Source organism: Lynx rufus, unplaced genomic scaffold (assembly GCF_022079265.1).
Source record: "Lynx rufus isolate CCGP_SWC_20201006 ecotype Redwood Valley unplaced genomic scaffold, mLynRuf1.p SCAF_42, whole genome shotgun sequence".
In the NCBI taxonomy this organism is placed as follows: domain Eukaryota; kingdom Metazoa; phylum Chordata; class Mammalia; order Carnivora; family Felidae; genus Lynx; species Lynx rufus.
In genome coordinates this window covers 1,455,585-1,599,763 of record NW_025814859.1, presented here as the reverse complement: position 1 = coordinate 1,599,763, position 144,179 = coordinate 1,455,585, and the positions used below count along the sequence as shown (strand labels likewise).

Sequence of the window (144,179 nt, the reverse complement as noted above, 5' to 3'; positions counted from 1 at the left end):
AAGTTCTTAAGAGTAGATCCTAATGTTACCGAGTCCAGGCTCATTCTGCTCACTGCATTGACAGGCCTGTAAGTCATGAGGCAGGATTTGGGATATGGAAAGTGACTATTCAGTAAGCCATCAAACCAAGGAGATTACAGACTGTTGTCCCAAAGAACCATCTCCCCTTGACATAAAATTCAAGTTTCTTTTATGTTAGCAAAAGGGGAAAGCAGGAGAGGCTAGGGGTCAAAAGGTTACTGATGTCTATAGACACCCCAGGAAGGTCATGTAACTTCTTTGTCCTTGGTCAGTTGAACTTTGTGTACAGAAATCTGGTCATGTCATTACTGTAAATTTTAAACATAGCATAGTCATTTTGTACATCTTTATCTCCTTCGATAAGGTAGATTTTAAGTAAAAAGCAGTTTTTGCAAATCTTATCTGAAACATGCATATGTTCAGGGCTAAGCTGAAGCTTCTAAGCTATAGGTAACAGCAGCAAGGGAAATAGAAGCTGCAAGGAGCCATACATGTTAAATTTCCTCCCTGTTACACTAAAAGTTCTTATCACAAGAAAAGAAACCATTTTTTTCTTTTTTTATTATCTATATGAAATAATGGATGTTAACTAAACTTATTGTAGTGATTATTTCACAGTATGCGTAAGTCAAAACATTATGCTGTATACCTTAAACTTATACCATGCTGTATGGCAATTATAGCGCAATAAAACTGGGAAAAAAAATTTCCCTTTGAGAATAAAAAGGTCATTTAAGGGGAGTTCAGGGAAGATGGTGGAGTAGGAAAATCCTGAGCTCACTGTCTCCCATGTGCACACTGAGATAACAGCTACATCCGTGAAACTGACTGGACTCTGAAAATAACCTGAAGACTGGTAAAACAGACCTTCCACAGTTAATTGTAGAAAGGAGGCCACATCAAAAAAGCTAGGAGGGGCAGAGATGTGGTTGGGAAACAAACCCCTAACAAGACTAGTCACAAACAGGAGGGACACCACAAGCACAAAGAAGCAAGAAGATCAAATCCCATACCAGTCACCCTAGGCACTGGGGACTTACACTCAGAAGATGAATCCCCATAACATCTGGCTTTGAAAACCAGTGGGGCAAACCCCATTGAGTTTGAGCCCCACATTAGACTGTGCTGACAGCTCAGAGCCTGGGGCCTGCTTCAGATTCTGTGCCTCCCTCTCTCTCTGCCCCTCCCCTGCTCAAGCTGTGTCTCTCTCAAAAATAAATAAAACATTAAAAAATTTTTAGAATGTATTCAGATTTAAGGAACCATCAACTTAATATAGACTGCTACACATATTTTGTTATATATGAGCCTAATGGTAACCACAAATCAAAAACCTATAATACATACACACAAAAAAAGAATGGAATCCAAGTATAATAGAGCTGTCATCCACAAGAGAGCAAGAGAAGAAGAAAGGAAGAAAGAACAACTATAAAAATATCCAAAACAATTAACAAAATGCCAGTAAATACATGCTATGAGTTATTTTAATGCAAATGGTCTAAATACTCCAATCAAAAGACATAGAATAATGGAATGGATTAAAAAAAGAGCGTGTGAAGATGGTGGGGGAGTAGGAGGACACTAGGCTTATCTTGTCTCACAAATACAACTAGATAACTATCAAATCACCCTAATTATCCCAGAAATCAACCTGAGGACTGACAGAATGAACTGCATAACTAAAAGGACAGAAGAGGTCACATTGAAGAAAGTAGGAAGTGTGGAGACTTGGTTTAGGAGAGAAACCCATCATGGGTGCTGTGGAGGAGAGGGAGCCATGGTTGTGGAGAGAAGAGTAAGAAAGCACACATGGGAACACATAAGGAGAAGGTTTCCCCCAAAGACATTGGCTGGGAAAAAAAGAGGGGCTGATTTCCTGAGTTCTTGTAACTAGCAGGGTTTAAAGCCTTGAGTTTTAAAGGTCAGCAGGCTTGGCTGGGATAGAGCCCTGAGGGCAAGGCCCTGTCCTGGAAGGAAGCCAAGCAAACCACCTGGGGGTGGACTGCATGGAAACAGTGATCTGAAGAATGCCTGGGGCACACAGGGAGATTATTTGCTCTTCTCCCAGTGCATTCCTAAGAGGCAGTGTTTACAGAGACACCTCTCCAGGGACAAAGAAGCTGGGTGTTGCCATTTCTCTCCCCCCACCCTTCAACATTAACACAGAGCCCTCTGTGTGAAGCAGCACAGTGCCAATACTGGCTGCCTAACTTACTTACACCAAACCCATATCCCTGCACTCTGGTGGGACTGTCCTCAATCAAGCTTGCTTCAGACCCAGTGTGACAGGACCCTTCCCCAGAAGACCAGCACAAGCCCCTGACCACAACACATTTCCCTACTAAAGAGTTCTGCATGGCTTTAGTTCTAGTGGAAGTAGTATCAGGTCTCATTTCACAAGCAGACCAGAACACATCTAGGTAAAACTTGCCACAGTAAAACCAAGGACTGCCCACTACAGGCAAGGAGAGCCTATGCAGATGACTGGACTGAAGGATAGAGCAAACAAAACACAACACCAGAGTGCACATAGACACTAGAGACACTCTCTGAAGCACCAGGACCTGGACACTACAGGATCTCTAAATAAAGCCATTATTTTCAGGAGCAGGAAACATAACTCGCTTTTCTAACACAAAATGCCATGATGGAAAAATTCACCCCAAATGAAAGAAGATAAGGTCATGGCCAGAGATCTAAGCAAAACAGATACAAGTAACATGCCTGATGGGGAATTTAAAGCATAACGATACTCACTAGGCTTGAGAAAGAATGGAAGACATCAGGGAAACCCTTACCACAGAGATAAAAAAAAGTTAAAAAAAGAATCAGTCAGAAATGAGTGCAAAAAAAAAAAAAAAAAAAGGACTGGAAACATAATTCAATGAACAGCAGGCTGGAGAAGCAGAGGAATGAATTAGTGACCTAGTAAACAATATAATGGAAAATAATGAACCTGAACAAAAGAAAGAAAGAAGAATTATAGACCATGACAATTGACTTAGGGAACACAGGGATTCCATCAAACATAGTAACATTCATATTTTAGGAGTCCCAAAAGAAAAGACAGAGAAGAGGGAGCAGAAAATTTATTTGAGGAAATTGTAACTGAAAATTTCCCCAATCTGGGGAAGGAAACACATATAGATCTAGGAGGCACAGAGAACTCCTCAGTATCAACAAAAGTGGGGTGCCTGGGTGGCTCAGTCGGTTAAGCATCTGACTTCAGCTCAGGTCATGATATAGTTCATGAGTTCAAGCCCCGCATCGGGCTCTGTGCTCTCAGCTCAGAGCCTGGAGCCTACTTTAGATTCTGTGCCTCCCTCTCTCTTTGCCCCTGTCCCACTCATGCTCTCTCTCTCCCTCCCTCTCAAAAATAAAAACAGTAAAAAAAAATTAAAAATATCAACACAGGTATGCCAACACCAAAAACTATTGGAATTAAATTGGCAAAATATAGTGATAAAGAAAAAAAAGTCTTAAAAGCTGCAAGAGAAAAGAAGTCCTTAACTTACAAGGGAAGACTTCTAAAACTAGCTAGGGATTTCTCAACATAAACAGGGATTTCTGTCAAAGCCAGAAGTCAGTGACATGATACATTCAAAGTGCTGAATTAGAAAAATCTACAGACAATATTCAGCAAGGCTATCATTCAGAATACAAAGAGAGATAAGGAGTTTCCCAGACAAAAACTACAAGAATTCATGACCACTAAACCAGCCCTGCAAGAAATATTAAAGGGAACTTCATTGAGTGGAACTGAATGACCAAAAATGACAAAGAAAGGATCAGAGAAAATCTCCTGAAGCAACATCAACAACAACAAAAACAAGTAGCAACATAGCACTAAATACATATCTATCAATAATTACCCTGAATGTAAATGGACTAAATGTGCCAATCAAAGGACATAGGGTGTCAGAATGGATAAAAAACAAGACCCATCTATATGCTGCCTACAAGAGACTCTTTTTAGACCTAAAGACACCTGCAGATTGAAAGGGGATGGAGAAAAATTTATCACGCAAAAGAATGTCAAAAGAAAGCCAGAGTAGCAATACTCACATTGGACAAATTAGAATTTAAAACAAAGACTGTAACAAGAGATTTAAAAAAAAGCCACTATAATATACTAAACTGGACAATCCAACAAAAAGGTCTAACAATTGTAAATATGTATGTACCCAACATGAAAGCACCTAAATATATAAAATGATTAATAACAAGCATAAAGGAACTCATTCATAATACAATAATAGTAGGTGACTTTAACATCCTATCGTCAATAGACATCATCTGAATGGAAAATCTTTGAATTTTCCAGGAAACAGTATCTTTGAATGACACACAGGACCAGATGGACTTAACAGGTATATTCAGAACATGCCATCCTAGAACAGAAGAATACACATTCTTTTCAAGTGCACAGGGGACATTTTCCAGAATACATCACATATTAGGTCACAAATCAGACCTCAAAAAATACAAAAAGATTAAGATCATACCATGCATGTTTTCTGACTAGAGCACTATGAAACTTGAAGTCAACCAGAAGAAAAAATTTGGAAAGACCACAAATAGATGAAAGTTAAAGAACATGCTACTAAAGAATAAATGGGTCAACCAGGAAATCAAAGAAGAAAGTTCAAAAATACATGGAAACAGATTAAAGTAAAAACACAGTGGCCAAAACCTGTGGGATGTAGCAAAAGCAGTCTAAAGAGGGAAGTATATAGCAATACAGAAGTAACTCAAGAAACAAGAAAAAAATCTCAGAAAACAACCTAACCCTACACCTAAAGGAGCTAAAGAACAACAAACTAAGTGTAAAGCCAGCAGAAGAAAGGAAACAATAAAGATTAGAGCAGAAATAAATGATATAGAAACTAAAAACAATAGAACAGATCAATGAAACCAGGAGCTGGTACATAGAAAAAATTAATAAAATTGATAAACATTTAGCTAGACTTATAAGCAAGAAAAGAGAAAGGACCCAAATAATAAAATCATAAATGAGAGAGGAGAAAGAACAACTAGCGCCACAGAAATACAAAAATATTAGAATATTATGGAAAACTATATGCCAACAAATTGGACAACCTGGAATAAATGGATAAATTCAAGACACATAAAATACCTAAAGTGAAATAGGAAGAAGTAGAAAATTTGAAGAGACTGATAATTGGCAAAGAACTTGAATCAGTAATACCAAATCTCCCTGTAAACAAAGTCTAGGGCCAGATGGCTTCACAGGTGAATTCTACCAAATATTTCAAGAACAGTAACTATTCTCAAACTATTCCCCAAAATAGGTAAGGAGGTAAAATTCTGAATCCATCTATATGGCCAGCATTACCCTGATACCAAAACCAGATAAAAACATGCCTAGCTGGCTGTGTTGGAAGAGCATGCAACTCTTGATCTCAGGGTCATGAGTTTGAGCCCATGTTGGGTGTAGAGATTACTAAAAACAACAACAACAGCAACAACAACAACAAACATAAAGTCTCCACTAAAAAAAAGAACTACAACCAATATTCCTGAGCATGGATACAAAAACTCTCACTGAAATACTAGCAAACTGAATTCAATAATACATTAAAAGAGCCATTCACCAGTATTAAGTAGCCTTTACTCCTGTGTTGCAAGGGTGGTTCAGTATTTGCAAATCAATCAATGTGATATACCACATTAATAAAAGGATAAGAACCATTTGATTCTTTGAATAGGTGCAAGAAAAAGCATTTGACAAAGTACAACATCTTCAACAAAGTAGGTTTAGAGGGAACATACCTCTATATAATGACCATCTATGAAAAACCCACAGCTAAGAAAGGCCATCTATGAAAAACCCCATCATCTTCAATGAGGAAAAACTGAGAGCTTTTCCTTTATGATCAGGAATAAGACAGGGTTGTCCACTCTCAACACTGTTATTTAACATAGTACTGGAAGTACTAGCCACAACAATCAGGAAACAAAGAAATAAAAGGCATCTGATTCAGCAAGGAAGAAGCAAAACTCTATTTACAGATACATGACAGTCTACTATGCAAAACCTGGTGAAGGAGTTAACATGTCAGAGTAATAAGGGGGTCCTGGGCTTGTCTCATCCCTCAAAGACAGCTAGATCAACATCAAACCATTTTGAACACCTAGGAAATCAATCTGAGGATTAACAGAACAATTTGCATAATTTGAGGGAGAAAATGTGGCAGCTTCTCTTAAGAAGACCGAAACACATCTAGTATCTAGCTTCCTTTGTTTGATTTTTTAAACATTTTTGAATTTTTCATTCTATCGTTGTTGTTTCTTCCTCCAAATGACAAGATGGAGAAATTCAACTCAAAAGAAAGAACAGGAAGAAATGACAGCCAGGGATTTAGTCAATGCAAATATACGTAAGATGTCTGAACTAGAATTGAAAACAATGATTATAATAAGTATACTAGTTGGGCTTGAAAAAAGCATAGAAACACCAGAGAATTCTTCTGCAGAGAAGAAAGAACTAAAATAAAATCAGGAGCAAATAAAAAATGCTAAAACCACATGCAAACTCAAACGATGGCCATAAAAACGAGGACAGATGAGGCAGAGGAGCAAATTAGCAATATAGAAGATAATATTATGGAAAATAATGAAGTTGAAAAGAAGAGGGAAAACAAAGGTCAGGGATCATGAAGGCAGACTTAAGGAACTCAGCAATTTATTAAAATGTAATAGCATTCCTATCACAGGAGTCCCAGAAGATGAAGGGAGAGAAAAAGTGACAGAAGGTTTATGTGAACAAATTATAGCTGAAAACCTCCCTAATCTGGGGAAGGACACTGACATCAAAATCCAAGAAGTAGAGAGAACCATTAAATTCAATACAAGCTGGCCATCACCAAAACATATCGTAGTTAAATGCACAAAATACACAGACAAGGGAAGAATACTGAAAACAGCAAGGGAAAAAAGTTCTTAACCTACAAGTCAAGACTGATCACGTTCACAGCAGATCTTTCCACAGAAAATTGACAGGCCAGAAAGGAATGGCAAGATCTATTCAATGTGCTGAATGGGAAAAAAATGCAGCCAAAATATTTTATCCAGCAAAGCTGTCATTAAAAATAGAAGGAAAGATAAAGAGTTTCCCAGACAAACAAAAGCTAAAGGAATTTGTGACCATTAAGACACCCCTGGAATGGGAATGCAAGCTGGTGCAGCCACTCTGGAAAACAGTATGGAGGTTCCTCAAAAAACTAAAAATAGAACTACCGTATGACCCAGCAATTGCACTACTAGGCATTTGTCCACGGGATACAGGTGTGCTGTTTTTGAAGGGACACATGCACCCCCATGTTTATAGCAGCACTATCAACAATAGCCAAAGTATGGAAAGCGCCCAAATGTCCATCGATGGATGAATGGATAAAGAAAATGTGGTATATATATACAATAGAGTATTACTCGGCAATCAAAAAGAATGAAATCTTGCCATTTGCAACTACATGGATGGAACTGGAGGGTATTATGCTAAGTGAAATTAGAGAAAGACAAAAATCATATGACTTCACTCATATGAGGACTTTAAGAGACAAAACAGATGAACATAGGGAAGGGAAACAAAAATAATACAAAAACAGGGAGGGGGACAAAATAGAAGAGACTCATAAATATGGAGAACAAACTGAGGGTTACTGGAGGGGCTGTGGGAGGGGGGATGGGCTAAATGGGTAAGGGGCACTAAGGAATCTACTCCTGAAATCATTGTTGCACTATATGCTAACTAATTTGTATGTAAATTTTAAAAAATAAAAAAAATAAAGGTGAAAAAAAAGACACCCTGGAAGAAATTTTAAGGGGGACTTTTTGAGTGGAGGGGGAACAAAGACCAAAAGCAAGAAAGACTAGAAAGGACCAGAGAGCATCACCAGAAACACCAACTCTAAAGGTAACACAATGGCACTACATTCATATCTTTCAATAATCACTGTGAATGTAAATGGACTAAATGTTCCAATCAAAAGACAGGGTATCGAATGGATTAAAAACAAGGGGTGCCTGAGTGGCTCAGTCAGTTGAGTGTCTGACTTTGGCTCAGGTCGTCATCTCACAGTTCGTGGGTTCTAGCCCCATGTCAGGCTCTGCACTGACAGCTCAGTGCCTGGAGCCTGCTTTGGATTCTGTATCTCCCTCCCTCTCTGCCCCTCCCCCACTCATGCTCTTTCTCTCTCAAAAATAAATAAATGTTAAAAATTTTTTAGAAAATAAGATCCATCTATATGTTGCCTAAAAGAGACGCATTTTAGATCTAAAGACACCTGCAGATTGAAATGAGGGGATGGAGAAACACCTATCATGCTAATGGATGTCAAAAGAAACCTGAAATAGCCATATTTATATCATACAAACTAGACTTAAAACAAAAACTGTAACAAAAGATGTAGAAGGGCATTATATCATAATTAAAGGGTCTATCCATCAAGAAGGTCTAAGAATTGTAAATATTTATGCTCCCAACCTGGAGGCACTCAAATATATAAATCAATTTATCACAAACATAAAGTTATGGATAATAATACAACAATAGTAGGGAAATTTAACACCCCACTTACAACAATGGACAGATCACCTAAGCAGAAAATCAACAAGGAAAAAATGGCTTTGAATGATACACTGAACCAGATGGACTTAACAGGTATATTCAGAACATTTCATTCTAAAGCAGGAGAATACACATTCTTTTTGAGTGCACATGGAACATTCTCCAAAATACGTCACATACTGGGTCGCAAATCAGGCCTCAACAAGTACAAAATTGTTGAGATCATACCATGCATATCTTCAGATCACAATGGGAAGCCAATCACAAGAAAAAATTTGGAAAGCCCTCAAATACATAGAGGCTAAAGAACATCCTACTAAAGAATGAATGGGTTACCAGGAAATTAAAGAGGAATTAACAAAAAATAAATCTAAGCAAATGAAAATGAAAACATGACAGTCCAAACCTTTTGGGATGCATCAAAGACAGTCCTAACAAGGTAGCATATTGCAATTCAGGCCTATCTCAAGAAGCAAGAAAGGTCCCCAGTACACAACCTAACTTTACACCAAAAGGAGCTAGTAAAGGAACAGCAAATAAAGCCTAAAGACAGCAGAAGAAGGGAAATAATGAAGATTAGAGCAGAAATAAATGATAGAGAAGCAAACAAACAAACCAGTAGTACAGATCAACAAAACTAAAAGCTGACTCTGTGAGAGAATTAACAAAATTGATAAACCCCTATCCAGACTTATCAAAAAGAAGAGAGATGACCCACATAGATAAAATCACAAATGAAAGAGGAGAGAACACAACCAACACCACTGAAATACAAACAATTATAAGAAATTCTTTGAAAAGAATTATGAAAAATCCTTTGCCAACAAACTTGTTTATCTGGAAGATATGGGCAAATTCTTAGAAACTCATGTACTACCAAAACTGAAACAGGAAGAACAGCAAAGAAACCGACTCAGTAATAAAAAATCTCCCACCAAACAAAAGTCCAGGGCCATGTGGTTTTCCAGAGGAATTTTACCAGACATTTAAAGAAGAATTAATACTGGGGCACCTGGGTTGCTCAATCTGTTAAACGTCCGACTTTGGCTTAGGTCATGGTCTCACGGTTCATGAGTTTGAGCCCCACATCAGGCTTTGTGTTGCCAGCTCAGAGCCTGGAGCCTGCTTCAGAGTCTTTGTCTCTTTCTCTCTCTGCCCCTTCCCAGCTCATGGTCTGTGTCTCCCTCTGTCTCAAAAATAAATAATAAAAACACTTAAAAAAAAAAAAAACTAAAGAAGAGTTAATACTTATTCTTCTCAAACTGTTCCAAAAAAATAGAAATAGAAGGAAAACTTTCAAACTCATTCTATGAAGCCAAGCATTACCTTGATTCCAAAACCACACAAAGACACCACGAAAAAGGAGAACTACAGGCCAATAGCCCTGATGAACATGGATGCAAAAATTCTCAACAAGATATTAGCAAATCAAATTCAATAGTACATTTAAAGAATTGTTCTTCAGGGCACCTGGGTGATTCAGTCATGCATCTGATTCTTGACTTCAGCTCATGACTTCATGATCTCATGGTTCATGAATTTGAGCCCTGTGTCAGACTGCGCAGTGCATGGAGCTTGATTGGGATTCTCTGTCTCCCTCACTCTCTGCCCTTCCCCTGCTCTCTGTCTTTCAATAAATACATAAATGCAAAAAAAGAAGAATTATTCTTCATGATCAAGTGGGATTTATTCCTGGGCTGCCAGGTTGGTTCAATATCCACAAATCAATAAATGTGATATACCCCATTAATATAAGAAATAATAAGAACCATATGATCCTGTCAATAGATGCAGAGAAAGCATTTGACAATATACAGCATCCATTCTTCATAAAAAACCCTCAACAAAGTAGGGATAGATGGAACATACCTCAACATCATAAAGGCCATATACAAAAGACCCACATCTAATATCATCCTCAATGGGAAAAATCTGAGAGCTTTCCCCTACAGTCAGGAAAAAGACAAGGATGTCCACTCTTACCATTACTATTTAACATAGTACTGGAAGTCTTAGCCTCAGGAATCAGACAGCAAAAAGAAATGAAAAGCATCCAAATTGGCAAGAAAAAAGTCAAACTTTTACTATTTGCAGACAACATGATATGCTATGTACAAAACCTGAAAAACTCCACCAAAAAGTGCTTGAACTAATACGTGAATTCAGCAAAGTTGTAGGATATAAAATCAACATGCAGAAATTTGTTGCATTTTTATAAATCAATAACAAAGCAGCATAAAGAGAAATCAAGGAATCGATCTCATTTGCAATTGCACCCAAAAACAATAAGATACCTAGGAATAAACCTAACTACAGAGTTAAAAGATATATACTCTGGAAACTATACAATACTTATAAAAGAAATTGAAGAGAACACAAATAAATAGAAAAACGTTCCATGCTCATGGATTAGAAGTACAAACATTGTTAAAATGTCTATACTACCCAAAGCAATCTACATATTTATTGCAATCTGCAATCCTTATCAAAAATACCATCAGTATTTTTTGCAGAGCTAAAACAATGCTAAAATTGTTATGGAACCACAAAAGACCCTGAATAGTCAAAGCAACCCTGAAAACGAAAACAAAAGTGGTGGCATCACGATTTAAGATTTCAAGCTATATTACAAAGCTATACTCATCAAGAAAGTATGGTTCTGTCACAAAAACAGACACATAGATCAGTGAGACAGAAAAGAAAACCCAGAAATGGACCCACAGCTATATGGTCACCTCATAAAATGTGAGACAGGAAACCATCAAAATCCTTGAGAAGAACACCAGCAGCAACCTCTTTGTCCTTGGCGAGAGCAACCTCTTACTAGATACATTGCCAAAGGTAATGGAAACAAAAGCAAACATGAACTATTGGAACCTCATCAAGATGAAAAGCTTCTGCACAGCAAAGGAAACAATCAACAAAACTAAAAGGCAGCCTATGGAACGTGAGAAGATATTTGCAAATGACATATCTGATAAAAGATTCGTATCCAAACTCAACACCCAAAAAACCAGCTAAGAAATGGGCAGAAGACATGAATAGACCCTTTTCCAAAGAAGTCATCCAGATGGCTAACAGACACAAGAAAAGATGCTCAACGTCATTCATCATCAGGGAAATACAAATCAAAATGACAATGAGATACCACCTCACACCTATCAGAATGGCTAAAATTAAGAACACAAGAAACAACAGGTATTGGCAAGGATGCAGAGAAAGGGAAACCCTCTTGCACTGTTGGTGGGAATGCAAACTGGTACAGCCATTCTGGAGAACAGTATGGAGGTTCCTCAAGAAACTGAAAATAGAACTACCCAAGATCCAGCAATTTCACTATTAGGTAGTTACCCAAAGGATACAAAAATACAGATTTGAAGGGGTACATTCACCCTGATGTTTATAGCAGTAATATCAGCAATAGGCAAACTATGGAGAGAGCCCAAATGTCCATCGACTGATGAATGGATAAGGAAGATGTGACACACACACACACAACACAACACACACACACACACAATGTAATATTAGCCATCAAAAAGAATGAAATCTTTTCATTTTCAAAGACATTGATGGAGCTAGAATGCATTATGCTAAGTGAAATAATTCAATCAGAGAAAGATAAATCCCATATGATTTCACTCATATGTGTAATTTAAGAAACAAGACAGATGAACATATGGAAAGTGGGGGAAAAGAGGAGAGAGGGGAAACAAACCACAAGAGACTCTTAATGATAGCAAACTGAGGGTTGAATGAAGAAGTTGGATTGGATGGACTAGATGGATGATGGGTGTTAAAGAGGGCACTTGTTATGATGAGCACTAGGTGTTGTATGTAAGTGATGAATCACTGAATTCTACTCCTGGAACCAATATTGCACAGTATGTTAACTAACTAAAATTTAAATAAAAAGTTAAAAAAATATATAAAAAATGAAAAAATGAAAGATGTGTTCTATATATAATGGACTATTACACAACCATAAAAATGGATGAGATTATTCCATTTTCTACATAGATGGATAAAGTTTATTATGCTAATTGAACTAAGTCAACCAGAGAACAACAAATACCATATGATTTCACTTATATGTGTATTCTAAAAACAAAAACAAGTGAATAAATAAATGAAAGGCAGAATCAGTTTTGTAAATACAGAGAACAAAGTGATGGTTGCTAGAGGGCAGCATAGTGGGGGGATGGGCAAAATAGGTGAAGGGAGGTGGAAGATATAGGCTTGTAGTTACAGAATCAATAAGACATTGAAATAGATGGAATGGCAGAAGGAAAATAGTCAATGATACTGCAATAGCCTTGTATGGTAAGAGATGGTAGCAATAATTATGGTGAGTATAGTATAATGTATAAACTCGTTGAAACACTATGTTGTACATCTGAAAGTAATGTAACATTGTGTGTCAGCTAGACTCAAGTTAAAAAAAATATGATAATCTCAAGAGGTGCAGAAAAAACATTTAACAAAATAAAACATCCATTTATGATAAAAACTCTCAACAAAGTGGGCTTAGAGGAAAAATACCTCAACATAATAAATGCCATATATGAAAAAACCACAGCTAACTTACTGAAGTACTGACAGTTTCTCTTCTAAGATCAAGGACAAGTCAAGAATGTCCTTTCTCATCACATTCATTCAACATAATACAGGAAGTTCTAGCCACAGAAATCAGAAAATAAAAAGAAATAAAACACATCCAAATTGCCAAGGAAGAAATTAAACCATCATTCTTTGCAAATGACATGATACCATATATACAAAACCATAAAGACCACATAAAAAAACTATTAAAACTGATGGCACAGTAGGAGGACCCTAAGCTCACCTCATCCCATGTATACACCTCAATAACAGTCACATCAGTACAACTAACCAAAAAATTATGTGAAGACTGGAAGAACAGACTCTCCACAGTTAAACAGAGACAGGAGACCACATCAAAAACGGTAGGAGGGGTAGAGACCTGGTCTGAAATGAAACTCCCAGCAAGACTAATCACAAACAGGAGTGACACCACGAGCACAGATAAAGGAGAGGAACAGTCCTCACACCAGGCACCCCAGACATGGGGCACCTGCACTGGGAAGATGAGTACCCATAATATTTTGCTTTGAAAATCAATGGGGCTTAATTCTGTAATTTTTTGAATTGGTGGAGCGTAACTCCAGTTACTTTAAAAATTAGGAGGTTCAGCTCTGGAAGATACTGAGGGAGATAGGGAACTGTGTCCCCACCCTTAAAGAGATAACAAACAACCTCACCAAGATATAGCATAGAAGCATCAGTTTGAAAGGCACTTAAGGTATACAGGAAGGATATTTATTTAGAAAATTCAGAAAGTGTGCCAGAGAGACAGGAATACTTAGGAAAATTCTCCAAGAAAAAAGGCTGGCTGGCACCATTTCTCCAGACACCTGCTGAAGCCAGAATGAACACTCTCCACACAACATGTTAACACAGCATACCCAGGCTCATCTTGTCCTGTAGATATACCACATCCAACCTGACCTACTCAGCAGGAATCCCTCCAAAGTGGCACCTGACCTGTCTCATTCTGCAAGCAGCTGAGATAGTGACCAGCACCACTCCAAAGTGACTCTTCCCCTGTTGAGAGTGGAAGATAATTACACAACAGCTCAACTGCAGTCCCAGTAGTGGGCTGGAGGCAGACATATGATCAGACTTCTGGCTTTGCCAACCAACAAAAACCTCACAAAGGGCAGTACAAGGAGAAAGCCCTATAGTTCAGGGTCACTGCAAACCCAACAGATAGACTGTGGGCAGATATCTGATACTGCAGGCCCCACTCACAAATTAGAGCCTCTCAGGGATATCACAGGGAGAGTGCCCTGCAGTTCAGGGCAATCACAACATTGGCAGTGGGCTGAGGGAAGGCATCTGATTAAATTCAATTAAAAGACAAAGGTGAGGTTTTCGGGTTAGGATGGCAGAGTAGTGGGGTGCCTGGGTGGCTCAGTTGGTTAAGCATCCGACTTCAGCTCAGGTTGTGATCTCACAATTTGTGAGTTTGAGCTCTGATTTGGGTGAGTGCCATTTCTCTCTCTCTCCTCTCTCTGCCTCTTGCTCACTTTCACCCTCTCTCTCTCAAAAAGAAAAAAAAATAATGAAACATAAAAAAGAAAAAAAAGGATGACAGAGTAGTATGGAGTCCCTGAAATTATTTTGTCCCTGAAACGCAGCTAGGTCAGCATTAAACCATTTTGAACACTTAGGAAATTGATCTGAGGATTAAAGCAACAATCTGCATAATTTGAGCCACAGAACTTGGCAGGTACATGGTGTGGAGAGGGGAACTGGGTAAGAGCCATGGAGCCATGGAGTGTGGGAAGCTGTTCTCTTGGAGAAAGAGAGAAAAAGAGAAAGGGGGAGAGTGCAGTGCTTCATTATCGTCCAAGAAAAACGCTCTCCCTGCCAAAAGTAGCTGGAGAGGAAGAGTGAAAACATTCGCAGGGGACTGGACAAGAAATCTGTTCTCCAAAACCATTGACAGGGAGAAAGGAGAGGGTTTCAATACCACCAGGATTCTATACACAGTGGAACAGAGACTGAAGGTTCAGAGCTCAGTGTCTGGCAGTGCTCTGGTGAGGATGTAGGGCAAATCTCAGGAGCAGGGAGCATGGTCTGTGTGGTCTATGTGCCACATGGGGAGAAGTGGTTCCCCTGATTGGAGTTCATTTAGTAGAGGCCATATGGCCTCCCCATGGGCAAAGGTCCCAGTGGACCCTGGAGAAGGGCCATGTTTGCTGGTATTGGGACAAAGCCGCCAGAGTGTGGCAAAACCTGGCACTGGCTGTGTTGTGATTTGCCATAAACTCTGAACTTCTGCCACTGCATGATCCCGCAAACATTTTCTGAGACAAGCTAGCACCTGGCCGTTTCTGGGTGAGACTCTGCCCAAGAGACTCACCATAGGTTCAGGCCACAGGGGTCTCTGAAGTGTGGGGTTTTGAAATACAGCCCAATCTAAGATAAAACTCTGGAGGGAGGTGCCACATGGCAGGCAGACAGCTTGGACACAGACAAGGTAGAGGCAGGGAGCCGATGGAGGCCTGAGACAAAGGAGGGGTGTTTGATCACAGCATGGTGAGAGTGAAAAGTTCCTGGGCCAGATACCAGGGAGCTGGGTGGTGAAGCCATTTTCACTTCGAGTCCATGCATGCAGACATGTGTGGGCACACACACAGATCCACCCCAGTACGCTAAGCAGTGCCACCAAGTGGAGAATGGAACTGTTACACCAAGCCTCACCCAAATGTACCCTCCAGGCACATCCCCCAGAAGACGACAAATCCCTCCACCTACTTAGTCTATGGATTATAGTGTGCTTCAGAGTTTCAGTCTAGGGAATACTGAATGTAACCTCATTTGGGTTTCATTTTGTTTGCTGGTTCATTTGTTTTCTTTGCTTCTGTTTTTGCTTAAATTGTTTTCCCTTTTTCTTTCATTCTTTTCTTTCTCTTTCTTGGATACAGAAACAGCAAATCTTTTTTTATTTTTTTTAACTTTTTACTCTTATTTTCTTTATTTTAAAAAATTCTTTTTTTTTTTGCTTTTTCTTTTTCCTCTATTCTATCAAGCTTGGTTTTTTTAAAGAGATGATTTTATTTTTCTAAATTTTTAATGTTTGAGAGAAAATTTGTGAGTTGGGGAGGGGCAGAGAGAGAGGGAGACACAGAATCCAAAGCAGGCTCCAGGTTCTGAGCTGTTAGCACAGCTCATGATGCCAGGCTCAAACCCATGATCTGTGAGATCATGACCTGAGCTGAAGTCAGAAGCTTAACCAACTAAGCAACCCAGGTGCCCCTCTATCAAGCTTCTTTCAACAAGCGGACCAAAACACACTTAGGATCTAGCTTCCTTTATTTGATTTTTTTGTTTTGTTTTAAATTTTCATTTTTTATTTTATTATTTTTTTCTTTCTTCAAAATGACAACACGGAAGAATTGTCAAAGGATAGAACAAGAAGAAATGATGGCCAGGGATTTAATCAACACAAATATAAATAAGATGTATGAAATATAATTTAAAACCACGATGATAATACTAGCTGGGGTAAAAAAAAAAAAACATAGAAGTCACCAAAGAATCCCTTTCTGCAGAGATAAAAGAAGTAAAATCTAGTCAGGCAAAAATTAAAAATGCTGTTAACTGAGATGCCATCTTGAATGAATGCCATGAGGGCAAGGATGGATAAAGTAGAGCACTGAATCAGTGATATAGAAGATAAAATTATGGAGAAGAAGGAAACAGAAAAAAAAGGGGGAAACAAAAGCAAAAGATAATGATGCAAGACTTAGAGAACTCAGTAACTTATTAAAAAGGAATAACATTTGAATCATAAGAGTCCCAGAAGATGAAGAGAGAGAAAAAGGGGAAGAAGGTTTATGTGAGCAAATTATAGCTGAAAACTTCCTTAATCTGGGGAAGGACATAGACATCAAAATCCAAAAAGTACAAAGAACTCCCATCAGATTCAATAAAAACCAACCATCACCAAGGCATTTCATAGTCAAATTCACAAAATACACAGAGAAGGAAAGAATTATTAAAGCAGCAGGAGAAAATATGTCCTTAATGTACAAGGGAAAACAGATCACTTTAGCAGCAGATCTGTCCAAAGAAACTTGGCAGGCCAGAAGGGAGTGGCAGGATATATTCAATGTGCTGAATCAGAAAAATATGCAGCCAAGAATTCTTTATCCAGCAAAGCTCTCATTCAAAAGAGAAGGAAGATAAAGAGTTTCCCAGATAAACAAAAACTAAAGGAGTTTGTGACCACTTAACCAGCCCTTCAAGAAATTTTAAGGGGGAATCTTTGGAGTAAAAACAAAACAAAACAAAAAAGCAAAAGCAACAAAGACTAGAAAAGACCAGAGAACATCACCAGAAACACCAACCCTAGAGGCAACAGAATGGCACTAAATTTATATCTTTAAATAATCACTCTAAATGTAATCAAAAGACATAAGGTATCAGAGTGGATAAAAAAAACCACCAAGACCCATCTCTATGCTACCCTCGAGAGACTCATTTTAGACCTAAAGATACCTGCAGATTGAAAATGAGGGGATGGATAACCACTTATCACTCTAATGGATATCAAAAGAAAGCCAGAGTAGCCATACTTATATCAAACTAGATTTTAAGTGTAAACTGTAACAAGAGATGAAAGAGGGCACTATATCATAATTAAGAGGTCTATCCACCAAGAAGATCTAACAATGGTAAATATAAATAAAATGGTAAATGGTAAATGCCCCCGACGTGGAAAACCTGAATATATAAATCAATTAATCACAAATATAAAGAAACTCATTGATAATGACACCAAAATAGTAGGACTTTAATACCCCCACGTGTAGCAATGGACAGATCATCTAAGCTGAAAATCAACAAGGAAACAATGGCTTTGAATGACACATTGGACCAGAATGACTTAACAGATATATACAGAACATATCATCCCAAAGCAGCAGAGTACACATTTTACTCAAGTGCACATGGAACATTCTCCAGAATAGATCATATACTGGGTCACAAATCAGTTTTCAACAAGTACAAAATAGTCAAGATCATACCATACATATTTTTGGACCACAATGCTATGAAACTTGAAATCAACTGCAAGAAAATTTTTGGAAAGAGCACAAGTACTTGGAGATTAAAGGACATCCTACTGGGACACCTGGGTGGATCAGTCAGTTGAGTGTCTAACTTCAGCTCAGGTCATGATCTTGCAGTACGTGACTTCAAGCCCCATGCTCTCAGTGCACAGCATTCTTTGTATCTTCTGTCCCCCATCTCTCTGTTCCTGCTCTGCTTGTGTTCTCTCTCTCAAAAATAAACAAAACATTTAAAAACTAAAAAAAACCCCATCCTATTAGAGAATTAATGGTTTAATCAAGAAATTAAAGAGCAAATTAAAAAGTACATGGAAGCCAATGAAAATGAAAACACGACAACTCCAATCTCTGGGATGAAGCAAAGGTGGTCATGAGAGGGAAGTATATAGCAATCCATGCCTTCCTAAAGAAGGTACAAGGGTCTCAAATACACAACCTAACCTTACACCTAAAGGAGCTGGAAAAAGAACAGCAAATAAAGCCCAAGCCAGCAGAAGAAGGGAAATAAGATTGGAGCAGAGATCAGTGATATCAAAATTAAAAAAAAAAAAACACACAGTAGAAGATATCAACAGAAACAGGAGTTGGTTCTTTGAAAGAAAACAAAATTGATAACCCCCTGGCCAGATTTATCAAAAAGGAAAAGGAAAAGACCCACATAAATAAAATCAGGAATTAAAGAGGAGAGTCACAACAAACACCACAGAAATACAAACAATAATAAAAGAATATTATGAGCAGTTATATACCAACCAGTTGGGCAATCTGGAAGAAATGAAAAAATTCCTAGAAACATGTAAACTACCAAAACTGAAACAGGGAGAAATAGATTTGAACAGACTCATAACCAGAAAGGAAACTGAATCAGTAATCAGAAATCTCCCAAGAATCAAGACTCCAAGGCCAGATGGCTTTCCAGGGGGAATTCTACCAAACATTTAAAGAAGAGTTAATACCTGTTCTTTTGAAGATATTCCAAAATATAGAAAGGAAAGGAAAACTTTCAAACTCATTCTATGAGGCCAGCATTACATTGATTCCACAACCAGACAACGACCTCACTAAAAAGGAGAACTACAGACCAATTTCCCTGATGGCACATGGATGCAAAAATTCTCAACAAGATACTAGCAAACTGAATCCGACAATACATTAAAAGAATTACTAACCATGATCAAGTGGGATTTATTCCTGGGCTATAGGGCTGGTTCAATATCTACAAACCAATCATCGTTACACATCACATTAACAAAAGAAAGGATAAGAACCACATGATCCTCTCAATAGATACAGAAAAAGCATTTGACAAAATACAGCATCCTTTCTTGATAAAAAGCCTTAAAGTAAGTAGGGACAGAAGGAACATACCTGAAGATCATAAAGGTCATATAGGAAAGACCCACAGCTAATATCATCCTCAATGGGGAAAAACTGAGAGTTTTCTCCCTAAGGTCAGGTATATGACAGGGATGTCACTCTCACCAATGTTATTCAACATATGTTGGAAGTCTTAGCCCCAGCAATCAGACAAAAAACATAAATAAAAGACATCCAAATCCTCAAGAAAAAAGTCAAACATTCACTATTTGCAGATGACAGGATATTTTATGTGGAAAACCTGAAAGATTACACACACACACACACACACACACACACACACACACACACAAACTGCTAGAACTGATGCATGAATTCAGCCAAGTCACAAGATATAAAACCAACGTGCAGAAATTGGTTACATTTCTATACACCTATAATGAAGCAGCAGAAAAAATAAAGCTACCCTATGACCCAACAATTAAGGAATCGATCCCATTTACAGTTGCACCAAAAACCATAAGATACCTAGGAATAAGCCTAACAAAAGAAGTAAAAGATCTACACACTGAAAACTAGAGAAAGTTTATGAAAGAATTTGAAGAAAGGCACAAAGAAATGGAAAAACATTAAATGTTCATGGATTGGAAGAACAAATATTGTTAAAATGTTGATACGACCCAAAGCAATGTACACATTCAATGCAATTGCTATCAAATAGCACAAGCATTCTTCACAGAGTTAGAACAAACAATCCTAAAATTTGTATGGAACCAGAAAAGATCCTGTTGGAAAATAAAACCAAAGCTGGAGGGATCACAATTCTAGACTTCAAGCTATATCACAAATCTGTAATCATCAAGACAGTATAGTACTGGCACAACAACAGACACATAGATCATGGAACAGAATAGAGAACCCAGAAATGGACCCAAAAATGTATGGCTAACTAATCTTTGACAAAGCAGGGAAGAGTATCCAACAGGAAAAAACAAAACAAAACAGTCTCTTCAGCAAATGATGTTTGGAAAACTAGACAACGATATGCAAAAGAATGAACCTTGACCACTTTCTTACACCATACACAAAAATAAACTTGAAATGGATAAAAGACCTAAATGTAGGACAGGAAACCATAAAAATCCTAGAGGAGAAAACAGGCATACAACCTCTTTAACATAGGCTGCAGTAACTTCTTACTAGACATGTCTCTGAGGTAAGGGAAACAAAAGCAAAAATGAACTATTGGGACCTCATCAAGATAAAAAGCTTCTGTACGGTGAAGGAAACAATCAACAAAACTAAAAAGCAACAGACAGAATGGGAGAAGATATTTGCAAATGACATATCAGATAAAGGCTTAGTATCCAAAAGCTATAAAGAACTTATCAAACTCAACACCCAAAAAATGAATAACCCAGTAAAAAAATGGGCAAAAGACATGAATAGACCCTTCTCCAAAGAAGACATCCAGATGGCTAACAGACACATGAAAAAATGCTCACCATCACTCATCATCCAGGAAATACAAATCAAAACAACAATGAGATACCACCTCACACCTGTCAGAACCTGCTAAAATTAACAACTCACTAAACATGAGATGTTGGTGAGGATGCAGAGAGAGGGGATCAATTTTACACTGTTGGTGGGAATGCAAACTGGTGCAGCCACTCTGGAAAACAGTGTGGAAGTTCCTCAAAAAATTAAAAATAGAGTTACCCTATGACCCAGCAATTGCACAACTAGGTATTTATCCAAAGGATATAAAAATGCTGATTCCAAGGGACACATGCACTGCAATGTTTATATCAGTGCTATCAACAGTAGCGAAATTATGGAAAGAGCCCAAATGTCCATTGACTGACAAAGAAGATGTGGTATATATACACAATGAAATATTACTCGGGGATCAAAAAGAATGAAGTCTTGCCATTTGCAACAACATGGATGGAACTAGAGTGTATTATGCTAAGTGAAATTAGTTAATCAGAGAAAGATAAATATATGATTTCACTCATATGTGGAATTAAGGAAACAAATGAACGCAGGGAAGGGAAGGAAAAATAAGGTAAAAACAGGGAGGCAAACCATAAGAGATGCTTAAATACAGAGAGGAAACTGAGGATTGCTGGAGGGGTGTTGGGTGGGGGATGGGCTAAATAAGTGATGGGCACTAAGGAGAGTACATGTTGAGATAAGCACTTGGTATTATATGTAAGTGATGAATCACAAAATCCTACTCCTGAAACCATTAAAAAAAGATTAAAATAAACATAAGTGGTTGGTATAAATAAGAGGTTCTAGATTGGTTAATAATCAACATCTGCCATGGATAGGTGAAGGTAAATTGACCAATAGCGCTGAATTTTATGCTAATTATCAGTTTTTATTCTTTTGTGTTTGACTTTTCAGCTCTCTCAATTTTTTTTAACTTCTTCATATATTAATATGATAAATTTCTATTATCTGAATTAGGTTTTAGATGACCTGGCAACCCAATGGAACTTTAAAATGCATGCACAGGTCATATAAGGTGCAATTATCTGTTTTTTAAAGGCTAGAAAGATATCAATGTTATTTTATTCCATATCTTTATTTGGATGTAATTTTTGAATTTTTCAACATTTTTTATAGTTTTCGATTTATTCATAGTTTCTCTTTCTTCAGTCAATTTTGTCTTTTATATGTTTAGGAAAATCATTATCTTTTTGAGATTTCAAATTAATTAGCCTGTATGTAGACATAGTATTTCCTTAAGATATTACAAATCTCCTTTACATATGTTGGAAATGTTCATACATGTACTTTTTTTTAAGTTAAAGCATTGTAAGATTTGGAGAAAAAAAAGACCAAGGTGATGTCAGACTAGACTGTTAACAGCACAGGTATCAAAACCTCCCCAAAATAGGCCAAAGGGGTTATGGCAACTGACTGTACTGAAGCCATACGTGGTTCAATCACAACAATAGGGTGCACAAAATACAACACACACACCTGAAGGCCTAGTTCTGGTGAACATGGGACATTGCACCACAGGACCTCTTCTTCATAAGGCCACTAATTACAGGATCACGAGATGTAGCTCACTTTCCTAATATATACAAATAAAGAGGGTTATACAAATGAGACCAATGTATATGTCCCAAATGAAGAATAGGACAAAATCACAGCAAGGAGTTAAATGAAATGAAGATAAGCAATATGCCTTATAGAGAATTCAAAATAAATAGTCACAAAAATGCTCAATGAACTTGAGAAAATAGTGGAAAATCTCAGTGAAAACTTCAATAAAGAGATAGAAAATATTACAAAATAACCAATCATAGATGAAAAACTCAATAACTGAAATTAAAAATACACTAGAGAAAATAAATATTTGACTAGAGAAAGCAGAAGAATGCATCAGTATCCTGGGAGACAAAGTAATGGAAACCAAGCTGAAAAAGCAAAAAGAATAATAAAAAAATGAGAATAGGTTAAGAGAACTCAAGAACATCATCATGCATAATAATTTTTTGTATCATAAGAATGCCAGAGGGAGAAGAAAGAGAAAGAGGGGCAGAAAAGTTATTTGAAGAAATAATAGCTACAACATCCTTAATCTGATATAGGAAACAACACCAGATCTAGGAGGCACAGAGAATCCCCAACAAAATCAACCCAAGGAGGTCAACAATGAGACACATAATATTTAAAATTTTAAAAGTACTGATAAAGAGAGAAATTTAAAAGTAGCAATAGAAAAGAAAACAGTTATGTATAAGGGAAATCACATAAGGCTCTCAGGGAATTTTTCAGCAGAAACTTTGCAGGCCAGAAGACAGTAGCATGAGATATTAGTCAAAGTGCTAAAAAGAAAAAATCTGCAGCCAAAAATACTTTATCCAGCAAGGCTATCATTCAGAATAGAAGGAGAGACAGAGTTTCTCAGATAAACAAAAGCTAAAGGAGTTCATGACTACTAAAAAAACCATACAAGAAATGGTAAAGGGTAATCTTAGAGTGGAAAAGAAAAACTATAAGTAAAAGAAAAGTAGGAAGCACAAAAGCAGTAAAATTAAGTATATCTGTAACAATAAATCAAGAAACTAGCAAAATCAAAGGATGTGAAATATGACACCATATACTTAAAACATGGGGAGGAGAAAAGTAAAGAATGGGTTCAAACTTAAGTGACCATCAACTTAATATAGACTGCTATATGCTGAAGTTGTTATATAAAAACCGTAGTAATGATGACCATAAGTCAAAACCAGTTATAGAGATATAAAAAATAAAGAGAAAGGACTACAAGTATATCACTAAACAAAGCCAACCTATGATGAAAGAAGAGAGCAAAGGAAGAAAGGAACAGAGAAGAACTACAAAACCAACGAAAACCAAATCAAATAACGATAAATACACACCTATCAGTAATTACTTAGAATGTAAAAGGACTAAATGTTTCAATAAAAGACATAGGTTGACTGATTGGATAAAAAAAAACTATGTACTGTCTAAAGAGATTAATTTCTGACTTAAAGACACATGTAGATTGAAAGTGAGGGGATGCAGAAACATTTATAATGCAAATGGATGTGAAAAGAAAGCCAGATACCAATATTTATATCAAAAAAATATAGTTTACAACAAACTATATTTTAAAACAAGAGTTTTAGGGGCACCTGGGTGGCTCAGTCAGTTAAGCATCTGATTTTGGCTTGGGTCATGATCTTGTAGTCTGTGGGTTGGGGCCTCACGTCAGGCTGTGTGCTGATGGCTCAGAACCTGGAACCTGTTTCAGATTCTGTGTCTCCCCTTCTCTCTCTTCCCTTCCCCCACTCATGCTCTGTCTCTCTTGCTCTCACAAATAAATAAAACATAAAAAAATTTTAAACAAGAGTTTTAAATCATATTTTAAATTAAGATTTTGTATCAAGAGACAAATAAGGAAACTAATAATAATAAAGGAAACAATCCAAGAAGAAGATATAACAATTGTAAATATTTATGCACACAACATGAAAGCACCCAAATACATAAAACAGTTAATAACAAACATAAAGGAACTAACAGTAATATAATAATAGTTGGGGACTTTAACATCCAACTTACATCGGTGGACAGATCATCTAAACAGAAAATCAGCAAGGAAACAGTGGCTTTGAATGACATACTGGACCAGATGGACATAACCAATATATTCAGAACATTCCATCCTAAATCAGCAGAATACACATTTTTTTACAAGTGCACATAGAACATTGTCCAGAATATGTCATATATTATCCCACAAAACAAGTCTCAACAAATTCAGAATATCACTAAACAATGAATGTTTCAACCAGAAAATCAAAGAAGAAGAAGAAAAAAAAAAAAAAACCAAGGAGACAAATGAAAATGAAAACAAAAATGTCCAAAATCTTTGGGATGCAGCAAAAGCTGTTCAAAGAAGGAAATTTACAGAAATACAGGCCTGCCTCAAGAACCATGAAAAATCTCAAAGAAACATCATAATATTACACCTAAAGGATATAGAAAAATAAACAAAACCCCAACCAGCAGAAGGAAGGAAATAATAAAGATTAGAGTAGAAATAAATGATATAGAAACTAAAAAAATCAAAATAAGAGATCAATGAAACCAGAAGCTGGTTCTTTGAAAAGACAAACAAAACTGATAAACATCTAGAAAGATTCATAAAAAAATGAGAGAGGACTCGAATAAACAAAATCAGAAATTATGAGGAGAAATAACAACTGACAACACATAAAAACAAAAGATTTTAAGAGAATATTATGAAGAACTATATGCCAAAAAATTAGACAACCTAGAAGAAATAGATAATTTACTAGAAACATACAACATACCAAAACTGAAGCAGGAAGAAAGAGAAAATTTTAAGGGACAGATTACCAGCAATGAAATTGAATTAGAAATTAAAAAAAAAGAAAAGAAAAACTCCCAACAAAAAAAGTCCAGGATCAAACAGCTTCACAGGTGAATTCTAAAAAACATTTAAGGGGTGCCTGGGTGGCTCAGTCGGTTAAGCGTCCGACTTCAGCTCAGGTCACGATCTCACGGTCCGTGAGTTCGAGCCCTGCGTTAGGCTCTGGGCTGATGGCTCAGAGCCTGGAGCCTGCTTCCGATTCTGTGTCTCCCTCTCTCTCTGCCCCTCCCCCGTTCATGCTCTGTCTCTCTCTGTCTCAAACATAAATAAACATTTAAAAAATATTTAAAAAAAAATAAATAAAAAACATTTAAGGAAGAGTTAATACCAAAAAAATAAAGAAAGAAGAGTTAATACGTATTCTTCTCAAACTTTTCCAAAAATTAGAAAAAGGAAAACCTGCAAATTCATTCTATCAGACCAGCATTACCCTGATACCAAAACCAAATAAAGACACCACAATAAAAGAGAACTCCAGGCCAATATCACTGATGAACACACATGCACAAATCAACATAATATTAGGAAACTGAATCCAACAATACATTAAAAACATTACTCACCATAATCAAGTGGGATTTATTTTCAGGATGTGTGTGTGGTTCAATATTCACAAATCAATCAATGTGATACATCATATCAATAAAGGAGAGGATAAAAACCATATGATCATTTCAATAAATGCAGAAAAGGCTTTTGACAAATACAACATCCATTCATGATAAAAACCCACAATAAAGTAGATTTAGAGGAAACATACCTTGACATAATAAAGGCCATATATGAAAAGCCCACACCTAGCATAAAAATAAATGATGAAAACTAAGAACATTCTAAGGTCAGGAACAAGACAAAGAACATCAATCTTGGCACTTCTACTTAACATCGTGCTGGAAGTCTTAGCCACACCAAACAGGCAAGAAAAAGAAATAAAAGACATCTAAATTGTTAAGAAAGAAGTAAAATTGTCACTATTTGCAAATGATATGATACTATATTCAGAAAAATCCTAAAGGCTCCACCTAAAAACTATTAGAATTAATAAATAACTTCAGTAAAGCCACAAGGTACAAAATCAATATACAGAAAATCACTGTATTTCTATACACTAATAATGAATCAACAGAAAGAGAATTAAGAAACTATCCCTTTTACAATTGCACGAAAAAAAAATATATACCTAGGAATAAGCTTAACCATGGAGGTTAAAGACCTGAACTCTGAAAACTATAAAATATTGATAAAATATATTGAAGATGACACCAACAAATGGAAAGACATTTCATGCTCATGGATTGGAAGAATAAATATTGTTAAAATATCTATACTGTCCAAAGCAATCTACACACTTAATGAAATCCCCATCAAAATACAAACAGCATTTTTCACAGAACTAGAAAAAACAATCCTAAAATTTGTATGGAATCACAAGTACCCCAAATAGCCAGAGCAATCTTGAAAAAGAAAAACACAACTGGAGGTATAATAATTTTAGATTTCAACTTATAAAACAAAGCTGTAATAATCAAAAGAATGTGGTACTGGCACAAAATAGATTGATAGATCAATGGAATAGAATAGAGATACCAGGAGTAAACCAGTGATTATATGGTTAATTCATCTTCAACAAAGGAGTAAAAAATATGCAATGGGAAAATGACAGTCTTTTCAACAAAAGGTGCTGGGAAAACTGGACAGCAACACACAAAAGAATGAAACTGGACTACTTTCTTATAGCATACACAAAATTAAACTCAAAATGAATCCCACTATGATGGGAATGCAAACTTGTGTGCCACTATATATAGCAGTATGGAGCCTTCTCAATAAGTTAAAAATAGTATTACCATATGATCCAGTAATTGCATTACTAGATTTTCCACCATATACCTAAAACGTGGGGGAAGGGGGAAATAAAAATTAAATGCTTTCAGAATGGATTGAAAATTTAGCAACCGCTCCTGGAGGAAGATGGCGGCGTAGGAGGACGCTGGGCTCACCGCGCGTCCTGCTGATCACTTAGATTCCACCTACACCTGCCTAAATAACCCAGAAAACCGCCAGAGGATTAGCAGAACGGAGTCACCAGACCCAAGTGCAGACGAGAGGCCCACGGAAGAGGGTAGGAAGGGCGGCGAGGCGGTGCGCGCTCCACGGACTGGCGGGAGGGAGCTGGGGCGGAGGGGAGGCTCGCCAGCCAAGCAGAGCCCCCGAGTCCGGCTTGCAAAAGCGGAGGGGCCTGACGGACTGTGTTCCGACAGCAAGCGTGGCTTAGCGTCTGGGAGGTCATAAGTTAACAGCTCTGCTCGGAAAGCGGGAAGGCTGGAGGACAAAGGGAGGGTGAGCTGCGGAGCCCCCGGACGACAGAGCTCAGTTTGGCGGGGAACAAAGGCGCTCGCCAGCGCCATCTCCCCCGCCCATCCCCCAGCCAAAATCCCAAAGGGAACCAGTTCCGGCCAGGGAAATTGCTCGCTCCGTGCAAACACCCAACTCTGTGCTTCTGTGGAGCCAAACCTCCGGCAGCGGATCTGACTCCCTCCGGCTGCCACAGGGCCCCTCCTGAAGTGGATCACCTAAGGAGAAGCGAGCTAAGCCTGCCCCCCCTGCCGCCGTGCACCTTGCCTTCCCACCCCAGCTAATACGCCAGATCCCCAGCATCACAAGCCTGGCAGTGTGCAAGTAGCCCAGACGGGCCACGCCACCCCACAGTGAATCCTGCCCCTAGGAGAGGGGAAGAGAAGGCACACACCAGTCTGACTGTGGCCCCAGCGGTGGGCTGGGGGCAGACATCAGGACTGACTGCGGCCCCGCCCACCAACTCCAGTTATACACCACAGCACAGGGGAAGTGCCCTGCAGGTCCTCACCACACCAGGGACTATCCAAAATGACCAAGCGGAAGAATTCCCCTCAGAAGAATCTCCAGGAAATAACAACAGCTAATGAGCTGATCAAAAAGGATTTAAATAATATAACAGAAAGCGAATTTAGAATAATAGTCATAAAATTAATCGCTGGGCTGGAAAACAGTATACAGGACAGCAGAGAATCTCTTGCTACAGAGATCAAGGGACTAAGGAACAGTCACGAGGAGCTAAAAAACGCTTTAAATGAAATGCAAAACAAAATGCAAACCACCACGGCTCGGATGGAAGAGGCAGAGGAGAGAATAGGTGAACTAGAAGATAAAGTTATGGAAAAAGAGGAAGCTGAGAAAAAGAGAGATAAAAAAATCCAGGAGTATGAGGGGAAAATTAGAGAACTAAGTGATACACTAAAAAGAAATAATATACGCATAATTGGTATCCCAGAGGAGGAAGAGAGAGGGAAAGGTGCTGAAGGGGTACTTGAAGAAATAATAGCTGAGAACTTCCCTGAACTGGGGAAGGAAAAAGGCATTGAAATCCAAGAGGCACAGAGAACTCCCTTCAGACGTAACTTGAATCGATCTTCTGCACGACATATCATAGTGAAACTGGCAAAATACAAGGATAAAGAGAAAATTCTGAAAGCAGCAAGGGGTAAACGTGCCCTCACATATAAAGGGAGACCTATAAGACTCGTGACTGATCTCTCTTTTGAAACTTGGCAGGCCAGAAAGAATTGGCACGAGATTTTCAGGGTGCTAGACAGCAAAAATATGCAGCCGAGAATCCTTTATCCAGCAAGTCTGTCATTTAGAATAGAAGGAGAGATAAAGGTCTTCCCAAACAAACAAAAACTGAAGGAATTTGTCACCACTAAACCAGCCCTACAAGAGATCCTAAGGGGGACCCTGTGAGACAAAGTACCAGAGACATCACTACAAGCATAAAACATACAGACATCACAATGACTCTAAACCCGTATCTTTCTATAATAACACTGAATGTAAATGGATTAAATGCGCCAACCAAAAGACATAGGGTATCAGAATGGATAAAAAAACAAGACCCATCTATTTGCTGTCTACAAGAGACTCATTTTAGACCTGAGGACACCTTTAGATTGAGAGTGAGGGGATGGAGAACTATTTATCATGCTACTGGAAGCCAAAAGAAAGCTGGAGTAGCCATACTTCTGTCAGACAAACTAGACTTTAAAGGTTGTAATAAGAGATGAAGAAGAGCATTATGTAATAAATACAGGGTCTATCCATCAGGAAGAGCTAACAATTATAAATGTCTATGCGCCGAATACCGGAGCCCCCAAATATATAAAATAATTACTCATAAACATAAGCAACCTTATTGATAAGAATGTGGTAATTGCTGGGGACTTTAACACCCCACTTACAGAAATGGATAGATCATCTAGACACACGGTCAATAAAGAAACAAGGGCCCTGAATGAGACATTGGATCAGATGGACTTGACAGATATATTTAGAACTCTGCATCCCAAAGCAACAGAATATACTTTCTTCTCGAGTGCACATGGAACATTCTCCAAGATAGATCATATACTGGGTCACAAAACAGCCCTTCATAAGTTTACAAGAATTGAAATTATACCATGCATACTTTCAGACCACAATGCTATGAAGCTTGAAATCAACCACAGGAAAAAGTCTGGAAAACCTCCAAAAGCATGGAGGTTAAAGAACACCCTACTAACGAATGAGTGGGTCAACCAGGCAATTAGAGAAGAAATCAAAAAATATATGGAAACAAACGAAAATGAAAATACAACAATCCAAACGCTTTGGGACGCAGCGAAGGCAGTCCTGAGAGGAAAATACATTGCCATCCAGGCCTATCTCCAGAAACAAGAAAAATCCCAAATACAAAATCTAACAGCACACCTAAAGGAAATAGAAGCAGAACAGCAAAGGCAGCCTAAACCCAGCAGAAGAAGAGAAATAATAAAGATCAGAGCAGAAATAAACAATATAGAATCTAAAAAAACTGTAGAGCAGATCAACGAAACCAAGAGTTGGTTTTTTGAAAAAATAAACAAAATTGACAAACCTCTAGCCAGGCTTCTCAAAAAGAAAAGGGAGATGACCCAAATAGATAAAATCATGAATGAAAATGGAATTATTACAACCAATCCCTCAGAGATACAAACAATTATCAGGGAATACTATGAAAAATTATATGCCAACAAATTGGACAACCTGGAAGAAATGGACAAATTCCTGAACACCCACACTTTTCCAAAACTCAATCAGGAGGAAATAGAAAGCTTGAACAGACCCATCACCAGCGAAGAAATTGAATCGGTTATCAAAAATCTCCCAACAAATAAGAGTCCAGGACCAGATGGCTTCCCAGGGGAGTTCTACCAGACATTTAAAGCAGAGATAATACCTATCCTTCTCAAGCTATTCCAAGAAATAGAAAGGGAAGGAAAACTTCCAGACTCATTCTATGAAGCCAGTATTACTTTGATTCCTAAACCAGACAGAGACCCAGTAAAAGAAGAGAACTACAGGCCAATATCCCTGATGAATATGGATGCCAAAATTCTCAATAAGATACTAGCAAATCGAATTCAACAGCATATAAAAAGAATTATTCACCATGATCAAGTGGGATTCATTCCTGGGATGCAGGCCGGGTTCAACATTCGCAAATCAATCAACGTGATACATCACATTAACAAAAAAAAAAGAGAAGAACCATATGATCCTGTCAATCGATGCAGAAAAGGCCTTTGACAAAATCCAGCACCCTTTCTTAATAAAAACCCTTGAGAAAGTCGGGATAGAAGGAACATACTTAAAGATCATAAAAGCCATTTATGAAAAGCCCACAGCTAACATCATCCTCAACGGGGAAAAACTGAGAGCTTTTTCCCTGAGATCAGGAACACGACAGGGATGCCCACTCTCACCGCTGTTGTTTAACATAGTGCTGGAAGTTCTAGCATCAGCAATCAGACAACAAAAGGAAATCAAAGGCATCAAAATTGGCAAAGATGAAGTCAAGCTTTCGCTTTTTGCAGATGACATGATATTATACATGGAAAATCCGATAGACTCCACCAAAAGTCTGCTAGAACTGATACATGAATTCAGCAAAGTTGCAGGATACAAAATCAATGTACAGAAATCAGTTGCATTCTTATACACTAACAATGAAGCAACAGAAAGACAAATAAAGAAAATGATCCCATTCACAATTGCACCAAGAAGCATAAAATACCTAGGAATAAATCTAACCAAAGATGTAAAGGATCTGTATGCTGAAAACTATAGAAAGCTTATGGAGGAAATTGAAGAAGATTTAAAGAAATGGAAAGACATTCCCTGCTCATGGATTGGAAAAATAAATATTGTCAAAATGTCAATACTACCCAAAGCTATCTACACATTCAATGCAATCCCAATCAAAATTGCACCAGCATTCTTCTCGAAACTAGAACAAGCAATCCTAAAATTCATATGGAACCACAAAAGGCCCCGAATAGCCAAAGGAATTTTGAAGAAGAAGACCAAAGCAGGAGGCATCACAATCCCAGACTTTAGCCTCTACTACAAAGCTGTCATCATCAAGACAGCATGGTATTGGCACAAAAACAGACACACAGACCAATGGAATAGAATAGAAACCCCAGAACTAGACCCACAAACGTATGGCCAACTCATCTTTGACAAAGCAGGAAAGAACATCCAATGGAAAAAAGACAGCCTCTTTAACAAATGGTGCTGGCAGAACTGGACAGCAACATGCAGAAGGTTGAAACTAGACCACTTTCTCACACCATTTACAAAAATAAACTCAAAATGGATAAAGGACCTAAATGTGAGACAGGAAACCATCAGAACCTTAGAGGAGAAAGCAGGAAAAGACCTCTCTGACCTCAGCCGTAGCAATCTCTTACTCGACACATCCCCAAAGGCAAGGGAATTAAAAGCAAAAGTGAATTACTGGGACCTTATGAAGATAAAAAGCTTCTGCACAGCAAAGGAAACAACCAACAAAACTAAAAGGCAACCAACGGAATGGGAAAAGATATTTGCAAATGACATATCGGACAAAGGGCTAGTATCTAAAATCTATAAAGAGCTCACCAAACTCCACACCCGAAAAACAAATAACCCAGTGAAGAAATGGGCAGAAAACATGAATAGACACTTCTCTAAAGAAGACATCCAGATGGCCAACAGGCACATGAAAAGATGTTCAGCGTCGCTCCTTATCAGGGAAATACAAATCAAAACCACACTCAGGTATCACCTCACGCCAGTCAGAGTGGCCAAAATGAACAAATCAGGAGACTATAGATGCTGGAGAGGATGTGGAGAAACGGGAACCCTCTTGCACTGTTGGTGGGAATGCAAATTGGTGCAGCCGCTCTGGAAAGCAGTGTGGAGGTTCCTCAGAAAATTAAAAATAGACCTACCCTATGACCCAGCAATAGCACTGCTAGGAATTTATCCAAGGGATACAGGAGTACTGATGCATAGGGGCACTTGTACCCCAATGTTCATAGCAGCACTCTCAACAATAGCCAAATTATGGAAAGAGCCTAAATGTCCATCAACTGATGAATGGATAAAGAAATTGTGGTATATATACACAATGGAATACTATGTGGCAATGAGAAAAAATGAAATATGGCCTTTTGTAGCAACGTGGATGGAACTGGAGAGTGTGATGCTAAGTGAAATAAGCCATACAGAGAAAGACAGATACCATATGGTTTCACTCTTATGTGGATCCTGAGAAACTTAGCAGGAACCCATGGGGGAGGGGAAGGAAAAAAAAAAAAAGAGGTTAGAGTGGGAGAGAGCCAAAGCATAAGAGACTTTTAAAAACTGAGAACAGGGGCGCCTGGGTGGCGCAGTCGGTTAGGCGTCCGACTTCAGCCAGGTCACGATCTCACGGTCCGTGAGTTCGAGCCCCGCGTCAGGCTCTGGGCTGATGGCTCGGAGCCTGGAGCCTGTTTCCGATTCTGTGTCTCCCTCTCTCTCTGCCCCTCCCCCATTCATGCTCTGTCTCTCTCTGTCCCAAAAATAAATAAAAAAACGTTGAAAAAAAAAAAACTGAGAACAAACTGAGGGTTGATGGGGGGTGGGAGGGAGGGGAGGGTGGGTGATGGGTATTGAGGAGGGCACCTTTGGGATGAGCACTGGGTGTTGTATGGAAACCAATTTGTCAATAAATTTTATATATATAAAAAAATACTAAAAAAAATAAATAAAATAAAATTTAGCAACCATCAATTTAATATAGACTGCTGTATGTATAGGATATTAAAAATAAATCTAATGATAACCATAGATCAAAAACCTGTAATACATATGCAAAAAATAAACAAAGAGATCCAAGCATATCACTAAAAAAACGCATTCAAACCACAAGGGAAGAGATGTAGAGAAAAAAGGAACAGAGAAGAGCTACAAAAACAACCATTAAAAATGTAACAAAATGGCAATAAGTACATACTTACCAATAGTTACTTTGAATGTAGTTGAACAAAAAGCCCTAATCAAAAGACACAGCATCACTGAATGGATAAAATGCAGACCCATATTTATGCTGCCTACAAGAAACTCACTTCAGACATAAAGACACATTCTGAAAGTAAAGGAATGGAAAAATATTTATCATGCAAATGGATGTGAAAAGAAGGTAGGGTGACAATACTTATATCAGAGTAAGCTTTAAAACAAAGACTGCAACAAGAGACAAAGAAGGACACCACATAATGATAAAGGGGACAATCCAAAAAGAAAATGAAACAATTGTATTTATGCACCCAATATGGAACAACAAAATATATAAAGCAACCATTAACAGACATAAAGAAAAACATCAATAGTAATATAATGATAGTAAAGGGCTTTAATACTCCATTTATATAAATGGATAGATCATCCAGACAGAAAATCAACAAGAAAACAGTGACTTTGAATGACACATTGGAACAGATGGATCTAACATATATATTCAGAACACTCCAGCAAAAAACAATGGAATACATTCTTTTCAGGTACACATGGAATATGCTGTAGAATAGATCATGTTAGGACACAAAAGAAGCCTCAGTTTTTTTTAATTTGAAATCATATCCTGTATCTTTCCCAAACACAATGGTATGAAACTAGAAGTCAATACCAAGAAAAAATCTGGAAAGGACACAAGTACATAGAGGTTAAATAACATGCTACTAAACAATTAATTAGTCAACCAAGAAATTAAAGAAGTTTGTAAACACATGGGAACAAATGAAAACGAAATACAGCAGTCCAAAATCTTTGGAAAGCAGCGAAGGCTGTTCTAAGAGAGAAGATTACAGCAATACAGGTCTACCTCAGGAAGCAAGAAAAATATCAAATAAACAACTTAACATTACACCTCAAGGAGCTAGAAAAAGAAGAATGAACAAAACCCAAAGCCAGTAGAAGGAAGGAAATAATAAAGACTAGAGGAGAAATAAATGAAATAGAGGCAAAATGAATTACAAAAATTCTATCTATTCAGTAGAACAGATCAATGAAACCAGGAACTGGTCCTTTGAAAAGATCAACAAATTTGATAAACCTTCAGCCAAACTCAACAACAACAAAGCAACAACAACAACAACAACAACAACAACAAAGGAGATAGAAAAAGAGAGAGCGTACACTCAAATAAAATAAGATATAAGAGAAATAACAACTGACATGATGGAAATAAAAAGATTATAAGTGAATATTATACAAAATTATATATGAACAAATTGGACAACTTAGAAGGAATGGAGGAATTTGTAGAAACATATAACTTTACAAAACTGAATAAAGGAGAAATACAAAATTTGAACAGACCAATTACTAGCAATGAAGTTGGATCAGTAAAGAAAAACTCCCAATAAACAACATTTCATGACCAAACATTTAAAAGAATTAATACCTATTGTTGTCACACTATTCCAAAAAATACAAGAGGAAAGAAAGCTCCCAAATTCATTCTATGGGTCCAGCATTGCCCTGATACCAAACCCTGATAAAGATACCACTAAGAAAGAAAACTACACTCCAATATTTCTGATGAACCAAATTCTCAACAAAATATTAACAAACAAAATCCAACAACACATTAAAAAAATCATTCACCATAATCAAGTGTGATTTATTTCCAAAATGCAAGGGTAGTTCAACATCTGCAAACCAATTAAAGTGATACATCACATTCACAAGAGAAAGGCTACAAACCATATGACCATTTCAATAGATGAAGAAAAAGCATTTGACAAAGTACAATATCCATTCATGATAAACACTCTCAACAATGTAGGTTTAGAGGGAACATATCTCAAAATAATAAAGGCCATAAATGAAAAACCCACAGCTGACATCATACTTAATGGTGAAAAACAGAGCTTTCCCCTAAGGTCAGGAACAAAACAAGGATGTCCTCTCTCACCACTTTTATTCAACATAGTACTCGAAGTCTTAACCATAGCAATTAGACAACCAAGAGAAATAAAAGATATCCAAATCGGTAAGGAAGAAGTAAAACTTCCACTGTTTGCAGATGACATGATACTCTGTAGAAATCCTAAAAGGCTCCACCAAAAATTGCTAGAACTGATACAGTTCTAAATACGAATTCAGTAAAATTGCAGGACACAAAATCAAAGTACAGAAATCTGTTGCATTTCTGTAACCTAATAATGAAGTAGCAGAAAATAAATTAAGAAAGCAATCCCATTTACAACTGCACCAAAGAGAATAAAATACCCAGGAATAAATTTAACAACAAGGAGGTGAAAGGAACTCTGAACACTATAAAACTTTGATTAAAGAAATTGAAGATGACACAAAGAAATAGAGGGATGTTTAATGTTTATGGGTTGGGGGAAACTATTTTTTAAATGTCCACACTATTCAAAACAATCTACAGATTTATCAAATCCCTGTCAAAATAACAACAGCATTATTCAAAGAAGTAGAATAAATAATCCTAAAATTTGTTTGGGACCACGTAAGTCCCCAAATAGTCAAAGAAATATTGAAAAAGAACAAAACTGAAAGTATCACAGTTCCAGATTTCAAGATATGCCACAAAGCTGTAGTAATCAAAACAGTACGGTACTGGAAGAAAATTAGACACATAGATCAATGGAACAGAATACAGAGTTCAGAAATAAACCGATGCTTGTATGGTCAATTAAAATCTAACAAAGAAGGCAAGAATATATAAAGGGAAAAAATACAGTCTCTTCTAGAAATAGTGTTGGGAAAACTGGATAGCTACATGCAAAAGAATGAAACTGGATCATTTTATTACACCGTACATAAAAATAAACTCAAAATGAATTAAATATCTAAATGTGAGGGGTGGCTGGGTGGCTCAGTTGGTTAAGCGTCCAATTCTTGATTTTGGCTCACATGATCTCATGGTTCATGAGTTTGAGCTCTGCACTGGGCTCTGCACTGACAGTGTGAAGCCTATTTGAGATTCTCTCCTTCCCTCTCTGCCTCTTCCTCTCTTTCTGTCTCTCTCCATCTCTCAAAAATAAGTAAATAAACTTAAAAAAATACCTAAATGTGAGACCTGAAACCATGAAATTCCAAGAAGAAAATACAGGCAGTAATTTTTTGACATCTGCCATAGAAACATTTTTCTATATATGTTTTATAGATATAAAGGAAACAACAGAATTAAAGTATTGGGACTACACCAAAGTAAAAAGCTTTTGCACAGTGAAGAAAACCATCAAGAAAGCAAAAAGGCAACCTACTGATAGGAGAAGATATTTGTAAATTACATATTTGATAATGGGTTAATATGCAAAATATATAAAAAGCTTATACAACTTAGAATCAAAAAACAAAGTCCCATCTTAGCTATAGACAACAGATGGTTACCAGAGCGGAAGGGGGTAAGGGGATGCATGAAATAGGTGAAGGGATTAAGAGTATACTTATCTTGATGAGCATTGAGTAATATATGAACCTGTTGAATCACTATATTGTACACCCAAAACTAATATCACAGTGTATGTTAACTACACTGGAATTTAAAAACAAACAAAAGAGCATCATGGCACTAAAAAAAATTGACTTGAATAATGCCATTAAAATGGTCAGAGGACATAAACATTTTCCCAAAGATGACATAGAGATAATGAACAGACACATGAAAAGATGCTCAACAACACTGATCAGGGAAATGTAAATCAAAACCAGAGTGAGAAATCACCTCACACCAGTCGCATGGCTAGTATTGAAAAGACAAGAAAAACAAGTCTGGAGAGGATATGGAGAAAAAGGAATCCTCCTGCACATTGGTGAGAATGCAAACTTGTGCGGCCATTGTGGAAAACAGTATAGAAGTTAATCTAAAAATTAAAAATAAAATTACAATATTATCCAGTAATTTCCCCACTGGATATTTACCCCACCCCCCCAATAAAATCATTAATCAAAACATTATATGCATTCCAATGTTTACTGCATTGTTATTTACCACAGCTAAAATATGGAAGCAATCCAAGTGACCATCAATAAATGAGCAGATTAAAAAATGGTATATATGTGTGTGTGTGTGTGTATATATGTATATATATATGTATAAATATATATATATATGTATATATATGTATATATATATACATACACACACACAATGGAATATCACTCAGCCATGAAAAAGAATAAAATCTACCCATTTACAATAACATGAATGGGCATAGAGAGTATAATGCTAAGTGAAATAAGTGAAATAACATATGAATTCACTCATGTGGAATTTAAAAACACAACATATGAACCAACAATGAAAAAAAAAGAGACAAAGACAGACTCTTAAATAGGGAGAATACACTGGTGGTTGCCAGAGTGGGGGTTGGTAGGGAGATGGGTGAAATAGGTAAATGGGACTAAGAGTACACTTAACTTGATGAGCACTGAGAAATGTATAGAAGTGTTGAATCATTGTGTCATACACCTGAAACTATATAGCACTGAGAATCAATTATACCTCAATAAAATAAAGAGAAATAAGAAAATGGTCCAATTGTACCAAACAGAATAAAATATCTAAGAATAAATTTAACCAAGGAGGTGAGAGAAATTGGGGATGACACAAATGTAAACATACACCATGCTCATAGTTTAGAATAATTAATATTGTTAAAATATTCATATGATGTAAAGCAATCTACAAATTCAATGCAATCCCTTTCAAAATACCAGTACCATTTTTTTCCTTTGCAGAACTAGAACAGATAATTCTAAAATTTGTATGAAACCACAGAAGACTTTGAATAGTGAAAACAATCTTAAGAAAGAAGAATAAAGCTGGAGGTATCATAATCCTAGATTTCATGATATACTACAAATCTGTAATAATCAAAACAGTATGGTACAGACACAAAAGTAGACACATAGGTCAACAGAACAGAATATAGAGCCCAGAAATAAACCCACATTATATAGTCAAACCCACATCTTTGTGACAAAGGAGATGAAATTATACAATGAGGAAAAGACAGTTTTTCCATAAAAGAATAAAATTGGTTCACTCTCTTCTATCAAATGCAAAAATAAACCCAAATGGATTAAAGAATTAAATATGAGACCTAAGAGTATAAAACTTTTAAAAGAAAACATAGGCAGGAAACTTTTGGCTATCAACCTTAGCAATATATTTATGGATATATTTCCTCAGACCAAAGACAAAAGCAAACATAAACTATTGGGATAATAATAATAATAAATAATAATAATAATAATAATAATAATAATAAAAACCTTTCACACAGCAAAGGAATCCAATAGCAAAAGAAGTGTAAGAAAGTGATCTAGTTTCATTCTTTTGCATGTTGCTGTCCAGTTTTCCCAACACAATTTGTTGAAGAGACTGTCTTTTTTCCATTGGATATTCTTTCCTGCTTTGTAGAAAATTAACTGACCATATAGTTGTGGGTTCATTTCTGGGTTTCCTATTCTGTTCCATTGATCTATGTGTCTATTTTTGTGCCAGTACTATACTGTTTTGATTACTACAGCTTTGCAATATAACTTGAAGTCTGGAATTGTAATGCCTCCAGCTTTGTTTTTTCTTTTTCAAGGTTGCTTTGACTCTTTGGGGGTCTTTTGTGGTTCCATAGAAATTTTACGATTCAAAATGGATTAAAGACTTAAATGTGAGACATGAAAACAAAATCCTAGAGGAGAACACAGGCAGTAACTTCTTTGACATCAGCTGTAGCAACTGCTTTCTAGATATGTTACCTGAGTCAAGGGAAACAAAAGGAAACATAAACTATTGGAACTTCATTAAAATTAAAAGCTTCTATACTGCACAACGAAGGAAACAATAAAACTAAAAGGCAACCTACAGAGTGGGAGAAGATATTTGCAAATGACATATCTGCTAAAGGGTTATTATCCAAAATATGTAAAGAATTTAAAACTCAACACCTCTAAAATGAATAATCCAATTAAAAATGGGTAGAAGACATGAACACACATTTTTTCCAAAGAAGACATACAGATGAAAAGATGCTTAACATCACTCATCATCCCAGAAATACCAATCAAAACTACAGGAAGCTATCACCTCACACCTATCAGAATGGCTAAAATCAATAGCACAGAAAATAATAGGTGTTGGTGAGGATGTGGAGAAAGGGGATCCCTTGTATGCTGTTGATGGGAATGCAAACTGGCTCAGACACTGTGGAAAAGAGTATGGAGGTTTCTCAAAAAGTTTAAAAATTAGAACTACCCTACAATCCAGCAATGTCACTACTAGAATTTTACCCAAAGAATACAAAAATACTAATTCAAAGGGATGCATGCATCCTGATGTTTATACCAGCATTATCTGCAATAGCCAAATTATGGAAACAGCCCAAATGTCCAATGAATGGATAAAGAAGATGTGATATACATATATACACAATGGAGTATTACTCAGCCATAAAAAAGAATGAAATCTAACCATTTGCAATGACTTATATGGAGCTAGAGAGTATTATGTTAAGCAAATTAAGTCAATCAGAAAAAGTCAAATACCATATGATTTCACTCATATGTGGAATTTAAGAAATAAAACAAATGAGCAAAGGGCGAAAAAAAAGAGAGAGAGAAACCAAGAAACAGACTCTTAACTAGAGAGAACAAAGTGATGGTTACCAGAGGGGAGGTGGGTGAGGGGATGGGTTAAATAGGTGATGGGGATTAAGGAGTACAGTTGGCTGTGAATAGCATTGTGTGTAGTATGTAAGTGTTGAATCACTAAATTGTACACTTGAAATTAATATTACACTGTATGTTAACTAACTGGAATTTAAATAAAAACTTTAAAAAATTTGCTACCATCTATCCTCATATAATACTATTAAAATATCATTGAATATATTCCCTATGCTGTAACTTGTGTGTGTGTGTGTGTGTGTGTGTGTGTGTGTGTGTGTCTACCACATCTTCCACTTGGATTACTTCCATATCTTGACTATTATAAACAATGCTGCAATAAACAGAGGGTGTCTGTATATATCTTTTCAAATTAGTGCTTTAATTTTATTTGGGTAAATACCCAGTAGTGGTATTATTGGATCATATGGTATTTCTATTATTAAATTTTTAAGGAAATTCCATACTGTTTTCCATAGTGGCTGTACTAATTGACATTTCTATTAGGGGTTCTTTTTTTTCTTCGTCCTTGCAACATTATTTCTCGTCTGTTTGATTCTGGACATTCTGGTAGGTATGAGGCAATATCTCATTGTGGTTTTGATTTGCATTTTCCTGATGATTAGTGATGCTGAACATCTTTTCATGTGTCTGTTGGCCATCTGTATGAGGAGGAGATAATAATTATAAACAATTACCCTCCTAATAACCAATCCTCAAAATACATGAAACAAAAATGAACAGAATTGAAGGGAGACACAGACAGTTCCTTCAATAAGAAGTGGGAGACCTCAATACTCTATTTTCTATCATGGATTGAGTAACCAAACAGAAAATAAGTAAAGAAAGCGAGGACTTGAACAACTCAATGGACCAAATAAGCCTAAAAGACATATGAAGTACACTCTACTCAAGAATAGGAGAATAAACATTCTCTCACATGTACATGGAACATTCTGTAGGATAGAGTACATATTAAGCCACAAAACAAGTCTCATTTTATATAAAAAGATGGATATTATACAAAATATATTAACTGACCACAACAGGATAAAGTTATATATCCACAACAGGATAAACCAGTAACAGAAGGAACTAGAATATTCACAAATATATTAAAATTAAACAACACGCTTAAACAACCAGTGGATCAAAGAAGGAATCCCAAGGAAAATTAGAAGACACCTAAAGACAAGTGTAAATGAAAACACAACATATCAAAATAATGGGATGAGAGAACACAGTTCTCAGGGAAATTTATAGTTGTAAATGTCTACATCAAAAAAGAATAGAGATCTCAAATCAATAACCTAACTTCAACCCTGAAGGAACCAGAAAAGTAAGAGTGAACTACCCCAAAACTAAAAAAAAAGGAAATAACAAAGATTAAAGTGGTGATAAACAAAATAAAGACTAAGCAAACAATACAGAAAATCAATGAAATAAAAAATTATTCTTTGAAAGAAAAGCAAAATCACCAAATGGTTAGCTAGACTGAGAAAAAGAAGAGAAGACATAAATAATTAAGTGAGAAATGAAAGTGGTAACATTACTACTGACTTTAACAAAGTTATTGTAAGAAAATAGTACGACAAATTGTACACCAATAAATTAGAAAACAGAAAAATGGACAAATTCCTTGAAATACACAACCTACCTAAACTAACTCAAGAAATAGAAAATTTCAATAGACCCATAACAAGTAAAGAGATGGAATAACTAATATAACCCCCCAACAAAATAAAATCCTGAATTATTACAATTATAATTTACAAATCAATATCCTTTATGAATATAGATGCAAAAGTATTCAACAAAATATTAGCAAACCAAATCCAGTAGCATATTAAAGGATCATTCACTATGACCAAGTGGAATTTATCTCAGATATGCAAGACCCATCTATTTTCTGTCTACAAGAGACTCATTTCAGACCTGAGGACACCTTCGGATTGAAAGTGAGGGGATGGAGAACTATCTATCATGCTACTGTAAGTCAAAAGAAAGCTGGAGTAACCATGCTTATTTCAGACAAACTAAACTTTAAATTAAAGGCTGTAACAAGAGATGAAGAAGGACATTATATAATAATTATAGGGTCTATCTATCAGGAAGAGCTAGCAATTATAAATGCCTATGCACTGAGTTCGGGAGCACCCAAATATATAAAACAATCACAAACATAAGCAATCTTATTGATAAGAATGTGGTAATTGCAGGGGACTTTAATACTCCACTTACAACAATGGACAGATCATCTAGACAGAAAATCAAAAAGAAACAATGGCCCTGAATGATACATTGGACCAGATGGACTTGACAGATATATTTAGAACTCTACATCCCAAAGCAGCAGAATATACTTTCTTCTCGAGTGCACACAGAGCATTCTCTAAGACAGATCACATACTGGGGTCACAAAACAGCCCTCAATAAATATAAAAGAATTGAGATCATACCATGTACACTTTCAGACCACAATGCTATGAAACTTGAAATCAACCAGAGGAAAAAGTCTGGAAAACCTCCAAAAGCATGGAGGTTAAAGAACATCCTACTGAAGAACGAATGGGTCAACCAGGCAATTAGAGAAGAAATTTAAAAATATATGGAAACAAATGAAAATGAAAATGCAACAACCCAAACTCTTTGGGATGCAGCAAAGGCAGTCCTAAGAGGAAAATACATTGCAATCCAGGCCTATCTCAAGAAACAAGAAAAATCCCAACTACAAAATCTAACAGCACATGTAAAGGAACTAGAAGCAGAACAGAAAAGACACCCCAAACCCAGCAGAAGAAGAGAAATAATAAAGATGACAGCAGAAATAAACAATATAGAATTAAAAAAAAAGTAGAACAGATCAATGACACGAAGAATTTTTTTTTTGAAAAAATAAACAAAATTGATAAACCTCTAGCCAGGCTCCTCAGAAAGAAAAGAGAGTGGACGCAAATAGATAAAATCATGAATGAAAATGGATATATTACAACCAATCCCTCAGAAATACAAGCAATTATCAGGGAATACTAGGAAAAATTATATGCCAACAAACTGGACAACCTGGAAGAAATGGACACATTTATAAACACCCACACACTACCAAAACTCAAATGAGAAGAAATGCAAAATTTGAACAGACCCATAACTAGTGAAGAAATTGAATCAGTTATCAAAATTCTCCCAACAAATAAGAGTTCTGGACCACATGGCTTCCCTGGGGAATTCTACCAGACATTTAAAGAAGAAATAATACCTACCCTTCTCAAGCTGTTCCAAAAAATAGAAAGGGAAGGAAAACTTCCAGACTCATTCTATGAAGCCAGCATTACTTGGATTCCCAAACCAGACAGAGACCCAGAAATAAAAGAGAACTACAGGGCAATATCCCTTATGAATATGGATGCAAAAATTCTCAACAAGATACTAGCAAATTGAATTCAACAGAATATAAAAAGAATTATTCACCATGATCAAGTGGGATTCATTCCTGGGCTGCAGGGTTGGTTCAGTATTTGCAAATCAATCAATGTGATATCAGTATTTGCAAATCAATCAATGTGATACAATAACATTAATAAAAGAAAGGATAAGAACCATAGGATCCTGTCAATAGATGCAGAAAAAGCATTTGACAAAATACCGCATCTTTTCTTAATAATAGCCCTCAAAAAAGTCTGGATAGAAGGAACATACTTAAACATCATAAAAGCCATTTATGCAAAGCCCACAGCTAATATCATCCTCAATGGGGAAAAACTGAGAGCTTTCTCCCTGAGATCAAGAACACGACAGGGATGTCCACTGTCACCGCTGTTGTTTGACATAGTTTTGGAAGGCCTAGCATAAGTAATCAGACAACAAAATGAAATCAAAGGCATCAAAATTGGCAAGGAAGAAATCAAACTTTAACTTTTCATAGATGACATGATATTATACATAGAAAACCCGATATTATACATGGAAACCCACCAAAACCCTGCTAGAACTGATACATGAATTCAGCAAAGTCTCAGGGTACAAAATCAATGTACAGAAATTGGTTGCATTTTTATACACCAATAATGAAGCACCAGAAAGAGAAATAAAGAAACTGATCCCATTCACAATTGTACCAAGAAACATAAAATACCTAGGAATAAATCTAACCAAAGATGTAAAAGATCTGTATGCTGAAAACTATAGAAAGCTTATGAGGGAAATTGAAGAAGACACAAAGAAATGGAAAAACATTCCATGCTCATGGATTGGAAGAATAGATATTGTTAAAATGTCTATACTACCCAAAGCAATCTACACATTCAATGCAATCCCAATCAAAATTGCACCAGCATTCTTCTCAAAACTAGAACAAACAATCCTAAAATTTGTATGGAACCACAAAAGACCCCGAATAGTCAAAGTAATATTGAAGAAGAAGACCAAAACAGAAGGCATCACAATCCTGGTCTTTAGCCTGTGTTACAAAGCTGTAATCAAGACAGTATGGTTTTGGCACAAAAACAGACACATAGACCAATGGGATAGAATAGAGAATCCAGAATTGGACCCACAAATGTATGGCCAACTAATCTTTGACAAAGCAGGAAAGAGTATCCAATGGAAAAAAGACCATCTCTTTAACAAATGGTGCTGGGAGAACTGGACAGCAACATGCAGAAGAATGAAACTAGATCACTTTCTTACACCATACACAAAAATAAACTCAAAATGGATGAAAGACCTGAATTTGAGACAGGAAACCATCAAAACACTAGAGGAGAAAGCAGGCAACAACCTCTTTGACCTCAGCCGCAGCAATTTCTTACTTGACACATCTCCAAAGGCAAGGGATAAAATCTATAAAGAACTCACCGAACTCCACACCCAAAAAACAAATAACCCAGTGAAGAAATGGGCAGAAGACATGAATAGACACTTCTGCAAAGAAGACATCCAGATGACCAACAGACACATGAAAAAATGCTCAACGTCACTCATCATCAGGGAAATACAAATCAAAGCCACACTGAGATACCACCTCACGCCAGTCAGAGTGGCTAAAATGAACAAATCAGGAGACTATAGATGCTGGCGAGGATGCGGAGAAATGGGAACCCTCTTGCACTGTTGATGGGAATGCTAACTGGTGCAGCCACTCTGGAAACCAGTGTGGAGGTTCCTCAAAAATTTAATAACAGAACTACCCTATGATCCAGCAATAGCTCTGCTAGGAATTTATCCAAGGGATACAGGAGTGCTGGTGCATAGGGGCACATATACCCCAATGTTTATAGCAGCACTTTCAATGATAACCAAATTATGGAAAGAGTCTAAATGTCCATCAACTGATCAATGGAGAAAGAAGATGTGGTTTTTATATACAATGGAATACTACTTGGCAACAAGAAAGAATGAAATCTAGCCATTTGCAGCAATGTGGATGGATCTGGAGGGTATTATGCTAAGTGAAATAAGTCAGTCAGAGAAAGACAGATACCATATGTTTTCACTCATATGTGGATCTTGAGAAACTTAAGACCATGGGGGAGGGGGAGGGGGAAAAGTTACAAACAGGGTTGATTGGGATTGGGGGAGAGGTGAAAGTGGGTGATGGGCATCGAGGATGGCACTTGTTGGGATGAGCACCGGATGTTGTATGGAAACCAATTTGAGGATAAATTATGTTAAAATAAATTCTAGTTAGTTAACATATAGTGTATATTGGTTTCAGGAATAGAATTTAATGATTCATCACTTACATATAACATCCAGTGCTTATCACAAATGACCTCCTCAATACCATCACCCATTTGGCTCATCCCTGCCCACCTCCCCTCCAGGAACCCGCAGTTTGTTCTCTAGAGTTAATAGTCTTTTATGTTTTGTTTTCTTCTTTTTTCCTTCTATGTTCATCTGTTTTGTTTCTTAAATTTCCATATGAGTGAAATCATATGGTGTTTGTCTTTCTCTTACTGACTTATTTCGTGTAGCATAATTCTAACTCCATCTGAATCATTGCAAATGGTAATATTCCATTCTGTTTGATGGCTGAGTAATAGTCCATTGTGTGTGTGTGTGTGTGTGTGTGTGTGTGTGTGTGTGTGTGTGTGTATTATATCTTTATCCATTTATCAACTGATAGACATTTGGGGTCTTTCTATAATTTGGCTATTGATAATACAGTTATAAACATCGTGGTGCATGTGCCCCTTTGGATCAGTATTTTTGTATCCTTTGGATAAATACCTAATAGTGCAATTGCTGGATCATAGGGTAGTTCTATTTTTAGTTTCTTGAGGAACCTCCATACTGTTCACCAGAGTGGCCACACTAGCTTGCATTCCCAATATTGCAAGAGGGTTCCCCTTTCTCTGCATCCTCACCAACACCTGTTGTTTCTTGTGTTGTTAATATTTGCCATTCTGACAGGTGTGAGGTGGTATCTCATTGTTTTGATTTGTATTTCCCTGATGATGAATGATGTTGAGCATTTTTGCATGTGTCTGTTAGCCATCTCTATGTCTTCTTTGGGAAAATGTCTATTCATGTCTTATGCCCCCTTTTTAAACTAGATTATCTGGGGAGGTGTTGAGTTTGGTAAGTTCTTCATGGATTTGGGGTACTAACCCTTTATCTGATATGTCATTTGCATATACTCACATTCTATAACTTGCCTTTTTCATTTTGTTAATTGTTTCCTTCACTGTGCAGAAGCTTTTTATCTTGATGAGGTCCCAATGGTACATATTTTGGTTGTGTTTCCCTTGTCTCAGGAGACATATGTAGTAAGAAGTTGCTATGGCCAAGGTCAAAGAGGTTGCTTTTTGTGTTCTCCTCTAGGATTTTATTGGTGTTTTGTTTCAAATTTAGGTCTTTCATCCATTTTGAATTTATTTTTGTGTATGGTATAAGAAAGTGGTCCAGCTAAGTAGGTTTTGAGGGTTCAAAGTCCTTTTTTTCCTTTTTTTTGTGGTGTTTCTGTCCTTGTCAGTAAATTTGGTGATATGTTTGGAAACATAATTCTTTCAAAATTATTTTTGATATTCTATGAAGAAACACCAGTCCCTGAAATCTCTTTCATTAAGCCCCGTTTCACTCTGGCCTTCTTTTGGGAGTTTTGTATAATAGTCTTTACATTTCTTAAAAGCCCTATTGTGTGATGAAGATACTCTCCCAGGCACACCCTTAAACTTTTTAAAGTGCCTTTGTCCAGCTTAATATTCTGAGGCACAACATTTTGTCTTTCTCATACTTTAACAAAGAATTTTAGCACCATAGCTTCAGCTTCACCTTGAGACCATATTTTCCTGGCAGGATCTTGGATTTTCTCTTTACTCGGAAGACATAACTTAAACATAGTTGACCTTCAGGAGATGCTAAAACATTTCTAAACCATTAGGTCTAAACTCCTTTATGATTAATACTCCTTTTAGTTTCTCTTTTCACATTTCATTATAAGCATCAAAAAACCAGGCAACAACTTTAACACCTTACACATTTTCTTCTTTCTTTGTTATTTCAGTCACCAATGTTGATAAATTGTTATTTTAATTAGGATACAAGTTCTTGGCATTTTTTTCCCTTTAGTGGTGCTTTCTTTAATGCCAGAATTTGCATAGGTATTAACATAATTGATAGGTAGAATTGACATAGAACAAAGTGTACATGTTCAAAATGTACAATTTGATAAGTTTTTACATATGCAAGACTATCATATTCAAGATAATAAGCACATCTATTATCAGGAAAAGTGTTCTCTTGTGCATTTGTAATGCATTCAACAATACCATATCCACTGGTAACCATTGACCCATTTCTGATCAGTATAGAATAGTTCTCATTTAAAAAATTATATGATTAGAAAACAATGTACCCAAAGAAAATAAAAACTCTAATTTGAAAAGATATATGCAGTCCTATGTTTCCTGCAGCATTATTTATAATAGCCAAGATATGGAAGCAACCTAGGTTAAGATGTGGTATGTATGTGTATATATATATATATATATATATATATATATATATATATATATACATACATACATATACATACATAATGGAATATTAGTCATAAGAAAGAATGAATATCTTGCCATTTGTAACAACACGGATGGATCTGCAGGGTACAATGCTAAGTGAAATAAGTCAGTCAGAAAGACAAATACCATGTGATTTCACTCACAAGTGGAGTTTAAGAAAAAAACACAAATGAACAAAGGAAAAAAGAGAGAAACTGGGGCGCCTGGGTTAATCAGTTGGTTAAGCGTCCGACACTTGATCTCAGGGTCATGGGTTCACCCTGCTTTGGGGTGATTGATGGTCATGAAGCCTACTTAAAAAGACAGAGAGAGAGACAGAGAGAGACAGAGAAAGAAAGAGGAGAAACAAAATACCAGACTCTTATATATAGAACAAATTGGTGGTTGCCCAAGGGGAGGTGGTTGGGTCAATAGGTGAAGAGGATTAAGAGAACACTTACGATGAGCACTAAGTAATCTGTAGAATTGTTGAATCATTATATTGTACACCTGAAACTGATATAACATTTTATGCTAATTATGAATGAATGAATGAATGAATGAATAAATGCAATAGTACAGATATATTCATTTTTCATTCGGCTCTTTTTAAAAATTCTTTTCTTAAACATTTAAATCCAAGTTAGTTAACATATAGTATAATAATGGTTTTAGGAATAGAATTTAGTGGTTCATCACTTAAATATAACACCCAGTGCTCATTGCAACAAATGTCCTCCTTAATGCCCCTTGCCCATTTATCTCATCCCCCCCACCTAACACCCATCCAGCAACCCTCAATTTGTTCTCTGTATTTAAGAGACTCTTACGGTTGACCTCTCTCTCTTTTTTTTGTATTATTTTTACTTCTCTTCCCTTATGTTAATCTGTTTCATATCTTAAATTCCATATGAGTGACATCATATGCTATTTGTCTTTCTCTGACTTATTTCGCTTAGCACAATACACTCTAGTTCTATCCATGTAGTTGCAATTGTCAAGATTTTATTCTTTTTGATTGCTGAGTAATATTCCATTGTGTATACATACCAATTCTTTTTTATCCATTCATCAGTCGATGGACATTTGGTCACTTTCCATACTTTGGCGATTGTTGATAGTGCTGCCATAAACATTGGGGTGCATGTGTCCCTTCGAAACAGCACACCTGTAACCCTTGGATAAATACCTAGTAGTGTAATTGTTGGGTCATAGGGTAGTTCTATTTGTAGTTTCTTGAGGAACCTCCTGACTGTTCTCTAGAGTAGCTGCATCAGTTTGCATTCCCATTAGCAGTGTAAAAGGGTTCCCTTTCTCCACATCCTCACCAACATCTGTTGTTGCCTGAGTTGTTAATTTTAGTCACTCTGACAGGTGTGAGGTGGTATCTCATAGTGGTTTTGCTTTGTATTTCCCTAAAGATGAGTGATGTTGAGCATTTTTTCATGTGTCTGTTAGTCATCTGGATGTTTTCTTTAGAGAAGCATCTATTCATGTCGTTACCCATTTCTTCAGTGGAGTATTTGTTTTTTGGATGTTGAGCTTGGTAAGTTTATTTTTAGATTTTGGATACTAACCCTTTATCTGATATGTCATTTGCAAATGTCTTCTCCCATTCTGTTGGTTGCCTTTTAGTTTTGCTGACTGTATCCTTTACTGTGCAGAAACTTTTTATCTAGATGAGGCCCCAATTGTTCATTTTTGCTTTTGTTTCCCTTGCCTCTAAAGACATGTCAAGTAAGAAGTTGATGTGGCTGAGGTCTAAGAGGTTGTTGCCTGTTTTCTCTAGGATTTTAATGGCTCTTGTCTCATGTTTGGGTCTGTCATCCATTTTGAGTTTATCTTTGTGTATGTTTTAAGAAAGTGGTCCAGGTTCATTCCTCTAAGTGTCACTGTCCAGTTTTCCCAGCACCATTTCCTGAAGAGACTGTCCTATTTCCATTGGATATTCTTTCCCAATTTATCAAAGATTAGTTGGTCTTACATTTGTGGGTCCATTTCTGGGTTCCCTATTCTGTTCCACTGATCTGTCTGTTTTGTGTCAATACCATACTGTCTTGATGGTTACAGCTTTGTAATACAGCTTGAAGTCCAGAATTATGATGCCTCCAGCTTTGGTTTTCTTTTTCAGGATTTCTTTGGCCATTCAGCGTCTTTTCTGGTTCCATATAAATTTTAGAATTATTTGTTCTAGCTCTGTGAAGAATTCTACTGTTATTTTAATAGGAATTCATTGAATACATAGATTGCTTTGAGTAGTATCTACATTTTAACAATATTTGTTCTTCCAATCCATGAGCATGGAATATTTTTCCATTTCTTGGTGTCTTCATTTCTTTCATAACCTTTCTATAGTTTTCAGCATACAGCTTTTTTTACCTCTTCAATTAGGTTTATTTCTAGGCATTTTATGGGTTTTGGTGCAACTGTAAATGGGATCAATTCCTTGATTTCCCTCTCTGTTGCTTCATTATTGGTGTATAGAAATGCACCTGATTTCTCTACATTGATTTTATATCCTGCAACCTTGCTGAATTCATGTATCTGTTCTAGCAAGTTTTTGGTGGAGTCTTTTGTGGTTTCCATATAGAGTATCATGTCATCTGTGAAGAATGAAAGTTTGACTTCCTCCTTGTTGATTTGGATGCCTTTTATTTATTTGTGTTGTCTGCTCAGGATAGGACTTCCAACACTATGTTGAATAATAGCAGTGAGCATGGACATCCCTGTCATGTTCCTGACCTTAATGGAAAAGCTCTCAACTTTTCCCCATTGAGGATGATACTAGCTCCAGGTCTTTTGTATATGGTTTTTTGTATATGGCTTTTATGATCTTGGGGTATGATCCCTCTATCTCTACTTTCTTGAGGGTTTTTGTTAATAAAGGATGCTGTATTTTGTCAATTGCTTTCTCTGCAACTGTTGAGAGGATCATGTGGTTCTTATCCTTTCTTTTATTCATGTGATGTATCACATTGATTTGCAGATATTGAAACAGCTCTGCATTACAGGAATAAATCCCCCTGGATCATGGTGAATAATTCTTTTAATGTATTGTTGGATCCGGTTTGCTAGTATCTTGTTGAGCATTTTTGCATCCATGTTCATCAGGGAAATTGTTCTGTAGTTCTCCTTTTTAGTGGGGTCTTTGGTTTTGGAACCAAAGTAATACTGGACTTATAGAATGAGTTTGTTTTGGAACAGCTGCAAAAGACTAGGTGTTACTCTTTCTTAAATGTTTGGTAGAAATCCCCTGGAAAGCCACCCGGCTCTGGTCTCCTATTTTTGGGGAGATTTTTGATTACTGATTCAATTTCTTTACTGATTATGGGTCTGTTCAAATTTTGTATTTCTTCCTGTTTCAATTTTGGTAGTTTATATGTTCTAGGAATTTGTGCATTTCTTCCAGATTCCCCAACTTCTTGGCATATAATTTCTCATAATATTCTCTTATTGTTGTTTGTATTTCTGTGGTGTTTGTTGTGATCTCTCCTCTTTCATTTGTGATTTTATTACTTTGGGTCCTTTCCTTTTTCTTTTTGATCAATCGGGCCAGGGCTTTGTCCATTTTGTTAATTCTTTCAAAAAACCAGCTCCTAGTTTCATTGATCTGTTCTGTTTTTGTGATTTTGATATCATTGATTTCTGCTCTTATCCTTATTATTTCCCTTCTTCTGTTGGTTTTGGGCTTTATTTGCTGTTCTTTACCCAGCTCTTTTAGGTCTAAGATTAGGTTATGTATTTGAGACTTTTCTTCCTTCTTTAGGAAGGGCTGGATTGCTATATACTTCCCTCTTCTGACCACCTTTGCCACATCCCTGAGCTTTTAGGCTGTCGTGGTTTCCTTTTCATTGGCTTCCATGTACTTTTTAATGTCCTCTTTAATTTATTGATTGACCCATTCATTCTTTAGTAGGATGTTCTTTAATCTACAAGTATTCATTGTCTTTCCAAATTTTTTCTTGTGGTTGATTTCAAGTTTCATAGTGTTGTGGTCTGAAAATATGCATGGTATGACCTCGACCTTTTTGTATTATTGAGGGCTGATTTGTGTCCCAGTATGTGATCTATTCTGGAGAATGTCCCATGTGCACTCGAGTAAAATTTGTATTCTGCTTCTTTAGGATGAAGTGTTCTGAATTTATCTGTTAAGTCCATCGAGTCCAGTATGTCATTCAAAGCCATGTCTCCTTGTTGATTTTCTGCTTAGATGATCTGTTCATTGTTGCAAGTGGGGTGTTGAAGTCTCTTACTAATGATGGTATTATTATCAATGAGTTTATGTTTGTAATTAATGATTTATATATTCAGGGGCTTTCAGTCGAGGGCATAAATATTTACCATTGTTAGATCTTCTTGGTGAATAGACCCCGTGATTATGATATAATGCCCTTCTTCATCACTTGTTACAGCCTTTGCTTTAAAATATAGTTTGTCTGATATAGGTATGGCTAATCCAGCTTTCTTTTGACAATCATTAGCATGATAGATGGTTCTCCACCCCCTTACCTTCAATCTACAGGTGTCTTTAGGTTTAAAATGGGTCTATTGTAAGCAGCATATAGATGGGTCTTGTTTTCTTATCCATTCTGATACCCTATGTCTTTTGATTGGAGCGTTTAGTACATTGACATTTAGAGCAAGTACTGAAAGTTATGAATTTAGTGCCATTGTGTTGCCTGTAGTGCTTTTGACTTTTTTGTTTTGTTTTGTCTTTTCTCCACTCAACGAGTCCCCCTTAAAATTTTTGCAGGGCTAGTTAAGTGGTCATGAACTCCTTTAGTTTTTGTTTATCTGGGAAACACTTTATCTCCTTCTATTTTGAATGACAGCTCTGCTGTATAAAGAATTCTTGGCTGCACATTTTCCTGATTCAGCATGTTGAATATATCCTGCCACTCCTTTCTGGCCTGCCAAGTTTCTATGGATAGGTCTGCTGTGAACGTGAACTGTCTTCCCTTATAGGTTAAGGATTTTTTTCCCTTGTTTTTTTTTAATTTTTAATTGTTTATTTACTTTTGAGAGCGAGAGAGAGACATAGAGTGTGACTGGTGGAGGGGCAGAGAGAGAGAGATACAGAATCCGAAGCAGGCTCCAGGCTCTGAGCTGTCAGCACAGAGCCTGATGCAGTGTTCGAACTCATAGACCAGAAGATCATGATCTGAGCTGAAGTCGGATGCTTAACTGACTGAGCCACCAAGGCACCCTTCCCTTGTTGGTTTTATAATTCTTTCCTTGTCTATGTATTTTGTGAATTTGACTATGATATGCCTTTTTGATGGTCGGTTTTTGTTTAATCTAATGGGAGTTCTCTGTGATTCTTGGATTTTGATGTCTGTGTCCTTCCCCAGATTAGGAAAGGTTTCTGCTATAATTTGCTCACTGACCCTTTTTCTTTCTCCTCAACTCCTATGCTCCTATGATTTGGATGTTATTCCTTTTTAATAAGTCACTGAGTTCTCTAAGTCTTGTATTGTGCTCTTTGCCTTTGTTTCCCTCTTTTTCCTGCTTCATTATTTTCCACAATTTTTTCTTTATAGCTGATTCACTGCTCTGCTTCGTCCATTCTTGTCATCTTGGCATCCACTCAAGATTGCATCTCGGTTATAGCAATTTTACTTTCGTCCTGACTAGATTTACTTCTTTTATCTCCACAGAAAAGGTTTCTAGGCTTTCTTCAACTCCAGCTAGTATTCTTAGTATCGTGGTTCTAAATTCTACTTCAGACATCTTGCTTACATCTGTGTTCATTAAGCTGCTGGCTGTCATTTCTTCCTGTTCTTTCTTTTGGGGTGAATTCCTTCATTTCATCATTTTGGAGGAAGAAAAATATTAATAAAATTAAAACTTAAAATTAAAAAATTAAAAGCCAAACAAAAAATCAAATAAAGGAGGCTAGAACCTAGGTGTGTTTTTGTCTGATTGTTGAAAGAGGTTTGATAGAGTAGAGAAAAATGGGAAAGAAAATAAAAAGAAAAAAAGTAAGAAAAAATAAAAAATAAAAAATATTTATATAATAATATAGAATAAAATGTAATAAAATGAAATAGAAGAAAAAATTTAAGAGAAACAAAGAATAAAGTAAAAAATAATAGAAAAAAATTTTAAAAATTAAAAAAAGAAAATTAAAAATTTTCCCTTTCTGTATCCATGAAAAAGAAAAGAAAGAAAAAACAACAAAAACAATTTAAACAAAAATAGAAACAAAAAAACATGGAATGGGGGCGCCTGGGTGGCTCAGTCGTTGAGTGTCTGACTTCAGGTCATGGTCTCACAGTTCATGGGTTCGAGCCCCATGTCGGGCTCTGTGCTGGCAGCTCAGAGCCTGGAGTCTGCTTCAGATTCTGTGTCTCCCTCTCTCTGTCCCTCTCCCATTCATACTCTGTCTCAAAAATAAACATTAAAACAATTTTTTTAAATGGAATAAATGAACCAGCAAACAGAATGAAATCCAAATGAAGTTACATACAGTTTCCCCTTGAACTCAAACTATGAAGCACTCTGTACACTAAGCAGTGGAGGGACTCATGCTGGTCTTCTAGGGGATGTGCCTGGAAGGCACAATTGGGCGGGGCTTGGTGTAATGGCTCTATTCTCCACTAGGTGGCGCTGCTTACCTTACTGGGGTGGATCAGTCTGGTGTGCATGCACGTGCGTGGGAGAGGTGGAAGTGGCTTCACCCAACTCCCTAGTCTGACACAGGAACTTTGGGTTTTTAGCAACCCACAATCAATCACCCTCTGTCTCAGGCATCCATTTACTCCCTGCCTCTACCCTCTCCCTGTCCAAGCCATCCACCAGCCTGGCAGCACATCCCTCCAGAGTTTTATGTCAGATGGGGTTGTGTTTCAAGACCCCACACTTCAGAGACCCCTGTGGCTTGGACCTGTGATGACTCTCTGGGGAAGGGTCTCATTGAGCAATGGTTGGGTGCCAGCTTGTCACAGAAAATCTTCATGCTATCACGTAGCAGCAGAGGTTCAGAGATTATGCCAAATCACAACTCACATCCAGTGCCAGGGTTCACTGTCCTCTAGTGTCCTTGTCCCATTATCAGCAAACTTGGCTGCTCTCCGTGGTCCACTTAGATCTTTGCCTATGGTGAGGCCATATGGCCTCTACCAAATGCTCTTCAATAAGGGGAATCTCTTCTCCCCGTGTGGCACTCAGACCCTCAGACTCCGCTGCCTGCTCATGGGGATTCACCCTATTTCTTCACCAAAGCACTGCCAGGCATTGAGCTCTGGAAATTCAGACTCTGCACTCCCTGTTTATAGAATCCTGGTGCTAGTGAAACCCTCTCCTTTCTTCCTGTCACTGGTTTTGGGGAACATATTTCTTGTTCAGTCCCCTGTGAGTGTTTTCACTCTTTTTATCTCTTTCTTTCCAGCTACTTTCAGGGGAGTGTTTTTCCTGCACTCTCCTGATATGCCCTACTCTCTTCCTTTCTCTGTTCTCCGCAAAAACAGCTCCCTACCCTCTGAGGCTTTTCTCTCCCCCAGTTCGCCTCTCTGCACTGCATACCTGCTGAGTTCTGTGGCTCAAGTTACGCAAATTGTTGTATTAATCCTCAGATTAATTTTCTAGGCGTGCAAAATGGTTTGGTGCTGATCTAGCTGCATTTCAGGGACAAGACAAGCTGAGGGTCTCCATGCTGCTCCACCACCTTCTCTTCTCCTTCATTCAGCTCTTTTACTTTTTATTTTCATAGATTTTATTTAAATTACAGTTAGTTACATACAGTGTACCATTTAGTCATTCAACACTTACATAGGACACTTGGTCCTCATCACAATAAGGACCCATATCACCTATTTAACATCTTCCTATCCACCTCTCCATCAGTTTGTTCTCTATAGTTAAGAGTCTGTTTCATGGTTTCTCTCTTTCCCTCCCCTATGATTGATTTTTTTTTTAAATTCCAGGTATGAGTGAAATCATATATTTGTCTTTCTCTGACTTATTTCACTTAGCATAATACTCTCTAGCTCCATCTTTATCATTCCAAATGGCAAGATTTCATTTTTTTCATGGGTAATATTCCATTGTATAACACATCTTCTTCATCCATTCATCAATCAGTGGACATTTGGGCTCTTTCCATAATTTGGCTATCGTTGATAATGCTGCTGTAAACATCAAATTAGTATTTTTGTATCCTTTAGGTAAATATCTAGCAGTGTAATTGCTGGATCATAGTGTCGCTCTATTTTTAACTTTTTGAGGAACCTCCATACTATTTTCCACAGTGGCTGCACCAGTTTGTATTCCCAAAAGTGCAAGAGCGTTCCCCTTTCTTTTTTGGGGGGGTTCCCCTTTCTTTAAATCCTCACCAACACCTGTTGTCTTTTGTTGTTGATTTTAGCCATTATGACTACTGTGAGGTGATATCTCCTTGTAGTTTTGATTTGTCCTACCCTGATGATGAGTGATGTTGAGCATCTTTTCATGTATTTGTTAGCCATCTCTATGTCTTTGGGAAAATGTCTGTTCATGTCTTCTGACCATTTTAAGCTCGATTCTTTGTTTTTTGGGTGTTGAGTTTGATAAGTTCTTTATATTTTTTGGGCACTTACACTTTATCAGATATTTCATTTGCAGATACCTACTCCCATTCCATAGGTTGCCTTTTAGTTTTGTTTTTTTCACTGTGCAGAAGCCTTTTATTTGATATTGTCTCAATAGCTTATTTTTGTTTTTATTTTCCTTGCCTCAGGATACATGTCAAGTAAGAAGTTGCTGTAGGCAGTGTCAAAGAGGTTACTGCCTATGTTCTCCTTTTGGATTTTAACGGTTTCCTGTCTCACATTTAGGTCTTTAATCCATCTTGAATTTATTTTTGTGTATGGTGTAAGAGAGTGATCCAGTTTCATTCTTTCAAATGTTGCTGTCCAGTTTTCCCAATACCATTTATTGAAGGGACTGTCTTTTTTCCATTGGATATTCTTTTCTGCTTTGTGGAAGATTAATTGACCATATAGTTGTGGGTTCATTTTGGGGTTTTCTATTCTGTTCTATTGATCAATGTGTCTATTTTTGTGCCAGTACAATATTGTTTTGGTCACCTCAGCTTTGTAATATAACTTGAGGTTCAGAATTGTGTTGCCTCCAGCTTTGTTTTCCAAGTTTGCTTTGGCTATTTGGCGTCTTTTGTGATTCCATACAAATTTTAGAGTTGTTTGTTCTAGCTCTGTGGAAAATGCTGTTGGTATTATCAGAGGGATTGCATTAAATGTATAGATTGATTTGGGTAATATAGACATTTTTAACACTATTTGTTCTTCCAATCCATTAGCATAGAATGTTTTTCCATTTCTTTGTGTCATCTTCAATTCCTTTCATGAATGTTTTATAGTTTTCAGAGTACACATCTTTCACCTATTTGGTTAGGTTTATTCCTAGGTATTTTTTGGTGCAATTATAAATGGTATTGATTCCTTGATTTATCTTTCTGCTGCTTAATTATTGGTGTATAGAAACACAACAGAATTTTTAAAAATATTTTTAAGTTTATTTACTTATTTTGAGAGAGAGAGTGTGTCTGTGCCTGAGGGGCAGAGAGCGGGAGAGAGAGAGAATCTCATGCAGGCTCCATACTGTCAGAGAGGAGTTTGACATGGGGCTCAAACTCAAGAATTGTGAAATCAGACCTGAGCCAAAACCAGGAGTTCAATGCTTAACTGACCAAACCACCCAGGCACCCCATAATGATGCAATAGATTTCTGTGCATTTATTTTGTATCCTGTGACTTTACTGAATTCATTTATAAGTTCTAGAAGTTTTTTGATGGAGTCTTTCAGGTTTTCTATGTATAGTATCATGTCACCTGCAAATAGTGCAAGTTTTACTTCTTCCTTGCTAATCTGGATGTATTTTATTTCTTTTTGTTGTCTGATTGCTGAGACTAGGTCTTCCAGTACTATGTTGAATAAAAGTGGTGAGGGTGGACAACCCCATCTTGTTCCTGACCATAGAGGAAAAGCTTTCAGTTTTTCCCCATTTAGGATGATATTAGCTGTGAGTTTTTCATATATGGTCTTCATTATGTTGAAGTAATTTCCCTCTAAAATCTACTTTGTTGAGGCTTTTTATCATGAATGGATGTTGTACTTTGTCAAATGCTTTTTCTGCATCTATTGAAGTGATCATATGGTTCTTATCCTTTGCTGTGATGTATTATGTTGATTGATTCATGAATACTAAACCACCCTTGTGACCCAGACATAAATCCCACTTGATTGTGGTGAATGATTTTTTTAATGTATTGCTATATTTGGTTTTCTAGTATTTTACTAAGAAATTTTGCATTCATATTCATCAGAGATATTGGCCTGTCTCTCTCTTTCTGGTCTCTCTGCCTGGTTTTGGCCTCATAGAAAGAATTTGGAAGTTTTCCTTCCTTTTCTATTTTTTGGAATAGTTTGAGAAGAATAGACAATAACTTTTCTTTTATTGTTTTGTAGAATTTGCCTGTGAAGCCATTTGGTCATGGACTTTTGTTTGTTGGGAGTTTTTAGATTACTGATGCAATTTCTTTGCTTGTTTTTGGTCTGTTCAAATTTTCTATTTCTTATTTCAGTTTTGTCAGGTTATATGTTTCTAGGAATTTATCCATTTCTTCTAGGTTGTCCAATTTGTTGGCATCTAGTTTTTCATAATATTCTCTCCTTCCTATATTTCTTTAAGCAGTTTCCTTTAGTACTTGGAAATAAATTTCTTTGAACTAATGGTTACTTTGAAGTCTTTGTCTCTTAAACATGACATCTGCTCTCTTTCACAGGCAGTTTTTGTTGCCTACTTTTTTTTCCTGTTTATGGATTACATGTTCTTGTTTTTTTGAATATCTCACAATTTTTGTGAAAACTAGACATCTCAGGTAATATGTTAAAAATTGGATCTTAACCTCTAGCCCTCTGCAAGACTTTTTATTCTTCTTTACTTGGTTGTTGCTGTTGTTGTTTTGCAGCTAAGATGATTTAGCGAAGTCTATTTCTTTGTGGTGTGAAGCATGTGATATTGTTCTTCAGAGGATGGAGACTTGAGTATATGCAGTTATCTTGGGATCTCAGAAAGTTTAGCAGGGCTCTCTTTGACTATCTCTTTTTCTTTTTAACATTTTTAAAGATTTATTTTGAGAGAGGGTGAGCAGGGGAGGGGCTGAGAGAGTGAGAGGGAGAGAGAAAATTCTGAGCAGGCTCTGCACTGTCAGCGTGAAGCCTGATGTAGGGCTTGAACTCATGAATCGTGAGATCATGACCTGAACCAAAACCAAAAGTTGGATGCTTAACGGACTGAGCCACCCAGGCACCCGACTACCTTTTTCTGATTTATCTTTTCAGATGTTTGCTCTATATGTTATTATACTTCACCTATTAGTATCTACTAATTGCTAGTTGACTGTTACAATGTTTTCAACAATGCTGTGAAGCATTGATTGCTTAGCAGTCTGATTTAATTAGATTCACAAAGGTAGAGTTTGAAACTATCTTTGTAGTTTGTTCTACTTCCAGAAAGGTTCTTTTTAGCTCTGTCTTTCCCTGGTTTCTCTGGCAAATTAGCTGGACTATGGTATAGCCTCTTCTCTTAAATGGGAGAAAATAATTATTTCAAGAGTGCCCTTAGACTTGAGCTTCCTACACTCTGCTTCAAATAGTCATTTGCCTTGGGTATAGCTTTAGAGTTCACTTTTCTTATGGACTGTCTCTACCCCCGGGAAAACTCTCTGAAAAACTACTATGGGTACTGGGTGGAGTGGCAGTCTCTTGACTTCTAGGCTTTTTCTCTCCGTGTTGAACCTCCACCCCATGAAACAGCTGGGGCAAGGGTGAGAAGCCAGAGTTGCGGTGTTCTAGTCCTGACACATCTGGAGTAGAATCTCCATCCTATAAACAGGGACTGGATAAAAGAAAAGAACCCTTACACTCTGGGCTGCACTCACCAGGAATTTGATCTTTTTGACTTGGAATTGGAGGGCAGAAGAAATGTAGGCAGCTAGGTGAGATATGGTAAGCCTTGATAGAGAGCTAAACACAGACTTACATGCCCCACAAAACTTTATTTAAAATGGATCATAGACCCATATGTGAAATGCAAAAGTATAAAACTTCTAGAAGATAAGAGAAGAAAATCTAGATAGCCTTCGTTTGACAATGGCTTTTTAGATACAATGGCAAAGGCATAATTCATGAAAGAAAGAAGTGATAAATTGGACTTTATTAAGATTAAAAATTTCTTCCCTGCAAAGGACACTATCAAGAAAATGTGTAGATAAGCCACAAACTGGGAGAAAATATTTGCAAAAGATATACCTGATAAAGAACTGTTGTCCAGAATGTACAAAGAACTCTTAAATCTCAACAATAAGAAAATGAACAACTTGATTTTAAAGTGGGAAAAAAATCTGCAGACATCTTACCATAGAAAATATACGTATGGAAAATAAGCATATGAAAAGATGCTCAGTATTATGTCATTAGGGAATTGCAAATTAAAACAACTAGATATTATTACACATCTGCTAGAATGGCTAAAATCCTAAATACTGGCAATACCAGATATCATCAAGGATTTGGAGCAAGAGGAACTCATTCTGGGGGGAATATAAAATGGTATAGTCACTTTGGAAGATGGTTTGGCAGTTTCTTATAAAAGTAAACATAGACTTACCATGTCATACAGCAATTGCCCTTCTAGGCATTTATCCAAATGAGTGAAAACATATGATTACACAAAATGCACACATGAATGCTTATAGCAGCTTTTTAAAATTTTTTTTTTCAATGTTTATTTATGTTTGGGACAGAGAGAGACAGAGCATGAACGGGGGAGGGGCAGAGAGAGAGGGAGACACAGAATCGGAAGCAGGCTCCAGGCTCTGAGCCATCACCCCAGAGCCTGATGCGGGGCTCGAACTCACGGACCGCGAGATCGTGACCTGGCTGAAGTCGGACGCTTAACCGACTGCGCCACCCAGGCGCCCCAGCAGCTTTTTAAATAATGGCCCCAAATTGGAAACAATCAAGATGTCCCATAACAGGTGAATGGTTAAACCGAGATTCATCCAAGAAATGGAACATTATTCAGGGATAAAAAGAAATGAGATATCAAACCACGAAGAGACATGGAAGAAATTTAAATTTATATTGCTAAATAAAAGAAGCCAGTCTGTTAATTTATTTTATGAATTAGGATATAGTTTATCATGGTGAGCATCCCATGTGAAATTGCAACAATATGAATTCTACTTCTGATTGGTATAGTGTTATACAAATGTCAGTTATAAGTTGATTCTGGTGTTGTTTAGATCTATTCTTTTTTTTTAATTCTTTTTTTTTTAGTCTTAGAGAGACAGAGCACCTTTGAGCAGGGGAGAGGGGCAGAGGGAGAGAGAGAATCTCAAGCAGGCTACACACCCAGTGTGGAGCTTGATTCCACAACCCTGGGATCATGACCCTAGCCAAAATCAAGAGTCACCTAGGTGCCCCTAGATCTATTCTAACTTTTTAGCTAATTGTTCTGTTAATTCTTAAAAGTATTGGAATCTCCAAACATAATTTTGGATTTGCCTGCGTTTCCTTGCAGTTCTGTCAGATTTTGCTTCAGGTATTGTTATGTCTTCTTGGTAAATTGTCCTCATCACTATGTAATGTCCTTCTTTATCCTGAGAATATTCCCTGTTGTGAAATCTACTTTTTGATGTCAATATAGCTTTCAAACTTTCTTTTGAATAATGGTTGCATAGTATAACTTATCTATGCATTTTTATCTAAATAGAGTTTCTGGTAGAAAGCATATAGTTGGGTCTTGAGGAAGATTTGAGCAACTACTTAATATTTTATGTGACTATACAAACTTTCTAATTTTTATTGTCAGTTTTGTTAAGTTACATTTTTGTAGGAATTTGCCTATTTCCTCTAGATTTTCAATACTATTGGCATGAATTGTTAGTACTGTTCCCTGATCTTTCAAATCTTTAAGTTCCCCCCTTTTTTCATATTACTTCTATACATCTTTTTTAAATATTGATGAGTCAGCCAAACATTTGTTGATTTTGTTTAAAGATTTTATTTTTTAAAAGTAATCTCTACACCCAACATGGGGCTTGAACTCACAACCCTGAGATCAAGAGTCACATGCTCCACCGACTGAGCCAGCCAGGCACCTTGTATTTTATTAGTTTTATAAAAGAAACAAATGTAGGGTTTTGTTGATCTTCTTTAATGTAGCTTTGTTTCCTATTTCATGAATTGATGCTTTTACTTTTAATACCTCCTTTTTTCCCTAATGTTCTTACTATATTCTTAGCTTGAATACTAAGCTAATTTTCACACTCTTTTCTCTTCTAATAGAAGTATTTAAGGCTATAAATTTCCCTTGAAACGTGCTTTCACCATGTCTCACACGTTTTTAATGTGTTTTCATTATCATTATATTTTAAGATGTACCTCATGATTTCTTATTTGATATACAGAAGGAACTGTGATGCACTTTTGGCAGGAAAACTAGCTGGTGCAGCAATAGTGGAAAACAGTATAAATGCTCCTCAAAAAATTAAAAATAGAATTACCACATAATCCAGTAATTCCACTACTGGATATTTACCCAAATAAAATGAGAACACCAATTCAAAAAGATATGTGCACTCCTGTTTATCACAGCATTATCTGCAATAGCTAAGATATGGAAGCAACACAAGTGTCCATCCATACATGAATGGACAAAGAAAATATGGTATATATATACAACAGAATATTATTCAGCCATTAAAAAGAATGAAATCTTGCCATTTGCAACATGGATGGAGCTAGAGTATAATGCTAAATGAAATAAGCCAATCAGAGAAAGACAAATACCGTATTTAGAAATGTGCTTTAAACTATGAAATATATGTAAATGATTTATTTACCTTTTTTGTTAATATAGAACTTAATTGCAGTGTGGGAAGACAACATGAATCTTATAATGCCAATATCAATGCCAATTATTAGTGAATAATTTTTGTCTGATCTAATGCAGAATCAATTCTTGTAACTATTGCAAATGTGCTTCAGATCAATTATTTCTGTAATTCTTCAAAGCAGAGTGCATATATTTCCATTTGGTGAGGCTTGTGAGTTGGGTTGTTTAAATCTTTGTATGCTGTTGATTTGTAGATGTGATTTCTCAATAATAGAAAGGGTGTTGAATTTCACTCTCTTGGAGTTTTTTAATTTCTCCATGGACTTCTATTACTATTTTGTATATTTTGAGGCTATTTTTAAGTGTATCTGTAATATTATGTAACATTTTCACGGAAGCAGCATCCCATCAACTTTGGCCATGCCCTATTGGTTAGAAGCAAGACAGATCTTGCCCACAGTTAAGGGGAGATTACACAGTGTAAGGATCATGACAGATCTTTTAGATCTACCAGTTTTTAAAAATGTTTCTTATTTAGAGAGAGAGCACAAGTGGGTGGGAGGAGCAGAAAGACAGAAAGCGAGAGAATCCCAAGCAGGCTCCACAATGTCAGTGTGGAGTCCAATATGGGGCTCGATCTCACAAACTGAGATCATGACCTGAGCCAAAATCAAGAGTCAGATGCTCAAATGACTGAGTCACCCAGGCGCCCCTACATCTACCTTTAGAATCATACTTTTACAATAAATATTTATTATTAAAAAACCTCCAGGATAATATAAGTGGTTTAGAATGCTTCAGCTCCATTTATGCCCATTACTACTTATATTGTCATATATTTGACAAGGTGGGACTCATTAAATTAAAAACTGTTGCTCTGAAAAAGGCATTGTTAATGGTAAAACAAGCCACAAACTCAGAAAACCCATTTCCAAACAACATATCTGGCAAAGGACTTGTATCAAGAATATGAAGATTTCACTCACATGTGGAATTTAAGAAACAAAACAAAGGAGAAAATAACAGAGGAAGACAAAGCAAGAAACAGACTCTTAATTATGGAGGACAATATGATGTTTATGAGGGGTGGAGGGATGGGTGAAACGGGTGATGGAGATTAAGAAGGGCACTTGAGAAGAGCACTGGGCATTGTATGGAAGTGTTGAATCACTACATTGCATACCTGAAACTAATAGAACACTGTATGTTAACTGGAATTAAAATAAAAAATTTAAAAAAGTATATGTATGGAAATCTAAACACGTAAAAGAAAAGGAACAACCCAGTAAAGGTCAGGGGGCAAAAGATTTGAACAGACACTTCACCAAAGATAGCAAATAAGCATATGAAGACATGCTCAACTTCATTATGCCATTACGGAATTGCAAATTAAAACTATAGTGAGATAACACTATATTCCTAGTAGAACGGCTAAACATTTAAAAAATATATACGGGCACCTGGGTGGCTCAGTTGGTTGAGTGTCCAACTCTTGATTTTGGCTCGGGTCATGATCCCAGAGTTGTAGGATCGAGTCCTGGTTCAGGCTCTGTGCTGGGCATGGAGCCTCCTTGGGATTCTCTCTCTCTCTCTTCCCTCCTCTGCCCCTCTCCACAGCTCATGCTCTCTAAAATAAAATAAATAAAACATAAATAATAATGCAAAATTCTGGGGAAGATGCGGAGCGACTGGAACTCCTATATTTGTGGTGGGAATGCAAAATGATACAGAAAGTTTGGAAAAGTTTGGTACTCATTCCCACTCCTAGGCATTTACTCTATATACCCTATAGAGATGGAACATTTATGTTCACACAAAACCAGTACCTGAATGTTTATAGCAACTTTATTCATAATCACCCAAAGTGGAAACGTCTCACATGTCCATCAATTAGTGAATGGATAAAAAACTGTGGTACATTCATACAATGGTGTACAACAATAAAAAGGGATAAACTAATGATTCTCATAAAATTTTATTGATTTATTATTTATTTGAGAGAGTGTTCATGCACATACACACGGGGGAGGGACAGAGAGTGGGAGAGAAATTTCCAAGCAGGCTCAGCACTGTCAGCACGGAGCCCAATGCGGGGCTCAAACCCACAAACTGTGAGATCATGACCTGAGCCAAAACCAAGAGCTGGGAGCCACCAGGCACCCCACATGGATGAATCTTAAATGCACTTTACTAAATGAAAGAAACCAGACCAAAATATCTATATATTGCATAATTCCAATCATACAACCTCTGGAAAAGTCAAAAACCAAAGAGATGGACAACAAATCAGTGGTTTTTGGAGACTGGGAATGGGGAAAGAGGTTTACAACAAAAAGGACAATTGAGCGGGCTCCGCGCTGACAGTGAGGACCCTGCTTGGGATTCTTGCTCTCCTCTGAGTGTGTGTGTACACTCTCTCTCAAAATAAATAAACTTTTTAAAAAAAGAACAATTGAGAGAAATTATTAGTGATAAAACTGTTTGGAATGGTACTGGAGTAGTATGCCTGACTATATTTGTAAAAACCCACCCAACTATAAATCATGAGGGAATTTTACTGTATATAAATTACAAATAAAAAGCTCTAATAGAAAAGATGTATACTTTTGCCTGTCAAATGAGCAGGGATTTATAAAGACAGAATGGCCATATTTTGATGAATGTATGGAGAAATATGCACATTTATACACCACTGATGGAAATGTAATTTGTACAACTATATTGAAGACAATGCAACAATACCTTTCAGATGCCTTAATAATACTCTCATTCAAACTCAGTGAGTCCAATTCTGGAAATTTATTGCAAAGAAATACTTAGAAATGCACATAATAATTAACATACAATTATGTTTATTACATTTTATAGGCAAAATTGGTAATATCCAACATGTCCAGTAGCATGTGATTTTCTTACATAAATTCTGTTAGAGTCATATGAAATATTATGTAACACCTAATACTGTGTTTTAGAGGTTAGAGTGGAGGAGAGCCAAAGCGTAAGAGACTCTTAAAAACTGAGAACAAACTGAAGGTTGATGGGGGGTGGGAGGGAGGGGAGGGTGGGTGATGGGTATTGAGGAGGGCACCTTTTGGGATGAGCACTGGGTGTTGTATGGAAACCAATTTGACAATAAACGTCATATATTGAAAAAAAAAACACAACAGCCCTGTAAAAAAAAAATACTGTGTTTTCAAAGAATGCCAATGATGTAGAAATATGTTTATTTTCAAATGAAAAAAGTTAGAGAACAACATATACAATATGTCAATTTTGTTTTTAAGTCACACTCCTGAAACTAATAGAGTGCTGTATGTTAACTAACTGGAATAAAAAAAAAAAAACCTTAAAAATTGTGTTCCACACATTCTTTTTTACAAGAACAAAGGGAAACACTCAAATGCTGAGTTGTTTTCTTGGTTATAATATTATAGGTGTTCTTTACTTTTTAATTTATACCTTTCGTTTCATTTTTCAGCAATGATCATGTTACTTTTATGGTCAAGAAAAAAAGTATTTTTAAAATTTTGAACAAACAAACAAGCCCAGCCCAATCCAGCCAAGTCCGTGATCTCTTCTGTTGCTATCTTCACTTAGAAGACCACACTGTTGTCCCCTGAAGGCTTGTTGCCCTCTTTCCTTCTTCAAACACTGGACTTGTATTGCAGCTGAACACCTGTCAAAGCAAGAGAGTGGCAGGATCTCTCCAAGAGCACGATACTTCTATGTTAATACTGGCCTATGCAGCCACAGGCTGATACTAGTGTCAACTTCCATGATCTAGGTAGGGAACAGAAGTCTTTATTTTTTTTTATATGAAATTTATTGTCAAATTGGTTTCCATACAATACCCAGTGCTCATCCCAACAGGTGCCCTCCTCAATGCCCATCACCCACTTTCCTCTCCCTCCCACCGCCCCCCCATCAACCCTCAGTTTATTCTGTTTTTAAGAGTCTCTTAGGGTTTGGCTCCCTCCTTTTTTTTTTCCTCCCCTCCCCCATGGTCTTCTGTTAAGTTTCTCCATATCCACATAAGAGTGAAAACATATGGTATCTGTCTTTCTCTGTGTGACTTACTTCACTTAACATAACACTCTTCAGTTCCACCCACGTTGCTACAAAAGGCCATTATTTCATTCTTTCTCATTGCCAGGTAGTATTCCATTGTATATATAAACCACAATCTCTTTCTCCATTCATCAGCTGATGGACATTTAGGCTCTTTCCATAATTTGGCTATTTGGAACAGAAGTCTTTAAAAGCTGTAATGCCCATATTACATAACAGGAAGCTCCCCATCTTTTAAATCTGTTCTCTGAAAGAATCTTTTAGAACTTTTCTCCAAAGCAGCTCTCCTTGTTCTTTTAGATAATCTATCACGCTCTGGGGAATGACAAATCAATAGGTCTAAGGGCTAACCTTTCATTATATTGTTTCCTAATGCCTTACCAGGGGTTTGGAGTTGCCTAGAATCACTGTGCCCTCTGCCTCTACCTCGCCCATCCAATAAGAAAAACTAGGCTATCTGGTACTACTTGTGCTATTTCCTCTGTCCTCAACCTCTTTAAAACTCTGTCACTGAACCAGAGAGTTCTAAGTCGCAAACCTTGTTCTGGGTTGTTTCTCATTAGGGGTCAACAGAAACCTCCACAAAGGCAGCTCTACCTGAGGACAGTGCCTGGCAGTGACTTCACACAAACAGCAAAAGAAATAGTGCAGTGCAACAATTCCTCTCCAATCCACCTTAATAAGTTACTGGTTTATGAAGCAAGTCTCAGCACTCCCTCCACTGAAGTGAAGGACTGTATGACCTCCCTCACTTTTCTCCCCTCTCTTCTTCCATTACTAACAGCAGTAAGGAGTTCACTCCTATCTTCACTCACAAACATCAGAATCTCAGGTTTGCTTCCTTCATTCATGTAGGCTTCTAGGTCCAATATCCACTAAAATGTCAAATTTTTGTTACTCCATGATGGCATTTCATAGCCTTCTTTCTCCTTATATCCATAGAAAAACATGGGTGTCATTGTAAACACTCACTGAGGTTTCATTCACTCATTCACAAGGCTCCTCCCAGATGAAAGGCTGTTACAGACGGCCTAAGGAAGGGAAAAGAAAAAACACCTGCTGAAATCCATCAGGATGGGGCAGGAAATAAAAGGTGGTTAGTGAGAGCAAGGAACACACTAGGAAAGCTTTGAAGAGGCGAGACCCAGGATTAGGCACCAGATGGTGTGACCAAGGGTGTCCTGAGGAATCACTGGGAATATATTTGAAAGGCACAAGACTTACCACTTATCCTTATGCCCTATCCTGCCCATCCCCAAGAGAGATAAAAGGTAACCAGGACTCCTGATACTGTTTATGAGATATCTGTACTTATGTAACATAGGCCCTAAGACAAGTCCTGATCTCTGATGACCAACTCAGAAGGGGGCTGGGGTGGGGCAAGCCCTCCTACTAGTTTTTCACAATCAGTTGAGACATCAGGAGTGAGTCTTGGGGCTGGGGTCCATACGGTTGCTGGCCTTAGCTACAGCTTCTCCAGTGGCTGCCATGATTATCAGGTGGAAGTGGGTATCAGGCTGATTAACATTAGTATTCCCCAACTGCAGGAGGTAGGTGTGACAAGTTCAACCCCAACTCTAGCATTCATGACTCTCTGGGTCTTAAGAGATGGGAAGAAGGAAGTGCTGATAAAGAGAGAGTGACTCCTAAAGGCATATACGTAGGCCAGAAAAGTGCCAGCAGAAGGGGAAAGTATGGCTTTTTTGCTTTCATCAGTGGTATCTTAGTCAAGGGGCTGAAGGAAAAAGAAATAATAAGAATGCAGGGATAGGGGTTACTTTCAAGTCAACCGACTGCCTTCCTTCCAGGAAGCTGGGGTCCTTTGTTTCCGAAACCCAAACTCATCTCTGGTGGCCTGTATTACAGCAGTGGAGATCCAGCAATTTGTGACTATTGGAAACCTAACAGAACAAGCATTATACCTTATTTTAGGGATTTTTTTTTTTTTTGCTGTGAACACGGAGTAGTCTTTATGGGAAATGATAGTTCATACATGCACATACAGTACAATTTCTGAATGTAGGAAGTAGCTGAGAGGGCCAAACGTGCAATTGAAAAGAGCAACCTGTGGTCTGGAGTCTCAAGAGAGTAAGCCCTCTGTTGAGTGGTGCTTTGTGAAGCTGATATGAAGACAGGCTGTAGTGATTCTCTGCTTCTTTCTTTTTCTTCTTCCTCACACGAAGTCTTCTACCAGATCCTCCTGAGGAATAAATATAAAGCGGCCCCAAAGGAGGGGATGTACGTACGGTCTAAGGGCCTGGGAACTCTGTCTCAAGGGCTCTACCCCTTCATTGAAATATTGACTCATTCAAAGACTATAACAGAGGAAAAATGATGACATGCAGTGTCACAGGATTCATGGAGATTCTCTTCTCCTAAACTTTACATTCCAAGTCCTAAGGGACATCTCTCTGCATCAATTTCCAGCCCTTCTTCCCAACAACAACAGGGAATATGTACAATATGGCCACTAAACTAGATGTATCCTGACCTTAGAGTGGCTGTCACAAAGTGCTGTTGTTACACACTGATGGGAGCTTTCTTTTGTCTATCCTTTATCTTAAAAGCTCAATTATGTAACAGGGCCCCCTTGTTCTAGTTAATTAATCTGTGTTTTTAATGTGCTGTGCCTGTTGTTTTTTAAAGGACAGTTCTAGCATACTCCTCAAGTCAGAGACTCAGAAGTCAAAGTACATTATGGAACAGCCAACACAAACTTGTACCACGTGGATAAAGTTAGGTCAAGGTCAAGGAAAAATTTGGGTCGAAAAGAAATCTTTTGATGCCACTTCAAGCTGACCAGTCTGTAGACACGGCCACAGCATTCTGTCAATTCAAAGGGCCAGCAGCTCCCCTAGCTGTCCTTGCTCGGGAATGCTGCTCATTTTCTCATACCTGATATGTGACAGACCCAGACGGGGTAAATGGTTAGCACACAGCAAGGTGCTGGGTATAGAGCAAGCACCCGATAGAGGAGGGGATCACTTTAGCTAGGCATTCTGCAAGCCAACACCTCGGAGCAATGTGCAGATCATGGTTTTGGTAACTTCTAATGATCCCTACCGCTCCTCCGTGGCTCATACAACTATCCCACTACATCGTTTCTTCTCTTACACCTGCACAGTTGCCATGTGCCAACCTCTAAATCACTCCTCAGGCATCAAGGCCTGTTACACCTGGCCTCCAGAGTTCATTCCCAGCTTGGCTTTTGCTATAGTCCCGGGTCACTTCAGTATTTATGTAACTGACCATCTGACAACCTCACTTCACAAGTTACCTTGACCACTCTGGTTTTGCAATCTTAATGTTTCAAAATCCACTCTCTGATTACAGGTTCTATTATTCCAATTTCCAACTACCCAACAACCATCTTGATCACACTAGGGCCTTTTTTCATTCACAGACTTTCAGCTCACTTCTGATCTAACTTCCTTCCACATATAGTCTGGAGTTTCAAATTCATTTCTGTGTAGCCCCTCTCTTGCTAGCTGTCCATCCCTCAACCAATAAAGGTCAGTCCCAGGCAATCAAGTTACTTGTGACGGGTGGCCTAAGACCACTTTAAAGTTTCTCGAGTTTCTGGTTTCTTACTTTAATTTAGTATATAATTTAATATAATAGTATCTCACTTTAATAGACTGAAAGGCCCCACTCTAGCCTTTTGGCCCAAATATCCCTTGGACTCTGGTTTGTCCCATAATCCTGTCCCTGGATTTGTCCCCATAATCCTGTTCCTGGATTATTTGTCCCCATAATCCTGTCCCATAATCCCTGTCCCATAATCCTGTCAGCTTCCTCTCCATCATCCACATCAACAATTACAAATCTTCAACACCCTTGTCACATGTTTCTCCTAACTCCTATCCCTATGCTCCAGCGAGGAGGTAATTCCTTTCATCTGAGGTGCTCTCTCTCCCCCTATTTTAGAGTCATAGGTTTCACCCTCCCTTCTGCCATCATTTTTCAGGAACTTATTCCATCTGTTAGTGTCTTTCTTTCCCCCATCAACAATGACTTCCTTCTCTGTTCTTCCTGCCCTGAAGTCTGCAAGCATACTCCATTTTCTCCCACATTAAAGGGCAGCTTATACGACTCACTGTAGCGCCCTGACGGAATCATTTAACTTGTACTCTATTTGTCACATCTTCTACCAGAAAGAAGGCTTCTCATGGAACAAGAGTCATTAATCATACTAAAGAAGGAAAAGGAAATAGGAGCCTGTTGAGTGGTGAACGGAAAGTGGAGGCCTACCTTTCACTGTAGGTAAGGGGATAGCTGAGGTAAAGTTGAAAGGGGAAACTGTGAATACCAGCCACAGGAGCAACCCCCAGACTGTGAGGATGAAGTTTCTGATCAATGATCACTTTGGTCCTACCCAAGGAGCAATCAGCAGCAACTGTAGTAGTAGTAGTAGCAGCAGCAGCAGCAGCAGCAGGCATGCAACATCTGCAAGTAGCCAAGACTAAAATACAGGCATGGAAACAGAATATTTCACGGAAAACATATTAAATATGATATATATGCGGCACTTAGGCTGCTATTCCCCCTTCTCCCACCTTCAGTAAACATAGCTAATTAGTTATAACTCTCTTTCACACTGAACTGAGTGAGACCTGGCTTCAGCATCCTTTTTGTGAAACATAATCGAGGCAGGTACTATTGACCGATTGGAGATGGTACTTGAGATGAAGTATATCTGCTATCTTTGTACTACACAGAAAAGTCCTCGGCAAAAGAGTGAGAAGATAGGAGTAAGCTCCAGGAGAAAGCATATTGAAGACAGCTTGGACGTTGTAGGCAACTGGCGGGGAAAAGCTGAGCCCATGGAGATCACAGAGCAGGCGCCCAATTAATGTCTGTTGATGATTCATTTTTTCATTCAACAAACATTTAATGAGGCCTACAATGTGCACGGGATTAGGCACCGAATACAAAGATGAACAAGGCACTGTCCTTGCCTGTAAGGAATTTAGAGTCTGGTAGACGAGAGCCATAGACACGGACAATGATAATACAACCTGATAAGTGCGAGGACACTTAGCAGGTTGTATTATATCCATCCGAGTAGGATTTCTTCAGAAGAGCACAACTCCAGGTTGAGGTTGGATCCATGCAGTCCTCCCAGCCACCAGGGCCCGCTGTTGTTTCTGTCACGTGGTGAGTATCCCAAGAACTAACAATGACAGCTATGACTTAGTGCTTATGACATACACTTCACAAATATCCTCAGAGAAACCCTGCAAATTAATTATTATATTCGATGAAAAAACTGAGGTTCAGTGAGGTTAAGTAACATGTCTTAGATCACACAGCTAGTAAGCAGTTGAGTCAGGTTTCAAGTCCAGTTTTGACCAACTCCAAAGCATTTTTCTACATTTTTAGGATAACCTTTATTCAGGTGTAACACAACTTTTCAACAGGTTTCTATTTGGAAATAAGAGCAAAGGCAATAGATTAGTGATCAGGGCATGGAAAAATTCATCTGGTTTCCCAACCTATTTGGCAGAGAAGAAAAAGAAGGTAGAGAGTTGACTTCATACTAACATACCATTGAAAACCTTCAGGCCAGTTAGTTTCCCTTTCTTTCTCACACCCGAAGAGCCTCATTGACAACGTAAAACATAAGCACCTCTGGTTAACTATCTTCTTTTAATCCCAGACATGGTCAACATCATTATTAGTGGCAACGACAGTTGATAATAGCATCTGGCACATTCCAGACTTGTTCTAAGAAATGTACAATAATCCCATTAAATCCTTACACCTACCCCCATCCCCATCCAAATCATCACAGAAAAGGCCATTACCCCCATTTTACATGCAGAAAAGACCATTACCCCTATTTTACATAAGAGAAAGGCAAGTCCCAGAGAGGTGAAAAACCATGCTCAATACCACACTGGTGAGTTTAAGAGGAGATTTGAGCCTAGGATATTTAGTCCCAAGGCCCAGACTCTTACGTACTGCTTTGCCGTCCTACTCAGAGCTTCCTCTCCCAATCCTTCTTCCCCCTACTGCCTTCTAGGATGGCTACTCATAAGGTCCATTGAAAATACATAAGGTCTACTTAAATATAATCTCCTATTAATCATTCTAGTCACAGAAATCCATTCTCTGAATCCCTAAGGTCACTACTCTGAGCCTTAGGTGGAGAACTGTCCACAGAACATTTTTATATTGCTTTGAGAAAACAGGAAATGAATACTGAATATGTTTAGATTTTTGATTACTGGATATATTTTACTTGGAGATGTAACCACAAACGTTGTAAAATCCCTAAGCTGAGTCCATGGAGATTACAGAGCAGGTGCCCAATTAATGTCTGTTGATGATTCATTTTTTTCATTCAACAAACAATAAAACAATTGAGACAGTCACAACTAGGGCCATTTCTCCCCTGAGTGGGTTTTAGAGGGAAAAGCTTCCTCTCTGACTTTGGGAGACAATGTGATGGTGAGGGAAACCTACTACTGATGAGAAGGGCAAGGAAATAAGTAATACTATTAGAGGTCTACAGCTGTTCAGATGTCTTTCTGAGAATCAACATTTCATATACAGTTGCCATCCCAGAACAAAACTTATCAAATCTGTACAGTCAAGCTCTGGTCCAAAAGAAATCAATAGCAATGCCCATCTAAAAAACATGAGAGGATGGGGTCCCTGGGTGGCTCAGTCAGAAAAACGTCTGACTCTTGATTTGGGCTCAGGTCATGATCTCACGGCTTGTGAGATGGAGCCCCACGTTGGGCTCTGCACTGACAGCATAGAGCTTGCTGGGAATTTTCTCCCTCTCTCTCTGCCTCCCCCCAACTCCCACTTTCTCATTCTCAAAATAAATAAATAAACATTCATAAACATAATAAAGGTAAACATGAGAGGATCTCAACAAGGCCAGGAATGGAAGTAGGTGGACGCACATTTGCCAAAGTCTGAGAGCCCTAATTTTTCCCTCTTTACCACCTTAATTTTTCCATGTTCTAGAACTGTCCATGTTTTTATAGCCTCTTATTTAAGAGTCTATCCCCTCTTCTCCACTCCCAATCCTTTTGGCCTTCGATCATTTATCATCTTCTCTACTATGGTGTATTTCTAACTAATCTCCCTGTCCAGGTTTGAAAATCTTCCAGAACATACTCTATAGTACTGCCAAAGTGACCTTCAAAAGCATCCCCTACTTAAACGCTCCAAACGAAATCCAAAGTTCATGTATGAATACTTATTAGGATCTATTCTCAGCTTACATTTCTAACCTAATTTCAGGAACTACTTGCAGTTCCCCCATTTCATCATTCTATTTCCAGTGTCCATGCCTTTGCTTAAAAGGTCCTTCTCTGTTTTCTGCCTGGCCAACCTTTACTTCCTTTAAGAATCCACTTAAGCATCAGTTCCTCCAACCTCAGGCATTTCCCCACTCAATCAAATGATTTCTCTTCTGAACCCCATAGTATCTTGTACATACCTCCATTGTAGAGCATACCATATGTTGTAATTATCTGTGTACATGTCGAACTCTCTCACTAGACTGAGAACTCCTGAGGGCAGGAACTGTGTCTAATTCGTCTCCATATCCCCATCACCCAGCACAGTGCCTGGCAGCTCAATAGGCAGCAGAGAAGAAACTGAAGATGCAGGAGACAGAATAAAGCAATATTCTTAAGTTGGGGTACAATACAAATATGCTGATTAAGTTGAAGCTGCGGAAAAATATATTTTAGCTCAATACTGCAGAGGTCTTGAAAGAGACAAACTGACTTAGGAAGGACTTCCCCATAACTGTCACTGATTATAGTTACCTACAGGCTAAAAGGCCATTTGTTGGGTATATTTTATTTATTTATTAATTTGTTTATATTTTAAGAAGAGTTTATTTTTAATTTATCTTATTTTAGAAAGAGAGAAAGAGAGAGAGAGTATGTGAGTGGGGCAGAGGGAGTGAGAGAATCTTTTTTAAAAATATTTATTTTTTGGGAGGGTGCACAAGCAGGAGAGGGGCAGGGGGGGCAGATAATCCAAAGTGGGATCTGTGTTGACAGCACAGAGCCCAACGTGGGGCTGGAACCCACGAACTGTGAGATCATAACCTGAGCTAAAGTCAGATGCTTAACGGACTGAGCCACCCGTACATCCCTTATTGGGTATATTGTAAAAGAACTCAAATTAGGATCAAATTGAAATAAGCTGGTTTGGATAGGAGACTTTTAAGGTCCTTCCATTCTTGAGGTGCTAAATCTGCAACCCATGCTATATTCAAGAGAGCCATCACTCTTGAGCCTATGTCACAGACTCATGAGTGAGAGACTAGTTAGCTCCCAGCAAGGGCTGGGGCTTCATTCCCAACCATACTAGAATGACTGCAAATGGACAACATAAACCATTCTCTCCTGCCCTGCTTCCCAGGTGTCCCTTGAACCTGGAGCAGGAAATACTTAATGCTTTCAGGGCTACCAAGAAGGACCTCATGACCCAAAATATCTTCCATAGCCTGCTCCCTAAAGCCTCAAATTTTCTCCTTAAACCTTTAGTGCCTTTGAACAATGTTTATTAAAACGCCACTTAATCTAATGTGGTGGGTTGGCATTAATCAAGCGTACACTAAAGGATGGATAAAAGCAACATAACACTTCTGTACCCCCAGGAAATCAACTAGCCTGACCTTCCCTTCCCCCAACACAAATCAAAGAATACCTACAAAATACCCTGATTTTTACTTATGGTAAGCAGTTTCCTCAACTGCAAAATATGGTAGTTATATTGAACATTCTCCTAGATTCCTCTTGCTCCACAGAAACTCAAGGAGTTTCTAAACCTGGGGCACCTGGGTAGTTTTGTCAGTTAAGCATCCAACTCTTGATTTCAGCTGACAGTGTGGAGCCGCCTTGGGATTCTCTCTCCCTCTCTCTCTGCCCCTACCCCGTTCTTGCTCTCTCTTTCAAAATAAAAGAAGTAAACTTTAAAAAAAAAAGTTTCTAAACCTATGTTTTTCCACTTATAAAACAGACATGTGGCATCTGTTCTTCCGATTTTACCAAAGGGTCAAATAAAACCATGCTTGTGAAAGGTTTCTAAATGATAAAGTGCTATACAAACTTAAGGAATCACTACTATAAATTAAGATACACTAGAAGAGAGAGGTAAAAGAAGTATACTCTGCCATTAATTAGATAAGTTGCCTTAAATTTATTCTACCTCTCTGGGATGCTCAAAAAGTTGTAGTAATTATTGAATGGGAACATGTGAAGTAGGCACACAATAATAGTTGCATTTGTCCTTACTGAGATAGTCAGAATCTCAGAAATAAATGTGACTTTTAAGTGCATGTAATCCAGTATCTCATTACATGCAGGGAAATTCTCAAATTCTATTCCAAGTGGTCATAGAAACCACTAGGTTATCACTTCCAAGAATGTTTTCATCTTTGGACAGTTCTTAAATTTGTTTATTCATTGAAGGCATTAATTAGAACTGCCTTGAAAAGCAGCAAAAATCAACCGTTCCCGACTCCATAAAAGATCTGGAAACAGATCATCAAACTCCTTATTCCGGAGGAATTGTCTCCCACCATCTAAACAGCTCTAATTCCTATGATGCTTCTCATAGGATCTAAGTTCAAATCCCTCTCAGAATCCTGTATGTTCTCTAGCTTCCCTCTCAGAGAGATGCTCTTAAAATGGAAACAGAACCAACCATCAAGTGGGAACAGGACTCTAACCGTTCTGATTCTACACTTTTGTAGTGATAACACAAATAGTTAGCCTTATATTGGAGGCCATGGAGGTCTTCAATGGGTGCATATCCTGTAAACAATGAGCACTGAGTTCCCAGAAGCAGGATGGAGGAAGCACTTCTAAATGGGAAAGGAGAGGGTCAAAGGGATGCTGATGGCACTAAAAAACAAAGGGCTTACTACATAGTTTTCCTAATATTAGAAACCACCTCTGTACAAAACAAGGATATGGAACATTATAAATAATGCAGACTTCTAGGGCCATGTGGAAGAAATAGTACCATTATATTGAAAAAAAAATGTTTTGTATGACCTTTTATACTGAAGAATCTAGTCTATGTAGATGACATCTTCTCTACTTTGCCCAACAGAATCTCAGTTCCTAAGACATCTGCCTATTTCTTTCAGAAACCAGGAAAAAATATTGAAGGTAATAAGTGGAACAGACATACACAATACTTAAGATCTGAATAAAAGGAGAAACATACCACATTCATGTAGGAGAAGATTATAAAGATGATCGCTCTCCAAAAATTAATCTACATGTTTAATGCCATTCCAACTGCAATTCCAATGGTATTCATGGTGAGAACTCAACAAGTTGTTTCTAAGGTCGCCTGGAAGAATAAGCACATGAAAATAAAGATATTTTTTAAAAAGAATGAGGCACTTGCTCTAAGGAAGTTATTAAGAACTCGGTATGTACAAAAGGACAGTAACCACACTAATCACAATGCAATAAAACAATATATATACTGTATATGTAATTATATATGTAATAAAAACACATAAGTTTACATATATACTTATAATATATACATAATTATATAATACATATCATGTATGTATAAGGCAGTTCAAACCAGAAATTCTCAATAGGAAGCATCACAGTAAATAATGGAGTCAAAAAAGAAATGTAATTATGATCGGGGCGCCTGGGTGGCTCAGTCAGTTAAGCGGCCGACTTCGGCTCAAGTCATGATCTCACGGTCCGTGAGTTCGAGCCCCGCAATGGGCTCTGTGCTGACAGCTCAGAGCCTGAAGCCTGTTTCAGATTCTGTGTCTCCCTCTCTCTGACCCTCCCCCGTTCATGCTCTGTCTCTCTCTGTCTCAAAAATAAATAAACGTTAAAAAAAAAAAGAAATGTAATTATGATCAAACATATTTAACAAACAACAAACAATACTACTTATGAGATTGAGCCAGTACTACACAGAACCTTAAGTTTTCTTATAAGATAATGAAAAAGAATTAGTAAAGATAACAAACATAATGGGAGTCAAACAAAGGAGAAGAGGACAGAAAGAATATGTGAATGAATAATGGCCAAAACTTGCCAAATCTGATGAAAATATTAATCTATACATCACGTAAGAAGATCAATATATGCCACAAGGATAAACTCAAAGATATTCAAATCAAACCTAGACTCATAATAATCAAATCATCAAAGTAACTTCAGCATCTTGAATGCAGTAAGAGAAAAACAACTCATCGTATGTAATGGATCCTAAGAAAGTTAAAGCTGACTTTTCATAAACCATGGAGACCAGAAAATAGTGGGATGATATATTTAAACTCCTGAAGGAAAAAGAATGTTAACTGAGAACTCGGTATCCAGCAAAACTATCCTTGAGAAATGGAGAAATTATAACATTCCCAGATAAACAAAAGTTAAAAGAATTCAGTGCTAACAGATGTGCCCTATAAGAGATACAAAAGAGTCCATCAGGCAGAAATGAAAGGACACTAGACAGTAACTCACATATAAATGAAAAATAAAGAACATGAATAAAGGTAACTGCATAAATAAATTTAAGAGACAAAAAAATCTATTTTTATATGCAATGTTTTTTCTCATTTCTGACTTAAAGATAATAGCATAAAGGAGTAACTAGAAGATTGTGTTGATATGTTTACATTGCACACAGAAGTAATTTGTATAATAACAGCACCAAGAAGAGGGGAGGGAACAAAGATATAGTGGAGCAAATTTTGTACACAATTGAAATTAATCTGAAAACAATTATTTTAAGGTAAGATGTTAACTGAAATAGCAGAGCAATCATGAAAAAAGTAAGTTAAAAATACAGTAAAAGAAAAAAGGAATTAAAACAAAAAGACATAAGACACATGGAAAACAAATAGGAAAACAAGAGACATCAGTCCTACCTTATCAGTATGTTTTATTTCATTAAACATAAATAAAAATAATCTAATAAAAAGTCAGAGTTTGGCAAAAATAGATAAAAAAACATAACCCACCTATATGTTATCTGCAAGAGATGTATTTTAGATTCAAAGACACAAAATGTTTGCGAGTAAAAGGATATAAAAAGATATACCAGGCAAACAGTAACCAAGAGAGCTGGATAACTATACTAATAAAAAATAGAATTAAATATTCTCCAGGTAGACCATATGCTAAGACATAAAACAAGTGTCAATAAACTTAAAGAATTGAAATCATACAAAGTATGTTCTCCCACCAAGAAATGAAATCAGAAATCCATAACAGAATAAAATTTGGGAAATTTGCAAATTTGGGAAAATTAAACAACAAACTCTTAAATAACCAATGGGTCAAAAAAATAATCATAAAGAGAATGAGAAAATACTTTTAAAATGTAAACAAAACATATAAAATTTATAGAATGCAACAAAAACATTGCTTACAGGGAGAATTGTAGCTGTAGTTACCTATATTAAAAATGAAGATCTCAGGGGCGCCTGGGTGGCGCAGTCGGTTAAACGTCCGACTTCAGCCAGGTCACGATCTCGCGGTCCGTGAGTTCGAGCCCCGCGTCTGGCTCTGGGCTGATGGCTCAGAGCCTGGAGCCTGTTTCCGATTCTGTGTCTCCCTCTCTCTCTGCCCCTCCCCCGTTCATGCTCTGTCTCTCTCTGTCCCAAAAATAAATAAACGTTGAAAAAAAAAATTAAAAAAAAAAAAATGAAGATCTCGGGGTGCCTGGGTGGCTCAGTAGGTTGAGCGACCGACTTCGGCTCAAGTCATGATCTCACGGTTTGTGAGTTCGAGCCCCGTGTTGGGCCCTGTGCTGACAGCTCAGAGCCTGGAGCCTGCTTCTGATTCTGTGTCTCCCTCTCTCTCTGTCCCTCCCCTGCTCATGCTCTGTCTCTGTTTCAGAAATAAATAAATATAACAAAAAGTAAAAAAAATAGTAATAAAAATGAAGATCTCAGAATGCCATGGTGGCTCAGTCAGTTAAGCATCTGACTTTGGTTCAGGTCATGATCTCATGGTCCGTGAGTTCGAGCCCTGCATCAGGCTCTACGCTGATAGCGTGGAACCTGCTTCAGATCCTGTGTCTCCCTTTCTCTCTGCCCCTCCCCTGCTCATGCTCTCTCTCAAAAATAAATAAACATTAAAAAAATGAAGATCTCAAATCAATAAACAAACAATCTTAAATTTAAAAAGGGGCAAGCTAAACCAAATGAGTCAGGAAGAAGGAAATAATACAGGTTGGAATAGGAATATATAAAGAATAGAAAAAACAGAAAATCAAGAAAACTGAATTTGGTTTTTTTGAAACAATAATAATAAAAGACAAACCTATAGCTAGAGTGACCATGAAAAAGAGAGAGAAAATTCAAATAAATATGATCAGGAATAAGACAAGGCACATTGCCAACCTTATAGGGAAAAAAAAGAATCACAACGAACTATCAAAAAATGTGTGCCAACTAGGTGAAATGGACACATTCCTTGAAAGACACAACCAAATCTGACTCAAGAAGAAAACTGTGAACAGACCTAGAAAAATAAATTTGATAATTAATCTATAAAAGTTCCCAAAAGAAGAGTCCATGAAAAGATGACTTCATGCTAATTCGGTGAAATGTTTAAAAAGAACTAATACCAATCCTTTGTTTAATGTTCAAAAAAAAAAGAGATGGAAATGCTTCCCAAATCATTCTCTGGGGCCATTAGTAGTCTGATACCAAAGCCAGACAAAGATAAAATGAGAAAACCACAGAGCAAAATGCCTCATGAATAGAGAGTTCCAAAAAAGTCCAACATAATACTAGCAAACCAAATCCAGAAATGAAATGATTATATACCATGACCAAATTGGATTTACCTCAATACAGTTGGTTTAGTATCTGAAAATGAATGAATCTAATACACTATACAAAATAAAGATAACCTCATGATCATATCAACAAATGTAGAAATTTCATGACAATCATTCATGATTAAAAAAAATGAAAACCTCAACAAGCTAGGAACAGAAGGGAACTTTCCATACTTGACAAAGGGGATTTAGAAAAATTGTACAGCTATCATTGCAATTAGGGGTAAGTATATTTCCCCTAAGGCCAGGAAGACTGCTCTTGCCAATAATGTATAGGAGATTCTAGTTAGGGTAATTAGGCAGAAAAAAGAAATAAAAATCAATGAGATTAAAAAGAAAGAAGTACAATGATCTGTATTTGTAGGAAATATAATCTTATACATAAAAATCCTAAGGAATCTACCAAAAAGAAACTCACCCCACCTAACATTAAAACTATTAGAATAAAAAGAAGCAATTCTAATGAGTTCAGAAACCTTACAATATACAGTACCAATAAAAAATAATTTTACTTGTATATACTAGCAATTAATAATCAAAATGAAATAAGAGAATAATTCTGTTATCAACATTATGAATAAAAGTGGAGCATATAGAATAATTTTTTCAACGTTTATTTATTTTTGGGACAGAGAGGGGCAGAGCATGAACGGGGGAGGGGCAGAGAGAGAGGGAGACACAGAATCGGAAACAGGCTCCAGGCTCTGAGCCATCAGCCCAGAGCCTGACGCGGGGCTCGAACTCACGGACCGCGAGATCGTGACCTGGCTGAAGTCGGACGCTTAACCGACTGCGCCACCCAGGCGCCCCTAGAATAATTTTTTAAAGGTTTATTTTACAGAGAGAGAGAAAGAGAGCTTACATGTGCAGGTGGGAGGAGGGGTAGAGAGAGGGAGAGAGTGGGAGACAGAGAATCCCAAGCAGGCTCTGCACTGTCATTGCAGATCCCCATGGGGCACGATCTTACCAACTGTGAGATCATGACCTGAGCTGAAATTAAGAGATTCTTAACTGACTGAGCCACCCATATGCCCTTAGAATAGTTTTAAACAGAAATACAAGACTTTCTATACTGAAAATTACAATGTTGAAGAAAATTAAAGACTAAATTAATGGAAAGACATTCCATATTAATGAATTGAGAGAACAGTTAATGTGGCAATACTCCACAAAGCGATCTACAGGTTAAATGTGATCTTCATCAAAATTCCAGATCTTAATTTATAGCAATTGACAAAATGATCCTAAAATTCATATGGAAACTCAGGGTCCAACAATCTTGAACCAAGTCAAAGGATTCATAATTCCAGATTTCAAAATTTACTATAAAACTAAAATAATAAAGACAGTATTGCCTGGATATAAGGATACACAGATAAGTGAAAAATAATTTATAGGCCCCAAATACACCTTTGAATTTAGAGTCAATGGATTTTCAATACAGGTGTCAAGATAATTCAACAGGATAGTCTTTTCAATAAATGGTAGTAGGAAAACTGTATATCTACATGCAAAAGGATAAGGTTGAACTTATACTTCATACCATATATAAAAATAAATGCCAAATGGAGCAGACCTCAGTGTAAAATAATAGTGTCTTTGTTATGGCACCAAAATCAAAAGTGACCAAAAAATAGAGAAATTAGATTTCATCCATGTTAAAAACTTACGTACTGCAAACAAGAAAGTTAAAAGACAACCCAGAGAATGGAATAAAAAATATTTACAAACCACATACCCAATAGGGGTCTATTATCCAGTTGTATAAAGAATTCTCACAATAAAATGACAAAAAGACATATAACCCAATTCTAACGAACAAAGGATTTGAATAAGCATTTCTCCGAAGAAATATAAATAGCGAATAAGCACATACAAAATTGCTCAACACAGAAATACTGGTCAAAGCCACAATGAGACACTCCACATCCACTAGGATGGCTATTTTTATAGAAGACTGAAAGTAACAAGTGAGACTAGGGAAGAGTTGAAATCCTCACACATTGCTGGTGATACTGTAAAATGGTGCAGGCACTTTCATAAACTTTTTCAAAATTACAACATTAAAAATAAAGTTGCCATATTACAAAGCAATTCCAATGTTAAATGTAGGTATACTCAAGGAAATGAAAATATGTCCATGTAAAAACTTGTATACGAATGTTTATAGCACCTATTCTTAACAGACAGAAAGTGGAAACCCAAATGTCCTTCAACAGATGAATAAACAAAATGAAGCTAATCCATAAACTGGAATGTTAATCAGACATAAAAATGGATGAAACACTGAGATATACTATAATATGGACAAACCACCAAAACATGCTAAGTGATAGAAGTCAGATATAAAAGACACATTGAATGATTCCATTCAAATGAATGTCTAGAATAGACAAATCCACAGGGACAAAAGTTAGTGGTAGCAGGGTTGGCAAAAGAGGAAAAGGAGGAATTACTGCTAACAGGTATAAGGCTTCTTTCTGGGGTGATAAAAATGTTTTACAGCAATACAGAAATGATGATTGCACAATTCTATGAACGTACTAAAAGCCACTGAAAAGTAAAAGGGTGAATTTCAGGGTATATGAATGATGTCATGATTATTATTTTTTTTAAGTTAATTGCCTTATTCAGAGTCAATCTGATTAGCAGGGTTGCTAAGATAGGTGTTTAATCTTCTAAAGCATTTAACCTTATTACAAAATTGAGAGGACACTTGTTAGCTATAAGTCCATTGACAGGTTGCCCCCAAATAGTGGTTACTGGTATCTTGGCCATGTGTGAAGGTAAAGGATTTGTAAAGGATCAAACTGCCCAGTAAGTATAGGTATAACACATAAACATGTAAACAAAGATTAGAGACAAAGGAATACCAACTACATGGAGATTAGCCCTACCACTGAAATATTTTCATCCACTAGGAGATATAAGTTTTCCAGTAACACCGTGGAGTCAAAACAAGATCCCATATTATAGTTGGGCTAAATAATGATCTAGTAGTGAAGTACCAGAGGCAAGACTCGACAAAGAACCGTCACTACAGAACTTCAAAAACAGAAAGTACTCCTACATTTAACCACAGGTGGTAAAAAAAAAAAAAAATCCTTGCAGGACCGTATCTACAGGACAAAGGAACTGCTGAGTCAACAACTAGACAACATATATTTTCTGGCAACAGATAGGAAAATATGATAACTCACAACCAAACAAGACAGTGGAATAGCAAAATTGTCTTTTTTTTTAAGTTTATTTATTTATTTTGAGAGAGAGAGAATCCCAAGCCCCGAGCTGACAGTGTGGAGCCCGACACAGGGCTTGAACCCAAAATTGTCTTAATGTGGAAAAAGTCTAAGACTTTCCAAATAGATTTGAATCATCATGGTGACTATGGTTTAGATTAATACTATTCAACAAATAATGAGAGCACACCATGATAAAATTGTGGGTACATTTTTTTTATTAAGTCAACAATGGCAGTATAACAACTCATGGACTTATGGTTTCATAATATGGCAAATAACAGTACTTCCAAAACTACTCATCCCATGGTTGGCAGATCCTAATACTTAATATTTTGGTAACAGACAAAATTCCAGGCGGTCAACTGAACTGAAGGGGCAAAAGGCAGTTAAATAGCTAATACTATTAGAATATACCCAATCTAAATAGCAACACTGAACTAAAACTAAACAATGAACAGTTACACATGTAAAGCACTGTAATGTGCTGAGCCACACAGGTAACAACACTAAAGCAAAATAATTTGCAGTGAATTCTTTAAAGCCTCATTGTATTGGCATAGAATTGAGGGATCCTAATGAAATGCAACTGGAAAATACCCTGAGAAGTGGGTATGTAATGACATCTCTAAAGGGGCAATGCAGAATAGACCATTAGGAACTCCATAAACCCGTACTGTTGTTTGTAAGCCTCTAGGCAGTGTTGTCAAATGAAGGGAAGATGACTGAAGCTATAAGTATAGGACATTAGTAACATGAGCTAATGTGAATACATAAATATATAGAAGTATAGCTATCCAGGTTTTCAGTATTATCATAGCATCTGATTACAATATCAAATTTCCCACAGAAAATTGTTATCTGATAGCAAAAGACTACATTATTGCACTATAGAACACAGTTAATGCTTCAGTATTTCGAAAATGGGTGTCCAGGCTATAATCTTTTTTTTAATGTTTATTTATTTATTTTGAGAGAGAGAGATAGATAGTGAGTGAGCAGGTGAGGGGCAGAGAGAGGAGACAGAATCCTCCTAAGAAGGCTCTGCACCATCAGTGCGAAGCCCGATGCAGGGCTCAAACTCATGAACTGCGAGATCATGACCTGAGCAGAAATAAACACTTAACTGACTGAGCCACCCAGGCACTCCCAGTCTGTAATCCTATTGGGCAACTTGATTGTACTATTTGCACAGGATGGAAGTAGCCCAACTAGGAAATAGGCTTTCTAACTAATATTAAACATTGCACCTAAAACATAGTGGCTGATGTGTATCCCTGTGTGTTTATATGTATATGAATGAATACATAATTCCAAAAATCAAAAGCCCTGAAGATGCAGTGTTTTTTAATAAGCAGCAAAATTTTACTAGGTCTAAACTTGGAACAGAGCTCTGCACTAGAAGGACAAGGTTGCAGTTACATATAAAAGATTTATTTGCTTCTCATTTGTCCATACAGAAACCAAAATTGGAAATTCATTACAACCATACACATGGCAAGATAATCCTTTGCTGAGTTTAGCTGCTGACTGGATGTTAAGTCCCATGTAAAGAATCAGTTAAGCTAGAAAAATAAAAGCAGCACCATGTCTGAGATCTTTATTCTACTTCAGGACAGCAATTCTCCAGCGGTGGCTGTCAGCAATACAATACAGGGTCTACAAGAGCATACTTAGGAAGGGCAGATGGATAGTCAGAGAAGTATGACGTTAGCACACTTTTAAGAAAACAAAATATCCCAAAAGCGTTTATTAAAAAATTGCTAAGCTTAGCTACACTACCAATGTAGGAAATTATCTGTATAATCTTAACTTTATGAAAATTTAAGTAATATGTCTTAGGCAGTAGAATGCTTGAAATGAACAATAATGGCTACCAATAGTAATAGACATTAACAAACTAGAAAAATACAACCCAGCCCATCAGGGGATAGTTGAGAACCCCGGTGTTTTTAGAAGAACGCCAGTTGGCTAGGGGCACCTGGTTAACTCAGTAGGTTAAGCATTCAACTCTTGATTTCGGTTCACGTAATGATCTCATAGTTTGTGAGTTTGAGCCCCATGTTGGGCTCTGGGATGACAGTGTGAAGCCTGCTTGGGATTCTCTCTCTCCCTCCCTTGCACATGCACACGTGCACATGCGGGCTCTCTCTCTCAAAATAAATAAACTTAAAAAAAAAAAAAAGAACACCAGTTGGCTAAGACAAAAAGTGCTAGCACTACACTAAAACAACTTCTTGTCTGCTTGCAGGAAAACTGGCCTTGAAACCAATGGGTGGAAATGCTATTGCAATCATATGGTTCCCAAAGAGCAGGGGCACTAAAGGCAACAAAATCATATTAGAACATTTTCAGACAGCAAACATGTTGAAGATAGGAACTAAGACTAATTAGGCATTAGAGAATTCCACCACTTCAGGAGTCCCTGGAGAAGGAGTACAGCCTGACTTTCAAGAAAGCTGCAGTCAACACCAGAGACACAAAATCTGACACCCAAAGCCCACTGTCCTTCTACCCTGCCAAAGCAAGTTTCTGTCAGGGCAGTGAGCACTAACAGCCCCAACCACTGCCACAGGTATCTTTGAAGAACACAGTGTTCAAATCTCCCTCTGTGCACAGCTGTTTTCTTTCCTATTGAAAAAAAAAGCTTACTGGCGGGTATTATGCTAAGTGAAATCAGTCAGAGAAAGACATATCATATGATTTCACTCATATGTGGAATTTAAGAAACAACAAATAAGTGTAGGAGAAGGGAAGGAAAAATAAGATAAAAACAGAGAGGGAGGCAAACTATAAGGGACTCAAATACAGAAAACAAACTGAGGGTTGATGGGGGTGGCAGGGTGGGGAAAATGAGTGATGGGCATTGAGGAGGGCACTTGCTGGGATGAGTACTGTGTATTGTATGTGAGTGACGAATCATGGAATCTACTCCTGAAGCCAAGACTATACTGTATATTAGCTAACTTGAGAATAAGATTAAAATGTCACATAAAAAAAATCTTACTTAGAAAAACTGTCTTGTTGGAGGAGCCTAACTGCACTTTCACTGAATCAAAAGTGCAACTGCTAAGGAACCCTATGTCTCTCTTAGACAAGGACATGCGTGCATACAGCTCATCTGTGGCCAGGATGATATTGGGAAATTTTCATGTGTGAAGGTTAGCCATGCTTATCATTCTGTGATATAACTGAGTTAACTGAATCCTAAATAATTCAAAGCTTTCCTTGGAATGTGAAATGCCATAAATTGAGCCTTCAAACTATAACTTAAAAACATTCTGATCTCATTGAAATTCTCTCTCCCCATTCACACTTTCATGATACGTATAATTTAGATGATATTAACACCAATTATAATTAACTCATTAGAGAATGTGGGGAAGAGAATATCTGCAATGCCCATGGTACATAATAATCAATAGGAATAGTGGTACCTGCATGGCTCAGTAGGTTGAGCGTCTGACTCTTGATTTTGGCTCAGGTCATGATCTCATGGTTCATGGATGGAGAGGACAGCTCAGAGTCTGCTTGGGATTCTCTCTATGTCCCTCTCTGCCCCTCCCCTGCTTGCGTGCACTCTCTCTTTCTCTCTTTCAAAATAAATAAATAAACTTCAAAAAATAATCAATAGGAATATAGACATAAGATACTCAGGACATAGTAAAGCTATGTTGTTAATGGGTTTTCTGTAAAGTTTTTTTTATGTTTGTTTATTTTTGAGACAGAGAGACAGAGTGCAAGCAGATGAGAGGTAGAGAGAAAGGGAGACACAGAATCTGAAGCAGGCTCCAGGCTCTGAGCTGTCAGCACAAAGCTTGACGTGGGGCTCAAACCCACGAACCATGAGATCATGGCCTGAGCTGAAGTCGGACACTTAACCAACTGAGCCACCCAGGTGTTAATGAGTTTTCTTTAAAATCAATCAATTGGCTAATGCATATAGTTCATAATTTATTCTGTAGTTTAAAAGAATAAAAAATTTTCCCCTCTGACAGAAAGCCCTCTTCCCAAATGGGATAGTATGACTCCTCACCTGAGACTTAATTCCACAATCCTCAGTGAACATGATGGGGAGTCAAATGGAGGCTGAAGACCTGAAGGTAGAGGGAGTTCAATTTCCAAAACTGGGGCAAAACAATTGACTTGATGACGCATTGGTTCCTAGGAATCTCTGTCCCAGCAGCCAGATAAAAGAACCAAAAGGCATATATCTACTTGGGAAGCCAATGGAGTACTTTGGAACAAGTCTCATTTTAAAGGGCTTCCCCCCTGAAGTGTGGCTAAGTTGCAAAAACATGTGCATAAAATATTGGCAGGGTGGAGACATCACAAGAGGAAACACCAGAGATGTCAAGGGTATCAGCAAAGCCCGAAGAGGACACTGTAGTATCCCAGGGCAATTAAGAATTTAAGCCTTTGCACCATAAGACATGGGTTCAAAAAAGGAGTTTACAATTTACTGGCTGGACATTCATGGCCAAGTTCTGAACTTCTCTTGGGTTGAAAACCTGTCTCTGAAATTTACTAAAAACCATACTAGCATGAGTGTTGGTGAGATTATTATATCAAGTAGAAATGATCAAAACAATCATGTTTGGCTATCTTTAAAACAAACCAACCTTGGGAGGAAATGGCCTTTATTAAAGGTCATTTCTGAGGCTCATTGTGCCTGCCATGTTTGAAAACCAGATGTGGGGACATGGATCACATCCAGGTGTTCTGCTAGAGAGGTGCCCCAGTTAATCCTGACACTCCTATCCTCTAAACTCTTCTAACCGTTATCTACTATGCTGGACCAGCATTTAAACTTAAAAAAAAAATACTCTTAAAGAGTTCCTAATCCTTGCAGGAACACAGTCACCATCAGACACTGAAAAGGACCTCATTTTTTTTCTTTTTTGAACCACAACTAAAGCATCATTGATAAAGAAGAGAGAGAGAGCCTATAGAGACTGTGGGGCCAAACTGCCTGCTCTGTGACATTTGGGGGCAATGTTACTGAGTGTAACTGACCTCAATTACCTCATCTGAAAAAGTAAAGGATAATATTAGAATGTACTTCCTGAGCATTAAAACTGAGTTAATGCACATGTAGAACAGCGTGTAATGCTTACTGTGTGTGCTCAGCTAACGTGAACTATTGTTATCAAAAGACTAGTATAAACAAAGAATACTGTATAAAATGGAATGCTGCCTGAAATAGAACAAATAGGTAAGAGATAATTAAGAGGTACTGAAATGAAAAAAAAATAGATGTATTTGGTAGAATGTGCCAGGAAAACCAATTAAAATGGTAAAACAATCTTATGACCATTAAAAGTATATCATTTTGTGAAAAAGAAAAATCTCATAACAGAGGGCTGAGAGAGGAAAGCAAAGAATAGTGGATGATAGCAGGGCATGAGATGATTATGTTTGTCAGAGGTGAGAATGAATTAAGTGTGAAGAGATGTAGGGGATATATGAACAATATTTGCTCTAATTACTTTACACTTGACTTTGTTCACATTAGCTAATCAAGAGATGCAAAATGGACAAAAATAATCAGTGTCTAACAAGATTATAGTAAAACAAATAATCAAGGAGATATGCACAGAAAAATGTTTCTACAAGTACGTTAACAACGTTATGTTCAAGTGTTTAAAAAAACTTAAAATAATCCTAATGTTTAAAAAAATATGTAAGTATTATATAAAAAATCATGGCCCAAATAAAAGACTTGTGTGTATTCCTAAAGATATTCCTAAAGATAGGAAAATGTTCTTGGTAACTCAAGAGCCATCTAATCACTAAGTTGTATACCTGAAACTAATTTAACATTTTATGTTGACTACACTCAAGAGTATCTAAAAACCTTATTAATACACATATACTAATTATTTATGTAATATACATACATACTAGAAAGAAAGAAACCAACAATCTGTTTCTGTGTATTCTTTATTTTTTAAAGATTTTTTAAAATGTTTATTTATTTTGAGGTAGAGAGAGCATGCATGTGTGAGCACAAGTGGGGGAGGGGCAGAGAGTAAGGGGGGGGAAGGGGAGAGAGGGAGAGAGAGAGAGAGAGAGAGAGAGAGAGAGAGAGAGAGAATCCCAAGCAGGCTCCAACGTGGGGCTCAATCTCATGACTGTTAGATCATGAGGTGAGCCAAAATCGAGATTTGGATGCTTAACCGACTAAGCCACCCAGGTGCCCCTCTGTGCATTCTTTTTAAAAAAAATTTTTTTTTTAATTTTTTTAACATTTATTTATTTTTGAGACAGAGAGAGACAGAGCATGAACGGGGGAGGGGCAGAGAGAGAGAGGGAGACACAGAATCGGAAGCAGGCTCCAGGCTCTGAGCCATTAGCCCAGAGCCCGACACAGGGCTCGAACTCACGGACCGCGAGATCGTGACCTGAGCCGAAGTCGGACGCTCAACCGACTGAGCCACCCAGGTGCCCCTAAAAAAAATTTTTTTTAACGTTTATTTATTTCTGAGACAGAGAGAGACAGAGCATGAGGGGGGGAGGGGCAGAGAGAGAGGGAGACAGAATCCGAAGCAGGCTCTGAGCTGTCAGCACAGAGCCCGACGCGGGGCTCGAACTCACAAACTGTGAGATCATGACCTGAGCCGAAGTCGGACGCTCAACCGACTGAGCCACCCAGGCGCCCCTGTGCATTCTTTTTTAATTGTGCTATGGTTCTTTCAAATTTTTTACAATGAATATCTATGCCTTTTATACTTTAATACAATGTATAATGGAGGAAAGAAAACAATTTTTTGAGTGATAGGTATAGATTTGAACTTATTCTTCCCTAGAGAAACTGACTAAAGGCCCTGAGAAAGTATGAAGAGAATAAGAAAGAAAAAAGGAAAGCAAAGAGATGTTTGGGAAGTGGATAATAATACAATTCTACCTAGCATACGCTATAGCCTACATTAAAAATAATGGCTAAAAGAAAAATACTTTTTAAATCACAAAACTACTCGCCCAATCAGTGTTACTGTTTAATTTTAACTGAGGAAAATATACGATGATGCCAAAGGTATCACACCTAGAATAAGAAAACATTTTTGTTAATTTTTGGGTAAATTGTGCTAATATTGATACAGATACTTCCTAATTCCAGTGGGCTGAAGTTTTATGTTGATACTCCAGAGACATTTTCAAGATTTTATTGCAAGAGTTAAATAACTTCCTATTGCATAGTTTACTATGACCAATTTAATCAGACTAATGAAATGTGATAACAATTAACCAAAAATATGTTCTAGGGCAGTGCTATCCATTAGCTAGATGGTAGATAAATAAAATATGTATATAAATAAATATATACTAATGTATGTATCTATAAACAAAACATGGCACATATACAAACTGAATGGCTAAACAAAATGTGGTATATACATACAATGGTATATCATTCAGCCATAAAAAAACATGAAGTTCTGGCACATGCAACAACACAGATGATGAACCCTGTGGATTTGTTAAGTGATGCAAGCCCTACACAAAAGGACAAATATTGCACTGCTCCAATTCTGTGAGGTACCCTGAACTGACAAATTTACAGAGACTGAAAGTAGATTAGAGTTTAACAAGGGCTGGGGAGAGGGGGAATATGACAAATGTGCCATAGTAATATAAGATGTTAATATAAGGGAAACTGAGTGTGGGGTATATGAGAACTCTTTGTAACTTCTTTGTAAATCTAAAACTTTTCTGAAAACAGAAAGCTTATTTAATACTGAACAGAATGGTGGCATCCACCCAAAAAAATGTTTACTTCTATAAAGAGGTTATCACACATTTTGATACTTTGTGTGTGTTAAAAATTAGACTTAATACAAATTCAATAAAGCAAATTGAATCAAGTTTATGATATCCTTGTGGGGCCCCCCTAGTGTTCAAGGAAAGTTTTGGAAAAACCTGTTTTGTGATATAGTCCTAAATTACAGGTTAAGCAGTCCATAGTCTTGTATATTTTGAAGAAAGTTACTTAAGCAACTATAAAATACTTAAATAAAAGCACTATGGCTTATATTAAAATAGTTTTGGACAGGCAATTTGGGAGGAACTTTAATAAACAAAAACTTCATATTTTTTTATCAACTTTTACAAGGATACCACCATACTGTCATATAGAAATAAGGACACATGGATCAAGTTTTCACTGCCGTATTATTTATTAAAGAGACAACCAAAAGCCTTATTAATAAGTAAACTGTTCAATAAGTAAATTATGGTATACATGAATTTTCATTTTAAACTAAGAGCCAGGTTTTCTGATGCATAGCCCATAGTCTCGTTAAATGCCCAAACCAATGATTTTTAGAATGTAAAATTGAATGGCTTATGTATGACAAAGGGTCTTGTTTAAGACATGCAAAGACACATGGCGAAGGAAAGGACTCTTTACAAGTATGACAGTCATGAAACATCCCATAAAAATTACTTTTCACTCAACCAAGAACACAAGCAATGTGCAGCAATAGGCATGCAAGAAAACATATATCATGAAACATTGTCTATACTGTTTCTGATATAGCTCTATTATGTTACATGCATTCTGATTAAAATCACCCTACATATTAATTTTAACTTGTAAATTTTTCTGTTATAAAGTCTCTCTTTCTCTTCCTCCCTCCCCAACACATGCACCCTATGTGACATCTTTATGGGACATCTGGCAGAAAAAAAATATAATAGCAGCTGAGGAAAACAAACAAAACCCTGGACAGAACTGACACCAAATAGAATAATGAAAAATCTCAAGATAGAGCCTATTCTAGTAAATTGTTGAAGTGAGGAAGTCAGGAGCCATAATGAATAGTCACTGATGCAAAAATTATCATGTAGAACCAAGAAATTTAGAGTATATAGAATGGCATCACAAATGAATCTAAATGTGGACAGGCAGCAAATGGGGACACCAAACAGTAACATTTATTATACTTATATAATCAAAATAATTCCATACTGTCATAGGAAAAGAAAGTTAATGACAGAAACCAGTGAGCCCAGAAGCAGACCCAAATAACGAGAATTCAATATCTGACAGATATAATTTTAATTAAGTAAGCAAAAGATGGATTTTCAATAAATGATACTGGACAGCTGACTGGCCCTTTAAAATAAAATGTGAGATTATATGATGACTGACATCAATTTTAATTAAATCATAAAAATACTAAAAGGAAGTTCAACTTGTAGAGCTACTCATATGATGGTTTTTCCTTTGACCTACAACGTCCTAAATTGTATTCACAGATTTCCTAAAATTGAACCATCCTTGCATGGTTGGCATGAATACCACTTGTTTGCATATTACTCATGAATCTGCTTCTGGGTTCTTTTTACCAAATCTATACTTAGGTTATTTGCTTATATATCACTATCAGACACTGGTCTACAGACTTCTTTCATTTTTCAGTTTTTATCAGGCTACTGTCTCTACAATATGCTGACTTTATAACAAGACTACTGACTTAGATATGCAGAGATCTCTGAAAGGTTACACATGAAGTTAATAATAATACTTGTATCTGGAAAGAAGGAAGATTGAGGACTAGAAAACCAGTGGTGGAAAGGAAACTTTGAACTAAATTAACTTTAGTACAAATTGAATTTTATACTATTTGCCATTTGCATGTATTATTATTTTTGAAAAAAATTATAATCTATGAGTGTAAAACTGGAACATTTTCAAAGGATAATCTAGAAACCCAATGAATCAAATTTAAAACTGCATACTCTTTACTCATAAACTATGACATAGTATTACCAGTGCAAGTACTTAAAGACAATTTGTAAGACACATAAAAATATGAATAAACGTGTAATACATTGTTTGCATTTAGGGGATGATATATATAGTACCATTTATACATGTGATTCAATGTTTATTCAACATTTAATGAGCATCTACTATGTGCCAGGCAGTTTTAAAGAACTGGAATCATAACATTCTAAAAGGATAAAAATTCTCTGTCTACAAATGCACAAATCCTTGTATATATCAGCAAGAGGCTTATATATCAGGAACAGCTATCAAATTGCCACTAGGCTCCCAAACCAATCAGAGGTTATAGGAAAATATACCAAAGCAAGATGGCAGGCCACCTTGTATGATTGCAACCTGAGTCTCAAGTGTTAATGCTTAGTAAACTCCTACAAATTCTAAAATATACGTTTGACCTCCATGACTCTGGTAGAAATTCACTGGTTTTAAGAGATTCATACAACTTGTTGAAAATGGGTAAGTCTACAGCTTACATTACAGCAATGTAATTTCAGATCCAGGGTGCAATGCTTATATAATATACCAATTATTTGATCCCAGGTACTGACAGACATAGTCTGCCAGTCTCTTAACTAGAAAATAATCAATCCCAAAGTATCAGATTACCAATCAGAGATCAGTCACTAAAATTATAAGATATACTGACCCCTTGGGATTACTACACAGTAAAACCTTGGTTTATGAGCATAATTCCTTCTGGAAACATGCTTGTAATCCAAAGCACTCATATATCAAACTGAATTTCAAGAACCATTGGCTTAGTTCTGATCATGTGATGTCTGGCGTCACGTACTACTCATATTGCAAGATGTTGCTCATTTATCAAGTTAAAACTTATTGGAAATGTTTGCTCGTCTTGTGGAACACTTGCAGAACAACTTACAATCCAAGGTTTCACTGTATGTGGTCTAATGTCAGAGGGACCATAGTGGGACAAAGACATGCCCAAGCAGAACCTAAATCAGACATTTAACATTACTTCAATAAATTTTTAAGTTTCTATGAAATGAACATAATCTGGAAATTACTTCAGGCTACCAAAGTACTATGACTCTGAGAGAAAGGAATGGATGATGACCAACAATTTAACATGAAATAAAAATGGACAAAATTTTATCTGAGGACATCATGAAAAAGGCTGCATTTATGACTGATGTGATTCCTTACCCCAAATTATAGTTATTTTAAAGTTTATTTTTGAGAGTGTGTGCATGTGCATGAGCAGGGGAGGGGCACAGGCAGAGAGAAAGGAGACAGAGAATCCCAAGCAGGCTCCTCGATGTCAGCACAGAGCCAGATGCAGGGCTCAAACTAATGAACTACGAGAGATAATGACCTGAGCCGAAGTTAAGAATTGGACAGACGCTTAAGCAACTGAGCCACCCAAGCACCCCCAAATTACAGTAATTTTAGCAGAACACCTAATGCACAAAATCAGATCCCTTGGAACCTCCAATAGTTGAAATTTAAGCCCTAAAAGTATTATTTACTGGCAATATATACATATATGGTGCTAAGTCTATTCCGACAATACCAAAAGTTCTTCAGAGAACAAGATCTACCAATGTCAGCCTGGTTAGTTGTTCCCAAAGTGGGATTCTGCCTTAGGATATCACTTTGGTAAAAATTCCCCTGAGGTCCAATGTTACAAAGTCTTCCTCTCCCTTCCTATCTTGGCTTCATATCTTCTATACTATTAAGTAACCTTCCTACATACCCTATTCTTAACTCTATTATACTTCCCTTAGCTTACTGAACTTGCTGAGAAAACCTAGAAATTACTACATGCACAACTGTATGTCCAGTATCCATGGCATAGGAGGCATTTAATTTATACAAGTTGAACAAAAAGCTAAGCAACATGGTATACTTTTATTATGAAAAAAAATCAAGGAAACCAAAACACTCCCCCCAAAATAACAACTACTAATCTACACCTGTCTCAAAAGATAACCAATGTGAACATTTTGGTGTGTAGATTTCAACATTTTTAACTTTACCAGGAAAATGCATCAAAGACTTTACAACAATTCCTTTAATTTCTCATAATGGGTAAAAATAGTTATTACCTAAATTGAATTATGCCCAGATAGCACAGTTCATCTGTTTTTAAATTTTAGTCAAATGGAAAAGTTTATTTTAAACCGACTTTCAGTTTTCTAACTAAATTCATGCGAGGCCACGAACAAAAATTTCACATTCCCTTAAGACTTTTCTTTCTTTCGAAAGAGAGCATGCGAGTGGGGAAGAGAGGCAAAGGGAGAGAGAGAGGGAGAATCTCAAGCAGATTCCACACTCAGCACGGAGCCCAAAGTTGGGCTCAATCCCATGACCCTGGGATCATCGCCTGAGCTGAAATCAACCGCTGGAGGCTTAACTGACTAAGCCACCCAGGAGCCCCTAGACTTCTTTTTCTTTCTTTTTTTTTAAATGTTTCTTGGAGAGAGAGAGAGAGAGAGAGAGAGAGAGAGAGAGAGAGAGAATGAATGGGGGAGGGACAGAGAAAGAGAGGGGGGACACAATCCGAAACAGGCTCCAGGCTCTGAGCTGTGAGCACAGAGCCTGACATGGGGCTCGAACTCACGAACTGCGAGATCATGACCTGGGCTGAAGTTGGACGCTTAACCAACTGACCCACCCAGGCGCCCCTTGACTTATTTCTTAAAGAACAGTTTCTTGAATGTCAAATTCCAAAGTCATGTGTGGGGAAGGAATGATGCACAAAGGAATTATCACACTTTTCACAGTTAACTTTTGCAACAGTACGAGAAAAAAAAAGGAAGCAAAAAATAGTGAATATATCAAAGATTTTGTTAAAAAAAGTTTACAAATAAGCTTAGATCACTCTTTGACATAAAAAAGTCCCAAATAGGCACTCTCAATTTTTTCACATGTCCCCAACAAAATGGAAATCATGTATTTAAACTTCTTCCTATCGAAGTGGCCCACCCTCTTCCCTTAAACAGGGTCTGAATGTGGTCAATTATAGAATGCTCTTATTTTGATCTTTTATTATACATCCAATGCATGTACACAGAGAAAAGTTAATGTAAGCAACCCTAAGACTACTATCTCAGAAAGGCCTGCTTCTCAAGGTTAGCCTTGGCTGGCATCTGGGAACTTTATGGGTAAACAGGTCCCTATGCTGGTAGAAAACTTTCCCTAACTAGTAAGAGTGGCTCACTGTATCTAGGTTACTGGTATAAATAATGTGGATCATGCTGAACACCTACTTTCCTTCTGGAAAGTGGAATTTTGGTACCTGCTAAACAAGACAGTACCTATGTGACCAGTCCACAATAAAAACCTTTCCTGTTGAGTCTCTATAATAGGCTTCCCTGGCAGAAACATTACACACAAGTTGCTGCATTTCTATTGCTGGAGGATGTACTCTGTGTGACTGCTCACGGGAGGGAGAGCAGAAAGAGGACTGCATAGGGATTCCTCCACACCCTCCTGCACCTTCTTCCCTTTCAATAACCTTAGAAAGGCTGTACACTGCGGCACCTTGGTGGCTCAGTCAGTTAAGCGTCTGACTCTTGGTTTCAGTTCAGGTCATGATCTCGTGGTTTGTGACTTCGAGCCCTGCATGGGGCTCTGCGCTGACAGAGCACAGCCTGCTTGGGATTCTCTCTCTCTCCCTCTCTGCCCCTCCCCTGCTCACTTGCTCCCAATATAAATAAATCAACTTAAAAAATTTAAAAAAAGAAAGGCTGTATATCCTTACTATGTTGCTATAATAAATCTCAGCTGTGAGTACAACTATATGCTGAGACCTGTGATCTAGTGACCCCCAACATCCCACCTATTTTGTGATATTGAGATGCCAAATCATGTATTTTCCTCCATGTTTCAAAATTGCATTTTCAACCACAATTATATGTAACACATATTTACATTAATAACAATTGGATGTTTTGGGGTGTTATTGTCAAGATTTGTAAAAAATCACTGGATTAGAGCTATCAATAAATGAGGTTACATCTATAGAACATAAACAGAGCTTAGTAACTACTTTTGACTTAGAACAAAATGTCAAGCTGGTCTTTAAGGGAAAAAAATGCATCTTCCTAGCTAAGCAAGTCATTTTGTTTTGTTTTTGAGAGGGTACCTTTCAATCAATCAATCAATCAATCAATCAATAAGGTAGGGAGGTGGTACAATTGTTTCCTTAGCTTGTTCCCGGCAAGACATTTTTCTTCTTTAGTGATGCAGAAGTTCTTTTTGAGTGTTAAGGCGTTGGTCTCAGTTAAAATATATCATATATCCTATTTTTAATTAGTGACATTACTATCAAGTTCCAGATGAAAACAGTCACTCATATTTTTAATTTAAAAAGTTCAAGCAATTCTCTCTACTTGGATGACTTCGAGGAATGTAAAGAACTTTTGTGGCCCACTGTAGCTAACTTCTAGCAACCGTGCCTCAGGTATATACGTACTATCTCTAAAGTGACTAAAGTAATTCTCTAGGTTCAATTAGAAAAAGAGGGAGTTTCTCCTAACAAACTATAACCACTGACTTTTATTATCACATTGTCTTCTCTTAACACTTCCAAATGCATACTTACCCTCATGCCTGAAGCCAGAAACATGTCCACATTACCAATCTTTCATTTGGTTCTTTTCTTTTAAAAATTTTTAATGTTTATTTTACTTTTGAGAGAGAGACAGAGCATGAGCAGGGGAGGGGCAGAGAGAGAGGGAAACACAGAATCCGAAGCAGGCTCCAGGCTCTGAGCTGTCAGCACAGAGCCTGACGTGGGGCTTGAACTCACGAGCTGTGAGATCATGACCTGAGCCAGAGTCGGCGCTTAACCGACTGAGCCACCCGGGCGCCCCTAGTTAGGTTATTTTCTATGAGAACAAACGATACTTCACGGCCCTGAGAGAATTCACTGCAGCTTCTTTGACTAAAAATTACGGGTTGGTAAGGAAATGACAAGTCAAGTGCAAATATAAATTGCAAGGGCATTCACCATAGCTGGTATATAATAAGGAGTAAATAATCTTCAACATGCCAATTTCTTAATTTACAAGAATGTGAATATACTCATCAATGCAACCAGGAAACTTGTTTCCACATCAAGAGCATATTCTTTCCCTGTAGCCAAATTATACCATAAAATTGCTTAATCGGCATGGAATTTGAACAGGTGTCATAATTAGACAAAATAAATGCTCAATAACATTAAACAAAGACAGCCTGACATTCAAGAAGTCTATACACCAAAAGTTTAATAGCGGTTTTAGTTGAATGATGGGATTATAGCTTATCTTGACTGTATTCTTTATAACCTGTGTTATCTGAATTGTTTACAATAAGCACCTCTTTATCACCAGGAAAAATAATACTTCCATTTTGAAATAAGCTATGAAAAATAACTACTTATTAAAATTAACAGAAAACAATCTAATTACTTTTAGCTATATATGGCATAATATAACTAAGGAATATCATAATGCTGGGGATTCACATGGTGAAAATTATGATTATTAGAATTTAAAGAGTTTAATAAATGGTTTGTTTTTTTTTTTAATTTTTTTTTAACGTTTTATTTATTTTTGAGACAGAGAGAGACAGAGCATGAACGGGGGAGGGGCAGAGAGAGAGGGAGACACAGAATCGGAAGCAGGCTCCAGGCTCTGAGCCATCAGCCCAGAGCCCGACACGGGGCTCGAACCCACGGACCGCGAGATCGTGACCTGAGCTGAAGTCGGCCGCTTAACCGACTGAGCCACCCAGGCGCCCCAATAAATGTTTTTAGAAGGGGAGAAAAATGTTGCCAACATGTTAATTCTGACCAAACAAATGTACAAATAAAAGGCTATTATTACAATATCCCCAAGTGAAGTTCTTTAAACAAGGCAGAATTTTACAAAAGAATTCCTAAATTCAGTTAAAAACGAATTATGGAACAGTAGGAAAATAGGAACAGTAGGGAAAATATTGAGAAAGAATAAATAAGAAGTTTTACTATAAGCAAGAAGGGAATAGACCAGGGGTCAGCAAACTACAGCCAATGGGTCAAACCTGCCGACAGATTTTGCATTTATTGTCTGCGGTTGATTCCCCAAGTGAACAGTTGCAAAAGAGACCGTGTGGCTCACAAACCCAAAGTGTTAACTATCTGGGACTTTTACATAAAATGTTTTGCCAACCTTTGGAGCAGACACTTCCATTCTGCTTGTCATACCCACAGCCTCTTCTCTAAGGGAGTTCAAGGCCAAGAGAAGGCAAATTTATGAGGTACTAGGATCTGATCCATGAGTACCACAAGTAAGCAGAAGCTAAAAGGTAAAGAAGTATCAGCTGGGAAGCCAGCTGATAGCAAAAGAAGCACTAAGAGTGGGAAGGAGCTTTTAAAATGCGGATAGCTGGGGCCATTTGAGGCTATTTAAATCACAATAATCTTGCTCTGGTTTATTTTTAAAGTTCCCCAGTTAATTCTAAAGTACAACCCTGACAGAGAACCACTAAGCCAGGAGAAATAGCAAATGCAGAGTGGCTGAGTGATGCCAATGGTGTAGTACAAGCATAATGACCCAAAGGTACTGCTGTTAAGGTACCCAGGGCTGCTTGAATCTAGTTCCCATACTCAGTATTGTTCATTTCCAGTCCCACTAACTCCCCATCTTCCCACTGTTCCACATATTTAATATAATAAACCCCTATTAATGAGGTAAGTTGAGTGATTCATTTCTTGACACCAAAAGAACCAAATTAATACAGAAGTTAGTATCAAGTATATAGTTGCATGAAACAAACCCTCAGCAGAAAAGGAACATTTGAAATTGTTAGGGAATGATTGCAGAGTGAAAATCACACACAATCCAGGATGAAAGTTTCAGAAGTTTGGCAAAGCCACAACTTATACAATTGCCTTTGTGACTCAAATGTGCACACATTTAGGGTGAAGGTCTGAGGAAATCAGTAGTGGCTATGTATTATAGCAACTTCAAAGAAATAAGCAAAGTAGGGTTTGACAGTTTCTATTCTGACACTGATGTACAAATTCTTGATATAACCATGAGGTGCTGACCCTGGAAAGCATGGTTTTGTCTCTATTATATCTAGGCATGGTTCTCAGTTGCCATTCCAACAGGCATGGAATAACATGGATAGGTCATAGATTCACAAATTTGATAATCACTGAACTAAACATGTCAGTTCTGGTTCCTACCAAACATCCACTTATTTCCTTCTAAAGACCTTTTTATTGTCACAACTGTAGCACAGGCTTACAATCAGGTTTTGTTTCACAAAACAGTATTATATTCTCTCCATGGAGTACAGCTGATGGGACCAACCCATACACTGACAGCAGCCTATGACCTGTCTAAGCATGAAAAAGCACTGCACAAATAAAGATAAACCAAGCCAATTAGGACCAGACAGGTAACTAATGGTGAAATCTAAAGCTGAAAGCCTCACCAAAGACAAGGCAATGGAAAAGCCAGGCGTAAGAAAGACGAGTGAAGAAAAATGTAGATAAGCCAAGAGAATAGAATGCTGAATCAAGTCAGTGACACAGTGGAAAAGGTCCACTAATTCCATGTGCTTAAGTCCCTCGAGCCACCATAGATGCATTTCCATACCACACTGTTCTTGCAATTCCTATGAAATCCCTATTTTCCTTACTATTATCTTACTATGTTTATCTATGTGATAAACACTTGTTTCTTGACCTAAACCTGTGTCTTATTTCTTGAAACCAGAAATCCCATATAATTTAGAAAATAGTATACAGTTGGGGTACATGAACAGGACTTCTGCAGGAATGTGAAATATTTAGACCTGCTTATTACTTGGTGGTAGGGTGGAGAGAACATACACCCACCACAATCCAGGTTGGAATGTTAAGAGCCTCCAGGAACTGTGGCAAAGTTATTGTCACAGGAGCACACATCCAGTGAATGTAACTTGTGACACAATCACAACAACAAACAAAATTCAAGTGGCCAAGGAAGATCACAGATAGGTGAGTGATTCTGAAACTGGAGAGTAAATTTCTAAAGTGGCTTTATGACATTACTTCAGACTACAGGATCTGGCTGTGACTTAGTTACTCTCCAACATTTACACTTAAGTAAGCGTTGGAAAAGTATAGGCAGAGCATCTTTAGAAATGAATATATGAGGCCGTCTGGGCGGCTCAGTCAGTTAAGCGTCCGACTTCGGCTCAGGTCATGATCTCACGTTTTGTGAGTTTGAGCCTCGTGTTGGGCTCTGTGCTGACAGCTTGGAGCCTGGAGTCTGCTTCAGATTCTGTGCCTCCCTCTCTCTCTGCCCCTCCCCCACTCATGCACATGTGTGTGCTCTCTCTCTCAAAAATAAATAAACATTAAAAAAATTAGAAATGAATATATGCAATGAGGAGCCTATGTGCTTAGAGGTCAAGATGTAGAAATGCAATACAAACACATCTGAATTAAATGGTGGCCACACTCATAGTCCCATCTAAGGTAAAGTCCCAACCATAGTTCTGGAGAAAAGGCAGTCCTAGACAGCAATGAATTTTAGAATATGACCTGTCCTGGCAGCCAAAGTAGAATGCACCAGGTGTAGGATACACTACCCAAATGCTGTTATCGCATGACTCAAAAAGTGACTACCCAAAGAGACATGAGCTAAGCCACTGGAATTCTTGCACTGAACAATGAAGTTTGTAAAATGAAAATGAATGAGTCCCATAGCAAAGGGAGCTGAACCTTAAAAGACAGAGTTGGGAAACATGAGATATAGCCAAAGACATTGGAGGAACAAGTAAGATTTAATGATGAGTAATTGAAAATTTACGAGGAAGTAGAATACAAAACTAGGAAGTAAACTAAAGCTTGAGTAGATATGAGGAAGTAGAGACCAAAAAAGGTGGAGACAAAGAGTAGTTAAAATGTGATGTATGAAATGGTGTCTACAATCAATACTGTATTGACTACTGAAAATTTGCTAAGAGAGTAGATTTCAGGTGCTCTCATCACACACACACAAAATTGTAACTGAGAAGATTAAGTTAGTAGGGGCATCTGACTACAGTAATCATTTCACTATATATACCAAATCATTGTGTTGAATACATTTAATATGTACAATTTTTATTTAAAAAAAAGATGCTAAAGGTGACATACTAGACAGATGATACAAACCTCTGTTGTCAACATTCCCAGCTATGTCTTGGAACCACTTCTAATCCTCAAACCATTTTCCACAGAGGGGAAACTGAATTTTATTTTTTTAATTGTCTTTGTTCAAATACAGGTTTTTTTTAAAAGTTTATTTATTTATTTTTGAGAGAGGCAGAGACAGCATGAGCGGGGGAAGGGAAGAGAGAGAGAGAGAGAGGGAGGGAGAGAAGGAGAGAGGGAATCCCAACCAGGCTCCACACTGTCTGCACAGAGCCTAATGCGGGGCTCAAACCCACGAAACTGTGAGATCATGACCTGAGCCAAAACTGACTGAGCCACCCACGGGCCTGTCAAATACAGGGTTTTCTGTATCTGAATTCTTATGAGATCCCTGTCTATCTTAGGAGGCTGCCTATGCAGAGCTGGGTGGTCCAATTGTTTGGATGGCGCAAGAGAAGTCTGTTTCTTGAAAATGAAGGAGCCTACAATACTAGAAACTAGCTAACAGGATTACAACCACAACTGAAGCTCACCAAGAATGTGAGTTTTCTGGATGTGGTTAGGGTGTCACATTAGGGAATAAAGAAGTGAGAATCTCTCCACATATTAGAATGATAACAGCCACTAGTAGTCCATGACAAAGCTGTTAATTTGGCATTTAAAGCCATCAGAGATGATGCTTGTGAGGGATCTGGCAACTTCTGCAACAGAGCAACCTCAAAGTTTTTCTGTTGATAGCCAGGTAGTAAATAATTTAAGTTTTGCAGGCCATATGGTTTCTGTCACAACTACTCTATTCTGCCACTGTAGCATAAAGCAGGCATAGACAATACATACATGGATGTGGTGCTATGTTCCAATAAAACTGAAATTTGATTTTTGAATTATTTTCACGTCATGAAATATTTTTATTTTTCCCAACTATTAAAAAATTAAACATCATCTTCACTCACAGGCTGTAGAAAAAGTAGTGGGTCACTGTTTATGAACAGACCCTTGATAAACAGACATTGAAGGATGGTCATGAAACTCTTAAATTTGAAGATGTTATATTTAACATACCAAGGAAATTCTGATGACTGTGTAAACTTTCTGTTTAATGGGTTATTCTTGTTCTGTTTTTTTTTTTTTACCACCTTAACTGTTTTTAAGCCTACAGTTTAATAGTGTTAAGCATATTAACACTGTTGAGCAGCCAATCTCCAGAACTTTTCATTTTGCAAAATTGAAACTCTATACCCATTAAACAATTCCCCATTTGGCCCCTCCCCCTAGCCCTTGGCAACCATCCGATTTTCAAGAAACATTCTGTGGGTCTAGAGGGGGGATCCAGACCAGAGGATACCAGCTTGCTCACGTTTCATTCAGTGTCTTATAAAATTGTTTAATCCACAGTAAGAAATACAGTTACATTGGACCAAAGATAACACATATACAAACATATAGCTGGAACAAAAATTTCACAAAGTATTTACACTTTGTCAGATGGAAGCCAGTATTTTCTTATTTTGTGTTCTGTCCTAATCTATTCTATTCTAAGCTATACAATTCCATTCAAAACTGTGACCCAGTTTTAAACAGTACCCAAGGGAAACTGCCAACTCCCAGGTTAAGTTGAACGGGTAGTGCTACACACCATTTTTCATACGACATGGGGAAAAGGGAACACTATGAATAAGCCAAAATTATGAAGAAGCAAAGATATTAGGTCATAAAAGCATTTACAAACACATTGTGTTTTGGTCTGTGAAATTTTTTTAAAAAGTAAGCTAACAGGGGTGCCTGGGTGGCTCAGTCAGTTAAGCATCCAACTTTGGCTCAGGTCATGATGATCTCATGGCTTGTGAGTTTGAGCCCTGTGTTGGGCTCTGTGCTGACAGCTCAGAGCTTGGAGCCCGCTTCAGATTCTGTGTCTCCCTCTCTCTCTGCCCCTCCCCTGCTTGTGCTCTGCCTCTCTCTCTCTCCCCAAAATAAATAAACATTAAAAAAGTAAGTTAACAGCTCAAAATCAGGCTCCTTGTAGAGCTGAAAATCCTGTCAATATTGGGCTATTTTCCTACTGGGCAACAATCAAGAGCCAGAGTAATAGCCTTCTCCTTTGTATCAAAGGTGCATGTTCCAGGGAACCACAATCCCAAACACTCTTTACTAATACTCTTGGAAGCATCAGCTGCTCTTTACCATCTAATCTGCTCTCTTGTTTTTTAAGAGTAATCTCTTTTCCACTGTCTCTACCAAAAGTAGATAAACAAGAGAAGAGCTCCCCACAAAATCCCCTAAGCAGCATTTGAAGAAGAAGAAAAAGGAAGAAAATAAAAATTGGGATGGTGCTATACAGATACCCCATCTGGAGCCTGCAAGCATTTGCAATTGCAACCCCTGAAAGAGAAGATGGGAGAGGCCAGTTGTTTAATGAATGCATTAGAAGCTGGAAGGAATGAAGCACAGTAAAAAAAAAAAAAACAGAGACCAAGTGTAATAATCATACTAATTGCAGAACATGACAGGAAGACCCATAAACTGCTGCTCTTGGCATATAAATATCGAACTAAATGGAGGTAAGTCGGGCCTAGTAATTTGTGTTCTCGGTATTAGAACTGGACTATTAAATGTAATCATAGTAGCAAAGAGAACTGAAACTCAGAGGATACACAGCAAGCCAACACAATGCAGAAGTGAGGCCATGAGGGCCACAAGCAAGCAAAACCTACGATGAAAGTGAAGGCCGAAGTAAGAAGAACTGATGAACAAGCTAACAATATGAGGTGGGTTGAAAAAGATAAAGTGAACACACAAGCCAATATGTAATGGGAGAAATTATTCTAAAAGTTTTTTGGTGAAAACTTTAGGGTTTTTTTTTTCTATGTCATAGTATCGTGGCACCTGCAAATTGTGACAGTTTAATTTCTCTACCAATTTGGATGCTTTTTATTTCTTTCTCTCGGATGATTGCTCGGATGATGGCTAGGACTTCCAGCCAGCTAGTAAGAGTGGACCAACAAAACAACACTAAACACTCTTAAAAATATAGAGAACTGGTGGTTGCCAAAGGGGAAATGTGTGAGGGGATACAGGTGAAAATGGGTGAAGGAGATTAAGAGAACACTTATCATAATGAGCACAGAGTAATGTACAGAACTGCTAAATCATTCTACTGTACACCTGAAATTATTAACACTATATGTTTAATTATACCTGAATAAAAATAAAATAAAATAAAATAAAACAAAACAAAACAAAACAAAACAATTTCCACACCAAATTGGGGAAAATATCTACAACATATGGCAGCTTCAAAATCTGTGTGAAGAAGAAACTCAAAAAGAAGTCTCAAGGAAGATTTTTAACTGTTCTTTCTCATTAGGAATCAAAGACATAAAAACTAAAACATCAAGGAAGACCACTTTTTACCTTTGTAATTGACAGATTTTTTAGAAACTGTAATGTCATGTACTGGTGAGGATATGAAAAAATGGACATTTTCATACACTACTAGGGGGATGGTACATTTAATTCAATCTTAGGAAACAAACATGAATATGTGCAAATATTTATCTAAAGAGATGTTCACATCAGTATTATTTATACAATATTAAAAGAGCAGTAATTAGAGAAAGACAGATACCATATGTTTTCACTCTTATGTGGATCCTGAGAAACTTAACAGAAGTCCATGGGGGAGGGGAAGAAAAAAAAAAGGTTAGAGTGGGAGAGAGCCAAAGCATAAGAGACTCTTAAAAACTGAGAACAAACTGAGGGTTGATGGGGGGGGGGGGGGTGGGAGGGAAGGGTGGGTGATGGGTATTGAGGAGGGCACCTTTTGGGATGAGCACTGGGTGTTGTATGGAAACCAATTTGACAATGAATTTCATATTAAAAAAAAGAGCAGTAATTGAACAAGAGCCCAAATATTGGATAAGAATTAAAATTTTACATTAATGCAATGGCATATTATGCGCCACTTTAAAAGAGATGTCATTAAAGCATATTTAAAATTTTTTTTCTGTTTATTTTTGAGAGAGAGAGAGAGAGACAGAGACAGAGACAGACAGAGCATGAGCTGGGGAGGGGCAGAGAGAGAGGGAAACACAGAATCCAAAGCAGGCTCCAGGCTCTGAACTGTCAGCACAGAGCCCAACGCAGGGCCTGAACTCATGAAATCGTGAGATCATGACCTAAGCTGAAGTAGGACACTTAACCGACTGAACTACCCAGGTGCCCCTAAACCATATCTAAACCATATTTAATGGCATGGAACATGTTTGAGATCTGCTAAATTTAAAAGATCAGGAAACAAGATTTCATTAATGACCCTAACTTCAACACCTGACAAAGACTGCCACCCTAACCAAAAACTCACTGTTAAACAGAAACAAAACAGTAAAAAATAAAACAGAAAATAACATTAAAAATAGCAAATTTAGGAAACCTAATTCAAAATCATTAAAAAGTAAAAAGTTTTCTTCTAGAGATGCAAGGTAGGTTCATTATTAAGAAAACTATTAAATAGAACACATACAACAAAAGGTCAAAGAAAAATATTTACTGCCATGTCAAAATAATCACTTACTTGACTGAGATGGCTGTTCCTTTGTCCAGATCTCATTTTTACATAGCAATGGATTAATTCCTCCTATCCTGAATGAGAAATTTAGGTTTTGACACAGCAAATTACCAAAACCACTGCCTCCTACCTTGACTAAGGACAGTGTTTCCATCTAAGGTAACCTCTATATTAGACTCACTTATGGGCCTAAGTAGCAGAGAATACATATGCTGGTGAAGAACATAAACACTAGAACTGATAAAGTAAGGATAAGAAAAAATGACATAAATATTCCAAGTCATGCAAAGAAAAACCTATCATACCAAACCCAGACAAAGATGCTACAAAAAAAGAGAACTATAGGGCAACAGCAAACCGCATTCAGTAATAGATTAAAGGAACATTAATCATGATCAAGTGGCATGTATTCCAGGGATACAAGGATGGTTCAATATTCACAAATCAATCGACGTAATACACATTAACTAAACGAAGGATAAAAATTATAACAGCATCTCAATAAATGCAGAAAAAGCACTTAACAAAATTTAACATCTGTTCATGATAAAAACTCTCAACAAAGTGGGTTTAAAGAGAATATATCTAGGGGCGCCTGGGTGGCTCAGTCAGGTAAGCGTCCGACTTCAGCTCAGGTCATGACCTGACAGTCCGTGAGGTTCAAGCCCCACGTCGGGCTCTGCGTTGCCAGCTCAGAGCCTGGAGCCTACTTCAGATTCTGTGTCTCCCTCTCTCTCTGCCCCTCCCCTGCTCATGCTCTGTCTCTTTCTGTCTCAAAAATAAGTAAAAACATTAGAAAAATTTTTAAAGAGAATATATCTCAACATAAATAAGGTCACATACGAAAAACCCACAGCTAACATCATATTCAATGGTGAAAAACTGGGAGCTTTTCCTTAAGAACAGGAACAAGACAAGGATGTCCACTGTCACCACTTGTATTCAACACAACAACAGCAATCAGATAAAAAGAAATATGGGACGCCTGGGTGGCTCAGTCAGTTAAGTGCCCAACTTCGGCTCAGGTCATGATCCTGTAGTTCGTGGGTTTGAGCCCTGTGTCAGGCTCTGTGCTGATAGCTTGGAGCCTGCAGCCTGGAGCCTGCTTTGGATTCTGTGTCTCCCTCTCTCTCTGCCCTTCTTCTGCTTACGCTCTCTCTCTCTCAAAAATGAATAAAGATTTAAAAAATTAAAAAGAAAAGAAAAAGAAATAAAAGGAATCCAAATTGGTAAGGAAGAATTTAAACTTTGGCTATTTGCAGATGACATGATACCTTACATAGAAAATCCTAAAGTTTTCACCAAAAAGCTATCAGAATAAATGAATTCAGTAAAGTTGCAGGGTACAAAATTAATACACAGAAATTGGTTCTGTTTCTATACACTAATAATGAAATAGCAGTAAGAGAAATTAAAAACAATCCCTTTACAATAGTACGCAAAATAATAAAATAGGATTAAACATAACCAAGGAGGTGAAAGACCTGTACTTTAAAAACTATAAAACACTGATAAAAAATATTGAAGGTGACACAAGCAAATGGAAGCATGTTCCATGCTCATGTGGTGAAGAATAGTTCAAATGTCCATGCTATCCAAAGAAATCTACAGATTCAATGTGATCCCTATCAAAGTAGCAATGGCATTTTTCACAGAGCCAGAACAAATAATACTAAAATTTGTATGGAACCCCAAAGGACCCAAATAGTCAAAGAAATCTTGAGAAAGAACAAAGCTGGAGGTATCACAATCCCAGATTTCAAGATACTACTACAAAGCTGTAGTAATCAAAACAGTATAGTACTGGCACAAAAATAGACACATAGACCAAGGGAATAGTATAGAGAACCTAGAAATAAATCCACAATTATACAGTAAATTAATCTATGAGAAAAAAGGCAAAAATATACCATGGGAAAAAGCTAGTGTCTTCAATAAATGGTGCTAGGAAAACTGGACAGCTACATGTAAAAGAATGATACAGGACCACTTTCTTACATCATATACAAAAATAAACTTGAAATGGATTAAAGACCTAAATTGAGACCTGAAACCATAAAAATCCTAGAGGAAACCACAGGCAGTAATTTCTTTCACATCAGCCTTATCAAAACTTTTCTAGACATGTCTCCTCAGGTAGGGAGAGAGAAGGAGAGAGAGAAGTGGGGCTCACCCAAAGTGGGGCATAAGCTTCACCTGATGTAGGACTTTAACTCATGAACTGTGAGATCATGACCTGAGCTGAAGTCAGACACTTAACGAATGAGCCACTCAGGTGCCCCAGGAATTGGCAAATTTTCAGTGAAGGGCCAGATGATAATGCTTAAGGCTGTGGACCATACAGTCCGTTGCAAATACTCAATTCTACTGTAGCACAAAAGGCAACCACAGACAACAGAGAATCAGCATGATTCTGTGTTCCAACAAAATTATATTTACAAAAACAGGCAGCCAGCAAGTGGGCCACACCTTGCCAAACCTTAGCCTATGCCAACTATCTGGACACCTCACCAGCAATAAAATTTACATAAGTATTAATTGATAGGTATCCCTATTATTTTCCACTTGATACAGAGTAATTTTATCAGTATTGTCTGCTAACAGAATGCACTATTTATGCTGAATTCCAGCTGGGACATCCTGACATGCACAGCAAGCTGCTCCCGCCCCTGATGAGCCTGTACCTGAGTTAATTCTGCAAGCAATGGATTTTCAGTTGTGACTCTGACTCTTGCAATTCCTTTTTGTTTGGTGTAGAAGAAAGTATAACCTCATGGAAATCATCCAACATAAACATTATGCAGGAGGGTGGGGGTTATAATAAAAAGTAAAAAGACAAAGATAAGCACACAGTGAATAGCTGTGATGCTAGTTCATCTAAAGTGGTCATCTTTAGAAACTAAAGGGATCCACACATCCCTCACACCATCCCTCTTGCACATCTGAACCTCCCTTTGAAAACAAACTCTTCACAGGACACCTGGGTGGCTCAGTCGGTTGAGCGTCTGACTTTGGCTCAGGTCATGATCTCACAGTTCGTGAGTTCGAGCCCCACATTGGGCTTGCGGCTGTCAGCCTATCAGTGCAGGGCCCACTACGGATCCTCTGTCTCCCTCTTGTCCCTCCCCACTTGCGTTCTCCCAAAAATAAATAAATGTTTGATAACAAACCCTTCACATATGCCCCTATGTCCTGGAAGAAGACAGTGACAAGGATCCCATAAGGAGGCAGGTGGTCCCAAAAACTAAGAATATGCTTGTCATATTCTACCACTTCAAGTAGAGTAAGGTAGTCAAGATCTTTAGAGTATGACACAATACAGCTCCACCACTGGCTCCTGGTGGCATGCTAGTGGCCATCACCTCTCTGATCCTCAGTTTTATTATCTGTAAAGTAGGAACAAATCATACATCCCAGAATTACTATTAAGTTAAAATGAGACAACAAATATGTGTAAAACACTTGCCTAGAACATAAAAGACACTGATAACTAACTGAATAATCATTGTTATTGATATTACATGACCTCAGGAAGAAAATTTTCAAAAATTGTGCATGGGTGTTACTATGGGAGTGATGACTAGCCTAAACAGAAAGACAAAAGAAAAAAAAAACCGCAACAGAGCCAGCTGTCACAAAAGTAAAGAATGGATAATGAGGATAGGGAAATCCCAGGGAAAAAACTGGGATTCAGAGAGCAAAAGCCAGATTTATACAACCCGTTTTGGCCCATATAAAGAAAGAGACAGGAAGACCTTTTTTTTTTGGACAGCATACTAACATTCCTATCCTTATACAAGACCAATGTTAGGTAGGTAGGTAGTTAAGTACAAGTGGGAGAGGGGCAGAGAGAGAGAGGGAGAGAGAGAATCCCAAGCAGGCTCCACACTGTCAGTCCAGAGCCCAATGTGGGGCTCGATCCCACGAACTGTGAGATCATGACCTGAGTTGAAATCAAGAGTTGGATGCTTATCGACTGAGCCATCCAGATACCCAAAGACCAATGTCATTTTAAAGTAAGCTGTAATATACACGGAATGTGGGAAATCCCTTTGTACTATCCCAGGCTTCTCCCTAGTGAAAAGACAATTTTCCTATCATTCAGGTTCCTCGTGCAGGCTAATTCTCGAATTCTGTCAATAGAATTATCCAAATATTCCAGAGGAACATTATGCTATGAAGGCACCATCTCAAAACCATCCTCATGGGAAAAGGTGACCTTTATTACTTTTATGAAAAATGGCAGATACTGGCATTCTGGTTATTAACTCTGGATGGAGGCATTACTAGCTTAAAGTAGGGATGGGCTCTGTAGAGATCTCCCAGGAATGGCCATATTATAGATGCCTCCTACTTTAACTATGGACCTTTTTGTTTCCGTTGTAGAAAAGATTTAATAGTTTAAAGTCGATTTTAAAATGAGTGATTAAATTTGAATTGTGATCATGGTATAAGGTGACAGAGAACTGACCAGTCACGGTGAATTCTTCTAGTCCTATTTTACCTTTCTGGAACCTTATTTACCGCCCCTCCCCCATCAACTTTTTGCCCTGATCCCTGTGTGAACTCCTTAGACTACCTACCCCACCTATAGGTGAAATGATGAAGGGGACGTTCTGTACTTGTTTATGTCTTGGCTTGTACAGGCTCAGGCTCTTCAGAAAGGTGTGTGCTCTGCCAAGGTTTGTGGCAGAGATCTGCTTACCAGCAGTGTTGTGTTTTCATTCCCTGCCTCCCTTTTCTCTGATGAGATGGGTTGTGACCTTCTGGTCTTTCCCTGTCCATGAGGGCAAAAGCTACCTCTCAGGATGGCCCTGATCATGGTGGCAGCCACAGGTCAAGCCGTGTGACTGGCTCTCCTAGGCCAGCTGGTCCCACCAGGCTGGCCCGCAGCCTGAGTCTGCTGTATGGCAGTCACTCCTGCCTGTTCTCAGCCCCTCCTACCAGTGATGCAGCAGAAAGACCTGACCTCCCCTAGTGTCTGAGTGTTGGTTCCCAGCTGGTCCATATACGCATGGGGCAAAGGAAACTGCTGAAAGAGGTAGACCACTCCAGATTGGTAGGCAGTGGTTTTAATAAGCAAGGGAACTTATGAGGCTTGTCTCGGGCAGCCAGAGACTAGCAGATGTCTGTACCCCTCTGCCAGAGTCTTAAAAGTTTGTAGGTATAGAGGCCTTAACGTGGTTCAGTCACATGTGCCATCCAGACGGTCTATACCACACCTTACCTTTTCAAGGCTCCATCCTTGAAACAGTTCCTAGTGCAGAAACTGTACACTCCAAGGACAGGGAAAGAGTGAGGAACCTCCATTTGCCTGGGTCAAGCTCAAGGGTCAACCAGTGGTCACGTCGTGTCAATAATCTCCTCCAACACTGGGGTCAGCAGGCCAACTCTGACAAAGGCACTTTCTTACTGAAGCCTTTGTTAACTGCTGTGCTGCACGTGTGAAGGGGTTATTTACTGGGTGTCTAGCTCTGTGTTAGGAAGGAGGAGGAAAATGAATGAAAGGAGAGGACCTGGTGCCTGTGCTCCACTGAGGGCAAAAGTCTTTCTGCGTTGTAGGTATTCCATGTGGGTTGGCTTGTCCGTGCCATGATTGCAGATTCTTAGGTTCAGACAAAGTGAGTGAAAGTGGTCTACCAAGATTTGGACCCACTGATCCGGACATCTGAGGTAATGAGTTCAAGGGTGGTGCCAGAAGAGCACTTTTCAGTGGTGTATCAGACTCAAAGTGGTGTCCAAAACACAGGGGCTTTATTGGCCCCAGACTAGACCAGTGTCAGCAAAGAACCTGATTTTGTGCCTCTCTTCTCTTAACTATGGACCATTTAAATGCTCCCTGGATCCCATCAGGGGGCTGATCCCTTAGGAGTCCAAAATGAACACTAGTCCAATTGGTTTAAGTGCAATCCAGAAGACACTGCTATCTCTGAAATTACTAACTTGGCTACCGCTGAAATATGGAGCCTCTGCTATGAGCTGACTTTCGACAAGATGTAGCTCCACTTTCTGATAAAAACTCTCAACGAGTCTGGTTAAAAAGACACTCTCCCCTTAAGAGGAGTATAATTAGTGTCCTGCCTTTATTTGTGACTGTAGCTTATGTTGCCTAGTTTACTTGGCAACCATTTTAGTTCTGATCCTCTGCAGGGGTGATTACAGACTGGGTAAACAAGATAATTTACCCCAATTGTTTCAAGAAAAATGTATTACAGAATAAACTACAGGCTTTAAAGGCATGTGATATATATATATATATATATACCATATATATATACATATGTAAAATGGAATACCACTCGGCGATGAAAAAGAATGAAATCTTGCCATTTGCAAAAACATGGATAGAAGTGGAGGGTATTATGCTAAGCAAGACAAGTCAGAGAATGACATATCATATAATTTTACTCATATGTGGAATTTCAGAAACTGAACAGATGAACATAGGGGAAGAGAAGGAAAAATAAGATAAAAACAGAGAGGGAGACAAACCATAAGAGACTCTTAAATACAGAGAACAAACTGAGGCTTGATGTGGTTGGGGGGGTGTGGGCTATACATGGGTGATGGACATTAAGAAGGGCATTTTTCGGGATGAGCATTGGGTGTCATATGCAAGAGATGAATCACTGGGTTCTACTCCTGAAATCGTAATTACCCTGTATGTTAACTAACTTGAATATAAACAAACAAACAAACAAACAAACAAAATTTAAAAAGAAAGTAAAAGTATTGACACCCAGAAATGACATTTCTAAGAGCCTCCCTGATAGGAGTTAGGGCAAAGTCATCCTTTCCTCCCCTATTTACCTTAATCACTGAGAGGATCCTCTCTTCTGCTACACGTTCACTCATGTGGGAAAACCAGTAGACTCTCTAGAACACTTTTCAAAAGACATCCTTCACAATTTAGCCTAGTGAGGGTAACAAAAAGGAAAAAGATTGCTTTCATCACCTATAACCCTCTCATACTCAGCTTGGTCAGCCTCCACTGCACTGAAAGACAGGGGCAGGTATTAAAAGGAAGAATGGGAAGTGGGGAAAATACACAAGGTGTTGCTTAGCCTAACCCACCCATTTTTAACACAATTTTCATACCATAATGGAAAACTTCTGATGTAACATGTATGATACTTTATGCTTTCCCTGGTTCTTTGTTCCTCTGTCTACTCTCATAAGAATGAAAGTTCCAAGATGGCAGAACTTTGTTAATATCTAGAATAGTCTCTGGCAACTAGTAAGCACTTAGTAACTGTTTAAGGAAGCGGGGGAAGTGTCCATCACAACCGTCTCTTCTCTACTACCAATGGGGGAGCCCCACCCAAACCACTGGCAGCTTACCAAGACTTCCCAGCTGCCTCACAAGGATCCACACACAGCAATGGTGATTCATTCTGGCTTGCTGATGAACCCACCGGGCAGGAAGCCTCAATATAAATGACAGGTGGGTCTTAGTGTTGCTCTTGACTAGTGCAAGGTTTCTGGCTGCCCAGAAATCTGCATTTTTAACAAGCATTCCAGATGATTTTCTGCATAAAAAAAATTTACACCATGAAAATTTCCTTCATTGGGAAAGAACAATATCAAAGGCTATTATAAAAATCTTTCAATGTGAGGGGCACCCAAGGTAGCTCAGTCGGTTAAATGTCCGGCTCTTGATTTTGGCTCAGGTCACGATCCTACAGTTTTGTGAGTTTGAGCTCTGCGTCGGGCTCTGTGCTGGCAGAATACAGGCTGCTTGGGATCCTCTCTCTCCCCCTCTTTCTGCCTCTCCCCGACTTGCGATGTCTCTGTCTCTCTCAAAATAAATAAATAAACTTAAGAAAAAATTTCAGTGTGAAATAAAGACATTTCTCTCTCATATGGCCTCCTTACACTTAGATGGAACCTAGAGGAAGCACTGGGTAAAAAGACACAGTACTGGCTTAAATTCAAATCCATTTCCTACACTAACTAGCTATAATCTTGGGCAAGATATACAAAATGAGAGGATGAAAAAATGAAAGGTTGGGGGCACCTGGGTGGCTCAGTCAGTTAAGCATCTCTTGATTTTGGTTCAGGTCATGATCTCAGGGTTCGTGAGTTCGAGCCCCACACTGGACTTTGAGCTTGCTTGGGATTCTCTCTCCCTCTCTCTCTGCCCCTCTCTAACTCATGCTCATGTTCTCTCTCAAAAAAATTTAAAAAAGAAACTTAAAAAATGAAAGGTTAGGCTCACTGCTTTCTGTGTAGTCCGAATATTTTAAGATGCTTTTTATTCATACGATGATGGGGAAAATACCAAGTAATTGCCTAATATCTATTAAGACTACCTTCCCTGTCCCTTCCCAGTAACTGGGCTAGCCTACTAAAGCCGCTAACCACTTACCAAGACTTTACAATGATTTGATAACCATGTGCAGGATACTTATTTAAGCCTTTCCCAATTCTCTAGTAACCTCACTGGGCCAGGCCGGGTTCAGTATATCTCTTCACCATGGGCATGGCTTCTGATCACATTTGGTGTCACCTATAGGATAGAGGGAAGGAAGAAGAAACAAATGTAACACAGGATAGCCAAGTTTTGAGATATAGCTTTAATTTACTTTTACCACCTCAGTCAAGTCATCCAGCCCACACCATAGATCTCAGATTTTGCTCTTGGTAAGCATTACTATTAGCGCCAATTATATTCTCTATCTGGAAGACTGTTCCAATATCTACAATTATTATTTAATAAGAATTCTTGCATCAATTTTAAATGAGATAACTTGCATTTACAGGCACCAAGAAAATAGATGTATCAAAGTGTTAGAACTCAGATATGAAGTGTGATGTTTAATCTTCCTAGCTACCTCCAAGCCTTTACCCTCTTTATACCTCAATATCCTTACCTTTGAATGGGAGTAAACTTGATTTCTTAGGGGTCCTTCTATGTCTGGCAGATATGACCCTCCATTCTGTATTCCTGGCTAAAAGAGCTCCGAAAAAGTGAATGAAACCTCCATCTAGCTAGTCATTGGATGGCATTTGGTTCACACTAATGAGAAAAGGTAACAAAACCCTGGGCTCTGGGCTATCATTTACAATCCCAACTTCCACCAGGACTCACCTTAGCTGTACGTGAAAAGGAATTGAACATATCTATCCCCTTATCAGCTGCCCAGGTTACCAAAATGATTAAAGGGAGGGAGCTAGGTAGGCCAATGCCTACTCCCCTATCTCCAAGACTCAACCACTAGGAAGAATGGAGCTCTGAGACCTAAGACCCACACAGGATAAGTTAAGATCCCCAAGTGTCCTTTCTTTCTAAGGAAGCAGCCTATTGCCTCTAAGTTTCCCAGTCCCTAGCTGCTTAGCATGAAAAACAACCCACCCCAGGTTATTAATAGCATCAGATGCTGGTAGCACAAGCTAAAGCAACTAGGTTTCCTGTCACCCGGTGAGATGCAGACAACCCTCAAACCCCAGAAAAACCCAAGGAGCAGTTTCTCAGGGCTCATTTTTAACTGTGTCATTAGCCACCAACAAAAATGTCTTATAATCTACTAATAATCATGAGAGCCAGGCAGAAAGCTCTCCCACCATAAATGGGGAAGATTTCATGCTGGCCAAGCACTGGGGGAGGGGAGCAGGAGTCTTGATGAGTTTGAGCCATCTCTTTATTGGATAAATCAATGCAGGTATTACTAGAGTAAGATCTGGACACCTACAAGCAGCTGCTGCCACTACTAATTATTTTTAGCTTGTTACATACAGACCAGAGGGACAAGAATGGGAAAGAAATTTGTAAAGGGCAGAATTGGGAAATAAATGGTAAATGTAAACCCTGATGCATGAAATGCCTTCACTAAGGAGTCAAGAATAGAGTAGCTGGCAGTTATGGACTTTCTCTGAAGACAGAGATTTTCTTTCCACCACTCCCTTCCCCCACTCCATCTAGCTCTTTTCCAAACGAAATTGCTCCAGTTTCCGGCCCCCCTACCACCCAATTTATTCCGCTTCTGTTTAGGTCAACAAATTTCAAAATGGAAATAGCTTCAGTGTTCGTCTAACTTTGAAAGTCATAAATGTACACTGTGAGAAAAAAATTCCAGGAATGTATTAAAGATAGAAAGTAAAAATCATAGAATCCCAGCAAGTTTAACACTGAGTATGTTCTTCCAACTACTTATTGTACACAAACATTTTTATTTTACAAACATTAGATGAGAACTGTATTATTACTCTCTAGCCTTTTTTTCAATTAATATACTTGATACACCTTTCCAAGTAAAATATTCATCTGTAAGACTATTTTTATTTAAGGTTTTTATTTTAATGCCATATTATAATATTGCATGAATACATCAAAATTTATTTACCCAAATTATTCATCAACAGGCAATTTTCCATTTTTTATTGCTATGAACATTGTGAACATTCCCATACCTACATCTTTTAGAATAGCCTTAGAATATTTCTTTTAGAATATTTTGGGGTATAGCCCTAGAAATGAAATTGCATGGTCAAAAGTCAGACAATATTTATTCTGCCCACTAATATATACTGCCAAACTGCCCCTACAAAGAATTATACTGAAATTGGGTAACCCCACTAACACTAGTGTAACATTTTTTAACATTTGCCCATGTGATGGGTATTAAATGCAATAACGCAGTTTCTTATGAATACAAACATTTATTACTAAGAGAATTACAAAGATGAGTAAGATACAGTCTCTGCCCTTGAGATTAAATGAAGGGAGACAGACACAAACTGGAAATGTTTACCATTATCATGTTCATAATGAGGATAAATTAAGATTTCAGTTCATGGTGATTCCTAAATGGACTCTGCAGCTGTTGCTAATAGAAAAGGTCCACAAGAATATTATTTGACAGTACTCCAAATTAAAAATCCATCTGCTAAAATTGCAAGGAATTGTGCTAATGCTAAATCACCTCAGTGGCATTTTGATGTGACTTCGTTGTTTTTTCATCAAGTCTAAAAGGTAAGAACCAAGTAGAAGCTGCTCAGAAAACCACCTGCTCCCCCACCCCTGACCCCCGCAAGGCAGTGAAGTGAATGGAGTGTAGAACAATATACAATTAGAAGATTCACTGACACTGGAACCTGGACTTCCATCCTTCCTTCTCCTATCATTTTCACTAAACAGTGAGCAGCAACCATTTTCTTTCAGAAACCAAATGGCTTCTCTCCCTGGAATCTCACTGCCAGGCAGATCAGCCCACATATTTAGGCTGCAGTAGTATCCATGCCAACTTGGGAAATACAGAGAAGAATCCAAAGAAACTATTTTTTCAGTACCATGTGGGTCAGATACAGATGAGATCAAAATGGATGACAACACAAACATTTTAAAAACCTATCTGACAAAGATGGATGAATATGCAATAAAGCAAATATGGCAAGACGTTAGTTGTAACATCTAGTTGGTAGATAGATGGGCTTTCAATGTACAACTCTTTAGCTTTTCTATATGTATATTTAAAATTTTTCATAATAGAATGCTGGGAAAAATCCAGCAAGCAGCTTGAAAAATAATGCTGTAAGTAAGGCCTTTCTCTCCATTTCACTCCTGAAATGAAACTATCCTATATTCTTTCCATTTTATTTTTTTTAGATCTAGCTTTCTTGAACTGGACTTGGGAGCTCTCAACTTTTTAATGACCTGAAATGAATCACAATATATCCACAGGCAGGTAACCAAGACAACAGTGTGGGAGGTTAGGGATGGTAAAGGGGAAGGTCCTAAGCTCTTGGAAGTCCAGGCTCCTTAACTGTATTAAGTCTAAGCAAGTGAATATTTCAGAAACCCCATTTCTTTGTGCATTAGCATTCAGACCTGTAAACATTTGCCTCAGCCTACCTGTCTGCCTTATCTCACATTAATTTGTTATTTTCCATATTCTCATTGCAAAGAGCTGTGTAGGAAGGAGGGGGTCAAGGCATAAGGCACCAAGGTATGATATGGCCACATTCTTCAGGTTAGGATATAACAAAAGGAATTTCTAGAGATGAAGCTCAAAACTTGATGTTGAAGTACATGGTATAACTGACTGACTGTAGGACTCTGGTGGAGGCCTTATAAGCATCTAGTTTGATGCGTTCTAGCTGGCCCATCTGTAAAATAGGAAAAAGACTTGTTATAAGCAGTAACGAATGAGGTAAATAAATGAGTTTCTGAGGTGCCAGAAGTATCTTTGGTGAATGGAGAGGGAAATTAAACCATCACTGTTAAGTAATGATCCAAAGCAAGGTAGGCAATCATTTTCTGTAAAGGGTAGGCTTTATGGGCCAGCTGGATCTCTGACGGAGCTATTCAACACTGCCTTTGCAGGCCAAAAGGGCCACAGACCAAATATCAACAAATAACACATGATCCAATAGAACTTTATTTGCAAAACCAGACAGTCCATGGGCTGTATTTGTCTACCTATATCTAGAATGTGGAGCCCTACCTAGGAACACCATTTGAAGGATGATCTGAGGAGGGGTGAAAAGGGGATGATTCTACAAACAGGAACCATTGAGCAAACACTGGGCAGTGAGGATGAGGCTCATGATCTGGCAGCTATCACCCAGGTCCCACCAAGGAAGAGGCTGTCAGCAGCAACAACAGTAGCAACATCTGTAAATACCAAGGACTGAAATCCAAACACACAAAAAAATAGCATTATCTCAGAAAAACTCTTATGATAGATACATAATTAGAAAGAAACACCAAGTTTCTGACCACATGCATTTTGAATAAACAGTTGACAGTCCAGAGCCTGTGGAGATCACCTTAGCAGGCACACGATAAATGTTTGTTGATGAGTCATTCATTTATTCATCCAATAAACATTTACTGAAGCCTACTAATGTGCCAGGCTGGGCTCTGGAGAAGACTCTGTCCCTGCCCTCAAGGAGCTCACAGTCTAACTGATAACATAGGAAAGGAGACAGGCATATACACAGACAATTACAATACAACCTGGTAAGTGCTGTAACACTTATCAGGTTGTATTATAATGGCCGATGTAAAATTTCTTTCCAGGGGCGCTGCTCCAGGCTGCTGCTGGCTGTAACAACAGAGGGGAGGAACAAATTGTGGAAATCAAAGGTTAAATGCTTTTAGGCTATTTCAAATATCCAGGCTCTCCCTAACTCCTGATCAGACATGGGTTCAGGAACTAGATATTGGCATGATAGGATTCTTATGCTTAAGGTAGGCATAGACCTCTAGAAAGGACCTTCTCCACCACCTCCTCTACAATGCAGGCTCTGTTCTTGTTTTGTTTTGCTGCTTATACATCTGTCAACCTCCCCACCCCCATACCTAAGCCTGGTTTAACATCTGCAACTAACAAAATGCTGAAAAATGGGAACTTATGACTAACTAAATTAACCCAGTGTAACTGGATAGCAAAAAGCAATACGTAACAAATGACTTGGCACCTCTAAATCCTATAATCCCCCCCATTAACTGAAAATATAAAAATTAGAATGTTTTTAAATACATATATGAGATAGTATATAGCTCATGTATTGGGAATAATAATTTAGAAAGATTTACTTAATAAATATAATTAAAGATTCTCTAAATTACCTACCTCATAATAAATAAGAAAAATGAAATGAGGTAATACACTCTTCCCAACCACTTTTCAAACTGAGTTACAGTAACAGACTTCTTGTGAAGAGATTACTAGTCACTTGGCTCAGATGGTTTTATACAAAGACAGGATGGAATTTTTCTGCATCCCATACTGTTCTTAATAGGGCCTATGTTTTTAACGGCTCTTTTGTGTCTGCACCAGCAAATTGAGCTGATGACATCAATAAACTGTTGCCATTTACACTGGGATCCCTGTCTTGGGATTCAATGTCTCTGAGGCCACTATTTTATACGCTTAACACATTAGTTTCCCCTGAAGTCATTATATTGCTCTTGCCTACACTGTTCTATTCTATCACGATCAGCCCACACTCACAATGCCTTCTCAGGTGTTACAGTTTGTTCCTACCAGCATTTTACACCCTCAAAGTGCTTAGTGTTCTCTCTATATGTGGACATCACACTATGTCCATACTGTCTCCCACATCACTCGTGAATATTCAAAATAAGATCAGTCCCAGAATGGATGGGGGCGAGGGTACTACTGTTTTGTGTGTTGTATAAGTTGGTTTCTTATTAGGGACAAAATGTTGCCATGTCTTCTTCCCACATCCATAGCCAGGGTGCAATAATGCTATGCAGCATTCAAGACTGCTCTCCTTTAGATAAAAAGAAATAGCTATCTATTTAAAGGACAAAGAAACGTTATCTCAAAATGGCTACCAAGAATGGGACAGGTATTCCACAAAGCAGTTGTCTTTGGAATCACAAACATTTTTTAAGACTCAAAGGCAACATATGCTAGGAGTATATGTGCAACAAATCACATGTATCCTTTGCAATAAATGACAAGGATAATAGATCCTTATACAGAACACATAATATACAGCTCTTACAAATACTTAACATTCATACCCAAATTGAATAGTTCACAAAGGGAAGAGTTAATAATTAACATTTGAGAATTCAGCCTCACCAATAATCAGAGAAATGGATCATAAAACAAAGATACCGTTCTTTTACATATAAAGTTAGCAAAAAAAATATTCTAAATACCTAAATAGCTGGGCACAAAAAAATGACATATTTTTTTGGAATGTTACTGTAGCAAATCTCTATAATGTTCAAACTTTTTGATGAACCATTCTAATTCTGGAACTCTATAAAGAAATAACTCAAAATAGATAAACAATAAAAACTAAATGAAAATGAAAAGACATTCATTGTAATACTTTACTGAAAATCCTAAAATATTTCCATACAACAATATATCATGAAACCATTACATGACAACTGCAAACAATGTTTAGCATGGAAAAATGCATGTTATAATGTTAAACACAAAAGAGAACATAAAACAGTAAAAATACATGATCAACTGTAGAAAAATGCAGGGAATGAAAAGATGTGAACACATTTATAAACACTGGTTATCTCTGGGTGGTAAAATTACAGATCCTTCTTCCCTATACCTGATGGTTATCCTCAGACAAAGCTATAATGAATATTTACCAAATTTCTAGATTGAGGGAACTATTCAAACTTAATGGAAAAAAAATCACAAAATAGAAGATGGACAAAGTTACTACTTGCTTTCAAATCTCTACGAACCAAATATTTGAAAACAAAAATTAAAAGGTAAACAATAACCTGGAGTATATAACAATGCAGAAATCTGAGTAATAGCCTTTATTTGAAAAACACTTTCAAACAGATAATAACAATAACACTAAACTAAAAACTCCAACAGATGAATCAGTGTAAGATATGAACTAACATCACATGAAAGAAAATTAAACTGCTAAGAAATATATGGAGGAAGGAGTCCAAACTCACTAATAACCAAAGAAATGCAAAATTAAAATAATACTTGTTTTTATCCATAACATCTTTTTAAAAAACAAACACCACTTAATACTTGTATGAGTAAAATTTGGTACGACCTTTTCGGAATGAACTTTATCAGTACATATTGAATGTTAAAAACGCATTGATACAGTAATTCCAATTCAGTGAATCTATCCTAACCAATAATAAAGGAAATGCATGTATTTTCAGTCTTCTATTATAAGGGGGAAAAAAGGCAATAACCTGACTTTACTATTGGACATTTGTATTAACACACCATAATATTAATAATGGGTAAGAAAAAATCTCTACCGCAGCAAAAGACTGCTTTCTCAAAGCATTTGACCAGATCTCAAATCAGGCAAAACAAGATGGGTGTGTCCAGCCTGCCGCAGTCGGCCATTTTAAACCCTCGGCAGAACAAAAAGCATAGAAGACAAGGATAGATAAGGATGGCCGCCCCGGTAGGCTGCAAATCAACAATTTTTACTTTTTGTCTTCTACATATGTAACCCTGTAGGACGCACCGAGTAAAAAGTAGCCAAGAGCAAACAGGTCTCCCTTCTTAAACAGCACAGGTAAGTTACAAAAAATTTTTTGAAATCATAAAAGAAGGGTCCCTTAAATTTGCCCCCTCATTTTAGGGAATTAAAGCATAATAGTTAAGAACACAGCATTATGGACCCATACAACCTGGACAAAAATCCAGTTTCAGCCATTCAAATGGATGTAAAGCCTTGGGCAAGTTACTTAATCTGTGTCCCCCACATTTCTCACGTGTAAAATCTGAATAACGGTACTGCTATTTAGTAAGATTGCCGAAAGTACTAAATGAGTTGAGGCACGTGTAAAAGCAGGTAGACAAGTACCTGGCACATAGTTTTAAGTGCTACAGACGTTTGAATACAATTATTATTATAAATAGAGAAATAGGCCCAGAGAAGGAAAAGGACCACTACGAGATCACAACTAGGATCACTGGAAAAGACCTGTCTCTTCAATTTTGAATCCTGTGCCCTTTCTGCTACATATTTAAGTGCTAAACTGTTAGTTTTAGTGATTTACAATAGATCCTCACTGACAGCCCTCTTGAGATCCACGACAGTAGGGCTACCTAAAAAAGTCCTCCCCCTAGGCTAAAATTTTGCAGAAAAAAATAATTTCGAGGAAAGGGTATGAACCCAGGTCACCTTCACACCACCATTTCCATTTACCCAAATCCTGGGTTTAAAGTGTAACAAGCACTTGGAAACAGCCAAATCCTCAGCCCTATGTTCTGCAAGTGAGAAAAGCAAGGGCTTCCGACCAACTAACAGTAGACTCACAATACTGCAATCACCGTGTTCTGCAAATCTGAAGGGATGAGAGAATGTGTCGAGTGCCAAGTACAGCGGCCCAAAGTCTGACAGAGAGCCCTCCAACTGTGTATTGCCAGAATGTGCCCTGTCCCCAAGGCTCCCGTTTTACGCATTTCTTACACACACCAGCTGCCGAAACCTTTCACAGAGTCATCATCGCCTCTGCATTTTCAAACCCACATTTATCAATGGACCACTGAAGGGCTAAGATTCTAGGTTAATTTCTGGTGAATTTGGCCACAGCCTAGGGCAACTCCAACTCGGCAGATCCTTTCACCCAACCAGAAAGGTAGCTGTACTTCTCTGCAGGGCCCCCCAGCCCAAAATGGCCTAGCAAAGACAACTTACCTCCCCCCTCGCCATTTTGCAATCGTAACCACACCTACAGTGCGCGCCTCCCCTCCCCGTCATTCCGTCTGAAATACGCATGCGCCCCTCTCCCCTCCTAAAGCCAACCGTCACAATGTCGTCTCAAATACGCATGCGCGCCTTCACTTTCCCTTCCAACCGTGGCTGCCAACTGTGTACTGGGAATTCCGCTCTCTTAAATACGCACTCTATTCCCCCCCCCCCCACCCAAGCTTGCGCGTGCTTACCTCCCACTCTCCCCAGCTGGGGCCCCTTCCCCCTCACATCAGGTCTTCTCAAATATGTGTGCGCGATCCCGCGCCTCCCCCAACCTCCCAAATACACATGCGCACCAAGACCGTCCTCCCCTATTCCCTGCCCTCCTTCCTCCTTGGTTTCTTATATATACATGCCTGATGCTATCGGGATGTGTCTCTCGCCATACTTGTGCCTCAGTGCTCAAGGAGAGCCACTACCAGCGTTTCCTAATGGAGGTAGGTGTGATAAACTAGGGAAGTGGAATATGGGAAAGACGGCATTGCAGGTGACGGCAGAGAGCAAATCTAGATGGACTCTGAACCGGCCCCCAGGGAGGAGATGGCGTGCCCTCAGATTCCTTAATAAGACCCACCACCCTTAACAAAGGCCAAAAAAAACCCCAAACAAACCTCTCATAATTGGATAAGCCTAGTCCTAAGGCCCACCCTTTAAACACACCTTCTGCTACGTAAGAGGAACTCCCAAAATATTTAAACAGAGAACGTCATGGGAAATGACAACGCTCCTGTGCCTCAACCCTGATTAGAAGAAAGGAGTCTGTATCCTTTCCCAATGGAAAGTAAATGTTCAATATCCTTTTGTAGGCCTGAGGCCCGTGCTGTCCCCCACTTATTCCTCTCGTGAACCGCGAGAATACACAAATCAAGGGTCCCCCCGGCCCGAATTCCCTCCTCCCTCCTCCGTGTTCTTCTACGACGTTATTTTACCTCCTGGCTGAATCGAGTGTCGTAGCATGAATTCTTAGCGCTCGCCGCCGCAAGATATGGTGGACAGAGCAGCTGCACAGAGTTCGCAGATCCAGGGTGGTTGCACAAGCCAAGGTGGAACTGGACAGCAGGCAGAGAACCAGCCGTGCCTCCAGCCGCAGCGCTGATGCCAGTTAAGAACTGCCTCTCCTGGATCGCCGCAGTGTACTTCTGGCGCATGCGCTAAGTACGCCCTCTTCTCCCCACCCCCACCCACTACTGCCTTTCAGAGGTTAACCCTCTGGCTTTCACGTTTTCCCTAGGGCCCTATCCCATCCGCTTTCTTCACCTATCTTCCCCTAGTTCCCACCGGCTTCCACCACCATCCCTTCTTCAGCCCATCCTTCTTTCGTCAATCCCTCTCCTATTCTTAGTTCCACTGTTTCACTTCCAAATCTCCTAGTTGCTCTTCGTGTTCTTTTTTGTTGCTATAGCAGTTTTATTGAGATGTAATTTCGTGTCATACAATGCACCAATTTAAAGTGTACAATGCAATGGATTTTAGTGTATTCAGAGTTGTACAACCGTCACCACCATTGTAGAATTTTTCATTACTCCAAAAAGAAACCTCATCCCTATTAGTGTATCTTTGTGTTCTTTAAATTTTTGTTTAAATATGTAATGTTTTAACATCACCATTCTTATTTTTATACATGTAACAATGTGTCTTTTAACTATTTTTCCATGTTTCTAATTGTCTTTATCTTTTTAAATAAATGGACAGCCCTCATTTTTTTTAAGTATTGTTAAAATTGAGGTCAGCACTTAATAATTCTTACAGATGGAGTTACTTGCTCTTTCCACTTCTCTTCCTTTTGACAAAACTTCCCTAATCTACAATGGCCCCATCTGAAGAGAAATTCAAAAAGGAGGCACAAGTTGTCAATTTTGAACCCTATAAAATACTTAGATTCCTGGGCCTACCGATTTGTCTGAACTTCCCAGTTTATATGCAGGTTCTTGGGAGCAGTAAAGGAGAAATTTGGAGAACTCTACTGTATCTACCCATTTTAGGCTAACATTCTATTTCCCTCTTTTCCCTCACCTTATACCCTTTCTTAGAAGATGTGATGGTTAATTTTATGGACCAACTTTGCTGGGCTATGGTGCCCAGATACGTGGTCAAATATTATTCTGGATGTTTCTGTGATGGTGTTTTTGGATGAGATTAACATTTAAATCCGTGGGCTTTGAGTAAAGTAGATTGCCTCCCATACTGGGGGTGGCCTCATCCTTCAGTTGAAGTGCTGAATTAGAACAAAAGACTAACCTTTTCTAAGCAAGAGAGAATTCTGCCAACAGATAGCCTGTAGACTTGAACTGCAACACCATCTATTCCCAGATTTTGGACTTCACAGATAGATATAGATACATAATTATAATTATAGATATATAATTATAACCATGTTGGAGATATATATATATCATATTGGTATGGTCATATATATTCAGATAGAGATATCATGTTGGTTCTGCTTCTCTGAAGAATCTTGACTCACATGGGGGGTTTCCTGAAACCTGTGAATACCCTGAATTGAGGTTGGGGTGCAGGGAGGAGTGGTAGTCAAAAAGAATATTCTATTAAACCCTCGAATACAGCTTTGCCTTGTCAAATTGTACATCAGCTAAATCTGACATAGAACTGGACTTAACTTTGCAAAAGCTGTCATTACAAGGATGTAAAACAACTGAGGAAATGAGTACCCTTGTCTTCTCAGAGTCGAATAATTTTTCCATGATGGCACAAGAACTCGTCTGTTCTTTGTGATTTTGAGGAATGAGGGAACAGGATAGCAGAGACTGGCAAGATGGTACACTAACAAACTCATGTTAATAAAGGCCTTAATTTCATTGCTAAAAGTTAATTAGTTTGAATATGTGAACAAGATGGCTAAGAGACCAAGTAACAGGATTGATTTGTTTATTGACTCCTGATAAATTACTTGGAGAATGATCTGTTGCAACAAAATCCAGGCAGGGGGCAAATATAAGTTATACTAGGGCCTAGAATCCATCCACCCACTCTTGTGTATGGGCAATATTCCCATAATCTTGCTGGTTATAAAGCAAAGGTGTGTCACTTAAGAGGATGTGTATGTTTTTAAGGAGGTCATAATTATAAATTTGGGAGATGTTTTTATCAATCAGGATTCATTTCAAGAAGCAGAAAACCCATCTGTATTTTAGATGTAGGAAGGAATTTAATATAGAAAATCACATGTTTACAAACTATTTGGAAGGAAAAGAGGAACAGGTTCTAGGCGGAGTCCAAGGAATAACTCCTAGAAAAATATGGAACTGACCAACCAGAGTTCTCTCACCACTGCTACTGCTATCTCAGTCTTGCAAGCACATTCCCCAGGCCCCACCCCAGGCCCCTGTCTTCCCTGAAGCCACCACCTTTCAAAAAATGACCTAACAGAGAACATGACTAAGACTTAGGATTCCTGAGGGGGAAAAGGGGTGAGGTGGCCACTTTGCCCCTGAGCCCATCCCCTCCCCACAGAATATGCATTTCTGGCAGCTGGACATTGAGGAATAATATGAGGCCTTCTGGTGGGGACCTGTCCTCTGGCTGGGGCTTGAAGGTGCCATTCTTGAGGGCTTGAAGTCCCCTCCCAATTCAATACATCCCCATCTGGCTTGAGGGGTCCTGGACTGAGTCTATGCATATGCAACATTAAAGGTAGGGGTCCTGGTCTGATGGGTTCTCTAGATGGGGGCTTCAAGTTGGTGTAAGCCATCTTCAATGTATCTGTGTGCTTGAATCTGAGATCCAGAGTCCCAGAACTGGACTTAGGGGTCTTGGGAAAGCCAGGGGCTCGGATCAGAGATTCTCAGCCTACAGGCCCTTAGGACAGTGTTTAGGAAATCCAGAATGTGGGCTTGAAGGTTTAAGTACTCCCAGAAGAAGGATTACAGTGTTGCCACTGGGTCTATAGACTCCAGTCTAAGATAGTGAGTGTGAACCCTTAGGCCCAGGGTAATGGGGTCCCCATTAGAATTGGGAGAATGGATCATGGGTCTGGTGGCCCCACCTAGGGCAGAATTTACACAGTACCTCTCAAAACAAACAAAAACAAAAATAAAAAACGGACTAACCAGAGTTGCTATTATCTATGAGGTTATGACTGCATCCATGAACTCCAGAATATACCAAAGCCAAATGAAAAACCATCTGCTGTCACCACCATAACTGATTATTGGCAAACAGTGCTGGTGAATGAACATCGAAATGTTATTTGTGCAGCAAGTCTGCACAATTTGCTTGCCAGCAGGAATGGGCAAAATGTAACTGGAAGATGCCACATTTGTCTTCCAAATCTTGAGGAGTTGATTCTGATTGATAGACCCTATTTTACATACAGAACTATGGCTGCAAGTGAGTATAGAAAGTGGAGTTTTTGACTTTCCAACTTCTCAAATGAGAAGGATAATTAAATGAAGATTGAATAAGCCAATCCAAAGTACCCAGCTCAGTGGTACATACAGTAAAGGGAGTATTCAACTGGGAGTTTGGAAGCCTGGGATGTAGTCTTAGCTCTGTCACTATATTAATTTGATCTTGGGAAGATTACTTCCTCTCTTGGACCTAACACAGTTTATCTAGTAATTATTGTGGAGAAATATTTTAAGCAAGAGAATGATGTGGTCAACTTTTCATTTTAGAAAATCACTTGGTCAAGAGATGATGTAGACCTGCTTTAGAGTAGTAGTGTGATGGAGATAAATGTGACACCTTGGAGAAATATTTAAAAGTTTAAAGCATTTTATAATGATAAAAGGGATGATTCATCAAGAAACTGTAACAACTAAAAACACATATGCACCTAACAAAAGATCCCCAAAGTGCTGGGGAAAAAACAGACAAAATTGAATAGATACATGAATAATCCAACAATAATAGTTGGAGACTTCAATATCCTATTCTCAATAAGGGATACTACAAGTAGACAGAAAATCAGCAATCAGAAAACTGGAACAATACTATCAGTCAAATTGACCTAATTGACATCTAGAGAATGTGCCAACCAATAGCAGCAGAATAAACATTCTTCTCAAGCACTCATGAAACATTTTCCAAGAGAGACCATTTGCTAGGTCATAAAACAAGCTTCTATAAATGTAAAATGATTGAAATTATACAAAGTATATTCTCCAATCATAATGGAATGAAATTACAAATCAATAACAGAAGGAAATTTGGGGAATTCACAAAAGTGTGGAAGTTAAATACTGCATTCCTGAATAACCAGTGGCTTAAAGAAGTATTCACAAGGAAAATTAATAAACACCTTGAGAAAAAGAAAACACAACATACTTTAAAGAAGCTTAAAGAAGTAATCACAAGGAAAATTAGTAAACACCTTGAGAAAAAGAAAACAACATACAAAATTTATGGGATGCAGCTAAGGTAGTGTTCAGAGGGAAATATATAGCTGTGAATACCCATATTATAAAAACAAAAGGGATCTCAAATCGATAACCTTAAGAAACTGAACAAAGAGCAAACTAAGCATAAAGCAAGCAGAAGGAAAGAATAAAAATTGGAGTGAAATAAAAAGTTAAAAAAAAACACTAGAGAAAACTGACAAAGCCAAAAGTGGCTTTTTCAAAGAGCAAGAAAATTGAAAAAACAAAACAAAACAAAACAAAAAAAACCATGGCTGAACTGGCCAAGAAAAAAGAAAAGACTCAAATTTCTAAAATCAGGAGTGAAAGAGAATGCATCATACTGACCTTACAGAACTAAAAGGAATACTATGAACAACTGTATGCCAATAAATTAGGTAATCTAGATGAATTAAACAAATTCCCAGAAGACACAACTGCCAATGCTGCCTCAAAAAGAAATAGAAAACCTGTATAGAGCTACAACAAACTAAATTAGTATTTTACAGAATTCCCACAAGAAAATCCCAGGCTGAGATGGCTTACCTAGTGAAAATTCCCAAACATTTAAAAGAGAAATAGTATCAATTCTTTACAAACTATTCCAAAAAGTAGAAGATGTGGAAAGTCCTCAAAAATCATTCTTTGATATCAATATTACCTTGAAATGACAACCAGAGATATCATTATCATCATCATAAAAATGCTACATGTCAACATTCTTTATCGATAAAGATACAAAAATACTCAAGAAAATACTAGCATACCAAATCCAGCAGCATGAAGAAAGGATTATACACCTTGATCAAGCAGTATTTATCTGACGAATGTAGGGTTAGATGAACATAAAAATCAACATAATACACCACATTAATGGAATAAAAGACAAAACTACATGATCATCTCAATAGCCACGAAGACATTGACAAGATCCAATGAACTTTTATGATAAAAAGTGCTTAGCAAACTTTCCTATTTGCTTAGCAAAACTATTCCTATAGGAAGGAACTTTCTCAATCAGATAAAGGGCATCTACCAAGAACTCACAGCTAACATCATACTTAATGGTGAGACTACATTTTACCCTTAAGGTCAGGAACAAGACAATAATGCCCACTTTCACAACTTCTATTCAACTGGTGGTTCTAGCAAATGCAAAAAGTCAAGACAAACTCAAGAGATGCAGAAAAAGCTTTTGACAAAATTCAACACCCCTTGATGATAAGAACATTCAACAAAGTAGGAATTGAAAAGAACTTCTTCACCTGAAAAAGAATGTGTATAAAATACCCATAGCTAACACCATACTTAATGGTCTTAAAGACTTTAAGTTTTCCCCCTAAGATCAGGAATAAGACAAGGATGTTGGTTCTCACCACTTCTATAACATTGTACTGAAAGTTCTAGTCAGGGCAATTAGGCAAGAAAATGGAATAAAGGACACCCAGATTGGAAAGGAAGAATTCAAACTATCTCCACTTGCAGATGACATAATCTTGTCTATCGAATCCTAAGGAATCCACTAAAAAACAATTGGTACTCTAAATCAGTTCAGTTTATCAAGGTAGCAGGATAAAAGATCAATATACAAAAATAATTGTATTTTTATATACTAGCAATGAACAACTCAAAAATGAAATTAGGAAAATAATCCCATTTACAATAGCATCAAAAAGAATGAAATACTTAGAAAAAATTTAACAAAAGATGTGTAAGACTTATACATTGAAAACCACAAAATATTATTGAGTGAAAATAAAAACCTAAATAAATGACACAACATCCTGTGCTCATGAATTGGATGACTCAATATTGTTAACACTCTCCAATTCTATCTATAGGTTCCACAATATATATCAAAATCTAATTTGCCTTTTTTTTGCAGAAATTGACAAACTGATACTAAAATTCATAAGGAAATGCAAGAGACTCAGAATAGTCACAACATTTTGGAAAAGAGGGGCAAAGTTGGAGGCCTCTAACTAATTTCAAAACAAAATACAAAACTACAGTAATGAAGACTGTGTGGTACTGGTATAAAAGTAGCCATATAGATCTGTAAAATAGAAATGAGGTAAACGTATGAGAAACTAAGGAAATGAAGAATGACAATAACTAACTCCAGGAGACAAAAAGCTGTGCAGGTAGTGAAAATTGATCAGAGTATTCATGGCTGAGCCATGAGTAGCATTTACATACTTATAGTTATGTAAATGTTGGATATTCTCCTAATATTAGGAGAAAGGTGAAACAGTGGGGGGTGGGTTGGGGGTGGAGAACTTGAAATGTGTAAGTGTATGATGTGGACCAAAAGATGGTGTAGGCAACAGAGGGCTAAATGTTCATTCTCTGAAATGGAAAACCATAGATAAGTTGAAACATCTAAAATTGAAACATCAAGAACTCATAAGCATTATCTAAAGTTATGACTCTTTAATTCAGTGTGTTTTGAAACTGTCAGTTATAATCATGTAATGTATTTAAGAGATCAATGTAATGGGTCACCACCAGCATTTATTACAACATGAATAGAAAACATCATAGCCAAACTATGGAAAAAGCCCAAACATCCATCAACTGATGAATGGATAAAGAAGAGGTCATATATATACATGAATATACAATGAAATATTACTCAGCCATAAAAAAGAATGAAATCTTGCCATTTGCAATGACGTGGATGGAGCTACAGAGTATTATGCTAAGTGAAATAAGTCAGAGTACGACAAATACCATATGATTTCACTCACATGTGGAATTTAAGAAACAAAACAGATGAACATAGGGGAAAGAAAAGAGAGAGGCAAACTAGGAAACAGACTCTTAACTATACAGGACTAGCTGAGGGTTACTGGAGAGGAGGGGAGGATGCGTTAAATAGGTAATGTGTATTAAGGAGGGCACTTGTTGTGATGAGTACCAGCTGTTGTATGTAAGTGATGAATCACTAAATTCTACAACTGAAACTAAAATTACACTGGATGTTAATATTAACTGGAATTTAATAAAACCTTGAAAAAGAAAAAATATAAAACTAAGGTGTTTGCCTGATGGGGGAAAAAAAGAGTGGCAGGTGCTCACAAATTCATCACTTATCTTTGAAATTTCATATTGCCTTCCCATATATTAAACTGAATTAGATTTTTAGGATTTTAAGCCTCAAGAAAAACAGGAAAGAATATATTTTCTTATAGAAATCATTTGCCCTCCTAATTCAAAATTTATACCATAGTGTCTACTGTACTATACATATCAAATTAATATTAATTTCCTCTTTCCCCTTGTCTTACCCAACAGTCCCAGGCTAGGCAAATACAGCTGGTGGTGTAATGAACCTAAGGTATATAGATATAGACATATAAATTTCACTGTTACTTCATCATTTTAAGTTCCCTTTTGCCATGTACAACTTTTAATACATTCCAGTGTGTAGCTTACATTACATATGATCCTACTTTTTATGTGGGCTCTTTCTTAAATATATTGGAAGTTTCTAAATTTAAAAAAAATTAATGGGATAGAGAACTTGTTAGATTTTCTACTTGTATCTGTTATATAAGAAATTCATAGAAATTTTATAAGAAACTCTATAAGAAATTCATCCATTATATTAGGTTATCAAATTTATTGGCATAGTAAATTATTCTTTTAATATCTAAAATAAAAGAAAACATCAAAGTGAATTGCACACATTAAAGGTAAATATTTTTTTCTTAAACTTATTTGAGTTATAACATACACACATATCCTCTGTTGCGATGTAAAATGCAAGTCTTACTTCATGTCCCAATTAAAGCTATTTGAAAATCAATGCTCTTAACTATGGGCATGTATTACTTTAATAAAAGTATAAACCTTAGGGGGGGTTTAAACATGATAATAAGGTTAATTTAATAAGCATATATCAAATTTTGAACCAGGGAGAGAATTTTTGCTTTTTGAAACCATTTATGCAGAATCATTTAATTGTTTAGGAATAAAACTCATTTCATTACTCTATATATGGTGATTGCCCATGCTCTTTGGCCCTAAACGTATTAATTTTTGAAAATATTTATCTTTGTCATTGCATTTATGGAATCAGTTGTACATTCCAATCAAGTCACATTCAAAATAAAGACCAACTGCTACATTTACTATTCTCATGCCTATGCTTTACCAAATACATTTGTATTGGCTGCCTGGAAAAAATTCATAAGCAAAACATATAGTTAACTAGTAGCTGAAGGAAAAATATTTATTGTGCAGTTTAAAAATTACCAACAAACTAAATTCATTTCAAAAATTGTAAAGTATAGAAAAGGAAAATAAGGAGAAAAAATTGTATTCAATCATATAGCCCCAAAATAGCTATGGTGGATATTTCAGTACCTACTTTTCCATACTTATTTTTATAGCTATATAAATGAACATGTCCATAAATCTTTATATGGTTTATGTAAGATATAAACAATTTGGAAAACAACAGAGAGGAAATCTGTCCAATATTTAAATTACAGTTTTGTAATTTATTTTCCAAGTAATCATTTATTCTTTATACTGAATGCTTCAATCGGGTTATGTTTCATAACTTAAATGCTGGTGATTATATTGAAAACTAACATTCCTGCAATAAAATATGGAAGAATGTGAGTAAATCTCACTGTGGCATTTTAAAGATTTTTTTTTCTGCTTTATGTATCTCATATCTTTGTGGATGTTTGTATTTTATTTTTTTAAAACAAAAAAGGAAGTTAGTCTACTTTGCTATAATTTGTTTCTTTCATGTACTGGATTAGATACATCTCATACATATTTTTCCTATGTCCATAGGGCATATATAAAAACTGGTCACCTACTAGATCACGGAGAACACCTAATTCTTTTTTTTTCAATATATGAAGTTTATTGACAAATTGGTTTCCATACAACACCTAGTGCTCATCCCAAAAGGTGCCCTCCTCAATACCCATCACCCACCCTCCCCTCCCTCCCACCCCCCATCAACCCTCACTTTGTTCTCAGTTTTTAACAGTCTCTTATGCTTTGGCTCTCTCCCACTCTAACCTCTTTTTTTTTTTTTCCTTCCCCTCCTCCATGGGTTTCTGTTAAGTTTCTCAGGTTCCACATAAGAGTGAAACCATATGGTATCTGTCTTTCTCTGTATGGCTTATTTCACTTAGCCTAACACTCTCCAGTTCCATCCACGTTGCTACAAAGGGCCATATTTCATTCTTTCTCATTGCCACGTAGTATTCCATTGTGTATATAAACCACAATTTTTTTTATCCATTCATCAGTTGATGGACATTTAGGCTCTTTCCATAATTTGGCTATTGTTGAGAGTGCTGCTATGAACATTGGGGTACAAGTGCCGCTATGCATCAGTACTCCTGTATCCCTTGGGTAAATTCCTAGAAGTGCTATTGCTGGGTCATAGGGTAGAAGACCTAATTCTTAATATAAGAAATCCTACAGGGTACATTGTCTGAGCAGGGAGGGATTCAAACAAACTTGAAGACCCAAGTATTTTTTTTTTTTTTTAATCAGGAAATACCATCACTGAGCCATGCTTTTCACTTCAAGAATGGAAGGAAAAGTCAGGCGGGAAGGGCAGCTGGAATGCCTGTGACACGTGAGTGGGGTCGTGCGCAAACCTTGTGTGATGTCACTGAGGCACCTAGAGAAAAACGGCCACTTGTTTCTAAGCCGCCCTAAGGAGAGGTACGTCGGAGCCTCAGGGGCAGTGGTGGGCCCGCTCGCCCTAAGATCTCACCATCGCCATGAGCAATAAGGAATGTTTCAAGTGTGGACGCTCTGGCCACTGGGCCCGGGGATGCCCTAGAGCAGGAGGAAGTCAAGGGCGTGGAGCTAGAGGCCGTGGCAGAGGTTCCCAGTGCAGTTCCACCAACCCGTCTGACATCTGTTACCGCTGTGGTGTGTCTGGTCATCATGCTAAGAATTGTGATCTTCTCGAGGACATCTGCTACAACTGTGGGAGAAGTGGCCACATCGCCAAAGATTGTATTGAGCCTAAGCGAGAGAGAGAGCAGTGTTGTTACACTTGTGGCAGACCAGGCCATCTGGCTCGTGATTGTGACCGTCAGGAAGAGCAGAAGTGCTACTCTTGTGGTGAATATGGCCACATTCAGAAAGACTGCACCCAAGTCAAATGCTACCGGTGCGGTGAGACTGGCCACATGGCCATCAACTGCAGCAAGACGAGTGAAGTCAACTGCTACCGCTGTGGCAAGTCTGGACATCTGGCCCGGGAATGCCCCATTGAGGCTACCGCTTAATTTTTTTTCCTTTGTCCCTCCCTCCTTTTGTTGATAGATAATTGTATTATTTTCTCTCAAACCATTTCACTGACCAAAAGTTGATAGATGGAGCCTACTCCCAGGCTAGGAGGAAAGGGCTGGAAAAAAAATCTCCAAATAAGTTGTTCACTTTTAGATGTCTTATACTGTAATTAATGGGTTTCTGCACCATTGGTGAATCTGATTATTGGACAGTCATTCTGGGTATCAGCCAATTTCTAGGTTCTTTGTGTTTTGCTTTAGCATTTAATTAAGGGCTACTACTGTGTGCCAGCCCCTGTTGGAGGAATTGAGGCTATATCAGTGAACAAATAAGATCGAGTTTGGGAACATAGGCCTAGAATCTATTGAAAAATAATATAATGTGTCAGTGGAGATAAATTGCTGTAGAGAAAAAGAACACCAGGTAAAAGAATGGAATGTGCATGGGGAGGGGACATGTGGTTCTGTCTTAGATACACAAAGTACCCTGAGATGACATTTCCTCAGAGATTCATTGCATAAATAAAGCTGATTCTAAAAATGTGTATGACCTTGCTAAATAACTTTAACTTTATTATATATTGATTGCTTTGAATTTTCTGATCTCATTAGCTTTTAAATAACATTGAAAGACATCTTTACCTGGCCCTACAAAGAGTGTATAGTTTAGTGAAAATAAACCAGAAAAATATGTATAATGTATGTAAGTAGCTTTGAGACAGAGAGCAATGACAAAAAAACAAAAAAAACCTTCAGAAAAAATTGTTGACATAAACCTACTTATGGGAAAGTTTGGACTTAAATATTTTTTAAAATCTAAGAAGTGTAGACATTAAGATTGGAACTTTGGCGATTAAAAAAATGCTCATTTTCATAGATAGGAAAGTTATATTTATATTTAAGAGTTTCTGAAAAATGTATTGTCACAGTTATAAAAATGTTCAGTTTCATATGCTGAAATCTATTTTTAAAAATCAAATCTGAAAAGCAATTGAAGTTCGAAAAAATAGAAAAGACACTTTTAAGGGGCGCCTGGGTGGCTCAGTCGGCTAAGCATTCAACTTCATCTCAGGTCATGATCTCATGGTTCCTGAGTTCAAGCCCCATGTCAGGCTCTGTGCTGACAGCTCAGAGCCTGGAGCCTGCTTTGGATTCTGTGTCTCCCTCCCTCTCTCTCTCTCTCTGTCTCTCTCTGTCTCTCTGCCCCTTCCCTGCTCGTGCTCTGTCTCTCAAAAATAAACATTAAAAAAAATTTTTTTTAATTAAAAAAAAAGAAAAGGCACTTTTAAATTCTAAATAAAGGGGCGCCAGAGTGGCTCAGTCCGTTAAGTGTCTGACTCTTGGTTTTGGCTCAGGTCATGATCTCATGGTTCATGAGTCCAAGCCTGCATGAGGCTCTTCGCTGATAATGCAGAGCCTACTTGGGATTCTCTTTCTCTCTCTCTCTCTCTGCCTTCCTGCACTCTATCTTTCAAAATAAACAAACATACAAAAATAAAAATAAATTCTAAATAAAACCTGGGATGGTGGAGGTAACTATTGTGTCAAGAAAAAAATTGAAGTTGTAATGAAAAAATGATTTGAAAATAATAACTACACATTAAATCCCAAGGATCTGATGGAATTTATACTAGAAAAGATAGTGTAGGGGCGTCTGGGTCGCTCCGTCAGTTAGGTGTCTGACTCTTGATTTTGACTCAGGTTATGATCTCTCGGTTCGTGGGTTCAAGCCCCACATTAGGCTCTGAGCTAGGAGTGAGGAGCTTGCTTGGGATTCTCTCTCTCTGTCCCTCTCCCATTTGCATGCATACTTGTGCAAGCCTGCATGCTCTCTCAAAATAAATAAACCTAAAAAGAAAAAGATAGTGTAGAAGGTACAATTTTTGCTCCATAAATTCATGAGGTCAAGGAAATGTAACTGATTTTATAACTGAAGCCACAACCTTTTATGAACCTTTATAAAACCTGATGTATAATCCTTCATTCCCATCTAAAAGATTCCTTCAATACAGCTGAGTTTCAACTTCTGTGACCCTCTTGGCCTCCTAGAAATTGATTCTGTTACTCTGTGCTGTCACAACAAAATAAACTCAGGCACACCCCCAGCCCCTATGTGAGGCAATCTCAGTTCAATCTGCCAATTCACAACATGAAACCCCTGCATCACACTGAGCCAAACAAATTCTCATTTGTGATGTGGGTCTGAGCTCTAGGAAAGAATTAATACAGATTTCTGCATTTGAATCCCCCCCAAACCATCTGGAATTTCTTTCACTGTGTCCTCAGAAGTTTGTCCCAGAGCTGGAGGGGGAAGATAAGCTATCTTCCTTTATAAAGGACACACTCAGCTTTTAAGTCCTCTTTACATTCCCCCTAAGCAATCTGTTTCTAGTTTAAGAGGAAAGGAAGCCTTATTTTGACTCATTAGTATCTGTTTCAGAAGTTACAAAATGGCAGCCATTTACTGAATCAGGTCCATAGTGTGTTTAGTCTGACCCATATATTAACAATATTCATGAATTAGATGTCAACATTTAAAAATTGGAACATTTTCCATAGAAATTCTTATTTTTTTGGTCTCTCTGGAACAAAAAACAAAGATCAGGAAGCAATAGGTGCCCATTTCTGTGAATCTTGGAAAAACCCTGGAAAGCATTTCTCATTAACTTTACCTGCCAGGCCCCTCCAGTTGCTTCAGTCTATAACCTTTGCTGTATGCTTGGGGATAGGGGTAAACAACTACCTAACACTCACCACACAAGCTTATTATTATTATTATTATTTTAAAATGTTTATTTATTTTTGAGAGAGAGAAAGAGACAGAATGCAAGCAGGGGAGGAGCAGAGAGAGAAGGAGACACAGAATCCAAAGCAGGTTTCAGCTGCCATCTCAGAGCCCGATGTGGGGCTTGAAGTCACAGACTGCAAGATCATGACCTGAGCTGAAGTCGGATGCTTAACTGACTAAGCCACCCAGGTGCCCCTCACTACACAAGTTTAAATAAAGCTGTTTATATTCTTATATTTGTAGATACAATCAGGAAAGCACATTATATCAATAGAGGCTAAAAAGACATTTTATCTAATTCAAGTTACTTTCTAATTTAAAAACAAAATAAAACATCTCCTAGAAAGTAACTTACTGTAGGGTTTCATGGGACTTCTGCTTCCAAGAAGATTGAATAGATATACTTTTACCTATTCTTCCCATTCAGTTCAATAAAAACCTTGAACATTATAAAACAAACATAAAAAGACTCTGAAAGGTAGAGAGAAAAAGATGGGCAAGTGCTTCCAGATCAAAGGAACTACATAGCAGTGAGTTCCCAGAGCAGTGGGTTTTCTTTTTGCCTCATATATCCTGGACTTGAAGCTGAAGAAGCTAGCAACCCAGGAATTTTAACAGGCCCATAAATAAAAAGCCCCAACAAAAGCCTACTTTGAGGAGCCAAAGGGCCAGGAGAGAGGCAACTTAGAAAGATAGAAAACTTTTAGACAGTAACTGCTCTACTTTAGCCAAACATCACAAGTAAAACTATGGCCCCAGGGGCACCTGGGTGGCTCAGTTGGTTAAGTGTCTGACTCTTGATTTTGGCTCAGATCATGATCTCACGGTTTGTGAGTTTGAACCCCTTGTAGGGCTCTGCACTGACAGTATGAAGCCTGCTTGAAATTCTGTCTCTGCCCCTCCCCCACTAGCACTCTCTGTCTGTCTCAAAATAAATAAAGTTAAAAAAAACACCTATGGCCCATCCCCACCAGCAAAGGCCTAATTAGGATCCAAGACTTACATCCTGATATAATTGCAACAAAGTGCCCCAGCACCTCAGTTGGAGTACTGTCCACAGAAAGCCCAGTGGTAATGAAGTGACTTTTTGAAAATATTTTACAAATTGATAAACCTCTAGTAAGACTAACAAAGAGAAAAAAAGAGGAGACATAAATTACCAATGTCAGGAATGAAATAAGGGATATCAGTATCAAGCTTGCAGACATCAAAGGAATAATAAAGGATTACGGTGAACAACTCTATATACATAAATTACACAACTTAGATAAAATGGACCAATTCTTTGGAAAACACAAACTATCACAACTCACCCAATATAAAATGGATAGTGTGACTAGCTCTATAACTACTAAGGAAATTGAATTAGTAATTAAATATTCCCCTCAAAAAATCTCCAGGCCTATGTGATTTCACTGTAAAATTCCACCAAACTTTTGAGAAAAAATTCATACCAATAAAAAGCCTCAAGAAAAGCTTACTTTTACTATCTAAGGATAGGCAGCCTAGAAGGATAAAAAATAGAAGATGAAGGAACATCTTTTGATACATTTTATAAAACTAGAATTACCTTAATAGCAAAATTAGACAGTGACCATGAAAAAAAACTACAGATCAATATCCTTTATGAATATAAATGCAAAAATCCTTAACAAAATATTAGCAATTAAAATTCAGCAATATATTACAGGAATTATATACATCATAACCAAATGAGATTTTTTCCAAGGATGCAAGGCTGGTTCAATATTCAAAAATCAATAAATGTAAGCCAACATATTAATAAGCTAAAGAAGAAAAACCACATAGTCATGTAAAATTAATGCAGGAAAGGCCTTTGATAAAATCCAACGTTCATTCATTATATAAACTCTCAGAAAAATGGGAGTAGAGGGAACTTCCTTGACATGATAAAAAACATCTACAACAACTATGGTTAACATTATATTTAATAGTGAAAGAACACATTTCTTTGGAGGTCAGGAAAAAGGCAAGGCTATAGGCTGTCACCACTCTTATCACAAGTTGAAGTTAGTGCCATCAGATAATAATGGGAAATGGAAGGCATACAAAGTGAACAGGAAGAGTTAAAGTTATTCCTTTTGGCAGGTGACATGAGTGTCTACTTAGAAAATCCCAAGTAATCACCAAAAAAACCCTCCTAAAAGTAATAATTTCAACAAGGTTGCAGGGTACACAAAAAACACAAAACTCTATTGTATTTTTATATCCTAGCAATGAATACATGAATACTGAAATTAAAAATTCAATACCAGTTATAATCACTCAAAAAAGAGAAATACCTAAGTGTCAATTTAATAAAACATGTACAATAATTGTATACTGAAAGGTACAAAATACTGATGAAAGAAATCAAAGATCTAAATAAACAGACAGACATGTTAATGCAAATCCTATCAAAATCTCAGCAAGATTTGGGGTGCTTGGGCGGCTCAGTTGGTTAAGCACCCGGCTTGATTTCAGCTAAGGTCATGATCTCATGATTGTGAGATCAAGCCCTGCATCAGGCTCCATGGAGCCTGCTTAGGGTTCTCTCTCTCCCTCTTTCTCAGCCTCTCTCCTGCTTTCTCTCTCTCTCTCTCTCTCTCTCTCTCTCTCAAAAGAAAGAAATGAACGTTAAAAAAATTCTCAGCAAGATTTTTTTTGTATATATAGATTATTCATTTATAGGCAAAGGCAAAGTAGAATAGTTAAAGCAATTTTGAAAAACAAGAATAACATGGGAGGAATTGGTCTATCTAATTTCAAGACTTATTTTATTGCCATAGTAATCAAGACTGAGTGGTATAGGTGGAGATATAGACATGTGTAGATCAATGTAACAAAATAGAAAACAGGAGTAAATTCTTATAAATATGCACAACTGAACTGTGATAAAGGTGTACAATCAATTCAATGGAGTAAAAAAAAAAGGAACCTTATCTTAAGTCTCACATCATACACAAAAATCAACTAAAAAATCAATCACAGACTTAATTGTAAAATTTAAACTGTAAAAGTTTTAGGGAAAAGAAAAAAATTTGGGGGAATCTACAGGTAAGTGGTAAGTTCCTAGGCATGACCACAAAACAAGACCATTAAAGGAACAATTGGTAAATTGGACATCATCAAATTTCAAAACTTTTGCTCTGAAATACCCAACTGACAGAATGAAAAGACAAACTGCAGAATTGAAGAAAATATTTATAAACAACATATCCAACAAAGGATTAGTATGTAGAATATATCAAGCAACTCTCAAAACTCAACACTTGCAATTTCAAATAATCCAATTAGAAAATGGGTAAAACACATGAAGAGACATTTCACTAAAGAAAATACACAGAGATCAAATAAAGAAACATTAAAATGTTCAACATCATTATCCACTAGAGAAATGCAAGTTAAAGCCACAGTAAGATACCATAATATATTTATCAGGATTGCTAAAACAAAAAATAGTGACAACATCAAATGTTGGCAAGAATGTAGAGAAATTAGATTATTCATACATTGCTGGTAGGAATATAACATGGTACAGCCACTCTTGAAAATAGTTTGGCAGATTCTTTAAAAAGTACACATGCAATCACCATACAACCCAGCAATTGCACTCTTAGGCATCTAACCAGAATAATGAATACTAATATTCACATAAAAGCCTGTACACAAATGTTCTTAGCAGCTTTATTTGCCAAAAACTTGAAACAATGCAGCTGTAGTTCAATAAGTGTATGGTTAAACTGTGATTATATCCATAATGGAACATTACTCAACAATAAAAAAGAATAAACTATCAATTGATAAACATATGAAGATGAATCTCCAGAGAAATAACATTGAGTGAAAAAGCCAATACCAAAAGGTCATATACTGTACGCACCACTTATGTAATATTTGTGAAATCATACAGTTATAGAAATGGAGAACAGACTAGTGATCGTTGGGAGTTAGGGAGGGAGAGTGATGTTATAAGATGTTACCATTGGAGAAAACTTGGTACATGAGATATTTATGTATTACTTCCAACAATTATATATAAATCTGTGATTGTCTTAAAAAAAGTTTAATTAAAATCTAAAAAAAAATTTTTTTACATTCATTTATTTTTGAGAGACAGAGAGACAGAGTGCAAGTGGGGGAAGGGCAGAGAGAGAGGGAGGCACAGAATCCGAAGCAGGCTCCAGGCTCTGAGCCATCAGCACAGAGCCTGATGCGGGGCTTGAACTCATGAACCGTGAGATCGTGACCTGAGCCCAAGTCGGACGCTCAACTGACTGAGCCACCCAGGCGCCCCTTAATTAAAATTTTTAAAATATTTATTTATTTTTGAGAGAGACAGAGCATGAGTGGGGGAGGGTCAGAGAGAGACACACACACAGAATCCGAAGCAGGCTCCAGGCTCTGAGCTGTCAGCACAGAGCCCTACATGGGTCTCAAACTCACGGACTGCAAGATCATGAC

General features: G+C 37.6%; 1 protein-coding gene and 1 long non-coding RNA gene across 10 annotated transcripts; one reads left to right on the top strand and one right to left on the bottom strand.

Moving 5' to 3' along the window:
- Positions 1-66,688: 66,688 nt before the first annotated feature.
- Positions 66,689-126,356, bottom strand: LOC124525445 (uncharacterized). 9 transcript variants are annotated; one of them, XR_006965509.1, is made up of 9 exons: positions 126,216-126,350; positions 116,462-116,602; positions 115,435-115,622; positions 114,904-115,007; positions 77,768-77,896; positions 75,015-75,174; positions 69,621-73,282; positions 68,528-68,586; positions 66,689-67,163 (listed from the first exon to the last, which is right to left on the bottom strand). It is a non-coding gene; the product is annotated as an uncharacterized LOC124525445 (long non-coding RNA). The 9 variants fall into 9 exon arrangements; XR_006965505.1 differs by having other exon boundaries at positions 68,528-73,282; positions 126,216-126,349; XR_006965507.1 differs by lacking the exon at positions 66,689-67,163 and having other exon boundaries at positions 67,655-69,755; positions 71,807-73,282; positions 126,216-126,356.
- A 3-nt stretch (positions 126,357-126,359) lies between these two features.
- Positions 126,360-136,974, top strand: ZCCHC13 (zinc finger CCHC-type containing 13). The gene is made up of 2 exons (XM_047097820.1): positions 126,360-126,441; positions 136,176-136,974. Exon 2 carries the CDS (start codon positions 136,409-136,411, stop codon positions 136,922-136,924), a length of 516 nt encoding a protein of 171 aa, XP_046953776.1. The 5' UTR covers positions 126,360-126,441; positions 136,176-136,408; the 3' UTR covers positions 136,925-136,974.
- The last annotated feature ends 7,205 nt before the right edge of the window (positions 136,975-144,179 follow it).

Coding starts and splice junctions, on each gene's coding strand:
- ZCCHC13 (XM_047097820.1), top strand. CDS start 136,409: ATGAGCAATAAGGAATGTTTCAAGTGTGGACGCTCTGGCCACTGGGCC.